The 144,179-nt window shown below is 41.7% G+C and overlaps 1 protein-coding gene across 1 annotated transcript; it reads left to right on the top strand.

The window, feature by feature from the left end:
• Positions 1–44,173: 44,173 nt before the first annotated feature.
• On the top strand, positions 44,174–143,862 carry pkd1a (polycystic kidney disease 1a). The gene is made up of 56 exons (XM_061720665.1): positions 44,174–44,669; positions 74,745–74,816; positions 79,001–79,069; positions 80,112–80,183; positions 81,570–81,730; positions 82,320–82,567; positions 82,861–83,121; positions 83,243–83,411; positions 88,140–88,317; positions 91,802–92,016; positions 93,505–93,629; positions 93,733–93,883; positions 95,336–95,598; positions 95,685–96,053; positions 96,353–96,835; positions 97,827–97,958; positions 98,413–98,588; positions 99,242–99,372; positions 99,981–102,586; positions 103,642–103,836; positions 103,955–104,254; positions 104,394–104,818; positions 105,389–105,539; positions 107,744–107,896; positions 108,017–108,157; positions 111,187–111,508; positions 111,661–111,877; positions 112,018–112,177; positions 112,272–112,424; positions 112,545–112,689; positions 113,269–113,601; positions 113,795–113,883; positions 115,458–115,773; positions 116,569–116,740; positions 119,925–120,189; positions 120,270–120,465; positions 120,687–120,857; positions 121,553–121,696; positions 121,786–121,996; positions 122,085–122,211; positions 122,328–122,438; positions 122,529–122,578; positions 122,823–123,037; positions 123,399–123,477; positions 123,587–123,702; positions 125,357–125,559; positions 127,735–127,929; positions 128,020–128,159; positions 128,321–128,451; positions 129,472–129,571; positions 129,697–129,822; positions 130,342–130,513; positions 130,610–130,900; positions 138,520–138,654; positions 139,972–140,298; positions 140,884–143,862. The coding sequence occupies exons 1-56, from the start codon at positions 44,395–44,397 to the stop codon at positions 141,907–141,909; spliced, it is 13,959 nt and encodes a 4,652-aa protein (XP_061576649.1). The 5' UTR covers positions 44,174–44,394; the 3' UTR covers positions 141,910–143,862.
• The last annotated feature ends 317 nt before the right edge of the window (positions 143,863–144,179 follow it).

The following is a 144,179-nucleotide window of genomic DNA, read 5'->3' as shown; positions in this document are numbered from 1 at the left end:
TTGTATAATATATCCTTTGCTTAAATTATAAAAAGATGTCTGTCTTTATGATCATCCATATTTTGCCTTTTATTATATAATGCCATTTTGCCTTTGTTAGACATGCAGTGAGTTTTAATCAAGCAACAATATCAAAGAGACCAAATACCCCAGGTTTAATGCCTCTTGACCTTCTTCTTTCATTACACTCAAAACTGAGAAAGATCAGCCAGTCTCATGCATGTGCTTTCAGAAGGGGAGGGATTGTTGCTTCTTTTTATTTTACCTAATTTAAAAAAAATAACTTGCTTAATTGACCATTGATTTCTGTTTGCTTGGACATCAAAGGACACAGAATTCAAACCTCATTCAGGCTGATGCCTTTTCTACTCCTGGATATTACCTCGACACATACCGATCCTTTCTTTGAAAAGAAAAAAATAAATGAGATTCTGAACCTATTCTAATCAAAAGCCATGATATTATGACCTAGCATTTCACAGTTTCAGGAGCAAATTCCAAAGTACAAATTTCTTCAGTCTGGTGATCGTTTTGAAGGTTTATTGCCACCCTATTTCCTGAGAAGTTACTGTTTATCAAGTGTATACAAAAAAAAAAAAGACAGAATGCAATTATTTGCAAAGGTTGCTTTGTGATTGGCTCTGTCGCCTCACAGCCAGACGGTTCCTGGATCTCAGCAGGAGTCTTTCTTTGTTGAGGTTTCATTGTTCTACCTGTGCAGGTGCTGGTGCTCCGGCTTCCCCCCACAGTCCAACAACATGTATTGTCCATGGAGCCAAGGTGATCACCTACATGTGGCCCTGTGATTATCTGCTGAACTGTACAGGGTATACTCCTGCCTTTCCCAGAAGATGGAATAGGGTACAGCAGTTCCCCCGTGACCCTGAATTAGAATAAGCTGGTATAGATAATAGATGGATGAATGTATTGAATTGGATAATAATTGGGCTAAAATGTATTCTACTTAATTATTGAACTTTTTTATGTGTAAAGTGCTTTTGAATTGGTGCTGTACAAATAAACTGAACTGAATACAACTAAGCCAAAATGCAATGGGATACAATAAGCAGCTCCCATCATTCAATAGCTTTAATTAGAAATAAACTGAAATCGTTTTCTTTATGACATTATCTGCCTCATGCTCTTGCTCTGAGGAAATGCTGAATGCTTTGAACCACTAATGTTTGTGAGGTGGCTTGGCTTGGAGTTGGTTTTGTAAAGCCATGTGACGTTTTGCTCATTTAGCAGGCCATAGGTTGAGGTTTGAACTTTTACAGGGCTAGTGTAACACCTTGATACCATAGATTTGCTGTACTTGGATCATCCCGTTCCTGGACCGAGACCCAGCCAGGTTTTAGCTGACGGACTGATGGCCTCACATTTGACTCTGAAATATTTTGGCATACTGAGGTGTTTATGTTCAGCTTAAAAACTGTAAGGTGTATCGGTTCTGTGACTGTAAAACAAGTCTGAATCAGCAAACATCCACTGTCATACTACACATCTGGTATACAGTTTGTGTTGATATGCTGTATTTGGGTTTCACCAAATGTGGCCCGCTGTGCCAGTAGACAAGTATTTCCACTTTGGCCTCTTGCGTTTGAAGACTTAATTCCAGAAAACTTGTCGTCTTGTTGAGCTGCAACTTTCCAAACCCAAGCTGTGCTGCCATGTTCTTTTTAGAGACCAAAGGCTTTCTCCAAAAGGTCCTTTTCAGACACATGATATTCATCTTTTTTATAAACTTATATTAATATTAAACACCTTATCAATGATCTGAGATGGTAAATGGTCTCCACTCAAAGTTTGTTTTTTTCTCCATCTGGATTCTAGAAAGTGTGTTGTTTCTTCACCAATTAAAAAAAAGTGCTTCTTATAAAATTAATATATTTGAATTTTATAGTCACACCCCAATTGACATATCAGGGATCAATGAGAGTCTCCAGTATCTTATCCAAGGAGGACTTTACCAGTGGGAACCGAACTGTTATTGTTGGGAGGGATAAGCTAATCCGTCGACTGAGAACAACCACTCCTCACAGCTGCCATGCAGTTTCCGGATTTATTTCATTTTTTTCTAAGCCTTGCACAACCTGGCTTTAGTGTGAACTTGCTGGGATGTCCATTCCTGGGAAGACTGTCAACTCTCCTGAATGTTGTTCAAGTCCTTCTCACTGTAAAATAGTAAAGTCAGATTCAGTATGTGATACGGCTTTATACCCTTTCCCACTTAAAGATAACAACAATTGCTTGTTGAAGACCCTTATCTATGTCTTTCCTCATTGGTACTATGTTAAAAGCAGCAAACCAAACACCCACAACTTCAGAGCCAGAAGAGGCGTTCACATTTACTGATCATCAGTTAATCAGGTGCATTTGATTAGCAGCACCTGGCTGCTGGTAAACATCTTAATTCCTCTGAAAGCATTAAAGTTATACTTTATTTTGTAGACACTGCTCAGCTTTAAGGCTTAACATTTGTGGAAAAAAAATCAAAGACTGATTTTACTGTTGCTTATGTGAGGCAGCATGTCAAGACATTTTAATTGAGACTAATATCATTTTCTCTATCTATCTATCTATCTATCTATCTATCTATCTATCTATCTATCTATCTATCTATCTATCTATCTATCTATCTATCTATCTATCTATCTATCTATCTATCTATCTATCTATCTATCTATCTATCTATCTAAATGTTATGATGGGTTGAAAATGAAATAAAGTCAAACTCCTTGTCTGTTTGAGCTCTCAAACCTTTTAAGAATGCTTTGTGTCGACTGCTAACAAAATAAAACTCCATAGGTCACTTTCTTTTTGTCCTTTTGTCAGCACAACATTTGAACCAGTGGTGGGAAGATACATGAGCCTCGAGAGGATGCTGCTGCCATCTGGTTTAACCTAAGGCTCTTTAAAAGCTCCTCTCTAGCAGTGGTGTGATGCTGCTGTGAGTATCAATTTTGAATACATTTTTCAGTGCAATTGAAATGTTTGAGAATGTGCAGCTTACTTTTCAAGGTTATTTGTATGCATGTCACTGCAACATCAAAAAAAGAGTTTAAGATGTGAATAGAATGAATATAAGGACACAACACTCCACATTTCCCAAGGATTCCTACTACTTTATCTGTTCGAATATGTAAACCAAACATCTGTGCATTTTTAAATGTCAGCTAACTGAAAATCAGACAATAATATTCCATTTCGACCTGTTAATCTCTTTCTTCCAGAGCACACCCAAACAAAGGAGAACTAGAGTGCAGTAATAGACAAGCCAGATACATCTCAATGTTTCTGTAATCAAAGCATTTATCTCTGGCTTCCAGTGCTTCCAAAGTTACATCTTTTTCTTTGTATTCCTTTCTTCTTTGCAGGGAACATGATGACACGGGGAAGCGGGCCCCACCTTTTACCAGGTATCTAAGCCATCACACACACACACACACACACACACACACACACACACACACACACACACACACACACACACACACACACACACACACACACACACACACACACACACACACACACACACACACACACACCCACACCTGAACACACAAAAACAGACACACGCAAAAGTCTTTAGTTCATTTGTGTGTGGGTAAAGAGGAAACAAATGTCCATCTCCACAATAATCCCCCGGAGTGAAGCTATCACAGAGCCCGAGGCTTGACCTTACCAGCCTGTCAAAGGACATTATTGTCCTGCGGGCAGCATGTGTGAGAGAAAACATGGCTGTGCAAAAAAAGATAAGTGAAATATTGTCAGTCCGGGGAACAAGGAGCTTTTTCTTCTTCCAGTTATAGCTGCACATACAGTTTTAAGCTGTCAGCAATATTTTAAGGATTAATATTTAATGGGGTACTCATATTGTTGGGTCATGGCATCTTTGCAATGTAACAAAAGTATTCGTGATGATTCAATGTAGGAGCTTGTGTTGTATGTTTTGTTGTTTATATGTTTTGTATGTGTGAATTTTTGTGTTTCTGTATATATTTGTGAATGAGTATTTTTTCGTTTGGTTTGTATTGTGTGTACACTGTATTGTCATTCATGAGAATATGAAGACCCCAGGAAGAATAGATGCTGCTTTGCAAAAGCTAATGGGGATCTTAATAAAACAAACAAACAAACAAACAAACAGTATAGACCGCATACTGTATGTTTGTTTGAAGTCCTTCTGAAGTCAAATTCGACATTTTTGCTTTCATATACTGTATGTCTCGTACTAGACACTATTCATACATCAGTACCCAGCCCAAAGGCAAAATAAGGTATTTTGAGATATATCTAAATGTATTTGAGATTTTGTCACTACCTGGAAAATAGGTAAAACGTGAATGACTCATCCTGCACATCGTGTGCATGCTAATTCTGAATTTCGTGAAACAGGATTTTTGTGTGCCTCCCCCACGACAATGAATGCAAACCAAGTAGAGCTTATGCAAAAAGGTGCACAGTGTCTGCTCAGGCCACCGGAGATAACCAATTAGATTACAGAGCTTTTCAGAGGATACTAAACATGTAGATAGGTTTGTCCCAAATAGATTTAAAAAAAGTTTCTTAGTGAGCGTCGTTATTTATATTGGATACAAACTTATTTCTTTGACACCAATTGGACCTTTTTTAGATGTTAAGATTTAAACCGAAGAGATGTGTCTCTGAGTCTAAGTGCAGGGATTTGATCATGTTAGTTATGTAATATGGGAGAACATAGTCCTCTTTGCTTTCTTGTTTTGTCACAGTTGTCTGCATATATATCAATGGTTAATACCAAATTTGGCAAAACCTGAAAGCCACATATGCATTTAGATTTTGCAAGAGAGGTTGTTTTTAGGGCCCGAGCACCTTCAGTGCGAAGGCCCTATTGTATCTGTAGGAATTTTTCTTTTTTCTTTCTTTCTTTCTTTCTTTCTTCTGACGAAAGGAGGGCCTTTTTGCCCCCCTAAACGTGCCCAAAAAGTCACCAAATTTTGCATGCAAGTCAGGCCTGGCGAAAAATTTGATATTTAATGGTTTACAATAATGGGCGTGGCAAAATGGCTCAACAGCGCCCCCCGGAAAACTTTGTGCCTCAAGCCCCACAATACGGTTTGACGTACATGCACGAAAATCGCTACACACCTGTATCAGTACACAACTTAAAGAAAAGTCTCTTGGCGCCATGGCCGAAACCGAACAGGAAGTCAGCCATTTTGAATTAATCGTGTCACTTTGGCGCAATTTATGCCATTCCTTCGGCAGTTAATACGGCCCGAACCGTAACGTGCCCCCAAGTGTGTTATACATCAAAACGTGCGTCTCCATCCTGCGACACCACGCATTACTTTTCTCTTTCAAAAGCGTTACCGTGGCGACGCTAGACGCCAAAAAGCGCACCCACTGTTCATCTGGTTGGTTCAGACAGAAAAAACTTTGCGCCTCAAGCCCCATAATACGGTTTGACGTACATGAACGAAAATCGGTACACACCTGTATCATGTCGCAACTTAAAGAAAAGTCTCTTGGCGCCATGGCCGAAACCGAACAGGAAGTCGGCCATTTTGAACATTCTGAATTAATCACGTAATTTTGGAGCAATATATGCCATTCCTTCGAGAATTAATACGGCCCGAACCGTATCGTGAACCCAGATGTGTTATACATCAAAATGTGCGTCTCCATCCTGCGACTACACGCATTACTTTTCTCTTTCAAAAGTGTTACCGTGGCGACGCTGGACGCCAAAAAGCACGCCCCCCCTTCATCTGATTGGTCCATATTTGATAGTTCCCCAAAAGGCACCAAATTTGGCATGCAAGCCAGGCCTGGCGATAAATTTGATATTTCATGGTTTGCATTAAGGGGCGTGGCAAAATGGCTCAACAGCGCCCCCCGGAAAACTTTGTGCCTCAAGCCCTACAATACGGTTTGACGTACATGCACGAAAATCGCTACACACCTGTATCATGGCACAACTTAAAGAAAAGTCTCTTGGAGCCATGGCCGAAACCGAACAGGAAGTCGGCCATTTTGAAATCTGATTGGTCCACATTTGATAGTTCTCCAAAAGTCACCAAATTTGGCATGCAAGACAGACTTGGCGATAAATTTGATATTTCATGGTTTGCATTAATGGGCGTGGCCTAACGGCTCAACAGCGCCCCCTAGAATACTTTTCTCTGCCATAACTTTTGAATGGTTTGACATAGGATGTTGTGGGTGGTGTCATGGGACTCTGTATGGAGTCTTTGAGCTTCGTTGGCCTTAATTAGCCCCGCCCCTTCTTCTGATTGGTTGTCCAGATTTTCTGCTATAACTGTGGAATGGTTTGACATAGAGAGTCGTGTCTGGTGTCATCAGATTCTTTATGGAGTCCATGACCTTCATTGGCCTGAATTAGCCCCGCCCCTTCTTCTGATTGGTTGTCCCTTTTTTCTGCTATAACTTTGGAATGGTTTGACATAGGAAGTCGTGGGTGGTGTCATTTCTGATATGCTTATGGGGGGCGGTGGCCGTGAGTGCGAGGGCCCGTTCATCGCTGCTTGCAGCTTTAATTTTTGTTTGTTTTGTTCTTGTGCATGGGCGTGTGTGTGAGCATATTTCCTTCACCAGCCCTCCAGACATTTTAACGTAGGACAAACAGATATACACAAACAGAAAAGGACAGACAGAGAAGGGGAGGAGCATTCCTTGTTGAGTTGTATAGTAAGTGTGTGTGGGATGCATGTAGGCCTGTGAGTATATTTAAATGTCTGTGTCGAGTTTCGGGGGGGCACAGATATGTATCAATTACACGAAAGTAACATATACATACTATCGATGTATAGAAATATACATACAGTACATGTATCTTTAAATGCTCATACATATGTAAATATACCAACATGAAGTCATATTCATGTCAATCTACATACATAACCGCATGAGTCCTCTTTTATCAAACTTTATGTACACTACTAGGTATATGTGTGTAGTAATATCTTAACCTCCATCCATCCATTTTCAATACTAGCTTAATCCTGTAAAGAGTGACAGGGGTCTGCTGGAGTCTATCCCAGCTCATTACAGGTAAAATGCAGGGATACATCCTGGGCTGGGTGCCAGTCCATCACAGGGCCACATACGCAGACAGAATAGCATAAACAATCACACCTACGAGCAAATTAGAATCGTCAATAAACCTACAACTCTTTGGACAGTGGGAGGAAGCCGGAGTACCCACAGGGAACCCATACAGGCACGAGGAGAACATGCAAACTCCACACAGAAAGACTCCTGCCGAGCCCGGGAGTCAAGCCAGGAACCTTCTTGCTGAGAGGCAGCACTGCTGGCCGTCTTAAAGTCTTTGAAACTTATACAAATAAAGAAATTACGGAAGTCTCAATCATGGAAATACCCAACAGTACCTTGTCTACAATCCTTCATAAATTAATGACATCTCATCTTCACACTTATTAGTGCGGTGAATGTTATGGGAGCTATTGAAGTGTCTCGCCCTCTGTGGGGTTGCTGGTGGCCTGGGTTCCGGGTTCTTCCTCGTCGGCCTCTGGTCTCTCGGGTGGCGGGGTTGTGCCCTCTCTCCTCCACTATCCACCTTATTCGTAGCCCCCATGAGGCTTTGCGTGAATTATGGGTGCGACCTCCGGCGCGTACCGGAACCGGCGTTTGTTTACATGCTAAGTGAACGCGCTAACCCTCTTTCTTCAAGCGTTGGGGATATAAAACATGTGGGAACACCACCTGTCACAGCTCAAACGGGACAATATCATCTTACCTCTGCCTCCTGCTATTGAGGGATGGGAGGACGACCTGAAGAAGTGAAGAAATGCTTAGAAGATGGGAAGTATCTCATTCTTCCCAATGGGCAAAGTGGATACTCCCTCCAGTTGTGTAAATATTGTTACTTATAATCAGTACTCGAGATGAGGGGGGATGAGATCCCCCCTGAAATAAAAACGGTCAAAATCATCCCCCCTTTCCATCCCTTATGTCATTTCATCAATGAATATGGTTTTACTACTATTTCAACATTTAGAGTCATCACCAGAAAAATAACACCAGAAAAATAACATTTGACAATTTTCACCTGTTTCAAGTAAATTTTCACTTGAAATAAGTAGAAAAATCTGCCAATGGGACAAGATTTATCTTCTCATTACAAGCAATAAAATCTTGTTCCACTGGCAGATTTCTTTTTACAACTCGAGTACTGCTTATAATCTATGAACTAATGTTACAGGTAGGCTACTGGTGAACCTTCATTAAGACAAACTGTAAGCCATCTTTTATATTCATTCTTTCAGGTCCAGCTGACAGTGATGTACCTGGGGCTGCAGAGCTGCAAGCTGATTATCTGGACACCAACTGAGCACCTGGAGTTCCAAATTTCATTTGACAAAGACTTTACAGATACACACATGAAACATGAATTTGTTGCAAAGAAGATTCAGCTCTGCCCCAAATATCTGAATCTCTTGAAAATACAGTAAGCAAATAACAGGTGTTATGTGTAATACACACACAAAACACCAAGAGCCCTGTATAAAGCTAGGGGGAAAACAGTACAACAGACTTCATTTTTGTTTTCAGTTTTATTAAAAACAGAACCTGAAAGATCCCCTCCTGACATATTAGGCCATACAATATAGTGACATGAATCAAAACATTTTAACACAAAAATATTGTTTAACAAAAGCACATTACATTTGTGTCTTAAGTGAGAGAGATTCAGTTTACTGTCGGAGGACTTAAGAAACCAGAAAATATTCACACCTGACAAGCTGAAATCACACTATTTGGACTTTTATTTCCTCAAAAAAATAACAATTGCAGCTGGACCTCCGTTGTTTTCAGAAAATGTTAAATGAATGAAATATGTAAGTGCAGCTCTACAAACTACATACAGCACTTAACCTGTTGAGAGTTATGTGTTAAATATACTGTAAGTGTAACTGTACCTCAATTGTTTTCAGAAAATGTTAAATGAATGAAATATGTAAGTATGTTTAAGTGCAATATTAAATGTCTTCTCACTTTTCACTTGAAATAAACTCAGCTCTTAAATTCACTAAACCAGCACAAATCTTGAGCATTTTGTCAATTTTGGGCACAAAGTTAATTTGGTCCTGTTTGAGAAAGAATCTTGTACACCTTCAGGCACCTTATTGCCCGTGCAACATGAATGCGGGCATGAGCAATGCGGCGTGTGTGAGTGACCTCCTCACTGGTCAGTTGGCATCCTTTGCGTGTGAATGCTGGAATGATTAGCTTCCCCCTACGCTCCTCCAGCAAGTCTCTAACTGTGAAACCACGGTCACCCATCACCTCATCTCCAGCACGTAAATAATAGAATAGGTGTGGTCCTCCATCCCTCGGTCTGGCCACTGTGTTTAGGCATCACAGGAAGCTTTGGTGTTGAGCACAGCTCCTCGTCCTGATCCATCTGGTCAGGCTCATCTGAGGGAGCAATACAGTACACAATTATTAAGATAAGATATGATACATTAGGGTTTTCCCTACCACTATAACACCCCCAGCCCCCTCATCAAATGTACCTGGGGGAAGACCAACCTGCAACCACATCACCTAAGCCCTCCAGAAGTTTAGGAAAAACCCGGTACATTATCACAGCTACGATTTAAAATTTAATTAACAAAAAACATTTTTCTGGGAGGGGCGCTTGTGCGTTGTAATGGAGTAGACGTGTTTTGTCGGAGCTCCGAGTCGTTGCCTCCATTTTCATAAATTACTGCACCTGAATGTTCTTTTTTTTGCTCCCGTGACGCTATTTTTCACCCTAACCCGCGGCACACCGTTTTTTTTGCCATGCCACCTAAGAAAGAAGAAGCCAAGAAGCCAGCACAGGCTATCTCAACTGTTGACTCCTCCGGCCCCATATTGGCCGCCATTGCTAACCAAAGCACCGAGCTCGCCAAGGTTTGCACGCTCGTGGACGACCTAAAGAAGTCGTTGGAGGGGCGCCTTGACTCCATTGAAACATGCTTATCCTCCCTCCAAAAAGAACACCGCGAAACCGAACACCGTCTGGACGACATGGACGCGGCTCTGTCGACCACCGACGGCCGCATTTCAGCACTGGAGGCGACATGCAAAGAGCTAATGGAGACCAACGGGCGCCTCAAAGCGAAGGTTAATGACTTGGAGGGTCGCTCCCGCAGGCTTAACATCAGGATCGTGGGCATTAAAGAGGGAGAAGAAAACGGTCGCCCGACTGAGTTCGTCTCGCAGCTGATACCGGAGCTTCTCGGCCGCGACAACTTCCCCAAGCCAGTCAAAATAGACCGAGCGCACCGCAGCCTGAAGCCCAAGCCTCTCGCTAACGAGCGACCGCGGATTATCATCGCAAGAATCCATAACGACTGCGACCTGGCCAGCATTTTCCGGATTGGCCGTCAAAAAGCCCCGCTACTGTACAACGGCCAGAGGGTGTCAATATTCCCCGATTATACGTCCGAGGTTTCAACTCAGCGCCAGGCATTCACCGCCGTGAGGAGGAGGCTCGTGGAAGCCGGCGCTAAGTGCGCCCTGCGCTTCCCAGCCAAACTCCACGTTGTTCACAACAACACGGTCAACGTCTTCGAGTCACCAGCGGATGCGGAACGGTTTGCCACTACACTGACTGAAAAATCATGACTGTTTGGTGTACAGTAGATGTTTACTTTCTGCATTTAATGCAGTTCCGCCACTGTAGTTGTGGTTTAGTTTATCAACATCTAGCTTTCAGTCTGGGAGTGTGAGCGTCACCTTTTTTTCTTTTTCCCCTCTCTCCTCCCCCTCCCCTTTTCTCTTTTTCCCCACCCCTCCTCCCCCTCCCCTTTTCTCTTTTTCCCCACCCCTCCTCCCCCTCCCCTTTTTTCTTTTTCCCCACCCCTCCTCCCCCTCCCCTTTTTTCTTTTTCCTTTTTTTCCCCACCCCTCCTCCCCCTCCCCCCTCCCTTTTTTTTTCTCTTCTCTTTCTCTCCCTTTCTAACTAGATGGTACCCATCAGGACTCTGAAACTCATTTTTTTTAAATATTATCCAGCCCAGTCTGGTCCACTTCGGTGTGATTTTTATTTATTTTATTTTTTCTACTACTTATACATTTGTATTTCACTACCTCAGACATTCCAGTATGGGTTTAAGCGTCAGCTTGTTATAATTTTTGTTCTTGTAGGTGCACTTTATTGTTAATACCAAATTTGGAGGGGCACTCGGTGCCATTAGGATAGGCCAGTTTTTTGGGTTTTACGGCTTAGTTTCCTCCGTTACCCGGCAGCCTCCACAATGGCTAGTGGGTTTTGTCGCATAGTTTTTTTTGCGACTTTTGGGGTTTTTTGGGGTTTTTGTTTGTTTTCTGTGTGTTTTAAACTGCCAGTTTATCGTCATCTTTGTTATGTCAGCCCTCATCCTCTGTTCTTTTGTTTACTAAATGCAGGCTAATCGTGTGCCTAATGGCATGAGTCCTGTTACTTTTACTTCGTGGAATTGTAGAGGTCTTGGTAAGGCACTAAAGAGGGGGAAAGTATTCTCACATCTGAAATCTTTGTCATCCGATATAATTTTTTTGCAGGAGACCCACATTCAACCTACTGAGCAGAGACGTTTGAGATCATTATGGGTGTCGCAAGTTTACCAATCTACTTTTTCATCCAAGGCGAGAGGGGTTGCCATCCTTATCCGCAAATCTATTCCGTTCGTATTCAACTCCATGACAACTGACCCAGGTGGGAGATACATACTTGTCACCGGTGCAATCAATTCATTTCCTTTGGCTCTCTTAAATATCTATGCCCCCAATTTTGACTGCCCTGACTTTTTTCGTAAAGTCTTTAATCTGGTTGCAGAATATAATACTCATAATATAATCATTGGGGGTGACTTCAACTGCTATTTTGACCCTCTGTTGGACAGATCTTCGAATAAAGCTGCCCCATCATTGAAATCGGTAACAGTTCTCAACGATCTGGTGAAATCATTTGATTTAGTTGATATTTGGAGGCTTCAGCATCCCCTCGATAGGCAATATTCTTTCTTTTCTCCTGTACATGGTAGTTTCACCAGAATCGATCATTTCATAGTGGACTCGAAGCTAATTTCTCACACGGTTAGCTCAACATATCATAGTATTTTAGTGTCTGATCATGCTCCCCTTTCAATCCAATTTGATTTTAATCTCCATAAACCTTCATATAGCTGGAAATTTAACCCCTCTCTTAACTCAGATAAAACATTTCATGACTATATCCTGTGTAAGATGTCAGATTTTCGGCTTGACAACGATAACGGGGCAGTCTCCGACTCAGTTCTTTGGGAGTCATTTAAGGTAGTACTACGGGGTCATATCATCTCATATCAATCGTCCACCAAAAGGTCCAGGTTGAGACGTTTTGCAGCCACCGAAAAAGAATTAGCAGTGTTGGAGGATAATTTCCGCAACACGAAAGATGAAGGTACCCTTAGTGCCATGTTAAAGGTAAAGTATGAATATAATCAGTTGTTGGGAGATCAGGTCGGAAGTTATATCCGCAGACTCAAGCAGAAACACTTTGAGCTAGGTGATAAACCTGATAAATTACTTGCGAGGCAACTAAAAGGCATACAGGCTGAAAGGGCAATTCACAAAATCTCCTCTGCCACTGGACAATTGATAACTGATCCCAAACTGATTAATGATAGATTTTTAGATTTTTTCAATCAGTTGTATACTTCCAAAGCTAACCCCAGTGACGCTGACCTGGAGGGTTTCCTTAACTCCTTGAACGTTCCGACTCTTAATGAAGCCTCTAAGCTAGAACTGGATACTAATATCACGCTGGAGGAAATAAAAACAGCGATTCGTTCCTTTCCAAATGGTAAGGCCTGTGGGCCTGATGGGTTTGGAATAGAATTTTATAAAAAACATATCGATATAATTTCCCCTCTTCTTCTTCGGATGATTAATTGTTCTATAATTGATGGTATATTTCCCAGCAGCATATATGATGCACACATCTGCTTCCTCCTGAAAAAAGACAGGGATAGCACTAATGTTGCGTCTTATCGTCCTTTAAGCCTCCTGAATAGCGATCAAAAGATTATTGCGAAAGTTCTAACTAATCGATTAAAAGAACATGTTGGCACACTAATCCATCCTGACCAGTCAGGCTTTATTCCGGACAGATTTTCTTTCTCCAATACTCGCCGTCTGTTAAATACTATATACCACACAAAACCATCGCACTCTGCTGTTATCTCATTGGATGCTAGACAAGCATTTGATCAAATTGAATGGAGATTCATGTTCATGACACTCCAGAAGTTCGGCTTTGGCGATAAATTCACGTCTCTTTTAAAAATGCTCTACGCTTGTCCCAAGTCCTCTGTCTTGACCAATCACGACAGATCTCCTTCCTTCTTATTACAACGCGGAACTAGACAGGGATGCAGCCTCTCTCCCTTGCTCTTTGCTCTCGCTTTAGAGCCCCTTGCTATCGCCATTAGATCTTGTCCTCAGATTAAAGGCATTGGTCACGGCGCACCTGATAGCCCCATTGCTCTATACGCAGATGACGTGATCCTGACTTTGTCTGATGTTAGATTGTCCCTCACACCACTTTTAAACCTTATAAAGAACTTTGGGGAGCTCTCTGGTTTTACCATCAACTGGGATAAGAGTCTGTTCATGCCCCTGTCCGACGGGCTCGACCCCGCCTTTCTCAATAACTTACCATTTAAAGTTTCCACAGAGTCCTTCGTGTATCTCGGAATCACCATCCCCAGGAACCCAAAACTTCTTTTTAAGTTGAATTATTCTGCCCTCATCGACAAACTCAAAAGTATGACGGATAAATGGAGGCTTCTTCCTCTCTCGTTAATTGGCCGTGTTAATATCGTTAAGATGGTAGTTCTTCCAAAATGTATGTACCTCTTTCAAAACATTCCCATATATCTCACAGCCTCTTTTTTCAAGCTGATAGATTCTATCATTACTCCTTTTATTTGGGCGGATAAACCTCCTCGTATCTCGAAGGCACACCTACAGAAGCCCGCAGCAGATGGAGGTCTTGGCCTCCCTGTCTTTCGCCACTACTATTGGGCCTGTAACGCCAGAGCTATGGTTTTTTGGAGTCACTCTACTGCTGTGGCCCACCAGAGCATTTTTCTAGGTCCCTGTTGGCCTGAAATTGAGACTCGGATAGCTTCAGCCAATGCAGGTGCCTCCTTAGCAGCCATCTTATTTTCGAAATTGAACCTACCTCCTAAATGCTTTAAGGATGATTTTGTTATGCATAACACCTGTAAAATTTTGAAACAGATTAAGGGTGTGCTGAATCTCCCTGGTCTGTCTACCCACGCTCCTATCTGTAAAAATCCTAGTTTTAAACCAGGCATGACGGATACTGTTTTTCTACAGTGGTCCATTAAAGGCCTGGCTTCCGTTAAAGACCTTTACGTTAATAACCACTTTGCCTCTTTTGCTCAGTTGCAGGAGAGATTTGGCCTCCCCTCCAGCCACTTTTTCCGATATTTGCAAGTCAGAAACTTCACTAAACAATCTATCCCTTTTTTTGAAACTTTGCCGGTGCAACATGGTTTTTATGAGCTTATGTCCAAACCCCCCACATCTAAACACTTGATTTCTCAGTTTGTTGATCTTTTTGATTTGGCTGCCCCTTCTCTCCATATTAAAGAAGCCTGGGTATCAGACATTGGGATGGAGATTTCGGACGAGCTGTGGGCTCAGGGCCTTAAGAGGATCAAGTCTTGCTCCATCAATGCCAGACTTCAACTTATTCAATTTAAGGTCATTCATCGTCTGCATTACTCCAAGGCCAAACTGAACCGGATTTTTCCTTCAGTTTCTGCTACCTGCGATAAGTGTAAACTAGATGATGGTACGCTGGGTCACCATTTCTGGTCCTGCCCTAAGCTTCAGAACTTCTGGGTGGATGTTTTTAATTTGTATAGTTTTATATATGGTAAACAGCTGACCCCTGACAGTCATCTGATTTTATTTGGCTGCTCCAACTTCTCTCTCACTCTTCCCTCATCATTGCAGCAAGCCCTTATGTTTGGCATGGTGGTAGCAAAAAGAGTTATTCTTAGAGACTGGAAATCAGTTTCTCCCCCCTGTTTCAAGAAGTGGTTGAATGACATGGTATCTTGTATCTACCTGGAAGAAATCCGGTATACTCTGTCAGACACCCGCTACAAGTTCCTGGATACCTGGGGACCCTTTATTGAGTATATTAAAAATGGTAGACATCGCCCTCTGGACCAGTGATGTTGGATTCTTCTCTCCATCCCATGTTGTCTTGTGTAGTCCACGTTAAGCTAGACACAGTCAAGTCTCTGCCCCCTTGTCTACACTTGGACCTTGCTCTTTGGACACTGTGGACTCTGTCCTGGACTTTTTACTCTACCTGTATTCCCTGACTCTGTATGTGAGCTGACATGCATAAGTGTTACTATTACGTGACTATATCCCTGCTGGCAGTTTGTTTTGTTTTTGTTTTTGTTTTGTTTGGTCCTGTTCTGTTTTGTTTTTTTTTTTGTTTCTTTTTTTTTTCATTATGTTTTGTCTCTGCTGTTTTGTATGTGTTTTATACTTGAAAAATCTTATAAATAAAATTTTCAAAAAAAAAAAAAAAAAAAAAAAAAAAAAAAAATAAAAAATAAAAAATAAAAAAAAAAAAACATTTTTCTTATCAACACGTCTGTAGTGAAACTATTGTATTTTTTTTCTAATGCTGCCCTGCAGTCCGTGCCATAAACACACTTTGTATTTTAACTGTACAGAAAATCGTAATACTAAAGGTTGTCATTACCGGAGAATACTACAATGCTGTGTCCTCCATACACCTGAAATCACACCTGATATTCTCATGACATTAACCTGAAATCATACCTGATGTTCTCATGACATTACACCTGAAATCACACCTGATATTCTCATGACATTAACCTGAAATCATACCTGATGTTCTCATGACATTACACCTGAAATCACACCTGATATTCTCATGACATTAACCTGAAATCATACCTGATGTTCGCATGACATTAACCTGAAATCATACCTGATGTTCGCATGACATTAACCTGAAATCATACCTGATGTTCGCATGACATTAACCTGAAATCGTACCTGATGTTCTCATGACATTACACCTGAAATCACACCTGATATTCTCATGACATTAACCTGAAATCATACCTGATGTTCGCATGACATTGCTGTCAGTCCTTCTGAGGATTCGGCGTCTCTTCTCCGGTGGTTTGTAGGATCCCAGCCACAAAGTAGGATGCAGGTTTTCCTCCGCAACACGAGTACACAACGTACCCGAGCTCCGCAAGGACATTTTAGTAAATGCTACGGTTGATAAATATGTTAACTATTACAGTTTTTGCCCATTGCTTGAACACTATAGACCCATGCTTAAACTAAAGTAACACAACTTGAAACTTTTGTTACCATACCTCAAACACATGTACCCATACCTTAAACCAAAGCGCTGCTTTGCACTCTAGTTGCAATTCTGCAACACACTTAGTCCTTTATGCAACACACTTGGTCCTGCATACTAGACTCTATGTCATACATAAGACACTTCGTTCACAAAAGAAATCTCAGGGTGCCATTTGGAAAACACATGTTTCCAAAATACAAAACACATCGGTTAATTGCAACCATTCAAATACACACCTGAAGACACTTGCTTGCTAAACGTAACACCAATCAGCCAGCTACAAAAAGGCCTCAGTTTAGCCATTTCAAGAATTTTGCAAGCATGGATGGAGGGAGAGCAAGAGGACGAGGAAGAGGACGACAAGGAGGGCAAGGACAAGGTTGAAGAGGCAATGCACGGACCTCCATATCTGACGATATAAGGGCAACTTTGGTGGATCATGTTATAGATCATGGCCTGACAATGAGGGAAGCTGGGCAGAGAGTCCACCCGCACCTCAGCCGCTTCACAGTTGCATCTATAATACTGTAAGAACATTCAGACTGGAAAACAGGTATGTTTTCCCCTCTCTACCTTCTACTCAGATGGTATTTACAGCACTCTACAGTATATCACATTACCACATCACATGTACAGGGTATTGCAGGGTTCAGTACAGTGGATGATACAGTACAGTGAAGTACTGTAAGAAAAAGAATCAAACTGATGACAATTTGTGGTTGTATTTCTCTAGAATGACTAGAAAACCTTCTGAGGGAGGACGCCAACGCCTGTTCACACAACCATGAGCCCACGTACCAGTATGCACAATTATGTGTTTACAATATAGTGTTTTTTCAATTTCTTTTTATTTTAGTTCACGTTACTATGAACAACATTGAGTAGGCCTATTTGGTTTGGTTTTTTGGTTGCTTGAAATTGTGCCTGCTGAATAAACAAAAATAAAAAAACAAAATCAAAGACTGCAGGGTTTTATATAAAGTAGACTAGTGTGTTCTCCCTGATCTGAAAGTGTATGCATATGATACAAGTGTGTGTCATTTTGTCATCAGAGTTACATTTTGACCAAGTATTTTTAGCTTTTGATAGCAGAGTTTAGGCAGTGATAGTAGAGTTTCAATTTGACACAGATGTGAATGGTATATTTCCCAGTGTTGTGTCATGCTTACTTGTGTGTAGAGTTTTGGCACAATGAGCGAAATTTTGCAAAATGTGTTCAAGCAACGGGCAAAAACTGTAAATGTCAGAAAATAAAACCGTAACGTCTCTGCTAAATTGAAAGCAAATTGCTTTAAAATAAACCGCTGTTTGCGCTCAGCTGCCATGGTTAGTCAATGGCTTTATGCTACTTCCGGCATCTCACCGGAAGTTACACCCATAACCGTTTCTACAGTAGAGCCTCCAGGAATAAGGTGGACAGATACACTTCAGGTGGAGCATTGATAGGACTATTACACGCACGCACGCGCACACACACACACACACACACACACACACACACACACACACACACACACACACACATACACACACACACACACACACACACATACATACACATAAACACATAGCCACACAGACACACATACACACACACACACACACACACACACACATAGCCACACAGATATATACACACACACACACACACACACACACACATACACACACACACACACACACACACACACATACATACACATAAACACATAGCCACACAGACACACATACACACACACACACACACACACACATAGCCACACAGATATATACACACACACACACACACACACACACACACACACACACACACACACACACACACACACACACACACACACACACAGACATATACATACACACACACACACACACACACACACACACACACAGACACATATAGACAGATACACCAGCTCGTTCACCTGCATGCTTGCTCTGTAGTTTTCTGGGGTTAGTTAATCGCAGTAGCTTAGTTCAGATTGTGACTGGATCTCAAGACCTGGAACGGTTGCTGCTCGTGTTTCGGCTGGTTCCGTGCATGTATTTCGTGTCTGTTCTGTTTTTTGTTTTTTTTTGCAGATTTCCAGTGCTCGACGTGCGCTTCCATGTGTGTTCTCACGTCCTGGATTAGCAGGGGATGTCACCCCCCCTTCCAAAAAAAAAACAAAGAAAAACTGGGTTTGTATGTGTATATATATGTATGTGTATGCGTATGTATGCGTATATATATGTATATATATTAATGAGATAAATATATTAACAATGCACATATATATGCCTTACCAGCATGGTATTAACCATTAATATGTGTGCAGACAAGCAAAAAAAAAAAAAAAAAGAAGTGTGCGCCCTCTGGAGTTTTTGCATACCGATCCCAATCTTAAAGGAGCATGAGGCTCCTTTTAAGACATGAGACTCTCTAGCGCCACCCTTCACCACGACGGCCGTCGGCCAACAGCGAAGCCGGCACGGGAGAACGGGGAGAACGCGCATGCAGCGTCATGTGACGTCACATGCGCAGGACAGCGCGGGAAATTCCGGCCCGGAATTGCAGGACATTTTGCAGCACACAGCCTGTTCAAGGCAACAGAGAGATACGCTAGAAGGCTCATTCTTTTTGATTTGAAACGCTTCATCTAACATTATTACTAGAAAACTTAAAACGTATACAAATTTTTTTCATAAATCCTGCCTCAATCCTGCCTCATGCTCCTTTAACGCTAAATTAATATAAGCTTTTAGCTAGATTTTGATATGGAGTATGTTGTTTGACTGATGTTCTGCAACAATTCTGGATTTAGGGAAATACATAAATGATTATCACTATCAAAGAGGGCATAAATGAAAATAAAAGAAAATGATTTAGCACTTGAAATCATGTTTGGATATCTCAATCGAAAAACATTTGAATTAACCAATTCTATTAATTTGTTCATGTGTTAACCCATGGAGTTAGACGATCCTGATTCAAACCCTGTTTGTACAAAAACTGTGTTTTTGTACAAAAATGTTTTTTATTTCCTCTCAGGTTAGGCAGAAATAATTGTGTATAATTTGTGTCCACATGACTTTTTAATGAAGCTGGAAAGCTGATCTTCCAATCTTATAGAAGGTTCAGAGGAGTCAAGAGGTTCACTCCATTCCTCCCCTCATAACAGCTGCAGGGAATAGCGCTGTCGAGCCCTCGCGGTCGTAATTTGACCAATGTATGCCACGGTAATTTTAATAAGATCTCAGGGAATCATATCAACTTTTGAAAAAAGGGCTTGATGTCAGGCTAAGGGAAGCCTCTTTCCTCAATTTTCTCCGTGGGTGTCCATGGTAGTGATTTAGCTCTGATTTTGATCTTAAGCTGATTGTCATGCTCTGAATCTGAATCCTTAGCTTTCAAATTATCCACTATATTCAACAGATCATCGCTCAAATTGTTTTTAATCTGTGGTGGTAGGTGTTGTGGAAAGACGTATTAACGCCTCCGTATTATAAGTTAAAACGACTAGCTGACTATCTGGACTGAAACTGAGTGCATTAAATTTTCATGAATAAAGATGTGAGAGATGATTTAAGTTTAGTATATGTAATATATAATTTGCATGCAAGTGGATCAAAATGTCCATCAAGAGCTTTAGAGCTTTAAAGCTTTGCATACACTACAAAATGATGAAAACGAATGATATATGATAATATAAAAAAATCCCATATAATATATCATATGAAGACTAAACACTAAAGGTTCTCATAGCAGGCTACAAAGCTAAAACTCTCAAAGACTAAATATGAGTCTACACAAACTGTACCCATGCTATGACTGATATTTCCATCACAGTAGGCAATGAAAGGCTTTACACCTTTTTTTTATATATAAAAATGACACCTTTGGTAAAATTGCTGGTAAGAAAGTGAAACAATGAGCTAAATGTCACCTAAGTTTTGCAAACCCCAACCGAACCTCTGATTGTGATGATGGTTTTCAGTAGTACGTTTTCAAACCTACTACTTTGCCATGTTTAGAGCCCCTAGTTCTTTGAAAGATTGATATTATAACTGCAAAGCCTACTCTTGTCTGTTTTGTTTACATTTTGTGCATCTGAATGATCTTCTTTCCTTTCATGAAGGATTGTCCAGTGCTTCCTCTGCTAGATACTGTAAGATACTTAAGGAAGCATCGAGGGTTTCGCCATTGTCCACCAGCTCTTGTCATAGCTGGCACTTAAAAACTTGTGGGTTATTTCACAGAGGTAAAAACATTCCTGAGAGATTTTATTGAATCCAAGGTCCTCAACGTATGAGCTTGAGGAGGAACTGCATGAGGGTGTATTTCTTGGTTGTTGTTCAGACCCCTGTCTCCACCCAATTCGAACAATCATAATGTTAAGATGGTTCCATAATCTGGGCAGTGGTCATACTGTGCGAGAGCTTTCTGGCTCAATATTCCTTTAAGTCTAGCAGTTTCTAATGTCTTAAATATATAATGGCTTGTGCTCACTCAAGTAAGGTACATAACTATGGCCGTAAATGCTACCTGAGAAGAGTTTCTTGTTGTTTGGCCTTGGTACAGCTCTTGTATGAAGATGGTGTCTCTAAGCCTTTGCAGAGGTGAATAAAGAATTATCCTTTTCCGCTTTTTTTCTGTTTATAAGTTTGTTTACTTCAACATTGAAGCACAATAGCTTTGCCCTCTTATGCATAAAAGACAAGAATAGCAATAGATTGGACTCCTTGATGTGCGGCATTCTCTGCACGGCCCCGCCCCAGGATTTACATTTTATTCTGCACGCCATACCCTCCACTCTAGGATAGATTATTGTTTCATGTACAAAATTATCTTAATAGGATAAAAGACTATAGGCTTGGCCAAAGGGATATTTGTGACCTTTCTGGAATTGACTTAAGTGTACACTTTGATGCCTTCCTATGAAATAGAAAAACCCAGGATAATATAAAAAGAGCTCTATATTATTGAACAATTAATAAGAGAAAGATAAATTCAGTTATTCTCAGTCTTGACGGTGAAAAAGACCTGATTTTATAAAATGCATTCAGGCAATCTACTCCCCCTGTGCCAGAATTCAAATAAATAGGAGTCTGTCTGGACCTATACAACTGCAACATGGTTGCAGACAGGGATATCTGGCAAGCCCCAATTTATTCAGTTTATTTATGGAGCCTTTAGCACAAGCAATATGACAGGAGACCATACTAAAGGGTATTCAAATTGGCAAGAGATGAATATAAAGTGTGCTTATATGCAGACGATGTATTACAGTTTTTCACAATTGTTTAAACACATTTATTGGAACATCAGACACAATGTGCACAACCTGAAACTCATGTTTCAGGTGGCTAAACCAATCCTGCTGAACTCCAAGCACATTTACTGCTCTAGACTCAAATTCCCATTCCATACCACACATTTCTCACAACACTACACACAATTCCCAATATCCTGCACACTCTTCCTGAATTCCTTCTCTTGCTGTTCACACAGAACACACAGTCAATCACATTTCTAAACTCCAAAGGCTGTTGTGCAATATGCAATCAGCAATTTGCCATTGAATTCATATTCATTGATGAAGCGGGGTTCAACCTTGTAAAAAGAAGGCACCGAGGGAGGAATATCATCAGCCAGCATGCCATCACAGAGGTCCCTGGCCAATGTGGAGGGAACATAACAATGTGTGCTGCCATCTATTTGATAGATTTGATTTGATATGTTTATTTGGTCACGTTATAGAAGTCAGTAGTCAATACAAAGTTGTTTTTTTTGCATGTATATCAAACAAGGACCAAAAGGTGTAGACTGAAGCCAAAGCTTATTTTGTCTAACTACATGAGAAGAAAAAAAAAAAAAAAAAAATCCTACTCATACTGTAAAATATTACGTATTTGTTGTTACAGTACAGAACTGTGTGTTGTTTTCTATTTGAGTAGCCTATACATAAGAATACTATATGAGGATATATTCCATCCAACAGCTGAAGGTGTAACACTGAACATACAAATGCATGATTCTACTGAGGCATTCATATAGTGTCTTCCATTCTGCACATCAGTGTTCAGTGGGTGCTTAGAAATGTCTACTCAAATGATTTATGTGTTTGGCATTTGAGAAGGAAATACCATTTAGTGAAGAGTTAACACTGTTTTGAGGGTAGAGTGTGCTTTTGCAAGAGAAGTGTAGGAGTTTGCATTTTGTGTGAGTTTTGTAATTTGTGTTTAGAGTTTTGAGAAAGTGAGGCAGTCTATCAGGAAATGTGTTTAAACAATTGTGAAAAACTGTAATTACAATCACAGACCCTGACTCCGGCCTACCAGTGTTAATGGAAATGCAGGAATTGTAAGCGTCCTTTTCAAGATACCATTAATATCTATAAAACTCAGGTCTTCACGTTCTGACCATATAAAATACTTAGGGGTGTTCCTACCCAAAGATCTGTCTAAACTATATGATAGGAATTACAACAGTATAAATAGGGCAATAATCAGTGACTCAACTCAGTGATAATCAATTAGCTGGAGCCTGCTCCGACTTAATTTTGGAAATAAAATACAGGTGATCAAGATGAGCATCCTTCCTAAATTCATGGGCGTTGTCACTACCTGATGTGAGTCCGCTACCCGATTTGAGTCACGCATGCGCAGTCACGTCCAATATGTGCATTTCAGTGGAGAAGTAGTGTTGTCATTATCCGATTATTGATTAAAATCAGCGACTTTAATGTTTTCCATCATCTCCATGCCTACATGGAATCCGGAAGTCTCATCCTAGTTTGGGAAAAGCTGACAAATGGAAGATTACTCGTTCTATGAGTAATTACATCTTGAAAGGTAATTTGGCTATCATGTTTAGCTATGCTTGCTAAAAATAATATAAATATTTTTTGCCAAAAATAATATAAAGATTTTTTGCATCAATACCCTTATATAGCATAACATTCCCTGTTGTTGGACGCAACTGCGCATGCGTGACTCAAATCGGGTAGCGACTCACATCAGGTAGTGACAGGCGTAACCACGCATTCTTTGGGGGGGTCGTGTCCCCCCCAATATTGGGGAAATACCAATCTGTCCCCCCCAATATTATGTATAGATATGTTAAATATTTCCTCATTTTATGAAACCTGGCTCAACAGTCCGTCTCTTGTTATTTCCGATTATTTACAGATCAATTTATTTCCGTTTATAAGGAAAACTAAAGTGTGTGACCACCCCCCTCCCAATTGTACACTTGGTTTCGCCCATGTAACGCCGGCTCGGTTTGAAGCGCCGGCTCCGACCGCCAAACGACAGAGGAAACAATAGAAAGCGTTGTGTGAAACCATGGAGGGAGCAATGAGTCTTTCGTTACCCCAAAAGTGGAAAAAGCAGGACATACGATGTTTTTTTCAGACAGTAAGCAACTAGATAGCTAAAGAGGAGTGATGTTGTCAAACTGAGTGTGTTAATTTTTGAATTAATTAGAAATATTTAACTCGTTAAAAAGGGCTCAGTTTGTTAGTTGAGATAGCTAAGTTAACTTGAAGTGAAGAGACTGGTATTAGGCTAAATTCTGGTGGGGGGAAAAACTTTTCAAAGGAGTCCTGAACTCTGTGTCTTCCGTGTGTGTTGCTGTTTGCTCTCTCTCTCTCTCTCTCTCTCTCTCTCTCTCTCTCTCTCTCTCTCTGTGTGGTGTGTATGTGTGTGTAACCAGTACTGGAGATGAGGGGGGATGGCATCCCCCCTGAAATAAAAACGGTCCAAATCATCCCCCCTGAAATAAAAACGGTCCAAATCACCCCCCCCTGAAATAAAAACGGCCCAAATCACCCCCCCTGTAAAACTGCCACCCCTCCTTTCCATCCCTTATGTCATTTCATCAATGAATATGGTTTTACTGCTATTTCAACATTTAGAGTCATCACCAGAAAAATAACACCAGAAAAATAACTTATTTGACAATTTTCACCTGTTTCAAGTAAATTTTCACTTGAAATAAGCAGGAAAATCTGCCAGTGGAACAAGATTTATCTTCTTATTACAAGCATAAAAATCTTGTTCCACTGGCAGATTTTTCTACTTATTTCAAGTGAAAATCTACTTGAAACAGGTGAAAATTGTTGTTTTTTCCAGTGATGAGTCTTGTTTTAAGTGTAATGAGATTATTTTACTAAAATGAGACATTTTAACTAGAAATAAGACAAATATTCTTGTTAAGATTGTGAGTTTTTGCAGTGATCCATTTTACTTATCCTGTGAAGGACAGAGTCATATTGATAAGTTCAGAAAAGTGTTTTTTATTGTTGTGTTTTGATGTATTTGATGTAAGCCCAGTGGATATTTCAAGCTTACAGAAGGCTGCATTTAACTGCTGCTATGTCATTCCTGCAGGTGTTTTGGTCACTGCTATTATTTGTAATATATTATATTATTTGTAATCAGCACAAATTATCTGTCCCCATATGATCAAATCCACCATCCCCCCTGATTGTTTTTACAACTCGTGTACTGCGTGTAACGCTAATAATACAAGCAAAATATTCAATGTATCAAATTAAAATGATCCTCAGGGTCAGTTATTGTTCTTCTGGTACAATAATATTGTCTGGTCATAATGCAGGCAGGCGTTCCAATCACAATATTTACATCAACATGCTTTAAGTATGTCATTTTTCCCCACTGAAAGCTATCCTATTCGCCAATATCTCAGAGAAATTGCAGACTATTCCTTTAAATGTGATTTCAGATGGTCAATAAATAAAAATCATAAAAATGCACCTTTAAAAAAAAATTCTGGCGGAGGGCTCTCATTTGGACCCCCCCAATGTCTATACCATGGTTACGCCCTTGCCTAAATTGGTATATCTCTTTTTATCCCTAACAGTGTCAATCCCAGAGAAGCAGTTTAGAGAATGGAACAAACCCATTTCAAGGTTCATTTGGCTTAAAAAGAGACCAGGAGTGAAATATTCTACTTTCAAATGCAGAGGGAGAGAGGGGGGCATGCTCTGCCCTCTTTACAAGATTATTATGTATCGGCTCAGTTGAGACCACTGGTCTGTTGGTGTGAGCCATCTTATTGTGCAGAATGGAAAACAATTGAGATGTCTTTATCTGATGTACCAATACAATCTAAATTAGGTAACCCTGAAAATGAAAATGTTTTAACAAATTGTCAGTGGGTCAATCTGGCATTTAAAACCTGAAAGTCAGAGATTCAAAAATTGAAACTCCAGGAACAAGTTAAACTTCTTAGATGGCCAGCGTATGATCCTGACTTCTGCCTCACATGGTGCCAGATTCAGGCAGTGGACATGTTATGGCCTTACTGCTGTGTGTACAATGTATGCTGTGTGTACAATGTATGAAAAATCTAATCTAATGTCATTAAGTAATCTATGTATGAGGTATAATCTTGGGAAACAAGATTTTTTTTAGATACTTGCAACTTTGTGACTTTATTACTAAAAGGATACGAAGCAACAGTTTTAAAGAACCTTCACCATTTGTCAATATTTTCATCAACGCTTACAAGTCATCAGGGGCCTGTACTACGAAGCGGGATTTGGGGTTAGCGAGGTAACTTCAGGTTTAACCCTGGGTTTTCAGGACTACGACGGTGCTTCACTTCTTACCGGGGTACATCGCCATGGTAACTTATGCTGAACAGCTAACCTGCTCCGGAGCAGGTTATGTTCGAGATACAGATCGCCGGGTATAAAAGCGATAAAAGTGAGCCTACTTACCGCTTTGAATTATGTTTTTATATTTATTTTTTATTTGCTCCCATGTGCGTTTCACTCCGCTGGGGTTGCAGCTGAAGGAATGAAGGAATGAATGAATGAATGAATGAATGAATGAATCTTTCTTTATTTCGGCTTGTACAGAACAAGATGAAAAGGAAAAAAAAAAAAAACATTTCTTTTGCCGAAAAGGTGTAGGCTGAAGCCGTAGCTTATAGTGCCTACCCTTTTTTCTTTTGATCAGCAAAAAATATGAGACATTAGCTTTTACTCAGTGAAAACAAACAATACATAAAGAAGAAAAAAAAAATAAGTAAGACAAAATATAAAATTGACATTTCACATCCTAGAATGAGGCTACAATTGTCATACACGCCATACGAATACATCTAAGCAACACATGCATTTAACAGAATAGACAACTGTAATTATAGTCAGATCTACTTATGCCCTAATGATGGGGCAGTGATGTTTATATCCCTATGAACTTACGCATTTATACAGTCAGCGATCTTTTGCCAGCTGTCTTTCCTGCATTTTGCAGCTGCAACTGTGTTGCTTTTTGCCTGTATTATATGCCTATACTCATCATATTTCCGTAAAATTATTGTTTGCTCTTCGCTACTGAAATAAGCGGCTCTGACAGCGGACTTCTCCATGCTTGCGATTGGTCATGCGCTGAAAACACCGCCCCTTTTATGTGCACGCGCTCATATCCAGATTGGAGAAACCTGGGTTGATATACCGAGTTGATAACCACCGTCGTGTGACCGCTTAGCGTGATTGCAATTGTCCGGGTTAGTGAATCTGGATAAGGAAAAGATATCCTGGGTATGTTGAACTTGCTTCGTAGTACAGGCCCCAGGTCTCAAAAGCCTTATTAGTAAACTATATTACAGTTTGGTAACACTTAAATAAGATTCAACTATTTACATAAAGCATAAATGGGGAAAAGAAATGAACATTGTTATAACTGAGGACATGTGGACAAGGGTTTGGGGGGCTACAATTTTCATCAACCAACTCCGGCACCCCACCACACTGGGATTCAACTACAGAATCCCAGTGTGCCCCACGATATGTATATTAGGTCACCTGGGAGACATTCAAATGGAACCTAATTGGACACACCGGGGTCTCACTGCCTTATGTATCGCAAAGAAAACCATTCTAGTAAATTGGAAACAAAAATCCAGTTTATGTATCAACCATTTTAGGAATCTTTTATCAGATCATATTAGTATTGAGATAATGTCTGCCTCAACTGAACAACATTCGGCTGAATTGCACTCTCTCTGGTCCCCGATTATTGGCTTCGTTACCTAGTGGGGGCGGGGGGGGTGGTGATCTCGTAGCCCTTGGGCTTGGGGGGTCTGGGGCGCCCGCCTCTGGTGGCCCCTGGGGGGCGGTGGGGGGGGGGCCGTGGGGCCCTGTCCCTGGCCGGTGGGGGCCTTGGGGGCCTATGGGGGGGGGTTACCTCATGGCAGTGGGGGGGGGTGGCTGGGGGGGGCTCGAGCGGGGGGCGGTGGCTTGGGCATCTCCGGTTTTCACGGGAGGGGCTGGGCCGTGGGCGTGGGGGTCCCGCTCGGAGGGCCCGGCCCTGCCTGGGTGGGGGGTGGCTGTCTGCGCTGGGGGGGCATTGCTGCTTTGGTCCTCCATCGCTGGGCGGGGGCCGAGTGCCCCTGCGGATGTGGGGACTCCGTGACCCTTGGGGTGTCCACCGGGGTGACCCCGGGGGGGGGGGTGGGGCCGGGTCCGGGGATCGGGCCTCCCCTGACCGGGGGGTGCACGGGCGGGCGCGGCGGCGGGTTGGCACCATTCCCAGGTGTCTATGTCTTATGTTGTCAGTATAAATGGGGGGATGTTGGACCGTTTCCCCCTCCGTCTGGGGGCTCCGGCGGCGCCGGGGCGCCCGTGGAGGTACGGTGGGGCCCTGGCCCGGCTGGGAGGGCCGGCCCCCGTCTACTGGATGGCCGGTGGGGGAACACGGGTGTCTTACCAGGGCCGGCTTTGCTGGTCCTGCCTCCTGGCTTCGGCCTCCGCTCCCCCTCCTCCCCCCCCTACACGATTCATACGCACATAGGCGAAGGGGGTCCGGGTCGTGGGGGGCATTGTCCCGCGTGGCCCGGCACTCCCCGCCTCACGGTTTTAACAGCAAAGTAGACACTGCACATTCAACACTTAATAAATACATTTGACAAGGACACGTAGTTCGGGAGGGGGGGGTCGGTGTCAAATCGATACTTGGCCCTCCCCCTCCCTGTTTTTATGGCATTAATCACATGCACTCAACACCAGGGACGGGAGGGGGTCCCACATCACCCGCGTTCCCTCGCCGGCCTGGGATAGGTGGGACGGGATACCCGGGCCTGGCGGGGCTCGCCGTGCAGCCTGGGGCGCCTTCTGGCGGTGCTGGACCCCCCCGGGGAGGGGGAAATGGTGCGTGATTGTGTGTCTGTGTGTCTTTCGTGGGGGCGGGTGCACCTGCCTGCGTCGGCGGCCGGGGCGGCTCTGTCTCTCCGGGCAGGCTGGCCCCCTGCCGGGTGGGGGTCGTTGGCCTGGAGGGTGAGGGCCTCCTGGCCACGTGTCCGGCCCGGATCGGGTGGCCAGGGATTGCCTGAGTCGTGGTCCGCTGCCGTGGGATCCCTGGCTGCTTCTTCCCGCGCCGTGGGGGGGCTCGCAGGCGGTGGGTTGCCTCCCTCCTACCTCTCCCCTCTGTGGGGTTGCTGGTGGCCTGGGTTCCGGGTTCTTCCGTGTCAGCCTCTGGTCTCGCGGGTGGCGGGGTTTCTCCCCCCCCTCCCCCACTATAGACACACTTCAGGTGGAGCTTTGTTTGGTTTATTACACACACACACACACACACACACACACACACACACACACACACACACACACACACACACACACACACACACACACACACACACACACACACATATAGCCACTCAGTCACATACATATACACACACATACACAGCCACACACAAACATATACATACACACATCACATACACATAGCCACAAAGACATGTACACACACATGTACACATAGCCACAAAGACATGTACACACACACGTACGCACACACACACACACACACACACACACACACACACACACACACACACACACACGCATGATTATATACATACACGCATGATCATATACATACACGCATACACACACATAGACATACACACCGGCTTGTTCACCTGCATGCTTGCTCTGTAGTTTTTGGGGTTAGGTAGCGGTAGCGGTAGCTTAGCTCAGACTGCGATCAGATCTCAAGATTTGGGTCGATTGCTGTTCGTGTTTTGGTCGGCTCCGTGCCGGTTTCGTGTTTTGTTTGTGGTTTTTTATTGCAGATTTCCAGTGCTTGACGTGTGTCTCCGTGTGTTCCTGCTTCCTGGATTGGCAGTGGATGTCGTCACCCCCCCACCCCCACCCCCATATGTGTATGCATATGTATGCATATATATATATGTATATATATTAAATATAGTAATAATGCACATATATATACCTTTGGTTTCTACCGTCATGGTATCAATCATTAATATGTGTGCAGACAAGAAGAAAAAAAAACAAAAAAAAAACAACTCCGGCACCTGGAGGGACTTCTGCTGGAAGACACTCATTCGTTTCTTCATAACTCCTAAACAGGAATCCAAGTTCAGAATTGTTCCTACACATTGCTGGAGAGAATGTGAGGAAGCCACTGGAGACCATGGACACATATTTTGGTCTTCCCACTCATTCGGCCCTTTTGAGCTGATGTAGCAAATATAATTTCAAAATCATTGAGCTCCTTGTTGCTCCTTCACCCTGTTTTACCTTGGACTCTTCCCAGATGAGCTGACTGTGGATGATATTTACCTCATATATAACAAAATGTTGGCTACAGACACAGCTTCCGACACTGAACTTGTTCACATCACTAATAGAAAATATACAACTTATGGAACACATGACCTATACCCTACAGCTCCAAGAGGAGATAGGAAAGAGACATTGGAAATAATGGCTGGACTTTAGGAACAGTGGCAGCACTGAATAATTTGAATTCATTTGAAATGCATGTTATTTAATCTGTAAACGTGTAACATAAGCCATCCTATGAACCCCTCTATTTGTCTTTCTATAAATGAAAATGTTTATAAATAAAAAAGTATTTAAAAAAAAGAATAGCAATAGATTTCTGTGATAACAACTAAAACTAAAAGTTAAGGGTTCTCCTGAGGTCATTCCACACCATTTCTGCAGGGTTACCTGTAATGATAAGAAAAATTATTATTTAGAAATTTGTTAAACGCAAATTGGAATAGTTTTTGATTTCAATAACACTTAAATAAACACACAAGTAAAACATTGTCAGGCATTAAAGGGTTGAAGTTTGAGGTCCGATTGAGCAGCTGCAAAAAATGGATTTTCTTTATCTGAAGCCATTCTGTGATATATTGACTTCCATGCTTAGGGTCATTGTCATCAGTTGTCTGCTACACTTCAGCTGGCACACAGCCACCCTGGCATTACCCTGTAAGATATTTTTAGTAATCCTGCCTGAGGTAATTCTGCCCGAGGCAGTGAAGCAAGCCCAAATCATGAGGCTCCCTCCACCGTATTTCATCATTGAGATTTTGTCTTGATGTGCTGAGAGCCCCCCGAACAATCCAACTTTCATTTCATTACTCCAAAAATCATATTCCTAGCAGCATTGCAGACTGCCAATATACTCTGGCGACCTGCAGGCACGTGTTGATTTTGGAAAGCGGCAGATTTGTCAGTCTGTGCAGAGATGATCGCCAGTTTCTATTTTTATTTCGTTTTTCTGTTTGTTTGATTATTTCAGTTTAGTTTAAGTTAGTTTAACAACTGCATCAGTAGTTGTAGTTTAGTTTAGTTTTGAAAAAATGGTTAGTTTTAGTTTTAGTGTCATTTTAGTCTTAGTTTTAGTTTTTGAGGTATTGAGTTACAGATAAAAAAAAATCTAGGATGAAAGAATGCTATTAATAGTGCATCTCACAAAAAAATCCTTTAATCTTTCCTTTGAGTAATTACAATTAGCAAAAATAATTAGTAATTAGAAAGATGAAGCCGCAAACATAAAAAATAAACAAAGGCACAAAACATAAAAAATGTTATATTACCAGCAATTTTGTATTGTTTGTTAGTTATGCATTGTTCATTTTAGTTTTAGTTAATTTTATGAAATCATTAGTTTTTGTTTTTATCTCCATCCATCCATCCATTATCAATACCCGCTTTATCCTCTGCAGGGTCACGGTGGTCTGCTGGAGCGTATCCCAGCTCATTTCGGGCGAGAGGCAGAGGTTCACCCTGGACAGGTCGCCAGTGCCATCGCAGGGCCATGTTTTTATCTCAGTCAACGTTATTATTTTTTTACTCTTAGTTTCAGTTTTAGCCTTAGTTCTTGTTAACTATAATAACTCTACTGTGGCTTTAATGGTGTGCGTTTGAAACTACCTCAGCAGGGTATTTACAGCCATGAAGAGCAGCCACTGTTCCAAACGTTCTCCATTTTAAGACAACTTGACTGTGACTGATGGATGCCTAACATTAAAATTACTTTTCATCCCTTTCCAGCTTTGTGCAGATCAACTGCTCTTGATACTATGCCTTCAGAGATCTACTTTTCATTAGTCATAGTACACATCAGCAGCTGCTTCTTATAAACAATACACTTAAAATCTCTCTGTGTCTTTTGTTTAAACCTCAACTAAAAACTCAGTCGACTAATTGGACTAGGCTATGCAAACATCTGACTACTTAGCTTTCACTAAAGTTGTTAGTCTGTGGCTTCATCCATCCATCAATTACCTATACCGGCTTTATCCTTTGCTGGGTCACGGGGGTCTGCTGGAGCCTATCCTAGGTCATTACAGGCGAGAGGCAGGGGTTCACCCTGAACAGGTCGCCTGTGGCTTCATTTACTCCTTTTTTTATCCACACATATTGTTGTTGGTGTTTATAGTTTAAACTTGTTTTGTTAGTTTATTGTTATGACCTACTGTACATAAAGATCAGACCTCCAAACACACACACACACACACATACAAAACAATGAATTGAGGAGGGTCCACATGTTTTTTCTTGCTGCTGCACATGCGCTTCTCGGAATTACATGGTAACCCAATGTGGGATTGATTTGATCCGTCTTATATTTGTCTTGAGCAAAAATACAGCCCGTCAGCTATCCATATATTTAATGAAAATCTATCATAAAATGTCAGTATGTCTGTCCGTACAGAGATTATATCTTCAGGCTGAATATAAGAGCAGTTTAGTATATACATCAGCTTTATGACAGAAGATACAAAACCCCAAAGCAGCCAGAGCATAAAAAGGTTGATGCATCAGTTACTAAAGTCTACATCACAGCAAAACTTGAGGTACATGTAAATGACAAATGGTGGTAGGAAACTGAATTGCCACCATATTTTACCAGTGACAGCCACCATTAATAACAAATGTTTGTGAGAGGAACTTCCCTGGTGTTGCAAACTGCAGTTCAGCCAAGTTGTGCAATGATGAACAGTGGTGGCTACATGTGATTCAGTGTCATCATTATGGGAAATACTTAGTTTGTGCGTTATAACGAACATTATTTACAAATATGTCTTGTTAATATGGCATACTGTTTTGGTTTTAATCTATATTACTGGATGCAGTGTGCTCATGAGCCTCTGGAAAGATGTAATGAGGCATAATGCAGTGACTCACAATAGTGTAAGCAGTAGCGTCATTACAGTATAGTTAACGAAAACTAAGTCTGAAATTAACAGTGAAAGAAGAATTAGAACTAAAAATGTCTGTAAAACTAAAACGAAATAAAACTTTTAGTTAACAATTGAAAACTAACTGAAATGAATTGCAGGTAAAAATTTACTTTGTTTACATATTCATTCCATCCCTCTTATTATTTTTTAATAATAATAAAAAATTTGTCATCTTTTTAATGACTACATTTTTTCTAATTTTAGAAAGATTTTTGAAAGACTTTTTTTTAATGTAATTAATTCTTTCATCTTAGTTTTTTTGTCTATCTTTAAGTCAATATAAAAAAAACTCAAAAACTAAAACTAAAACTAAAAAAAGTCAAGTTTTCAAAACTAAAACTAAACTAGAACTACAGAAGTGCTTGTGTTAAAACTAAATAATCAAACAAAGAAAAAACTAAATAAAAACTATTAAAAGATTCAAAAGCATTATAACTCTGGTGAGCAGAGAAGACACGAATACCCAACATTGGCAAATAAATAAATAAAAACATTAATTTGATATGTAGGATGATAATACTGTTGATGACAAAATAAAATAAGAATCTATAGATTGAAACTGAGCCTGATTAAACAATGTGAAATCAAATTAGTTTCACAGCTTTTATAGAAAAATGTGTAGCAAAAACAGAAAAAGTTAGATATAAAAATGAATACAAGGAAAAGTGATGCGAGGCAGTACATTGGGGAAACACAATATGAGCTAGCTCTGAATAGTTTATAATTTGTTTATGGAGGATCAAGTGTTCAATAAATTATTGTATGATTCTGAGTATCTTGGGTGTATCTTTGGGAGTGGTGGCTGCATACTGTAGTGCAGCAGCAGCTGTGCTGCAGATGACCGGGGGGAGCTGCAGTTGGAGGTAACAAATGCAGCGTGCGTCAATGTGACTGCAGCAGCATCTCAAAGGGGCATTTCCATCGACTACTAACGACAAAAGATACAAACCAGTCCTGAAAACGCTTGTCTCTCTACCTTCTTATTCAAAATACATGTACCTCTTTCATGAAAAACTATGTACTTCAAGTTTTTTCATGAGGCAAGACTGGTGCAGTACAGAGGCAAGGCAAGGCAAGTTTATTTGTATAGCACAATTCAACAAAAGGTAATTCAAAGTGCTTTACATCAAAATCAAAAGTGGCAAGACGCAATTAAAACATAAATAACAAATAAAATGAAATAAAATGATTAAAAAATAAGGGCAGTAGAGTCTGATGCTGCAGAGAGCATCGTCAGAATAATTACAGGGCAGAGCCCTTGAGAACAAAAAAAGTTAGGATGTGTTTGGTGGAGCTTTCTTTGCCTGCCGGTACCTCTGGCCACAGATCTGTCCAGTGTTTGTTGCTATTCTCTCTCTTTATATTTTACTGTCTTAACTCCTTTCCTTTCTCTTTGAAACTGATGGCAGATGGCTTCAGTCGGATCTGTTGGAATTATTTTTTGGTTCAAAAGTTTTTCTCTCCCGCCACCAGGGGCTTTTTTGGAAGCAGTTGTTTGGCTTCTTCATGTGTGCTGCTTTGATGGCAGCAGTTGTGATACTTTGCTACATAAATACATCCTAATTCAGCTGACTTGAATTTAATTTAACTGATAGAAAGCAATTAAAGCCCACACATCCCCACACAAAACCTGATAAATTAAAGTAAAGTAAAAGAATTGAGCTTGCTTGGGCAATAATCTCCTTTTTCATGAAGAGATTTTGCTTTTTTTCCCCATACAGACCAAAAGTTTGGACACACCTTCTCATTCAAACAAATGGGGACGTATGTCCTAACTTTTGGTCTGTACTGTATATATATACAGGGCAAAATACATCTGTATAATGTCCTGTATATCAATATTAATTTATTCTTAAACATTTGTCCATATTAAATCTGTATATTTCGCTGCTGAAGATTATAATATTTTAAAACAACCTCATATAGCTCTTTCTGTATATAACTGCTCTTCTAATCACTATAGTTATATACAATACATCTTATACATCTTGCATTCAAAATGTATATAGTGTACATATTGCACATGCTGCTCTTTGCACGTCTTATTAGATGTTAAACCGTATTTTGTAACCTTGTATCTTGCATGTGTAATGACAATAAAGTAGAAACTAATCTAATATTTGTTTTCTGTTCCTTTTTACATGAGATTTCTTCTTCATAAGTTTCACAGGTTCCTTTCTTTTCCATATTGCTTTTCCCGACATCCTCAGCTTCTAGCTCTTTAGCTTTTGACAAGAACTCTTTGCTTCTTCCCTACTGAATGTCTCCACCTCTTCAAACCATTCTTCCCTCTCTCCTTTCGCAGCCGTGCTCCTACTCCCCCTCTCTTCCTGTAGTCTACAATAACATAGACAGAGGCCTCATTAAGTGCTGTTTTCCTGGCCAGCTGGAGACCCCTCCCCATAAACAAACAGGGGCTAAGCTCATTTTACCTCTACCCAACCCAGACCGGTCCATTCCAGGACAGTCAAATACAAAACATAGTATTAGACACATTTGGACCAACTGCATTAGTTGCCCAACTATGTAAGCTCTCAATCTCAGAAATGAAGTCACTTTTTTGTGTGATTTTTATGTTATCCACTTTGGTCCTGGCTGAAAAATACGACCAAATTATCTTCCACTTTTAAATTATTTTGGCAGTCCTTTATCTTTCCCTTTAGTTTCATTCTGCCATAATTTTTATGGTTTTCTGATCATTTAGAACAACTAATTGGACATAAAGCCATGAAACTGAAAACATAGATCAATAGTTCATAGAAAAGAACAGAATACAATACAATAGAATAGAATACAATAGTGTAGAAACTATGGGAGAAAGCGTATATATGTACAACTATATGAATTTTGGAAACAATATATAAAACATTTTGCCATTTTTTTGCAAAGAACTTAATTCTGTAACTAAATTCTTGAGAAATGTAATGCTATGCACTGCTCACTACCCAAAAACAGGTGAGGGGAGGGGAATGAAATACATTCAGTTTATTTATATAATTTCCATTTAGAAATGAATTTCATGAAAAATTGATGTAGTGTTACAAGCAACACATTTGTGCAGATTTCATTACAAATAACTGAGCATTGTAAATGGAAATAGGACACTACCAAGTTCAACGCAATAAACAGAAACTTGTCTTAAACAATTTTTGTTTTCTCTCTCATTTATAATAAATTACAGATCTCTCTTCGGGGATCTTACTTGGGAAATAATATATGCTTAGAAATTTCAGTAAATAAACAAATGTAAGTATACATGTACAGACTAAATCATGTTTAGCTCTGATGCAAAGATAGTGATTTTATATTAATATTAATATTTATATTAATAAAGTATTTTTAAACTGAAATGTTTTGAATTTAATTGACTTTAATTGGATGACATTATACCTATAAACACCAGCATGTGTGGGATAACTTGTCCAATATGCTCCTGTTAACGTTGAACTAGCTGCACTCCAGAGCTCTGCAGTATTTCTCTCCCTCTTTCTCTTTTGCTGTCATTTGCTGTCTTCCTTTTTTCCTTTTCCCAGCAACTGGACGAGGCAAATGGCCACCCCCTGACTGCGTCTGTTGGATCTATCCTCTTATTAAAAGATAGTTTTTCTTTATCTCTCTGTCACCAGGGGCTTGTTTGGATGGAATTGCAGGGTTGTTGTTTTATTTTATTTAGTGTCCCAGTGGCATTTGGCTGTGACTTAGTTTTGCAATTTTTTGTTTGGGTTTTATGTACAGTATTTCTATACCAACACATGAATAACCTCTGAAGCAGAGATTAAGGAAAGAATCCAACCAAGATTATCTGATTTAAACATTGTAAAAATTCAGGCTTCATCTTTGAAAATCGACCCAATTATTGATGGGTGATTCCAGAAACATCAATAAAGACATTTAAACTATCTTCCATTTTAGTTGTTCATGAAACATATCCAACCCCTGAGGGCATTCAAACTGAAACTGGTAAAGGTTTGTTGGTGCATGTACAAATTGGGAGTTTTTAGTCAGTTTTATTGCTCATTTTAAAATGTTAAAGGCCTATGTACTCAATATTTCATCAACAGGTGCAGATTTTTCCTTGATTATTTATTTTTCAATAAGACAGGTTAAGAAAAGGGTTCCCATTTTGGTATTTTCACATTGAAAGCAGCTCCCAATGAAAATGAGACAGGAAATCCGACAAAAATGAAATCCATCACAGAGACAGCATCCATCCATTCACTTTTTAAACCAGCTCCATCCTTTATCAAGTTCAGGGTCACAGACATGTGTGTGTTTGGGTGGGATGGATTTTATTCCATCTGTTATTGGAAAAGAGGCGGTGTATGCCCTTGACAAGTAACCGGTCACAGAGACAGACAAAACAGGCAAACTCATGCCTATCATCGCCGACAAGTTAATGTGCGTGTGTTTGGGCTGTGGTAGCAAGCTGGAGTACCCTGAGAAAAAACCCATGCAGGGAAAAACATACCAACTCCTCAAAGAAAGGCCCCAGCCAATATCTGAACTAAATACATCTTGCCCTGAGGTGACAGTGCTAACCACCATACTACCTTACCGCCCCGGTTTTGTGGTATTTAAAAAAAACATTTAAAAAACACTGAGCTCAACAGCATAAAAAAAATAGAAAGGAACGAAAACCAGCATTAAATACAACAGAGGTGCATGATAATGGTACAGAAAAGCCTGATATCAACATTCAGGCAAGTGAAGAACAGAAAAACTAGGAACACTATTACATAGGAACAAATTCAGACTTCACCTCAGGCACAAAGCACACCTCAACTATTAAAGGGCCAGAAGGGATTATGAGGATAAAAAGAAATATAATAATCACCTCATAAGAGCCAAAAATCTTTGATCAAATTGACCATCAACCGCCAGAACCTGTGAAGAAATTGTGATAACATGTGTATGGCCTCCACTGGCCCTGGGCCGCAAATGTTTAAACTATGTATGTACGACGTATTAGAGAATATGAGATAAACCAGTGACTCTTCTGAGTCAGTCACCTAATCTTATAGAAACCATTACAAAGGAAGAACCTTGACAAAGCATCACACAATTACTTTGTGATAATGTTCATTTATCCAATTACACCTAAAATTACACCTTGAAAAGGGGGATTCTATTGACCACTTCTTTCTCTCTGAATGTGGAAACCATCAAAGATGATAGTCTGCCCTTTAATAACTTATTATTCAATTTAAATGTGAATAGCTTTTGGTCTCAGAGCATACTTAATTACAACTGTAATCATTACCACTTTTTGTTATTTTTGTCTGAAACTTTGTCTTTGCTTTTTAATCCTTTCGCTGATGTGAGTCTGAGGGGTTGTACTCGTGGGCAGGGCCACTTGACTAAAACCGTCTTAACCTTTGTGCCACTTGTCCTCATAAAAGTACCCTGAAAAGTTTCCTCGATTACCTCTGAATCAGCAGTGCTGCGCTTGAAATGAGTCTGAGGTTCAAGAGCTGGGGGCAACAAAATGACATTTTCTGATGAAAAGGTTTCGAAAGAACTTGTTTTGAAAAACGGTTGAGAAAAAGGCTATCCTTGAAAAATGAAAAATATGAATTATACTAAGTATCATAATCCTTGAAAAGACTCATTAAGCACAATAAAAAGTAAATTGCATCCACTTCTTCTTTTTTATAACATAAGGAATTATTCCTTTTTTCCTGATTAAGAAAAACAATTAATCATTCTATGTAAACATTGATCCATCATCCATTTCCTCCAGTATCACATTTCTTCTCCCAGAAGGACTTGCGTCTCCCCTGGACATGTCTTGTACTTTTATAACTCTTGCAAATGCTAATCTAAATTGCTGGCCTCTAATTATAGATTACATATTTGCTATTAATCCTAACTAAAAACATCTTATTTTTGCTGGTTTATCTCCTTTTATTCTATCTTTGGCCTGTATACTTATTTGCTATTGATGTGGAAGTGGGGCAGCATCGTGGTGAGGTGGCCTTCATCGTTGCCTTGAGCGAGAAGGTTTCTGATTTGTTTCTCAGTTGGTGTGTTTCTGTGAGATACTGAACTCTCCGTGCACCTGTGCCCTGCCCTTTGTCTGGTGACAGCAGGAATAGATCAAAACAGTTGCATGAGAACACCTGCTTTCACTCAGTTCCGCTTCGGCACGTTGTTGACTAATAGCTGGATGCTGAAAGGTCTGTCATTTCAACTGAGTACAGTAAACTTTGTTAAAAGTTAGAGAATGTATTTAGGAGATTCAAACTTCTTCAGTTTAGATAATGAACATCCATCCATTGTGTGCACTCACTTTATTCTGTTCAGGGTCACAGGGGGGACTGGAGCCTGTCTCGGCTGTCATCAGAAGAGAGACGGTGTATATTCTGGACAGGAGAGATACTGAATAATTGAGAATATTGCCATTTGGTTGAAAATCACACAGCCAGGCTGCAGAGTTCATGGTTTCAATATTTACAAAGTCTAGTCATCATGCACAGAGGGATACTGTATGTTGTGAAATTCAAACTGGTGTATTATAGCTTGTGTTTTAACAGAGTGATTAAAAACTCTGAAGAGACACGAGAAAAACATTTAGAACCCAAATTCTTATGCTGCTGTGTGTCTTGCTTAAAAAATATTAGCTATATAGCCTACAGTGAACTGATGCCAGTGAGGATAAGGTTGAAATATTGTGGGACTCGTCTTTTCTTTGTGCAGAGCACAAGTTTCCTGCAGGGAGAATCGGTGGGACCCGGCCAAATCAAATACCCAGGAAACACCTCGAACACGTGCCACGCACTGCCTCAGAAAATAATACAGGAAGGGGGGTGGGTGGGGCCATTGCTCAAAAGTGGGCCTTATAGTCACATTTTTCAGCAGTCATTGTATTTGAACCTATACTAGATTGCTGGCAATCCCAGCTTCTGTTGCTTTGGAAATTTATCAGAGAAAGTAGTACGGTTCTTGTAAGGATGCTGAACTGGAGGAGACGCAGAGCTGCAGACATCAGAAACAGCTTAGGAGCAACTGTTACTTTACTTCTCTGTGTTTACTTTCTTATACTCTCAGTTCAGCTCTCTAGTTAGGTTTGGGTTTCATGGGTAGCCCCTGACTGGGTTTTTTTCTAAAGCTCATGGTTTGGATGTGCAAAATATAAAAATCTTGTGCAGTACATTGGATATCTCCTTAGAAAGTCACACAAAGCATTGACTACATGACGACAGAGCATGACGCCTGTAGGTATAAATTTGTGATGCAGTTGGTATTTCATCGGTTGAAATCTGCAGTTGCACCACTAAATGTCTTTTTTCTTCTTTAATGTGGTAGAAAAAAGGATTTGTATTTGTAGAGTGAAGAGTTGACAGAAGTCTGATGGTGTCCTTGACTGTTTTTTATTTCTTTTTTTTCAAAGGAAGTTGTATTACATGAACACAATATATGTATGTAATGCATTTATAAATGTAGTGTATGTAGTTATGTAATAAACTGATTATAACTCATTGAATTTACAGTAAGTAGTTCATAATGGGATTTGATTTTACTGTAGATAAATTAACCTAATTGTCCTGTGATGACTATCATTATGAAATGGTGCTAAATAGAAAATAAATTAAATCCTACACACTGATGCCAGTAAGCCCTGTGATGGACTGGTGACCTGTCCAGAGTGTATCCCTGCCTTTCACCTAAAGACAGCTGGGATAGGCTCTAGCAGAGGGTGTACAAGGGTGTAGATAATGGATGGATGGATGGATGGATGGATGGTGGGTCCTGGATAAATGCAAACACTAAAATAACACGCTATACAATAAAAAGAATCGTCTATATTCAAGATTCTGGTAGATGAGTACTAATGAAAATTAATTTGGACTCAGTCACATCATCTTTTGGAGTCAGTCCAAACTCCAACCCACTCTGGTAAAAAGATTAAGTGAGGTTTAAAAAGATAATGCATACATGAATACATTTATCTTAGACAGCTGAACGTCTACAGTTGTGGTGCAATGTGGAAGTAATATTGGATAAAGTTTAAGATTTTGGTCACTGTCACATGAGTTTGACAGTTTTTTCTAACTTTTCTTTCAAGGAAATACGGTATGACCTGAGGGATTTAAAATTGAATTTCCTTAAAATGACTTGAGCAGCTGCCTCTCAGTTCTTACCCATATCATCTGAAGAAAATTTCATATTTGATCTACTTTGATTGTCACTATAAATGACTTCCAATTCAAAGAGATTACGGTTTTGCTCTTCTGCTTTCATGAGTCTGGCAGAACCTCTATAATTGTATGGTTAGGAGGTCACATACAAGTGAAAAAAAATTGATTTGAGTTTGAAGTGATTTTTTTGCTCATTATTTATGGTTTTATTTCATGTCTATATGAGGCCCTGTAATGGATCCCTGCCTAATTCCCAAAAGACAGTGGGAAAAGGCTCCAACGGTCTCTCGTGAGAATAGGAAGAGGTAGTAAAAGATGGATGGATTCTTTTAAGGTAGAAGATCAGTTGACTGCAGAGTTGGGAAGTAATTAAGTACAAATACTTACTTACTCTACTTAGATTTTTATGGTATCTGAACTTTGAGTATCTATTTTTCTGGACATTTTACTTTTACTCCTTACATTTAAACACAGACATCTGTACTTTCTACTCCTTACTTTATCAAAACAGCTGGTTACCGGTAGTTACTTTTTCCAACTTCCACAGAGAAGACATGACATAAAAGACATTACGAACTAGAAAGGAAAATCAAGTGAGTATACAGGTTACAAAAGAGAGAAAATCTGCAGGCTGACGTGGAGGAAGTAAGGGAGGGAGTATAGAGGAGCCTGACAACAATACAGCAGATTCATCCATCCATGGCCATTTTGAAAAGAACGGTTTGATGTCCGCAGAATGATTCATGGCCAATGCTGTCTCTTGTGCAAGCCGTGTACAAGAATTTGACATCTAATCTGAGAAAACAGATAATATTAAAGTCTATTTTCACCTGTTCTTATTAGCTTATTGATTATTTTATGGAAGCTGTTTTAGAATGTTATGAACGGTATGGAACCTCTGATCAGCTCAGTCTTGATTATTGTGAAGTTGCAGCAAACTGAATCCGTCTACTTGTTTTAATAATAATAATAATTAATTTTATTTAGAGGCGCCTTTCAGGTCACCCAAGGTCACCTTACAAGAGATACAGTTATAAACACACAGTTTATAAGTTAAAATACAATTAATACAAAAAAGCAGCAACAGACAGCATAAAAAAGTACATAAATGAATAAATAAAACAAACTGGTGTAGTGTAGTGCACAGTGTCCGGTTAGAGTGAGTGAGCGAGTTTGAACAGGTGAGTTTTGAGTTGGGGTTTGAATGTTGTGATGGAGTCTGTCTGTTTTGTGTGGGGGGAGGGAGTTCCAGAGTCTGGGTCTCGCTTTTTGTGTCTGTTTTTTTTTTTTGACGAGTTATTGAAATATGTGTTTAGCAATGACAGCAAAAAATTATTTTTTACCTTTTTAATTTAAGACCATTGAGCAAAGAAAGGAAATCGGTACTTCTACTTTTACTAGTCTTTTTTCCACACAAGTATATGTACTTCTACTTAAGTATAGAACATGAGTACTTTTTCCACCTCTAATTTCAATGGTTTTCTTTGTCAAAGTGACAGTGGAGGCTGAGATGTGTCCAGTATTTAACCTTACAGTAACACAAAATAAAAATAAAAACTGAATAAATTGGATTATTTTATTTTGAAATTTGAATGAATGAATGAATGAATGAATTTCTATTTCTAACATGTAAATAAAAAAATAAAAATAAGAATAAAAGATAAATAAACATCTTCATATTCACATATGTTCGAAAAAAGGAGTAGGAAGAAGTATACACTTTTTCCTAGTTCCTACCCCTTTATAACTCGTATGAATTTACATTATTATATCTACACTATTTCCATATAAACATAGTCTATATAAATACTACGTAAACATGCCTATTACTACATAATTATCCATATAAGTACATAGAAAATATAAATATTACATAAATATTATATCAATATATAGAAAATACAAATATTATATACATCTATATAAATATACACTATATAAACTACATAAATATCCCTATACATATATATACATATGCTACATACCTAATAAATATATAACATATATTACATAATTATAACTATCCCTCTCAACATATAATATATACTACATAAATATCCACATAAATATCTAAACATATCTTAAGCAAGTATAATATACCTTTTTCCCTATTTTATTTGTTTCTCACACTCCTCGTTAACCCATTTCCTCTTCCATATACCTGTTTATAAATAATTTTTTGAATCTCTTTTTAAACATATTTATGTTAATACTGTTTCATTTCCTGCTCCAAACTGTTCCACAGTCTCCCCACAGTTCGATATGCACATGCTTTTCATTGTTGTTCGTACTTTATGTTTTCTAAAATTTAGTTCTCCCCTTAGATTATAGCCCCTTTCTCTCTCTGTTAACCTATTAATTTGATATTAATATATATTTTTAATTGATATCCCTACTTATTTTCAGTGGTGTAAAGTAACGAAGTACAAGTACTTCGTTATTGTACTTAAGTAAGATTTTTGAGAATTTGTACTTTTATTGATACTTTCTTTTTTCTGTACTTTTACTTTTACTTTGTTACATTTTCAAGGAAAAAATCGTACTTTTAATCTGCTATATTTAAAATTGGACACGTCGTTACTCGCTACAAATTAAAGTCTTACATTAAATGAAAATGTAGGCTATTGCCGTGAGAAAATAATGTTATGTTGAAAATAATTTTGTACTTTGAATTTTGTACTTTGTACTTTGTACTTTTTACTTTTACTTTTGTGTACATTTTACACCATGTACTTTTGGTACTTTATTATATTTAATTTGAGGTACTTTTATACTTTTACTTAAGTAATTTTCTTAATGGGTACTTTTTACTTTTACTTAAGTAATTTTCAAGCAGAAAATGTGTACTTTTACTTAAGTACAATATTTTTGTACTTTTTCCACCTCTGCTTATTTTATATTTTTAGTGCCAGTTTTCAGAGTCCCAGAGACTGAATGGGGCCGGGTGTCAGCGGCGGGCCGAGGAACTGCAACAAGTGAAAGGAGGAGGAGAGAGGAAGTTCTCCAAAACTTTTTTTTCCCCTCTCTGAAAAGACTCTGGAGACGTTCCGTTAGATTTCCAGAGGAAAGGGTTTCGAGGAAGAAGGGGGAAAAAAAAGACAGAAACATAACGAGAAGATAAAGGTCGATAAGAGAGTCAAAGGGTTCATCCATCCTTCCGTCTGTTCCCGTCTCCTCACATGAAAGCCGTGGAAAAGGGACGCGTGTTTCTCGCCTTTTGTTTTGTGCGTCTTCTTGTTCCTTCCCTGACTGAGAGGACTTACACCATCAGAGGCGATGAGATGTGACTGAGCTATGCCTTGTGGAAATGGACAGACTTTAACCAAGCGAAAACATGGCGTCTGCTTCCCGAGGCTTAGCTTTCTCCCCGGCGTGCTTGTGGCGCTGTGCTGGCTGCAGGCGTGCGGCTCCGGGCCGGCGGGGGCCGGCGGCGGCAGCTGCGGCCCCTGCCCCGTTAACTGCAGCTGCGCGCCGGCGGGGCCGCAGCAGCTCTGCGCCGTCAACTGCTCCAGCATGGGACTGGAGAGGGCCCCAGCGGCGGCAGACTTCCCGCTGGCCACCGCTGTGCTGTGAGTATGGAGTCTAAAACTGGCTGCTCAACACATGAGGAGATGAGAGATGTTACAATACCCACAGCTGGGATTCACAATATGCCCCTTCCGTCACTCCTGGAGCCTGAATTATGGCCCTGCGTTAAATCGACGCAGAGCCTACGCCGAAGGGTTCGGCGTAGGCTCTGCGTTGGTGTAACGCGGAACCATAAATCAGCCTTAAGAAGTACACTCACTTCTGCATGCTCTTTTCTGCACTTTTTTGTGGGGGTTTGTTTTTCCTTGACAACTAATGATGGAAGTCGTAGTAGTAGTCAGGATTTCCGCAGGGTTTTAAAAAGTATTAAAAGGTGATAAATGAAAATTGCCAAATTTAAGGCCATTAAAAGTGTTAAATTCACTGTCAGAGGTATATATATTTTTTTTAATTGGTATTATTTTTTACCTTTTACATTTTAAGCTGTCTATTTTATTGTCATTCACAAAGTGAAATAAATGTGAAGCATCTGGTCAACATCAATGAGTCTATAAATCTGTTCTGTATAGTGTTCTATAGGTCAAAATCTGTATTAATGTTAAAAGGTCCGTGATTAACACTTAATGTTGTGACAGTTTTTTTTTAAAATCTGAAGGTAATGAAAAAGGTATTAAATTGGTATTAAATTTAACATAAGGATTGCTGTATAAACCCTGGTAGTAGTAGTAGTGTTTATTTCGAATATGAATCATATTAAAAAAAGAAAGAAATAAGACAATCGTTTTACCATGAGACATAACATACAGTTAGTACATATTCGAAAGGGAGTGAGAAGAAGTAAAACATATAAACTCTCACCCCCTCTCCTTAAATATGACTAGCTAATATACTAGTTTACCAACCACCTGTTAACACTCTTGTTTACATAACACCTTGACACTAAAGCCTAAATTATGGTCCGCGTTAAATCGACGCAGAGCCTGCGCCGTAGGGGACGCGGCGACGCGCACTGTACGTTGTGCGTAACGAACGCGGAACCATAAATCAGCCTTAACACCTCTTTACCGTGTTAATTGTTTCTCCAGTCACCCTGGAGGCTTTGTCATTGTTATGCCTGGAGTACAGTAATGAGCCAATTAGTGAATTAAATCAATTGTTCAGCTTGTGTGTCAACTTTATGGCACATGTTTTTGGCACTCCTTTGTGAAATGTCAGTATTTGCTGGAGTTTTTTTTGGGTTTTTTTTTCTCCATTTTATTTCATATCATAGTAAATTTATCATCTTTGAACTTTTGAGCAAGGACTTGCAACAAACTGAATGTTCTTTTTATGTCATTATTTACCTTTTTTTAACTGTCAAAATTTCCTGTCATAATACCTAATTAAAATGAAATGACTGGTCACATTAGCCAGTTTCATAGTGCAGCTTCACTTATAGTTGCTCTTACTGATGTGCTTGCAAGATTTAAGGGGCTTTTAAATTGTGCACTTCACCTGCATTGTGCACTTTTGTAGGTCGTAAGAAGCAAGCAAAATATGGAAACTACCACATAATGTGTGAAAAAAAAAACAATATTGAGATGCACAAATTATATAAAATAAAGGCTCCATCGTTTAACTTAAAAGTTACCCTTTTTTCATCTTCCAGGTCTGTCAAAGGTCATGTTGTGACAGTGTGTGTATTTAAGCGTGGGATGTTTGAGGGTTTTCCTTCTTTTTTTTTTTTGCTTTTTAGCTCGGTTGGTCACTAGAAACGTGAACCTGGCGTTTGCGGTGCAGATCAGTCTTTAGCCTCTTGCACAGTTACAGTAAGAACATTGTGTTCTGCACGGACGGAAGCCATATGTGATCCATTATTTATTTCCACTACACCAGCATTCTTTATTTTACTTAAAGTCTCCACTGGCTGTACCGGGCGTCTAATCAAGGCCCATTAGTTAAGGACTTGCATACATGGAGGATATCAAAAAGCAAGGGAGTTAATGATGTCTAGATGAGGTTTTAACAGGAAACGAATTCACCCAGCCTCAGTGAAGCGTGTCTGTTGGGTCATTTTCATTACGTATGGTCTAGCGCTTCATTTCAACAGGTTTCTTTTTGCCACTTTAGAGATACAGTGAATTTTACATGTCAGACTCAGTTGGAGTGTTGATTTCATCAGTTTAGACCTCCTGCTTCCCGCTGCTCCAGTACAACATGGGGTTGACTGACTGAGCATTACTGTCCTCACTGATTGGGTCACTTCTCTGCTGCTCCTGTTCTGTCTGGCATTGAAATCAGATAGTTTGCTCTTAATTAACTCTGATTTCATGGCAGGAAGAGACATTCTGCAAGAAGCCGGTGATAAAATTTAACAATACTTGCTATGGCTGCAGGCAGGCAGTGCCCCATTATTTCAAGAATAGAAAGGAGAAAAAAAAGAGGCAGAAAAAGGCCATTTACTTGCAGGGACTTCTCTGGAAAGTGGCCGTCAGACTGTCTGAGATAGGGAGGTGAGAGTGTAGATTACATAAAGTATCTCATAGTTGTTCCTGCTAGTCGTCTATTTCTCCTCTCATTTTTAATTTCACCTGGAAGAGATAGACTGGTTCAGCATAAATCTTTCCAAAGTGCACTCACAGCATTTCCTGCAACATCAAATTGATGTTTTCATGTAGCACTCATATAGCACTTTGTTAATCTTTTCCATATTGGTGCGTCGTGTAAACAGACAATCCTTGGAAAGAGTATTACAAAGTTAAAAAGAAATCTGGCAAAGGAAATTTAGAGAAATTTAAAAAGATAGTAAAACCCATTATTCTTCTGTTTCGACAAAACAAATTTGAACGGTTAACAGCATATTTGTCATTTACCTTTCCTTATCTTGTCAGGACAGTTTGGCACTGCTGTGTGAATTTGAGACCTGGGAAAACGGTACGGTGTTGTGGTGCAGAATTTGATTAGTTATCAGCTAGCCACATACAGCGCAGGTGCCTGACATAAAACATGGTTGTCAATCTGCTACACTTCGAGGATGGATTATAAGTTCTTGAGCCAGACAGGCAGTGCAGGGTCGTGCTTTAAACATCAGCATGGAGAAACTGTGTTAATGTTTTCACACTGATGATGGTTTAGGTCTTGTAGCTGTACTTAATGAAGGATATTCACTTAAGTGCTGTAGTTCACTCAGATTTATGTACTGTAACTGTTTCCTCTTCGTGCTGTTTTAAAACATTAATAGTCAGATTTATTGGATGTTTTTTTATCTCTCATACACTATTGCATCTGCATGCACCATTTTCTTTTTGTATTATCCTTAAAATCACTTTCCAAGCTACGTACACAGGGAAGTAATTAAAATTGCAAGTTCTGATGCAGATTTGGATGTTGCATAATAAGGCTTGCGGGACTGTTTGCTTTTTAAAGCGTAGGTAACTCGCACTCCCCAAAGATTCTCAGTGGGACTGAAGTTTGAACTCTGTGACTGTTAATCCGTATGTGAAAATGATATCTCTTGCTCCCTGAAGCACTGTTTCTTAAATTGAGTATGATAAATCCCGCCTTTGTCATCTTGGAATATGCCCATGTCATCAGAGAAGAAAAAACTATAGGGGGAAAAAAAACAACTCATCCTTTAGTGTATACTCAGGTTTCAGCTGACCTCATTTTTTGGGCACATAATGCCACTGAACTTAAATCTGACCAACTGAAGTAACCCCGGATCATAACACTACCCCCACAGGATGCACTCTGCGCACTAGGCATGGTGGGTGGATCACTTAAGCTGCTGCTCTTCGTAGCCTGCTACTTCCAGCATAACAGAGCAGAGTGAACCTGGACTCATCAGACCACGTGACCTTTTTCCATTACTGCATACACCAATCTTCAGGCTTCCTAGTAAATTGACACCCTTTTTTTCAATCATGCGTGGTTTTCTTCAGGCCACACAGCTGTTTGGGACCAGCATCCCCAGTTGTCCTTTCAGTTGTCATGTCACTATTAAAGATTACTGACTTGAATTACTTGGTATGGGGGAGCTCTTACCTGTCTGCATAGTTAATTCCAGGTTGCAACGTTCCTCTCGGCGCAGCGCTGCATGTGTTCATGTAATTGTAGGGTTCTTGCGTATCTACAGTGTAGCGTCTGTGTCGACTCAGCCCACGAACATAAATCAGGCTTAACGGTTCCCTGCATTTTGGATTCAGAAGACTGTGATTAGTTTAAATAATTACAACCAACTAAGAAGGGTTTTCCCCCTTCACGAAGATGTCAGTCTTTATAGGTTGTATAGTTTTATTGTATCACTGAGGTGTCGCTGATTCATGATTGATAATAGAAATACATGCTGTGGCGTTACATGAATTATGTGCTTGTTCTGTCTGCTGAAAAAAAACTCAACATTTTTATTTAAATAATTAATAACAGAGCTTTCAGTAAATGCCCCCCAACCTCATACATTTTTTTTAAGTGACAGTGCTGCATTATCACTGAAGGAAAAACACTTTGCCTATACCTATATTTCAATTAAGCCGGTGTTGCATCTTCCATTAACTCCACCAGCTCCCCAGTTCTCCGTTTTGTGCCTCCGTCTGAACTGAACGTTGTAGAGCCACACTGGGTAGTGAGGAAAGAAAACCCATCTTGTGGCTGTGAAACATTTTAGCGTTCGGTAGAGTGGAGAGTCGGAGAAATTTGGAGAGAAGAATTCCTTTTACACACCAGCCCATCTGCTCCAACCCACACACATAATAAAATCTCTTAACACTTCATATGAAGACTTTTGCAGCTCTGAAGTCATTTCTGGGAAATGCTTGTGAAATGAAATTTCTCCAAAGGTTTCTGATGTCCCTTTAGAAGGTTTCTGAAGTGCTTAGCATGTTGATCGCTTGAGCACAAGTCATCACAATGCTCTTTGTGTGCAAGGACAGTAAACTGAGAAAAAAATAAACACTTAACTCACAGATTATAACCGTAAGGAATAGCTTCATATTCTTCCCATGCATACTGGGCATGATGCAATTTGGACATCAAAGAACATGTTCAAGGAAACGGAATGTTTTTTTGCATAATTTTATGTGGATGTTTCTAGTGAGCTACTGTCAGTCTTGAACACTCGAGTGCTTGTTAAGTAAAGGTTAGATCATCAATAAACAGATTAAATGGATGGATAACTATATCCCTATCTCCTTAAAAGTTGGGGCACGAATAAAAATGCATCTAAAAATCTGGGAAAAAAAATTCAAGGTATGCAGGTCTTAAAGCAACATCTACTCCCATCCAGACAGCCCTTTTCAGGGAGGGCCTAGCGAGACAATGCAAAAATGCCTTTGTAGTAAAAGAAGGTCCTGAAATGTCCCGTCTGCAGGCCAGACCCTTCACCAGATGAAAACATTTGACACATTATGAAATGAAAAGTAGGAAAAAGAAGAGATAGGACTAGGGCTGTTCGATTTTGCCCAAAAATAAAATCTCAATTTTTTTCTCTCAAAATCCGATTTTCGATTACGATTACGATTATTTTGTGAATTGACAAAAGGCAAAGAAATGATTTCAAATATGCTGTTTTTTTATTGAACATTTGCCCCATTGGGCTTTAAGTGCAAACTTTGCTCTTATTAAACCAAAGATTAATGAATAAAGTGCAAAACTCTGTAAAATAAGTTGAAAAAAAGTTTTAAAAAATATAATAAAATATAAAGTTTTATCTCTGAAAACAAAATCAGCAAATCAGCACTTGCAAACTGGGTCTTTGCATGCTAAATAATAATGCAACCCATGAAGGAGGTAGAGGTGTGTAATGTCAGTCATTACATTTGCTATTCACACTTGCAAGTTTTTTGCAAGGAACACGAGCCGGTCTACCGCATCTGGCTTGAGGGATGCCCGGTGGCATGTTACAACGCCCCCTCCTACACTAAAGAGCCTCTCCGATGGGGCACTTGTCGCAGGTATTGAGTGGTATTTCCATCAATCATTAATATGGTATCAATCATTAAGATGTGTGCAGACAAGGTAAAAAAAAAAAAGTGAAAAATCGATTTTACGAGTTTCACGTTTTAACATCGTTCTAATTACATAATCGCGATTACGATTTAAAATCGATTAATCGAACAGCCCTAGATAGAACTGTTGAGCAGCTTGAATCGTAAATATCACCCAGTCCCAACTTCTTTTGAGAAGTGTTGCAGCCACCAAATTTATTTACCTGAATGCCAATCATGGCATTCTGTATTAAGTTACATTTTACATCGTGTCCACTTTTTTGTTTAGGAATTGTTATTGTAAATAAATCCATGTATGCGGCTGACATCCAGCACGCCAAAGTCCTATCTGTTGAAACTTGTGATGTTGCTATGGAAGCAAGATGCATGCATACATACACAGACGGGCTGCCGCCACAGTGACATGCATTTGAGTGTAGTTGTTTCGATATGTGGTGTCCTAGTTTGGGTGAGGTCCTCGGCTTCACCACAGCTGTTGAACAGACAAACTTCACTCTGAAACTCTGCAAACGTCTTGTTGATTCTCCATCAGCCTCTTTCTCCAAAGGTGGTTATGATACACGCAGCCACCTACACGCTCTCGCTCACTGATGCGCGGTTGGAAAAGCTGAAACATACTGACCATATGCAAGGGGAGCATTTGTTATGTTACCATAGCAAAAACAACTAAGGACATCGCTCACAGAAGTGCAGACATTCCAGTAGGTCATAAATAAGAGTCTGAGGCAAGAAATGGGGCAGGCACAAGACGGCTCTCATCGTCTCCTTCAGTCTGTGTTTGTATGTGTGTGCATGTTCAAGCACCAAACTCCTGGTACCAAAACCGTCTCGGTTCATTATTAACTCTGGGAAACGGTGTTATTGGGGATGTCTTCAGGCTGAAAAAGAGGATAATTATAGCTGGAAGACTTGCTGTGTGTGTGTGTGTGTGTGTGTGTGTGTGTGTGTGTGTGTGTGTGTGTGTGTGTGTGTGTGTGTGTGTGTGTGTGTGTGTGTGTGTGTGTGTGTGTGTGTGTGTGTGTGTGTGTGTGTGCGTGTGCGCGTGCATAGGTTACAAAAATGTCCAGCTCTCTTTCCCGAGTTATTAAACACTTGAAAGTATTTAATGGGGCTACCATTTTCTCACGCACGACTTGTAACCAAAATAAACTGGTTCATCACACAGAGCACTTCTTCTGCTCAAGTGGGCATCATTTAGGTCATTAGCTGCTGTCACATTTGTTCACAGACAGAAGATCCTGAAATGTAAAAAAAAAAAACAATACAAATACCAACTTGGAATAAAATTGGTGACACAGATGATATGCTTAGGGCTGTTCGATTAATCGATTTTAAATCGTAATCGCGATTATGTAATTAGAACGATGTTAAAACGTGAAAGTCGTAAAATCGATTTTTCACTTCTTTTTTTTTTAATTTTTATTTATTTTTTTACCTTGTCTGCACACATATTAATGATTGATGGAAATACCTGTAACATGCCACCGGGCATCCCTCAAGCCAGATGCGGTAGACCGGCTCGTGTTCCTTGCAAAAAACTTGCAAATGTCAATAGCAAATGTAAAGACTGACATTACACACCTCTACCTCCTTCATGGGTTGCATTATTATTTAGCATGCAAAGACCCAGTTTAGTTTAATTAGAAAATGTCTTGTTTTATTTAATTGGAAATATAACTTACTGTATGTTTGCAAGTGCTGATTTGCTGATTTTTTTTTTATCAGAGATAAAACTTTATATTTTATTATATTTTTTTAAACTTTTTTTCTACTTATTTTACAAAGTTTTGCACTTTATTCATTCATTTTTGGTTTAATAAGAGCAAAGTTTGCACTTAAAGCCCAATGGGGCAAATGTTAAATAAAAAAACAGCATATTTGAAATCATTTCTTTGCCTTTTGTCAATTCACAAAATAATCGTAATCGAAAATCGGATTTTGAGAGAAAAAAATCGAGATTTTATTTTTGGGCAAATCGAACAGCCCTAGATATGCTGTTTTAATTGATATGCTTGCAGTTTTTTGTTTGAGAGGAGTTGAGATGTGAGGGTTGATGTTTACACCTACCTAGTTAAAGTTTTTAATTCTTGATGTTGAAAGATAGTTGTCCTATTAGTTGCCATTAGTGACGTCATATCACACTGGATTGAGTTTATAAAGACACTTTTCTCATCATCATGTGCCAACTGTGAGATTTCATTTGAATCTATATATCATACAGTCTGCAGTCACATCAGTCACATTATTCTTGTACTTCAAGTGTTTGACAGAAACAGCTGAGCAAAAGCTACGCTCATCATTTGTGGTCACTTTTAAACCTTGCTTGTATGAATTTTCTTTCATCAGATTTGAATAAACCAGAGTCAATTATCTTTGAGACAGCGCTGCAATACTTGTTTCTCACTTATTCCATAGAAAAGGCTTTATAGGAATTGAAACGGGTGACTTCAATGTGCATGAATGCTTCTAGTTTTACCATATGTCCACATGGCATTTTTTGAGTTTTTTTTTACCGGGGCATCCAGTTGGTTCTCTGACATTTAGGTTATTGCCAGATGTGTGGTTGAAATAAAAAAAAAAGAAAGAAAAACCCCTCCTTTATGTGTGGTCAAGGAAAGATGCAATGTAAACAGTGGTGGTCTCCGCATCCACTTGGCTCTAGGTGGCTGTACAATGGCTAATTCAAAACAGACCACTGACTTTGAACGCCATCGTCTCTTGTCTTTTTGAACTGAACGCGTGCTCTGTTGTGTCCAGTTGTAGGTCATAAGAGATGGAAGCTCTTTAGCGCTTTTGCTTAAGCTTTAGACATCTCCACCAGGTTTAATTCAAGTGTCTTGAACATTCTGTTCATTATCAATCTCCATAAGTAACAAAGACAAGACATTCAACACACTGCAAACAAATCTAATAAGAAGATTCAAGCAACTAATGTTGATCTTCCAGCAATATATTCATCCTAATCTTACCAACAGCCTTTCGATGGAGAAAATCTGAAACTGATGGTCTAATTATATTGTTGTAAAATTTACATCAATTAGGATACTTTATCTATTTTTTTTCTTGATTAATCTGGAATAATATATTATTATATTTTAGGAGATGGCTATTTGTCAATACAGATCTTGACATTATACACAAGAGGCTTCCTCATCGTACATATCTTAAGTGCTGGACTTTGCTACAATTCAGCATTATCCTCAAATAACTGTTTTTTTGCAGTGCTCTGTACACGATATATATATATATATATATATATATATATATATATATATATATATATATATATATATATATATATGCTTATTTGTCACATTTATGGAGCTGTGGTATAATTGGACATTGTATGCTGCTGTTGTCCCCTTCCTGAGATACAAAAGAGACACTTGATGTGCATTTTTTTCTTTACACTTGTTAATAATCTTTCTCGCTGTAGAATAAAAGACTCCAAATTGTTTGGAAGTGGTCTTGTTATCCCTCCCAGATTGTGGCAGCAACAATAGCCTCTTGAAGATGATCGATGTTGTATTTTATCTTTGACATTGTGCTAATTCCTACTGTGATGCTCCAGAACTGCTTTTATTGTGGCGATCACACGTTTTCGCGATCCTTCATTCAGGTGCGTTTCGTTAGCAGCGCCACACTGCTATTTTTGTTCCTCTTTCTTTCTTTTGTTTTCTTTTCTCTTTCCCCCTAGACACTGCTTTGGCATATTGACTTTTATTAAATAACCGATGGCACATTATAATGTGTTGTAAAGCTTATTACAACTACACAACTGCACAGCGAACATATGACACCTGCTTACATCTAAAGACTATAACATTTTGCAAAGATTGGGGATCTTGCAGCATCACTGTTTACGTGATTGCAATCAACAAATGATATTGCTGTTGGTTATTGATACCAGTTATGTCATGGAATTACACAATTTGCATGACACCTGACGAAAGATTTGTGATAATATCATAGCGATGTTCTGATACCGATTCTGACACGTACACTTTTAGTTTTGACCGAATATCGATCCAATACCAGTCAGACGTCATGTTGGGGGGCCAGATGTCCATTCTGGAGCTGACTGCCTTTGCTTCTTTTAGCGTACACAATAATGCTCAGTCTAATACAGTTTGGGGAGAGCAATTCAGAGTTTCAAGCAGTCAAGCAGTTTCCAACAACCGACAGGGCTGCTCATCCAGAAGAATTCATTCTTTAATTAGGGCCCGTGCACTGACAGTGCGAAGGCCCTATTGTATCTGTAGGAATAGTTTTCCTCGTTCTCGTTTTTATTTTTTATTTTCCAACGAAATGAGGGCCTTTTTGTTTCCCTAAACGTGCTCCAAAAGTCACCAAATTTTGCACGCAAGCCAGGCCTGGCGAAAAATTTGATATTTAATGGTTTGCATTAATGCGCGTGGCCTAATGGCTCAACAGCGCCCCCTAGAAAACTTTGTGCCTCAAGCCCCACAATACAGTTTGACGTACATGCAGGAAAATCAGTACACACCTGTATCATGTCGCAACTTAAAGAAAAGTCTCTTGGCGCCATGGCTGAAACTGAACAAGAAGTCGGCCATTTTGAATTAATCGTGTAATTTTGGGGCAATTTATGGCATTTTCACGTGTCGTACTTTAACAAACTCCTCCTAGCAGGATCGTCCGTTCAACATAAAACTCGCTCAGGAGACACAAAAGACGTGAATGATGAAAAGTTATCAAAATAGTGAGTTTTCGTGAAATGGCGTGGGCGTGGCGCCGCGTCACACTTCAACGTTAAACAGGAAGTGATACTAGTAGCTGATTTGGTCGGTATTTGATAGATTCCTATTTTCTGCCATAACTTTTGAACGGTTTGACATAGAGAGTCGTGGGTGGTGTCATCGGACTCGGTTTTGAGTACTTGACCATAATTGGTGCAAATTAGCCCCACCCCTTCTTCTGATTGGTCAATATTTGATAGTTCCTATTTTCTGCCATAAATTTTGAATGGTTTGACATAAAGAGTCATGGGTGGTGTCATCGGACTTCGTTTTGAGTCCTTGACCTTTTATTGGTGAAAATTGCACGCGCAAGGGCCCGTTCATCGCTGCTTACAGCTTTAACTCTATCTGTTGTTGCTGCAGCTTCTGGTTTTCTTTTGGGAATATCTCTAATTTCTGAAATGCTAATTCCAGAGTTTGCTGCAGTGATTTTTCTGCGTTCAGTTTTATCTTAATTAACCTCTAATGTTGTTTCACCCGATGGCTCCTTAAATGTTTGATACAGTAAGGTTGTTTGTGTTATATTTAATAACATTTGTATCACTTCTGGAAGCAGAAGCTGTGTATAATAAGGGTGTTGTTGTTTTCCCGGTGGGATATCCAGTGAAGAAAAAAAAAGAAGAAGAAAACAGCACCTCAATGCCAACCGAATGGTAATGTTAGATCTAGTTCAGTCTAAAAGCTCATGTACCCCCATTTACCACCTTACATCTTACAACTGAGATCACTCCCACATGCTGACCATACACTAGATAATTTGCAAAAAAGTCTAGAAAGATCTTCGAAGACTATGACACCCACTCACATCTAAATGCTATAAAGTTGCAGACCTAAGATTGAGGATTTTGTGGGGTCTCTATTTACATGACTGTAACCAACAATAGTAGGACAACCATGCTCTCAATTGGTTGCTGATGAAAAATTGTGTGGAGAAACACAGTTTGGATGAGACGACTTGGCTCATGATTTGCAATGATACAGTAGTAAGCATGTTTAATGTTCTCAAAATGCCAAAACATGCCTCATATTTGCTCGGATTGCCACCTTGCACCAGGACTTTCTTCCAACAGTCAAAATGTGTCTGAGACCTTAAAATGAACTGTAAAAGTTTTAAACCGTAAGGACCTGATTTATTATATCCTAATACATAAAACCCCTAATTAAGGGGGTGTGGGTTTTCTTTTTCAAATGCCTATAGATTTAATGGATTTTTAAAAGACAATTATGATGTTTCGGATGAAATTGCCTGAGGAAAAGAAAAACTGTTCTGTTGAACCATCCTTTAATGTCCATTTGTAACATGCATTGGATTTAAAAGCAAATTACATACAAGTAAGAAATGAGCGACCTGTGTAGACTACCTTCAAACTGACCTAAATACATGTTTAACTTTTGACAATGCTCAGAGACATGAGACTTGAGTGCCTGTGCGTTCCTGTGTGTGCGTAAATATGTGCATGACGGAGTGAAGAGCTGAACTGAAACATGTTTAGTATGTTCACATTGCCTGCAAAGAGTCAAAGACTTAAAGACATCCCAAAATAACACTCAGCACTGCATGGTCCAGATGTTAATGAGGCTCCCTCGAGGGGGAAAGTGGGAATTTCTTGCATGTCAAGCCCCTAAACGTGGACTTACCCTGCCAAAGTTCTGATGAAATGCAAATCGGCCATTTGTTTAATTTGCATTACGTGTCATGACATGACAAAACCTCTACAATAATCAGATTTTCTAGTTCCTCTTTTCAGATAAGGAATGTCAATTATCTGCCAATACAAAATGGGAAAAGAATGTAGAATGGTGAAATGATGCAACACTGTCTTTAAAAGAAAAGAAAAAGAGATGTTATGATAAAAATAAGGAAATACTGCAAATACAGTCACTCATCTGTTAGACCCACTGGTGATTGGCAGGCAGCAAGTCAGCAAAGGGCTATTTTAGTCTACGTCATGCCAATGAACCTGAAACTGATTTAAATGAGCAGAAGAAAGCAAAGAACAAAATAGAAGGCAAAAGTGCTGCAGTCCATTAACAGTCGATTCCACTTGGATAAATTAGATGCACTTTTGACACAATACCACCCAAACTGCAACGTCTTGAGTTTAATCCACGGCTAGATTACAAGAGTGTCATAACAAGCTCGGATTTAGCTTATCTGGAGTTTACATTTTCGCAAACTGGAAGTACAAATGAAGGTGAAGTTAGATACCAATTCTGGATTTGAAGAAGGTCTGCCGCTAAATTGGAAGCTGTGATTCAGAAACTTCTTGGATGGGAAGTACAGGTAATCTATGATTTTAAGGTTTTGCCCTTTGGTGTCAGTAAAGCCTTAATGAAATAGTTTTATTTTATTCCGCTTGGGCCTAAATGACGATATTTTTTTTTTTTTTTAAATTGTGGGGTGTATTAATTGGTGAAAATATCCAGTTTCAATTTTTCAGACAAATATTGAGATTGCAAGTTAATTTGCCATTATCAGGGGTAATTTATCTAAAACGCCCGATTTAATGATCTTCTACTACCGTGCGTCTAGACTAAGAATGGGAATCTACAAGATTCTTATTGATCCTGATGCCATTATGCTAATCAAGCCCCTATTTTATTTCCAAATTTGCATACACAGATTTTTACTGCTTTACTGCGTCATTACGAAAACAAAAACAAAACAACCTTGCAACTGGTCAATAACATAACACCCCTGCAGGTGTTATATTTAGCACATGCCAGCATTGAGACATGGAATTGATTATTTTATAGGTGTGATGTTCCAACCCTTCATGAAATTTGGAACAGAAGTGAGATAAATTTTCAGTTCTCACCTCTAGTTTAGACTTGTTTTTTTTTTTTTATCACTTACCATGAATACTACATGAGCAGAATGGTGCTTCTCATTGGTGGCCACGGATGCAGCACAAGGAAGACATTGTGACTCGTCTTAGGTCTACATCAGATGGACTAATTAATTTAAATGATAAGTACAGCTTTGTGATTTGCTAATTGCTTTATTTCAGATGATAATTTAAATGCAATTAATTGTCAGCTGTACTGTGTGGGGGGGGCATACACAAAGATGAACCAAAAGCTGACCAGTATTAGCTGCACAGGGACTGGAACTCAGACACCTGTAGCTTTCAGCTCCAAAGAAAAACATTGAGATCCCTTTTAAAAAAAATTATAAAGTCACATTGTCGATTGTCCGTTCCTGGACAAAAAGTAGTTCAAGACAAGGTTTTCACACCCGCAGTCGCTATCATAAAACAGTAAACAATATTGATTGATTGTCTGAGTTGGCAACAGTAACTAAGGTGGCCGGACCTTAGCAACGGATCAGTTGAGACCGTGGCTGCATCCGAAATTGCATACTTCCACCCTAATGAGTATGCAAAAACAGTATGTGAGACTTTTTAGTACGTCCGAAACATTAGTACGTACTCAATAGTATGCGCTATCCATACTCATTCCGGAGAAATGTATTAGTGTGGATTGATGGACACTAGCTAAGCATAAAACTCCCCATAATGTAATGCAGCGGTGTTTGGTTGCTAAGTGATACGTATATGTCATAAGTATAATATTAAGTATAATTAAAGCTGCAAGCAGCGATGAACGGGCCCTCGCACTCACGGCCACCGCCCCCCATAAGCATATCAGAAACGACACCACCCACGACTCTCTATGTCAAACCATTCAAAAGTTATAGTATAAAATCGGGACAACCAATCAGAAGAATGGGCGGGGTTAATTCAGGCCAATGAAGGTCAAGGGCTCAATACAGCGTCCAATGACACCACCCACGACTCTCTATGTCAAACCATTCAAAAGTTATAGTAGAAAATCGGGACAACCAATCACAACAAGGGGCGGGGCTAATTCAGGCCAATGAAGGTCAAGGACTCCATACAGAATCTGATGACACCACCCACGACTCTCTATTTCAAACCATTCAAAAGTTATAGTAGAAAATCGGGACAACCAATCAGAAGAAGGGGTGGGGCTAATTCAGGCCAATGAAGCTCAAGGACTCAATACCGATTCAGGTGACATCACCCACAACTCTCTATGTCAAAACATTCAAAATTTATGGCAGGAAATATGGACAACCAATCAGAAGAAGGGGCGGAGCTAATTTTCACCAATTATGGTCAAGGACTCAATATCGAGTCCCATGACTCCACCCACAACTCTCTATGTCAAACCATTCAAAAGTTATGGCAGAGAAAAGTATTCTAGGGGGCGCTGTTGAGCCGTTAGGCCACGCCCATTTATGCAAACCATGAAATATCAAATTTATCGCCAGGCCTGGCTTGCATGCAAAATTTGGTGACTTTTGGAGAACTATCAAATATGGACCAATCAGATGAAGGGGAGGCGCGCTTGTTTGCGTCTAGCGTCGCCACGGTAACGCTTTTGAAAGAGAAAAGTAATGCGTGGTGTCGCAGGATGGAGACGCACATTTTGATGTATAACACACCTGGGTGCACGTTACGGTTCGGGCCGAATTAATTGCCGAAGGAATGGCATAATTGCGCCAAAATTACACAATTAATTAAAAATGGCCGACATCCTGTTCGGTTTCGGCCATGGCGCCAAGAGACTTTTCTTTAAGTTGCGACATGATACAGGTGTGTACCGATTTCCGTGCATGTACGTCAAACCCTATTGTGGGGCTTGAGGCACAAAGTTTTCCGGGGGGCGCTGTTGAGCCATTTTGCCACGCCCATTAATACAAACCATGAAATATGAAATTTATAGCCAGGCCTGCCTTGCATGCAAAATTTGGTGACTTTTGGGGAACTATCAAATATGGACCAATCAGATGAAGGGGGGCGCGCCTTATGGCGTCTAGCGTCGCCACGGTAACACTTTTGAAAGAGAAAAGTAATGCGCATAGTCGCAGGATGGAGACGCACATTTTGATGTATAACACATCTGGGTTCACGATACGGTTCGGGCCGTATTAATTCTCGAAGGAATGGCATATATTGCTCCAAAATTACGCGATTAATTCAGAATGTTCAAAATGGCCGACTTCCTGTTCGGTTTCGGCCATGGCGCCAAGAGACTTTTCTTTAAGTTGCGACATGATACAGGTGTGTACCGATTTTCGTGCATGTACGTCAAACCGTATTATGGGGCTTGAGGCGCAAAGTTTTTTCTCTCTGAACCAATCAGATGAAGGGTGGGCGTGCTTTTTGGCGTCTAGCGTCGCCATGGTAACACTTTTGAAAGAGAAAAGTAATGCGTGGTGTCGGAGGATGGAGACACACATTTTGATGTATAACACACCTGGGGGCACTTTACGGTTCGGGCCGTATTAACTGCCGAAGGAATGGCATAAATTCCGCCAAAATTACACAATTAATTCGAAATGGCCGACTTCCTGTTCGGCTTCGGGCATGACGCCAAGAGACTTTTCTTTAAGTTGCGACATGATACAGGTGTGTACCGATTTTCGTGCATGTACGTTAAACCGTATCGTGGGGCTTGAGGCACAAAGTTTTCAAGGGGGCGCTGTTGAGCCATTTTGCCACGCCCATTAATGCAAACCATTAAATATAAAATTTTTCGCCAGGCCTGGCTTGCGTGCAAAATTTGGTGACTTTTTGGGCACGTTTAGGGGGGCAAAAAGGCCTTCCTTTTGTCAGAACAATAAGAAGAAGAAGAAGAAAAAGAATTAAAGCTGCAAGCAGCGATGAACGGGCCCTCGCACTCACGGCCACCGCCCCCCATAAGCATATCAGAAAAGACACCCCCCACGACTTCCTATGTCAAACCATTCAAAAGTTATAGCAGAAAAAAGGGACAACCAATCAGAAGAAGGGGCGGGGCTAATTCAGGCCAATGAAGGTCAAGGACTCCATACAGAATCTGATGACACCACCCACGACTCTCTATGTCAAACCATTCCAAAGTTATAGCAGAAAATCGGGACAACCAATCAGAAGAAGGGGCGGGGCTAATTAAGGCCAACGAAGCTTAACAACTCATTACAGAGTCCCATGACACCACCCACGACTTCCTATGTCAAACCATTCAAAAGTTATAGCAGAAAAAAGGGACAACCAATCAGAAGAAGGGGCGGGGCTAATTCAGGCCAATGAAGGTCAAGGACTCCATAAAGAATCTGATGACACCAGCCACGACTCTCTATGTCAAACCATTCCAAAGATATAGCAGAAAATCGGGACAACCAATCAGAAGAAGGGGCGGGGCTAATTAAGGCCAACGAAGTTCAACGACTCCATACAGAGTCCCATGACACCACCCACAACTTCCTATGTCAAACCATTCAAAAGTTATGGCAGAGAAAAGTATTCTAGGGGGCGCTGTTGAGCCGTTAGGCCACGCCCATTAATGCAAACCATGAAATATCAAATTTATCGCCAAGTCTGTCTTGCATGCAAAATTTGGTGACTTTTGGAGATCTATCAAATATGGACCAATCAGATTTCAAAATGGCCGACTTCCTGTTCGGTTTCGGCCATGGCTCCAAGAGACTTTTCTTTAAGCTGTGCCATGATACAGGTGTATAGCGATTTTCGTGCATGTACGTCAAACCGTATTGTGGGGCTTGAGGCACAAAGTTTTCCGGGGGGCGCTGTTGAGCCATTTTGCCACGCCCATTAATGCAAACCATGAAATATCACATTTATCGCCAGTCCTGGCTTGCGTGCCAAATTTGGTGCCTTTTGGGGAACTATCAAATATGGACCAATCAGATGAAGGGGGGGTGCGCTTGTTGGCGTCTAGCGTCGCCACGGTAACACTTTTGAAAGAGAAAAGTAATGCGTGTAGTCGCAGGATGGAGACGCACATTTTGATGTATAACACATCTGGGTTCACGATACGGTTCGGTCCGTATTAATTCTCGAAGGAATGGCATATATTGCTCCAAAATTACGCGATTAATTCAGAATGTTCAAAATGGCCGACTTCCTGTTCGGTTTCGGCCGTGGCGCCAACAGACTTTTCTTTAAGTTGCGACATGATACAGGTGTGTAGCGATTTTCGTTCATGTACGTCAAACCGTATTGAGGGGCTTGAGGCGCAAAGTTTTTTCTGTCTGAACCAATCAGATGAAGGGTGGGCGCGCTTTTCGGCGTCTAGCGTCGCCACGGTAACGCTTTTGAAAGAGAAAAGTAATGCGTGGTGTCGCAGGATGGAGACGCACATTTTGATGTATAACACACCTGGGTGCACGTTACGGTTCGGGCCGTATTAACTGCCGAAGGAAGGCATAAATTTCGCCAAAATGACACGATTAATTCCAAATGGCCGACTTCCTGTTCGGTTTCTCGACATGACGCCCAGAGACTTTTCTTTAAGTTGGGCCATGATACAGGTGTGTACCGATTTTCGTGCATGTACGACAAACCGCATTGTGGGGCTTGAGGCACAAAGTTTTCAAGGGGGCGCTGTTGAGCCATTTTGCCACGCCCATTAATGTAAACCATTAAATATCAAATTTTTCGCCAGGCCTGACTTGCATGCAAAATTTGGTGACTTTTTGGGCACGTTTAGGGGGGCAAAAAGGCCTTCCTTTTGTCAGAACAATAAGAAGAAGAAGAAGAAGAAGAAGAATTAAAGCTGCAAGCAGCGATGAACGGGCCCTCGCACTCAGGGCCACCGCCCCCCATTAGCATATCAGAAATGACACCACCCACGACTTCCTATGTCAAACCATTCAAAAGTTATAGCAGAAAAAAGGGACAACCAATCAGAAGAAGGGGCGGGGCTAATTCAGGCCAATGAAGGTCAAGGACTCCATACAGAATCTGATGACACCACCCACGACTCTCTATGTCAAACTATTCCAAAGTTATAGCAGAAAATCGGGACAACCAATCAGAAGAAGGGGCGGGGCTAATTAAGGCCAACGAAGCTTAAGAAGTCATTATAGAGTCCCATGACATCACCCACAACTTCCTATGTCAAACCATTCAAAAGTTATAGCAGAAAAAAGGGACAACCAATCAGAAGAAGGGGCGGGGCTAATTCAGCCCAATGAAGGTCAAGGACTCCATAAAGAATCTGATGACACCACCCACGACTCTCTATGTCAAACCATTCCAAAGTTATAGCAGAAAATCGGGACAACCAATCAGAAGAAGGGGCGGGGCTAATTAAGGCCAACGAAGCTTAAGAACTCATTACAGAGTCCCATGACACCACCCACGACTTCCTATGTCAAACCATTCAAAAGTTATAGCAGAAAAAAGGGACAACCAATCAGAAGAAGGGGTGGGGCTAATTCAGGCCAATGAAGGTCAAGGACTCCATACAGAGTCCCATGACACCACCCACAACTTCCTATGTCAAACCATTCAAAAGTTATGGCAGAAAAAAGTATTCTAGGGGGCGCTGTTGAGCCGTTAGGCCATGCCCATTAATGCAGACCGTGAAATATCAAATTTATCGCCAAGTCTGTCTTGCATGCAAAATTTGGTGACTTTTGGAGAACTATCAAATATGGACCAATCAGATTTCAAAATGGCCGACTTCCTGTTCGGTTTCGGCCATGGCTCCAAGAGACTTTTCTTTAAGCTGTGCCATGATACAGGTGTATAGCGATTTTGGTGCATGTACGTCAAACCGTATTGTGGGGCTTGAGGCACAAAGTTTTCCGGGGGGCGCTGTTGAGCCATTTTGCCACGCCCATTAACGCAAACCATGAAATATCACATTTATCGCCAGTCCTGGCTTGCGTGCCAAGTTTGGTGCCTTTTGGGGAACTATCAAATATGGACCAATCAGATGAAGGGGGGGTGCGCTTGTTGGCGTCTAGCGTCGCCACGGTAACACTTTTGAAAGAGAAAAGTAATGCGTGTAGTCGCAGGATGGAGACGCACATTTTGATGTATAACACATCTGGGTTCACGATACGGTTCGGGCCGTATTAATTCTCGAAGGAATGGCATATATTGCTCCAAACTTACGCGATTAATTCAGAATGTTCAAAATCGCCGACTTCCTGTTCGGTTTCGGCCGTGGCGCCAAGAGACTTTTCTTTAAGTTGCGACATGATACAGGTGTGTAGCGATTTTCGTTCATGTACGTCAAACCGTATTGAGGGGCTTGAGGCGCAAAGTTTTTTCTGTCTGAACCAATCAGATGAAGGGTGGGCGCGCTTTTCGGCGTCTAGCGTCGCCACGGTAACGCTTTTGAAAGAGAAAAGTAATGCGTGGTGTCGGAGGATGGAGACGCACATTTTGATGTATAACACACCTGGGTGCACGTTACGGTTCGGGCCGTATTAACTGCCGAAGGAAGGCATAAATTTCGCCAAAATGACACGATTAATTCAAAATGGCCGACTTCCTGTTCGGTTTCTCGACATGACGCCCAGAGACTTTTCTTTAAGTTGGGCCATGATACAGGTGTGTACCGATTTTCGTGCATGTACGACTAACCGCATTGTGGGGCTTGAGGCACAAAGTTTTCCGGGGGGCGCTGTTGAGCCATTTTGCCACGCCCATTAATGTAAACCATTAAATATCAAATTTTTCGCCAGGCCTGACTTGCATGCAAAATTTGGTGACTTTTTGGGCACGTTTAGGGGGGCAAAAAGGCCTTCCTTTTGTCAGAAAAATAATACAAAGAATTCCTACAGATACAATAGGGCCTTCGCACTGAAGGTGCTCGGGCCCTAATTAAAGCTGCAAGCAGCGATGAACGGGCCCTCGCACTCACGGCCACCGCCCCCCATAAGCATATCAGAAATGACACCACCCACGACTTCCTATGTCAAACCATTCAAAAGTTATAGCAGAAAAAAGGGACAACCAATCAGAAGAAGGGGCGGGGCTAATTCAGTCCAATAAACGTAAAGGACTCAATACATAGTCCGATGACACCACCCACGACTCTCTATGTCAAACCATTCAAAAGTTATAGCAGAAAATAGTGACAACCAATCAGAAGAAGGGGCGGGGCTAATTTTCACCAATTATGGTCAAGGACTCAATACCGAGTCCCATGACACCACCCACGACTATTTATGTCAAACCTTTCCAAAGTTATGGCAGAGAAAAGTATTCTAGGGGGCGCTGTTGAGCCGTTAGGCCACGCCCATTAATGCAAACCATGAAATATCAAATTTATCGCCAGGCCTGGCTTGCATGCAAAATTTGGTGACTTTTGGAGAACTATCAAATATGGACCAATCAGATGAAGGGGCGGGGCTAATTAAGGCCAACGAAGCTCAAGGACTCCATAATGAATCTGATGACACCCCCCACGACTCTCTATGTCAAACCATTCAAAAGTTATAGCAGAAAATCGGGACAACCAATCAGAAGAAGGGGCGGGGCTAATTAAGGCCAACGAAGCTCAAGGACTCCATACAGAGTCCCATGACACCACCCACAACTTCCTATGTCAAACCATTCAAAAGTTATGGCAGAGAAAAGTATTGTAGGGGGCGCTGTTGAGCCGTTAGGCCACGCCCATTAATGCAAACCATGAAATATCAAATTAATCGCCAGGCCTGGCTTGCATGTAAAATTTGGTGACTTTTGGAGAACTATCAAATATGGACCAATCAGATTTCAAAATGGCCGACTTCCTGTTCGGCTTCGGCCATGGCTCCAAGAGACTTTTCTTTAAGTTGTGCCATGATACAGGTGTGTAGCGATTTTCGTGCATGTACGTCAAACCGTATTGTGGGGCTTGAGGCACAAAGTTTTCCGGGGGGCGCTGTTGAGCCATTTTGCCACGCCCATTAATGCAAACCATGAAATATTAAATTTATCGCCAGGCCTGGCTTGCGTGCCAAATTTGGTGCCTTTTGGGGAACTATCAAATATGGACCAATCAGATGAAGGGGGGTGCGCTTGTTGGCGTCTAGCGTCGCCACGGTAACACTTTTGAAAGAGAAAAGTAATGCGTGTAGTCGCAGGATGGAGACGCACATTTTGATGTATAACACATCTGGGTTCACGATACGGTTCGGGCCGTATTAATTCTCGAAGGAATGGCTCATATTGCTCCAAAATTACGCGATTAATTCAGAATGTTTAAAATGGCCGACTTCCTGTTCGGTTTCGGCCATGGCGCCAAGAGACTTTTCTTTAAGTTGCAACATGATACAGGTGTGTACCGATTTTCGTTCATGTATGTCACACCGTATTCTGGGGCTTGAGGCGCAAAGTTTTTTCGGTCTGAACCAACCAGATGAAGGGTGGGCGCGCTTTTTGGCGTCTAGCGTCGCCACGGTAACGCTTTTGAAAGAGAAAAGTAATGCGTGTTGTCGCAGGATGGAGACGCACATTTTGATGTATAACACACCTGGATGCACGTTACGGTTCGGGCCGTATTAACTGCCGAAGGAAGGCATAAATTTCGCCAAAATGACACGACTAATTCAAAATGGCCGACTTCCTGTTTGGTTTCTCGACATGACGCCCAGAGACTTTTCTTTAAGTTGTGACATGATACAGGTGTGTACCGATTTTCGTGCATGTACGACAAACCGCATTGTGGGGCTTGAGGCACAAAGTTTTCAAGGGGGCGCTGTTGAGCCATTTTGCCACGCCCATTAATGTAAACCATTAAATATCAAATTTTTCGCCAGGCCTGACTTGCGTGCAAAATTTGGTGACTTTTTGGGCACGTTTAGGGGGGCAAAAAGGCCTTCCTTTTGTCAGAAAAATAATAATAATAACGCGAAGAATTCCTACAGATACAATAGGGCCTTCGCACTGAAGGTGCTCGGGCCCTAATAATTCCTACAGATACAATAGGGCCTTCGCACTGCAAGTGCTCGGGCCCTAATAATTCCTGCAAATACAATAGGGCCTTCGCACTGCAAGTGCTCGGGCCCTAATAATATTATTATATGATATTAATATTTAATATTCATATATAATAATATTATATAATGTCATCTTGTTTGGGCCAGGATAAACGGGAAATAGCGGAGCGATGCTGCTACTGCTGCTGTGACACGTCACTTCCTCCCAACGGCAGGAAGTGACGTGTGCGCTCTTAATAGTACATCGGAATTAATGCACACTACTGATATTTACTCAAAAGTGTGCCGAACTTAAGTATACTTTTTAATATATACTGTTTAGTATGGCATTTCGGACCCACCGCAAGTAAACCTTTTGCTGATAGGTTAAGAGACCATGTAGTTTTCTTACATCACACACAGTTTTAACAACACTAAACTTCAACTAAGCTCACTGCACTTGGTCCAACAGGTTTAAGTAAAATGTGAGTGTATGTGATTTAAATAATTGCATCTGTGCATTTGGGAAAAAAACTTATGGCAGTACTTCAAGGAAAGGTTGGCTCTGCATTTAATTATCCTGTGGTTGGGGACAATAGGAAAATATGCAAACATCTGTTCTTGAAAATAACATTGTTTGAATTGAACAGGATTAGTTCCTTTCCTCCTGTTGGCTAATTTGGGCCAGGGCTGTTTGGGAGGCAGTCCTGAACTGTCCAGTCCACTGTGTTTTCAAGAGTCACTCAATAAAACAAAATCTATCAGCAGTAATGCATGTAATGCATCGAGAAATAAGCTCCTTATTTTATTTATATTGTTCAACATAATTTTTTTAAGTTAGCTTTTGGGGTTGCACAGAGGCGTGTAGTTGTTTTTTTTTTTTGCATCCTTTTATTGTGAATCACACGATCATTTTTTTTCAGTATGATTGACGCTGACATTTTTTTATTGTCGATGGAGAAATCACTTTCGATGACAGTTGACTCGTGCTTGTGGCAGGATATTACGTTTACTGGGCAGAGGCGTAACGGTATATTGCAACAGCAGTGTGGGACGGAAATAAGAGAGGACAAATTGAAGTAGAAGGAGATCTCACTATAAAATAGTTTACTCAAAACAGTTGTTTCCACTCCCTGCCAGGTTTGAAGGGATATTTACCTTTTTTTTTTTATTCCTGGCATTCAAATATGTGCATTGTGTGCAGATTTTTATTTAAAAGAACTACTACAGTGGGAGTGACATGATATGCTCCACTCATAGTGCTGGCCTGAGACCCATATTTCCTTCACGCCTAATGTTTATAACTTAAACGTATCTGAGACTGACACAGTTTCGTTTACCAGAAAAAGAATGAGCAGTTTTTTCTCTCTCTTGCACTGACAACATGTGGATTTAAGAGTGTGTGTATGAGTACATCACTCTGAGTGTGTGTGTGCCTGTGTGAAACCTCTGCACACAGCTGCCCTTCACTTGCCAGCTGGACACCAGACAACCCAGGCAGCAGCAGCTGGAAAGAAATGGACACAATGTTCTAAAGAGGAGAGGAGAAGAGAGGATGAGAGCCAGACTGTGAGGCAAGATGTTAGGCTTGTAAGACCAAACGGCTCTTCAGGCGGGCGCCTCCTCTCCCCAGCTCCTGAGCTCAACCCTTAACTTCTTCTTCCACCGCTTTATGCTGTAGGGAAAGTACTCGACTACTCATTATTGCCTCCACGTTCCCCTCATTAAATATCCCAGGCATGAGGTGTCTGGCTTAAAAAAAAAAAAATTAAACAAAGCTGAAGGATTGGCACATATTGGACTGGAGGGCACAGTGAAGCGATTGTTCTTAATGCCAGTACCTCCAGTTTTTCTTCCAGCTCCCTTTCACACCTGCTTCCGCCGCCGCCTCCTCCACGTTTTTGCTGCTTCCCTTGCAATCGGATGGAAGCAGCCATCAAGTATGAGCAAAGGTAGCAGATCTGTAGGAGCAAAACAAGGAGCGAAGCCGGTGGGGCTGCCAGGGAGCTAAGAGTAATCAGGGAGGATGCTGGAGGGAGGGATGAAAGCGACCACAGAGAAGTCTGTCTTTAGTGGGTTAGCCGATTGTTGGTCGTCATTCACAGGGATATTGGATTGCTTTGTTGCCAATTTGCCACCTACAGAACAGTTTCCTTCAACACAATCAGGACTAGTGTTGTCTTAATTTTGCATATGGAGAGAAAAGAAACTTAGACATCCACCAGTCTTGTTTAGCATCTTATGTTCTCATTTGCTTCATATTTATCGTTCCCTGTATCCATATTATCTCCGGGGGCTATATCCGCTCCTCCTGTGCCATTCCCTCCGACTGAGCACAGAGTAGTCAATGAGGATTTTGTGTGTGTGTTTTCATTCTCTAGCTCAGAATAAGTGGCACCAGACAGGCCTTATAAGGAGTTGTTAGATCATTGGCCACACTGTTCGCAAAACAGAACCATATGTGTGCTGTGTGTGTGTGTGTGTGTGTGTGTGTGTGTGTGTGTGCATGCGCACTTGTACGCAGGCCTATACCTCAAGTATGTGTAAGTAAAACCATGTGTGTGCAGAGGTAGCCAAGAGAACGGGAGTCTGCTGCTAATAGACATGGTGAAGGTCAGATTATATGGTCATGTTAAACACACATACGTGCGCATACACACAGCCGCTCTGCTCTCGCTCCTCTTTTATGTGCGGCGTTACCGTTAGCTGTGAGAAACACGCATGCATGCACACGTACACCCGCACACACCTGGAGAGCATCACCTACGACGAGGTGTTGGACTAATGTGTGAATGGTCAGCTAGTGGATGGAGCTGCTGCCCTTTTTTGTCCTCTGATGATTTTAGCAGAGGAAAGCGCTCTCTCTCTCTCTTTCTCCGTCTCCATCTTTCTTACACAGTTTGTCTGGAATGTACAGATGTTTCCTTTTGGGAATGGGCGTCCTGCTCTGTTCACACACACGCACACACACACTAAAGAGTGAGAGGAGTATGCAGTCCCACACACTTTAAGTCAGATTCGTGTTTCTTTTTTTTTCTGAAAGTAGCATCAACCGACTAGTTTAGAGTAGAAGTGTTTCATAAAGTGCTAGAACAGCTTTTTAGCTATAAGTTTTGTCCTTTTCCAAGCTTTTGGCCTCTCGTCTACAATGTCTTTGATATTTTTTCCCCATTCCCTTTTGTCTCTTTGTTCTCACGTGCAGCTGAGGCTTTGCTGTACGAGCAGACTGTGGGACACTGAAGCCACTTAACTTCACAGTTGGACCAATCTCATTTTCTTACTGCCTTCGAAATGTATCTGCAGGTTTCTCACTTCCTGTACTTCCACCGAATTATGTTATGCTAATTTTTTTTAATAAGGTTTTTCCGTTGATGGAAGTGGCAACATTTGAAATATTTTTTTTTAATATTTACTGAAACATTTTGAAGCTTGCCTGAGGTCTTTTTTTTCTTCCCGTCATTGCGAAGTTGATGTTCGTTTGGGCAGATGGAAACACCCATTTCAAACTAATTTCTGACAACATTACAAAATTTTCCTCCCGTTTATAGCCGAAACAACTGATTTAGTTTGTGTCTACTTCCAAAAAGGTTTGCCTTTTGGTTGTCGGCCACAGCCACGTGTAACGTGCAGTAGTTTCAGTAGTTCATGCAGCCACCCTCTGAAGGCTGCCTGTATAAACACAGCCAAGTTTTGTTGCTTTGGTCCAGTTAATGGAAACATGTCTGACTCTAATTCTGTTAAGCCCCATTTTGCAAGGTTTTTTTCTTTTTTTTTTTAAACCTTTATGATTGGATGGATATAGAAATGACTGATTCCAACCTGAGTTAAGAGAAGCTAAAATGCTGCTGGTGTTTCATTACTGTTGGGGTTAACAATGTGCACCCAGTGTAGGTGTATGGTTATTATTTCTGTATGAGCTGGACTGATATTGCAAAGCCACATTATTATTCAAAGAAATGTCAAGAAAGTTTGAACTCAATTTAAATCAAGATTATACTGTTTTAGCATTAGAAAACACCAACTACTTCTCGGCTGTACAATAAGCCACTATTTCAGTGTTAAGAAGATATGAACAGTAACTACGGGACATTTCATCAAAGAATAGAGATAAACAAAGCAAACCATTAGAAATGCGATATTCCACAAAAACTGGACAGATAAAATCTCGTGTGTTAGTTTTCTCCATTTTAGAATTAATTTAAATTTATATAATAAGTTATATAAATTTATATAAATAAGCCTAAAATGTTAAGTCCCCCCAATACCTGTGTCAATGAAAGGCAGAGCGATATTGATGAAATAAATGTGAAATGAGCCCTGAAGTAAATTAATAATTTATCTTGACATAGATAATTGATTAAGACATAAATACATTTTTATTTCAGTTTGGAAGGGTACACTTTTCTCCAGTTCAAATTTGTTTTATTTTCTGTTTTTTAGATTTGATTTCGTGCGTGCGTGCGTGCGTGCGTGCGTGCGTGCGTGCGTGCGTGCGTGCGTGCGTGCGCGCGTGCGCGCGTGCACGTTTCTTTTTTGTTATTTTTTTTCTGCTTATTGTTGCTCATTTTCTGTCAGCACACACTAATGACACTATCAGTTGACGCCTACAATTCAGGGCAACATGAGCATGGATGGACTTGTTTGCACGTATGAATTGTGCAGTATATAGGAACCCTTAGTCAGATGAAACGGTAGCAACAGTCAGAAATGTTCAAGACTGCATATAAAAAAAAAGGTTCTCCCATCTTTCAGAACAGTTGTAGAAAAATCTGTACTTCCTGTTGTATTGTGTGGTTCCCAGTTTGATTCACAAGCCAGCTGGGATGATCATCGCGTTCACTCGGCTGCTGAGACGTCAGCTTCAACTGATAATGGCAGATGTCTGTTTTTTAAACTTTTTCCAGTGAAAATGATGTAATATGTAAGGCAGAGCGCTCACAGAATAGCAGAGCCTCTTCAAAACACACACAAAGATTTGTTTTTGCAGATTAATTAGTTGACCTGACCTGTATCGTCTCTTTATTTCAGCGAATGTGCTTCTTTAAGTAGTATTGTTGTTCATTTGCAAAGTGTGAGGCACCAAATTAGCTTGAAGTAAATATACAACACAAGGAAATAATATTAGACGCAACATCACTGTTGAACACTGCGGTGTTAATCTTTTTCTGCTATACTGCTAAGATAGACTCAAGACATTGAGAATCCTGTTTAGAGGCTGAAAAAAAAATATTTGTGCTGCATAATCATTGTTTTATTGAAAGAAAAAAGGCACCTGGTAACAGGTTCTGTACTGATAATGAACCAACTTATACCAGAACATATTCAAACATGTTCAAGATCATATTCAAGATCAGAACATATTCAAGATCCCTTAAAACATTTAAGGGCACCAAATATTGAGAAAAATGTTAACAAAAGAAAAGAAAAGGAACCGGTGAGAGTCCATTAGTAAGGCCAAATTTATAATTGGCATTCAAGTGTGTTTACGACTGTGATTGATTTATTATAAATATTCTGATTATGAAAAAATTTCTATAAATTAAGTGACGCTAAAACACAATATATACTTGAGTTCTTCTAACAATCCATAGTTTCTGCTCTCCTGATGGCTTCCTAAGGTAGACGTTTGGATGTTTGTTATGACTGTAACATTATCATTCAGGAATCATAGTAAGGTATAAATTTAGGCTACTGACAGAAAATAAAACACATTACATAAATAAACCCGAGGCTGTGCATGTCAAAGCAGATTTTATTCTGTATATACACTGTAATTTGATAAAATAAAGTTATGAAAGTCTAGCCCTCAGATTGCTTTTGAAACTACCGTCATCACATCCCATACAGCAATATAAACATGTTCCTGTGCTCCGAGGAGAAATTAGTGCATCCATCTGGTTACATTACCGCACCAGTGAGCCCAGACCAAAAGTCTTCCTGCTGCCCTTTTTCTCCACAAGCAAACAGCACGCTTGCCCCACACCGTGACACAAAGAGACCAACAAAGGGGGGGGCGCACCTTTTTATTCAAACTGTATTCACTTGACAACAGTTAACGCAGAGGTTTATATAAAGTGGATGAGATGTAGAAATCAGATCACAGTAAAAATATGAGAGGTTTTTATCAGGGATCACTTCAGAAGCAGTGAACAAGTTGGGAGTGAGTTGGCCCGGGGCCTCGAGTTTCATCACCCACATATAACTAACTGCAACTAACAACATCTAAAGTCATCATCAAAGGAACATGGTCCAATCCAGTAAAATCATCCTACCCTCCTGAAAGTGGTATATTTTAGTAATACTCGCGAGTCGGTACAGCAGCACCCTCCATCAGCTGTTTGTTCACATCAGCCGTCATTTTCTGTCTGACTCACTTTCTCCCCCGTTATTCCCTGAATCCCGGAGGGAACAGTCTGTAGTTCCAGATATTAGTGAACGGACCCCGGGCAGGAGCAGGCTTCCCCCTGCAGACAGTGTTCAGCACCATCCAAAGTGCTGCGTCTCTTCAACATTCATTTCACTTACATATTTTGTGTATTTTAGCAATTATTGATTTAAATGGCGTGAACAACAGTTTTTGCATTAGTTTACCTGAGAATAACTAAAAATTAGTATTGAGGCATTCTGAATAATACCGGGTTCCTCTTTCCAGTGTTGTGAATCATTTTGGCTGGTTCCAGTTCCTGGAATCAGTCCATTACATGATGAGCAATAAATGCCTGCTTCAGATGTCAACCGAGGACCGTCAAGAATTAAAAAAAAAACAAAAAAAAACCGAAATTTATATATACATAAACATAAAAAAAAAAAAAAAGTACTGCATCGATAACCATGGCAACAGTTTCTAGGATCATAAAACATTTAGATCTGTCCTACTTACAGTAACAGTCCATTTTTTGATATTTTTTTTTTCCTTGGTATCAAACTGAGCTCGGTTTTCTGGTTCCTAATTGTTCCGCTTTCTCCTCCCTGCTGTAGTTAAAGCATGAACGTGTGATACTTTGTGATTGTACTTGGCTCGTTTAAGAGCAGAGCAGAAATGTCAGGAAACTTAAACTTAAACTTTATTTATTTATATAGCACCAGGCTGATCCAGGAAAGGATCAGCCTGCTAAAATCAGAAATCATCCTGACTTGTGCTGTTTTAAGGAAAACGCCAAAGTCCATTGAGAACTCCGTGCATCTGAGGAGGTGACATTTGCATCAATATCCCCCTTGTTAATCAACCTGCTCCACTTTTTCATCGCAGCCTTTGTTTATTTGTTGTAGTTTTTTCTAGTTTGTGTCCACTGATAAACATTATAACGTGAGTCACTTCAGTGTCCCGTCAATTTAGGTGAGTTCAAGCATTGACTTTAATCTGGAGGTTGTTTGGTACTCTAGGATGCTCTCAGTCACAGCGTCTCACATCAAACTTCCTACATTCAGAAGAGAAGCTGACAGACTCGAAGGTTTAGTGGAAGTATTTTCTTAGTTACTTGATTGATATTTTTAACATTTTCATTGATATTGACACTTGTGTTACTACTGAAAATCCCAACGTTGTTCCCTGGTGAATCTGTGTGTTTGTGGTTGTATTTATCTACCTCAGTGCTTGTGTGACACAAATATTTCACTTTCTCTCTCCTTTGTTGATGGTTGCAGAGATCTGTCCAAGAACCACATCTCCTCCCTGGATACCAGCCTGCTAGAACGCCTCACCGGCCTCCAGGAGCTGTAAGTAAACGCAGCGTTAAGTTGCACAGTTTCTTTTCATCCACCTGACGTCTGTGAGCTCTTCAAAATTCAAAAAAGTATAGAAAGAAGAAATTCAAACACATCTTTTACACTAAGAAGGACAAACGAGCTAAGTAAAGAAATAAAGATCACGCTGGATTTTCATCCTTTGAGGGTAATAATCCAATGTTACACATCTATGAGGATATGTGGTTGTTTTCTGTGTTTGGAGTGACCTCCCTGTGCAGCGGTAGCGGCAACTGCACTTTCACCATCCGTTAATCAGTCCTTCATATCATCTTTGAGGAATTTTATCCCATTCAGCTTTGAGAGGTTGGTGGGTATTCTCACACACACTGATAACGTTAAGTCCTTCTGCAACATTTCTGTTGGATTAAGATCAAAATTGTGATTTGGCCAGTCGGAAAACCTGAACTTTCTTTGGTGGAACCGCGTCTGTGCTTTGAGTTTTTTTGTCTCGCTGCATGACCCACTTTCTCTCGAGAGTCGTCCCACAGATGTTTTCCTTTTATTATGTTTTGGTATAGTCAGAATTCATTGTTCTATCAGTGAAATCGAGTTGAAAACATGTGATACTAATTTTACTTGCAATCTAAGTGAAAAAATGCTCTCTGTTCCCCATCAGTCGCTGTAGAACTGGGTGAAAAAGAAAGTAAATTATCTTTCAATTCAAAGCTTTTACATTTTGGGGAAAGAAATCTGGTCCTTTCTTGGTTTTAAAAGTTTTATTAAGTTAAATTTAATTGTAAATATACAATTAGATCTAGTGTTATTTGGGAATTATAGTTTTACACTGCAGTACACATTATGGGAAGTACAAGTAATTAAAAAAAAAAAATTAAATGAACGAATCGCATGCATTTAATCGCATGCAGAGCTGTCTATAGCAGCAATAGTTTGAAGTTTTCTTAATGACCTTCACATCTCATCTCCACATTATTGTGGAGGAAGTCTGACTCATTCTTCTTTACAACTTTGCCTCGATCCATCGAGATACAGAGTTTTGTTAAAAACCCTTAAAAGTAAACATGCAGAGCTGCAGTGAGGTCGGACCTTGATTCTTTTATTATTCTGCCAAACACACCGGTAAATGTAAGTAAGTAATTAAAGTTTACTTTTATATATATATATATATATATATATATATATATATATATATATATATATATATATATATATATGTATATATGTGTGTGTGTGTGTGTGTGTGGGTGGGTGTGTTTGGCACCATTGGATTTGTTCATGCTGCAGGGCTTAATGCTTAGATTTATTTTATTTGTATTTTTTTTGTTTTTCACAGTTTTTAGTATTTAAAATGTGTCTCATATCAGATTTTATTGTGAAGAAGCTTCTCTTTTGAAGTGACCCGCATGCCTCGTGAGATGAAATGACGTCAAATGCAGCACATCAGGGGCCTCATGTACAAAGAGTGCGTGGATTTCAACGTGAATCCGTGCGTGGAATTCTTGCGTACGCAAGAAAAATTCAGATGTACAAAACTGTGCGTTCGCCCAAATCCACGCACGTTCCTTTGTACATACCAATCAGGTGGATTTGAGCGCACATGCGGGAGCACAACACTCCGCCCTGTCTCCTCCCTCAAATACATATATTTGAATATGATAATGAAGATAATTATCCATTAAAAACCGCTCATCCTAACAAGAAATTTGCAAAAACAGGTAAAACTAATTTAAAAAATAACATCGGCTGTGAGCTGGAGATAGTCCTGTCAAAAGTTGAGGCCTGGAAAAAATAATTTATTTGGGGCATTTCTTCCGATTTAAGCTGCATTGCATTATGGGTAATGTTGTTCTTTGCTTTGTGTTGCGTTCTTTGAATAGTTGTGGTATTATTATGATCGTACGGGTTTGTAAATGTTTCTGCGCAGCGTTAGTGAATCATTACACTCTGCTTTTCTTGTTTGTATTTTAAGAACCGACACCAGAACTTAAATTGGTGGATGAAAAACGGCTCCTCGTTCCGCTTTATTGTCACGCGTATTATATACTGATGGATTAAGACCAATGTACACGTGTATGGAGTCTTACACATTGTGGATGTCCGAGATCACCTCTCTCATAAGTATAACAATGTCAACAATATACATTTATATTTAAAACATGAAGCATCACGATCTGATTCTTCTGCTGCAGAAATAATGACAACTTGTGCCAACGGGATTATCGAGGTGCAAACGTGAGAAATAAAGAGCAAAGTTGCTGTAACTCGGATTGTTGCATCCGCAGGAGGAGAGACCGGTCTAGATCCCGGCCTCCATCACCGGAGAAACACTTTCTGGATCCTGCAGCACCTGCAGCCGACTCGATATCAGACTCTGAAAGTTGCCTAAACATTCAATAAAAACTTTATTCATCATTGCTGAGTCACATCAGTTCGTACAGACCAACCTTTCCGTGACAACTTTACAGAACCGGTTCTTCACTGCAAAATGTATTTTAATGTTTTTCTGTCCAGACACAGTTATGGGATGTTTAGGATCTGGCTTTAATCTCCAGTCCTCATCCCATACGGTCGTCATGGTGACAGAGACGTCCGACCTATCAGCAGCTCCTGCTGAAAGCATCATGTTGGTCTGAACCGGAGCAGCTGGTCCAGTTCAGGGCAGAGATCCAGAGGGATCCTCTTGGTTCCTAAACCAGCAGATGGTCCAGTCTTAGTCCTGGACCAGCAGATCGGTGTGATCTGATGCATCAGCAGGTTCCTCTACAATAAATTCACGTGGTCGTGAATTTATTGTCGATGTTACGTTTCCTCATATTCTGCACTTCACTGCATCACCAGTGAGTGTCGCCAACGGACAAAACCTCAGAAATGTGCGTACGCCAGTCTTGGTGTGACCGTGAAAGACCGCAACTTTCTACGTTCAAGTCATTCTTTGTATTTCCGACCGTGAGCGTAGAATGTGGCGTATGCACGTTTTTTGTGCGCCGCACTCTTTGTACATGAGGCCCCAAGTGTGCAGATGTAAAGATGCTGCAGCAGTGAGCCGGTTTGATTTCTTTTTAATGCTTTTGCAGTGGAAATGGACAAATTCATGAATTAATTTATAATGAGAAACATCTAAGGACAAGCAGAACGAAACTGAACGTTGGCCATGTGTGGAGCAATGGTTTCAATATCTGTCCAGAGGTGTGTGGATGAGGAATCGGTGCCAGGACTGGAGGAGTGGGACATGACCGGCTTCAATGAAGCACATTTCATCGCAAAAAAAATGTCCCGCCAGTGCAGAATTGCAACATTAAACACAGTGACGACAACGACGGGTGAGAGGTGACCCGATAGTTCACAGTGGAAAACATCAGACACGTGTCCGATTCAGGACCGCATATGAAAGCGATCCATGTCTGACGTGAAAAATTTGATTTGCGTGTCATTTAAGCTTTTCACACAGCGAAAAGAAAATGGGATATACGCAATAAAATCAGATTTGAGTTGCTTGTTCCTGCAGTGTGAAGGTAGCCTTTGTGTTGTTGCCCACTCAGCTTTAGACCAATTTTATGGTCAACTCAGTGGCGGAACAATTCAGCTTTGGTTTTGTCTGTCTGAGGATTATTGTGCCATGAGACTTGTGGTTTGTTCAGATACAACTTTGAAAACCTAAGCGCTTTTGTCATGTTATTTTTAGAGAATAGGCTTTGTCTTCGCAACCCTTCTTTTCGTGTAGTCCAGGAGCCACTCTTGTTGGTTTTTTTTTTGTAACTTCTCTGAGCGTTGCACGGTCTGATGTTGGGGTGGTCTTGCTGGGAAAGCCATTTTTGAGTAATCTTTCTCACCATACAATGATGAACTCCAAACTGCTCATGTGAGACTCGTGTGAGCGGTTCGGATCATTAAGGTGGACTGGCTTGCTGATCAATTTTGATTAAATGACCTTGACTAACTACAGGTAATTAACCACCTTTTAATCAAGCCCACTAAATTAGCAGCAAATGGCTCCAACTTCCTCTGTCATGATTCATTTGCTTCTGCATTTTGGTTTATTTGTTTAATAAATAATGACAATAATGTCCTACATGAATGTAATATGTGGTCTTTCATCTGAAGATGCGTTTATGTAGATCCTTAGAACTAAAAACGTCAATTATTTTTCTCGTGACTGTAAATATTTATCAGTTTTAAATGTAATTCTTATTTTTCAGATACCTTCAAGGGAACCGGATCAATGTTCTCCCCAGAGGAGTTTTCTGCTGTGGACCGCTGTCAGTCCTGTGAGTGTGAAATGAAAGGCCGATCCAGACCTGTCAATCGCAGGGTTGAGAGGAGATGAGAACGAGGAACTCAAAGGGAGCAGAGGAGAGAAAAACTTGCTTTAGTCTGGACTGAAGTAGGCAAATTCCCAAGACCACACCAGCTAAAACAGAGAGCATGAAAGAAAAAGAGAAAAAACCCTCACATCTGTGTACTGCGCACACATACCAACACACGCGCTAATCACAGTACGATTAAGTTCAATTACAGCTTACTGCTGCAGGCTCCTGCTACCTCCCTCTATTCATGTGACTGACTACCCCTTCCTCCATCCATTACCTTACTTCTTCCACTCGTTGAATGGGCATTTGAGCGCATGTTTATGTGCATGTGTGTATGATGAGAGAGGACTGATGGTTTCCATCGGTCCTTTCCAAACCGCCACACAACGGCCCCATTATGCAGTTTTCTGGAGAGACGAGGGAGGAGGGCGCGGTGAGGAGGAGGTTTTAAGCTGAGTAGGAAAGAAAGAAAGAAAGAAAGAAAGAAAGAAAGAAAGAAAGAAAGAAAGAAAGAAAGAAAGAAAGAAAGAAAGAAAGAAAGAAAGAAAGAAAGAAAGAAAGAAAGAAAGAAAGAAAAGGCAGGGAAGAGGGAAAGAGAAACAAACTGGGATGTATTGAAGTGGCGCAGACGGATGGAGACGTAGACGTACGAGAGGAAACATAAGCAATAATGGCATTCAGGAATTAGATTGTGTTTTTATTTAATTATATGTTTATGTGTTGTGCCATTATGACTGATGTGAAGATGACCTTTTGTCTGTGTAAAATGCAACTTTGATGTCTTTTGCGTGAAGAAAAATTGAATTGTAGTGGAGATAAAGCAGTTTTTACACTTTGTTTCATAAAGGGATCCATTTATTGGTTTGGAGTTTCTAGTCAGTGATAAAGTCACACAGCATTAAAGGACATTAATGAAACTACAATAGTCTGAAAAAATAATCGAAGGAAAAAAAAGTATTTTTTATTCATCCAATTTATCTCCTTCTGTTCCCGTCACCAGGGATTTGAGCAACAACCAAATCACCACCATCGAAGAAAGGATATGTGACAACTTGTGCAATTTAACTCAAATGTAAGTAATAATGATTTATTGGTCGTCTCAGAGCTCTTTGCCTCTCCATCAGGTCCAAGAAAAGCAGTTTGTCTGCTAAATCTCACTAGAAAAGGAACTGATCAGCTCAAAAGAGAGAGACTCTTCTTTCTTATCTGCTCTGATTCTCTCCATTTCTCCCTGCCTGGTCTCCCAGTTTTCACATCTTCACTACATTTTTCTGTTTTCTATCCTATCTACTGTTGTTTCTTTCTTTCTCATCATTTACCTTATGTGCCATCCATATTTAACCTTGATCTTTGATCCCTCTGCTTCTTTTAAAGGTATATTTTAAGGTATATACTCTTTCTATATTGATTTTCAAAAGAACGTGTTCAACCACACATCTTTTGGAAAAGAAACACACAAAAGCCCAATTTTGTCTCGTCTTTATAAAGACTTTATTAATTTCCTTTTCAGATCCGATTATGAATGAAGTCGCTTTTTAATAAGCTGATAACACCGTGAGGAAAAGATAGCAGCTTCTTTCCAAAGTCTGAGGACAAGCACACTAGCCGTGACGGCCTCTGTGTGTTGTCAATGCACAGTAAAAACAAATATAAGTCAAATTATTGAGCATAAAGCATTTGAGCGAGGTGAGACTAGTTAAGCATATGTACACCATTCTCATAAAGGAATTGTTGGACATGTTGGACTTGGTCTCTCGGTTACAAATGTGAAGGCCCCTTTCTTAGAAAAAGCTTAGATCTGCAACGAGCTCCTGTTCTGCACTGCATTCAGCTTTTAATTGGAGATGGCTGTCACATCAACTTAGGGGTAACTCATATGTCTAATCGTTTCCATTAGCTGAACAGCATGGGTAATTTTGTTTGAATGTGTTTGAATCCACTTTTGGTGGGCTGTTGTTGGACGTTTCAGGCCATTTAGTGTGATTATGCGTTAGTTTTTGCTTACAACATGAAAAACAACACTAAAGTGGGCTCTCCCTCAACACGGACATGCTGGACACTCTGAAGTGTTTTACTAAAAGCAAGTTTATTCACCAAAACTGACTAGAAATGGTATCTGATGTCATCAACTGGCTGGCATGTGGCTATCCAGGATGTCAACTTATAATAGACTTGGAGGGAGATTGAGCGAAAATGCTTCACAGATTCATTTTGTTCCCTGAACCTCTCTGTCCTCTCCACTTACAGCTGAGCCAAAACCACACTCTTCCATCACAGGAACGTGTAGAAATGACCATATATTAAGCCAATATGACCTTATCCCTTCATCTGACACCGGATTCAGTGGTTTTTGGCAGCATCACCAAGCAGTTTGTTTAAACGGTGACTTTAGTGGGACTCGTGACTGCTAAGATGTCTCAATGTCCTTTCACTCCATCCATGCCTTTCTCTCCTCCAGCGATCTGAGCGGCAACCCGTTTGTGTGTGATTGTAAGCTGTTCCGGTTGGTGAGGTGGCTCCAGGAGAAAGGGGTGCAAGTTCGACGCCCGTATGCCATGCTCTGCAACCATCCCTCTGACCTTCGCGACCAACCTTTGCTCAATGTCAGCCTGCTCTGCGGTAAGAGCAAATGCACGCTCGCATTTACACTGCACACGTCTACCCACCTGGATATTTTAGTTTTGCTGATAAAATCTCTGGAAAAAGAAACATTTTCAACCATAAAATGCATGTCAAACGGTTCTGTCCTTTTTCAGTTTTAAAGCTACGGCTGGCAGATGTTTGAATTGGCCAATAGAAAAAGAAACTCCCTGCTCTGTTCTCTTGCCCCTCCAATCAGATGATAACAGCCACACATCAAACCTCAGTCTGTCTAATGAGAGTCCTTTGGCAGACAGATGAATCAACCTTACCCTGATCCAATTTAAAAAGATATGGCCCTAAACACACACACACAACATCACCAGGAGGATCAGCTTAAATTGCAATATGTTGAAAGGTTATGGAATATTTTCACTGTGACTATCACACATTAAGCTGTAAAATTCAGATGAAAGAAAAACCATGACATTACAATATCATAAAGGATTCACGGAAATGGAGACGGGGGAGAAACACACATTTCACCGTCTGACCTCTTGCTGATTTGGCCTTAGATTGTCTGATACCTTAAAGCCTCTGAGCCTTAAATCCTCCATGTCTGCTTCAGGTCCGAGTTATGCGGCTTGTCTCGAGGACAGCGGCAGTGGAGGAGGACCAAGTGAGCTCGTTATCTTCACTTCTTCCAACCCGGGAAACTTCACCCGTGAACAGTGCAACAGTGTGTGCTTTGGTTTGTCGCACCTCTACGGGGGCCTGGGGGACAGGCACGAGTGTCTCTGCAGCACCAACAACGAGCCCAACTTCATCAGCGAATCCCAGTGCTCGGCCGCCTGCACCAACCGCCACGTAATGACGGTACGCATCACACGCTGGAAGATCTTTAACATGGAATACAGCACATTTGTTGAATTTTGAGCCTCTGATGGTGGATTCCTTCCCCAGCGGCTTCTCGATATCAGATCCACTTGCCTCAAAGAGTGCAACACAGATGAATCCAGGAAAATGTTTTATTCAAAAACCATGAAGAATAATATTGAAACCACAAGTATCTCAACAATTAACAAGGAGAGGTTTTTATTGTACTTTTAAATACTTTTACACATTAACACCAACACCATCTTCCGCGCATGCTTTTCCTCCGTCGACAGGAATGTGGGTGGACTCTGGCTCGCGATGTGTTTGCGGTGGAGTTCTCGGTTTCACTGAGAAGTCTCCCACTGCAAAGCGTTCATGACCACATCCTTTTCACCGCCGCCTCCTCTGTCATGCCTGTGACACTCTCCTGGGACTTCGGCGACCTTTCAACGCGGGTCAACACTACAGGAACAGAGGTCACCACAGCGACTCACAAATATGGACTTCCAGGTCGCTATACAGTCAGTTTGAAGGCCTGGGCTGGACACAAGGAGGTGAATGACAGAAGATTAGCACGATTCTTTTTCTGTAGTGACTGATCTTTTGCAGATGTATTGTTTTTAGCTCTACGAGAATGTGTGTGTAACTTTGTGTTTGATATCTGCACGCGCTCAGTTCCTGGCACGCACAGAGGTGACTGTGACTCTTCCTCCCATGCTGGAGTTGCACTGTCCTCCCATCGCTGTGGCCAATAAGAGCATCGAAGTCTCTCTTGTCAGCTGGGGCGGCGTCGGCTTGGATGTAGACTGGACGATAACAAAGAACGATGTCCAAGTTGCCAAAGGTGAAAAACCCCAACACACAATGTCTGAGCGGCAAATGACACTCGACTGATGGACAGTGAACACGTAACCATTTTCACAGTGCTCTTTATTCAATATCCAGCTGGTATGTGCCTTCCTGACAATGCAAATTGGATTTGTGCTTACAATCCATTAGGCCTCAAATTTTTTGTTGCGGGCGATTTAAAAAAAACAAAAAAAGTAAATTGAGTTTTTGTGTAACGGCGCATTTTTGGTAGCGTCAGTTTCCCATAACAAGTGACAACAACAACATCATAGCACGCACGAAACAGTAACAGCAAGCGACAACATGGCTACCAGGGAGAGTGGGAAGTTTGTTCCCAAGAAAGCAGTAAAATCATCTGTTGTTGGGAACTGTTAAGGGTTTGCTGCGACAGACGTAGAGCAAGAGACCCCACGCTGCAACCTATGCCTAAAGCCCATCGCAGTCACAGGCAGCAACACCACAAACCTATTCCAACACCTGAAACAGCGAACTATAGCCGAATCCTTTGCAAAGGAACCGCATGTGACAGGAGAGGCGCCCGGGGGAGAACACTCACCGGAGTGGTCGCGTTGCACATAGCCAAAGATGTGGTACCCACATATACCCTGGAGAAGAAGGGGATTTATTACTTTGATTAACAGCGTAAGTCGAATTAAAAAAAAAATATATATATATATATATACAGGGCTGCACATAAGTGGGCCGCCAGAGCGCATGCGCCGTCAAAATCCACAGTGCGCTGCCAATCTTGTGCTGCGAAGCGCTTTTGCGTACCAACAGCTGGGGCTCATATTATTGGTTGTGGCCAGACCAGAATACTAATATTAAAACATCTATTGGGAGAGCTTTTCCCCAGAACTGCCACTCAAAGTTGGTACTGGGCTGGCCAATCACAGCGCGTCCGTTGCTGCGGTGGGTTGCGCAGGGAGAGAGGTAAGGATCAGTTTTACTGAACAAACCTAGACCCCGACAAGTCTCGTCAAAATGTCCAAGAAGCAAGCGCCATTAAGTAATTATTTTGGCGTTCCACCACCACCAACTACAAAGAGACGCCAAACTAAACCACTACCCGAATCAAACAGAAAACGTGTGTTCCGCCGAGAAGTGGCTGCATGATGTTATGCGGCGACGCGCACCGTACGTTCGCGCTCCCGCGTATCCTACCCCGTAAGCTCTGCGTTGGTGCAACGCAGAACCATAAATCAGCCAGTGTCCGTCACTGCGTGCAGCAGTTACCTGCAAGACGCTGCTCTAATTATGGCTCACAGTTTATGAAAACCCAAATAAAAAATAAATTAGAGAATATTTTATGAAATCAATAAACAATTCCATCATCAAAATTATAACAAATAAAGGTTTAACATATCTTGCTTTGCATGTAATAAGACTAGGTAATATATTAGTTTCACCTTTTAAGTTGAATTATTGAAATAGATTAACTTTTACACCATATTCTAGTTGAATTATTGAAATAAATTAACTTTTACACCATATTCTAGTTGAATTATTGAAATAAATTAACTTTTACACCATTTTCTAGTTGAATTATTGAAATAAATTAACTTTGTAAAGGACCATATTGAGCCATTCATCTTTATAAGTGAATAAATATCGTTTTGCCTATAACTTATTCCTGCATCCCTCTTTTATCGATCCGGCGAGACGGGTCACCGCGTTTTTGGAGGCCCAAGTCACATATCCAGGGGCTCCTCTGAGCACCAGACCAAAATAATTATGTGCAGCCCTGTATATATATATATATAATATATATATATATATATATATATGTAGGCCGTATCGCCCAGCCCTACTATCCATTGTTGTTATCCGGGATACTGAATAGGCTGTTTTTCTAAAGTCTTTTTGGACCAGCAGAAGCACGTTCACACAACAAACATCATTTAAGCTGATAGAGTTAAGCAGTCTTGCAGTTAATTGAATGATTTCAAAAGTTTATAAAATGATGGCCATAGCCTACTAGTTTGGTGTTTTGCAAAATGCTAATTTTGATGACAAAAATAAAATTTGGTTCTGACAAATGAAACTTCAACTAAGAAAAAATAAAAACGTGCATTGAAATACGACCACTGAATGAAGTTTTGTTGATACTGGAAAAGAAGCTATTTAAAAAAGCTTGACTAAAAAATAAAACACAAATAAAGAAATCAATATAACTTGCAGTTAAAAGATCATCAACGATGTCGCTGTATATGTGCATGGGTTTTTGGGTTGTTGTTTTTTTTACAAGATTTTTTTTCTCTATTTTCTCTTCAGTGACGGCAGTTTTGAGCTTTAACCCAGTCTGCATGAAGTTTTCTTAAGTCTGGTCTTCTTTTTTGGTACCAAATTTTATTTTCAGAATTGGCTCATTTTTTAAATACTTAGAAATGTCTTGAACCAGTGTTTGACTGAATGTCCAGCAGGGACAAAGATGTGTTGTGTTTGCATAAAAGAAGTCAGATTGGGGACAGACTATGACTAAAAATCTGTTTCATAGTTTGGAGACACAAGCAGGCACATCTTTGTACCTCTAAAATTAGGGATGCTGTCTTCATACATATACATGTAGCTTCTGAGTGTATGACATCAGCACACTGATGACATCCACCCAACTTTCAAACAGAAAGTTTCCATATCGAACTTTCTCTTTGATATCCGAATATCAAACAGAAAATTACAGACACATTCTTGCAGCACACAGAGTTAAAATATATATATATATATATATATATATATATATATATAAAAAAAGCTTGACTCCAAACCACATTACGTAAACACTTAGCGAAATAAAAGTTTGGTTAGAGGTAAATTGGCAAGCGATCAGTGCTTGCCGATCTGCTCTTTGTTTTTATGCGTGAACTATCAAAAGTACATCAAAGAGGCTGCCGGACATAACGGGAGCCTTCCTCATGTACAGTATATATATCTAGCCGGCTAAATACCTGGAGCTGTCGGTAACTCCTCATCTGCAGTGTAGCCACCCCAGAGAGCGAAGCTGAGGATGGAAGTCCCAGGGGAAACTATAATAACAAAATAAAAGCTGCAACATGGCATTAAATGGTTGTTCTAGCACTACATTGGGGTCTTTGGGAAAGCCAATCCCACAATATCTCAAAGAAACAAACTTAAAAAAAAGAAACAACTTAAGGTCCATTCTCAAATTAATAGCTCCCTTTTGGTTTTGTGTCAGTTCAATTTTTCACTTCCCGCATGTGTTTTCATGGCAGCTATTAATCCTGAAAAAATGAAGGGACATCTGTTGCCTCTTCTTTACTACTTAGTAAAATTATATACCTCTACACTCAGATATAACATGGATTCAAATGTGGATGATGATATTCAGCTTGCAGAAGTTCTATGTACACTAAAACAAAACAAGCAAACATAAATAAGATGAAGAAGAAAACCTGAGCAGATGTTTAGTTCAGGTGAAGGTTCCACGTCTTCTTTGAGCTTTTTGAAGTCAAAAACGCTACGGCTTGGAAGTTGCTTGTTATGATAACATCTTTGTCAACCGTTGCAAATATAATTCTTCATTTAGTGCAAAAAAAGAAATCTGTAGAAAAGTTGTCTAAGTGTAAAATGTGTGACTGTGCTGAAAAAAAAATGTCTGAAAGTCTATAAAGTGGAGGAAAAAAAGGGTACAAAAAGCAATGATCCACATGGCTTGAATGGTCCTGTCTCACTCTTTCGGGGGTAACTAGGTGCTAAATGGTCCAATACGTTCACCGGTCTGTCACAGAGTTTGTTTATCTGCTTCTGGCAACGGAGCAGGTGATGCGCTTTTATTGCCTATTCGCACCTGGCAGAAGCCACATTATGAAATCAGTGAAAGGGGAACCGGAGCGGTACAGACATGGCCTGGGAAACCTGAACAATAAACTCAAACGGCTAACGCAGTTTGTGGAAGTGGAGGGAGCTGCAGAGCTGGATAATGATTATCTGTGGGCTCATGACTGTCTGGTACATTGCACCTCCTTGTAAGGGGTCATGTGATCACCGTCTACTACAAGCGTATGACGGTATTCTTTTTTTTTAAGTAGCTTTATATTTAAACCCTGTCGCTGCACCCAACAATCTGAGTGTTTTCCCTGACAAAGGACACATCAGTCGAGCCTTGGTTATGCATAAATTATTTCTTTATCTTCCTTAATCCCTTCAACAGAGAAAATCACTCATCTTTGAACATGCTTAAAACTATCTTCCCTCTACATTTGTCACCAGTCAGCTCCTCCGTGGCACCTTGACTCATCCGCCATGGCATTCCCTTAAGATTTCTTGCATCGGCAGAGTTTGATGATTCAATCTCTCGCTGTTATTTCATCAGCGTGGCAGTTTGTGTCTTTGAGATATTGCGGGATTGGCTTTCCCAAAGATGCCGGTGTAGCGTTAGAAGCCAGAGATATGCCAAACAAGTCTGGAAATATAAAAGGCAAAGAAATGTCAGTGCAGCCTTTGTACCGGCCTAAAATCAGTTGTTTGTCAAACGTGCAAGTACAGTCATATGTATTTAAGTGTTTTATTTTTTATTACTCACACATCATCCTCCTTTGTATCATTTTATCTTATAGTCTATGTTGGTCTGAGGTTTTTTTTAAAATAAAAGATGTGAGCTAACGTTTTTTAGCGTTTTTTTTATAGCAGCAATGTATCGATTCTTTTCACGTTTCCACAACTGTCACTGTCAGAAATCACATGAATGCTTGCCATCTTTTTCCAGCCTTCCCTCACTGCACGGGAGATAGAGTGTGGCACGCCGAGTCCTCGAGCTGTTTCCAGATCCTTCCAGAGGAGCTGAGCTGGACGGATGCACGGCAGCAGTGTGTGAATCGCAGCGGGGACCTGGCAGTAGTCAGGAGTGACGCGTTGCGTAACCTGCTGGCACCAAAAGTCACAAAGTGAGTGTTTTCTGTTTGCGTGAGCTTAAGAAGCGGGGCCCAGTGTTTCCCTCTGCAAATCCATGCCTTAATAAAGGTAACATCTACACGTCTCTAATGCCGCTTTCACTCCAACGTGTTATTTAGGTACACTCACACCTGAACAGACGTGGGTGTATACAGTACAGACCAAAAAGTTTGGACACACCTTTTCATTCAAACAAATGGGGAAGTGTGTCCAAACATTTGGCCTGTTCTGTATGTCAGCAGATGTCTGTAGTGTACAAACATCACATGTTTTGTTGCAGCTTGTCTGCAGCAGGAATCGTCAAGAAATATTCACAGAAGTATGTAGTTTGTGTTTTCCTGCGTCTCCACTTCTGCCTTGCAGGACCTGCGTGATTGAATGTTGTTCTCGTGCATGCGTGCGTGCCGCTCAGCTGTCGGGCTGTTTCACTGGGATTACATGTGGAGGTCCCGCCTTGACCCCAGAGGCATTTTTGGACATAGAGACGTTGGGAGCTCAGCCGAGCGCCAAAAAAAGAAATAAGAAAACAAACAAAAAAAAGAAAGTAGGATTTTTCATTAATAAGTGAGCAATTTTAAGTTATTTCAGAGTTAAATTGATATAAGGTGTTAGACCATGTGCACTAACTAAAGGCGGCTGTCATGTTTGCAAGAAATTAAAACAAAAGAAAAATAAAGTCGTCACATGCTGGATTGTTGGCTGCCGTGACTTTATTTAATTCTTGAACTTGGCTAACCGCGTCTTTTTGTTCTGTTGCGTGACAAGATGTGCTCACTCGCTTTCCTCTTCACCTTTCGGCTCTTTCGTGGATGTACGGCCGCTCTCCTCAACAGGACAGATTGCCGTCGCTGAGGGCTGAGATTACTCTTATCAACTATGATAAGGGAACAAATGACTTTATAATACATTCAGTGATATTTTTCGCTTGCTTTCCTCTCAATGGTGTCAGCTCAACGCTACCTTATGCTGTTATGTCTTATCAGATCACTTTACGTATACTGTCAGGCCTTTTTTTTTTCCTTCCTCATCATCACAGCAATTCATCAGTGAGTGTAATCCATGCCAACTTTATGAGACATTGGGTGAATGCTTCAAGGATGTGAGGCGTAACTTACAAAAATCTCAAGCACAAAGTCTTCCTTACCCACTCAACTTGTAAAAGAGGCAAACTTGCAATCTTTTTCAGCTTCTGTACCACTGCCTTTTCCATTCTGTTGCTATGTTAAAAAAAAAAAGAAAAATAAAATCACAGAATTCAGTATGAGGTACCAGTTTATTTTGTAAGTCTGTTTGAGTCCCACAAGATGAAGCCACAGTATGTGGGTCCAATCAGCACTGACAGCACCAGGGTTTATGCTTGATTGGATCTGCTGGAGGGAAGCAGCAGGATAGATGCTCCTTTGTGATTGGTTTTTAGGAAGACTTTGTTGGGTCAGACAATAGGATGAGACAGTCTAGCGCTAGATGAATGAAGAGCACAAGGTGGGCATGGAAAGCAGCGTGCATTCACTTGCCAAAACATTTCTTGTCTTAGATCCAGGGGTGTCCGTGAAACATTTGGGGCTGATACCCAGGTCCAACAATGCCAATTCTCGACGCCACAAGAAGTAATTGATATCTGTGGTTTATTCTTGAATTCCTAGTGTATTTTAATCATTGTTTATTTGACTGTATAAAATACAGAAATTGAGACCAAAGTTGCGTAGACTGAGAAGAAAAAAAGAAATGGTTTTTCTGTGGGTGCTCCAGCTTCCTCCCACAATCCTAAAACACACCTAAGAGAGACTGGGGATCAGGAATGGTCTGTGGGAGTTAGGAATGGGCGATATTTTACCGTTCACGATATATTGTCAAAAAAACTTCCCACGGTAAGAATTTGTCATCTTGCGGTAAAAACGATAAATTCCCGTTGATGACTTTTTGTGTAAAGCTGATAGAAAGAAAGAAAGAAAGAAAGAAAGAAAGAAAGAAAGAAAGAAAGAAAGAAAGAAAGAAAGAAAGAAAGAAAGAAAGAAAGAAAGAAAGAAAGAAAGAAAGAAAGAAAGAAAGAAAGAAAGAAAGGCGGATCTGAGACGAGGAGTCATTACAGTTTTTCAGTACAGGTGGACTCATTTAATTGGTTTTTATCAATTCAACTTAATTGGTGTAGTTAAGTAGCATTTAGTATTCTTTTAGAGCAGTGTTTTGGTGGAGTTGAATTGTTTTTTGTTTTTTTTTTATCGTCATTTTTATCGTTATCGGGATAAATGCCAGAAATTATCGTGATTCATTTTTTAGTCCATACCGCCCATCCCTAGTGGGAGTGCGTGTCTGGATCCTTGGTTGGTTGGTATGCTTGTCTTTGTGTGGCCCTGTGATGAACCGGTTCCCCGCCTCTCATCCGATGACAGCCAGTTGTAGGCTCCGGCCTCTTCCTCGGGCCCTTAACAGGATGAAGTGGGTGTAGCAAATGGATGGATGGTGGACTGCAGGTCCGGTTTAGCCATTCGTGGACACTTATGTCGGCATCGCTCTAGATCTGGCTTTGGTTTAGATGAGGAAAGTTTTCTGGCCGTGCGTTGGCCCGATGACCTCTGCTGTTTGGTGTTTAGGTGGAAGAAAGTCACAAAAACACATCTGTAAAAGCACAGCTGCATTGCAACTTGAAAACCTTGGCAGGGGTCCACACATATTGTGTGTGCGTGTATTATTCTGAGTGTGCGCTTCGTAGCTTGAAGAGATGCAAAAACACGCTGCAGATGGAGTCTGTCCCCGCTCTCCTCCTCTGCTCATGTGATCCTCCACCCTCGTGCTTATATAAGAAACTTTTTTTAATCAGTCCTATTTTTTTTTACTTAGATTTTTTTTCTTGTTTCTTTTCCACCTTTATGTTTTAACTCCTGTCTATTCATTTTTTTTTGCTTTCAAATAAAAAAAAAAAACAAGTCAGCCAGAGTTTAACGAATGAATGAAAACAAGATGGAGAAGAAAACTGCTTTTAGTCAAGTGAGAAGCAATCAGCATCAAACAGAGTGCTCACTTCCATTTTTCCCCCTGATGTACAACAAGCGAGGAAAAGACATCACGGTTGGGGAATGTGTGTTGCCCATTTGTAGCCTGAGATTGAAGGTGTACTTTATTTGATATATTCACATTGTAAGTATTTCACACCTCCAAGATAAGTGACAGTGATGCTCAATTTATTGAACTTGTTGAAGATTGTCGGGTCCAGTTAAAGTCTCTTTTCACACTTTCTCCTCTGCAGTTGTTAGTCCCTGAGGGGAAAATGACACACAATTTGGGAGCTCTATTGTGAGCTTTTGTAATTTGTTAAAGTCGAGATGTTTGTGGATGAGTTTCTGTGGTGGTTCTTTGTCTGACTGATTGATCGCGCTGAAAAGGCCTTTAATTTCCATTTATTGTATGTTCTCAAATCATTTCATGTGTGTCTGTGTTTTGTTTTTTTTCACCTCTCCATCCTTCTCATTTCTGCTCCAGGGAGCGGGGTGCGTGGCTGGGGTTGAGTGACGTCGACTCTCCGGGCAAGCTGCGCTGGGTGAACGGATCAGAGGCCCAGGAGGGAGAAGAGGGCCTGCCACCTCGGTCGGCAATCTCCCGCGGAAACTTGTGCGTGTCCTTCGATCAGCGCGGCCAGACGAGTTCACACCTGTGTGATGCTAAGCGTGCCTTCGTCTGCCAGTATACCCCCCAAGGTAAGCTCACAGACCCACGGCTCAGACTGTGGAGGGATCTTTATTCAATGTAAATGCCAACTGGGTCTAGATCCCATGAGTCCAGAGCATCAGTTTATGATTAATCTTCTAGTATAAGAATTTCATATTATATTGCAGTATAATGAACAGGAATAGAAAAGCAGAAACCGTCTATAAAACATTCAAATAAAAGTGCAAACCAGGCTCTTTGAACCACTGCTTAGTATTGGAGCTTCATTACAAGTTGCTGCTGGTGTGAGAGCTTTCCAGGGATGTCATCCATCCTTTATTAGGATTATGGAGGGAATATTAAGGCAGCATTTATCAAATTAAATTAAAATGTCAACATTAAAATTGAAAGCTGTGGAAAAAGAAGCAGACCACACGTACTTGTTCGTGGCGCCATGTCGACATTTTTTTCCCAGAAAGCATTGAGACTACTAAACCATTCTCATTTTCATGAATGCACTGCATACTTAAAGAAAAAAAGAATGTACCTCCGATCAAGTTTGATATTTGCAGGAAAAGCTCTGAATACCTCAGATTTCTTTCTTTTTTTTTGGGTGAAGATGCTTAAGTTTAAAAATCAAGAGCTAAACAACCAATGTGGCTGCCACATTGAAAGACCAAGCGGCGTGTACAAAATGTTTACCCCGTCATAATGTCGAGTGAAATGTCAAATGAAAAGCTGAGAGCCTGAAAGGGGGGGATTACGAAATTGATTTTCCACCACATCCAGGGTGAATGAAAATATAAACTTTTTTCCTCCTGAGCCTCTTGTCACATGGAATAAGCTATATTAACACCTTGTAGCTAAAATACAAAGTCACTGTGGATCCATCTCAAGAAAATCTCTTAATGCGTCTCAGTTAATGTAACGAAGGAGAGAAAGTGCTAACAGATGAACATACAGTATTTCTGTGATTTCTTTGGTCCAGTCTGTCTGTCAGTGTTTATGGCACTCTGCAGTGAATATATACGCCATGTACTCCAGTTTTTAACCTCCTGGCTTTTCTCTTTGATGTGTATATTTCAGAGCAGCCTGTCATTGTGTGGACTGAATCGTTTCATATAAATTGCCTCACCTATTGCCTTGTTTATTGGTTGAACACATCCAGTGTTTGAGCATTTCTGTGAGCTTGTCGTCTTTTCATCATTTCAGTTTGGTTAAATAAGCCACAAATCCTTGCGTGTTAACGTCATGCTGCTAAGTGAAGTTTCTAAATGATTGTTCTGCATCCAGCTACTGCCATGCTTTATAAGCCCTTTCCATTGTGCTGGCTCAAGGCCAATATTTTCCACTTTTGTTGCACAGTGTTGTTTTTTAAAAGTGCAGAGGCAGAAGTGGGGGTTGGAAGTTAATGGGCCTCGCAGACCTCAGCGGATACGTATGTGTGAGGGACAGCCAACGTGGCGGAGCACAGTAAATAAATGACAAATCTCTGTTTTTTTCCCCTCTTTCTCCGCTGCCCGTCTTCGTGTCTTCAGTGCGTGTTCCAGATGCCGGGGTTTTCATGGTCGGCATGGCTGTGTTTCCCTCCCATAATCCCAGACACCAAGCTTCATCCACTTCACTCTCTGCTCCACAGCAGCGCACCATCAGCGGCGTAGAGGTAACAAAGACTTTCAGTGTGATTTTATACCTCTTATACTGTCATCCTCAATCTTGCTTTCATCAAACCATTTCCTTTTTTTTTTTTTTCTCCCCCCACTCAGCTGCTGTTGTTCCCTGCACTTAGCTTCATTCAGGCAGGCCGTCTGTCCTCCCTGGAGTTTGTCACTGGAGAGCTGAGTTCACAAGTCCATATAAGATTCCAGACCTACAGACCCCACTGCCATTATCCCAGCCAGCACCTGCTGCTGCCCAGTGAGTCACACGCCGAGAAACGCACCAAGATACGCTCTGCACATAAAATGGTGGTCATATTCCTAGAGAGTACTAGAAGGTGTGAAAAAAAAAAAAAAAATTATATATATATATATATATATATATATATATATATATATATATATATATATATATATATATATATATATATATATATATATATATATATATATATATATATATATATATATATATATATATATATATATATATAGGCCACCTGGGCCCGCACTTTCAATTACACACAGATACACAGACACTGACCAGCCTTGTCTGAAGGTGTTAGGAAGGTGAACATGATGGGAAGGTGTGAATGGAGGCAAAACATCGGGCAAAACCGGAGAGGAAGGAATCCAAACGAACAAGGTCCCCTCCCTCATGAGCTTCCTCTCATCATCTGCAATCGCCAGCCTCGCTACAATGTGTGTAAAAGGGCCTTTTGAGACACCGCTGCACGGATGTGTTACAGAAAAGGGGAGGAAAATGGATGCACTTGAAAGTTTTGAGAGCTGGAAACCCTGTTAGGCATACCGTTTTTTTCAAAAGCAAACTTTGCGTCTGTGAACGCGGCGACCGGGAACGAGCGCGTTGAGATAATGCTATCAGCCCAGAACACCAATTATGCCGCCATTATCAATTCATATACTGCAGGCGTGTGCACACACTTTTCATAATTCATAGATTCCCAGTTTTTGTCTCTCGTTTTTTGTTTCTTTTCAACTGTTTGATCTGTAAATTCATGTCATCAATATTTAGATTTTTCTCAACTTGTTAGATTTAAGTTGGCTAACAAAATTATGTTAACACATATGTTTGTCCTGTATATTTTAAATTTTCACTCCTAAGCATCACTGAACCTAAAGTGTCTAAAGAATAAGAATTGGCACCTGATCAAAAACCAGATTCCGTGGATGGGAGGGTTTTGTTTTGCAAATGAAGCCCTAAAACATAAGAGAAGCCAGCTCGTTTCAATAACGGCCAATAGCAGTCTCCTAGGAGCAGATTAGCAAATTAGCATTGTATCACAAACACGCAGGCATGTGAGGAGTATCAGGAGTTAACCAGCAACACAGGCGCAGCTTGTTTCTTCTTCTTAAGTTTGAACATGATTTGTCGTTCAGTTATAATGTTTAAGATGCCCTCAGGTCAAAAACAAGGCTTGATCTACAGTACTCTTGATAGATAAGCTCCTGCTTTCCTATATGTTAGGAAGCACTACTCATTGTAAAAAACCTGCGGAGCCACCTTTAAATCCTGAAAGGTCGTAAAATATCAATAATTAGATGCAACAAAGTGCTCTTAAGCAGATAGACATTGACTTATGTTTTTTCTATTTTTGAGATAATGAAAGATGTTAATTGCATTCATTAAATACTGTTGCACATCATTGTAATTAAAAGGTGACATGACGTGATCCATCCAATGTTTCAGGTTGTGGAGGTCCGGTGTGTGCTCCGTTTGCACTTTGTGTCCCGAACGCCACAGTGAACGGCGACCCACCTTCTTGCCCCCGGCTGGAGCAGTGGTGTCCCTTTCAGCGCCGGTGTCTGCCCCTCTTTAGTCCATGCCAGCCATCCTCCTGTCCCAACTGCACCCATGTGTACCACCTGCCACCCGGGATGCAGAGGCCTCGTTACATATTGCAGAAAGAGGTGGTATTTACTCTACCAGCAGGACCAGCAGCTCACGTGCTGGTGAGAGGCTTTGAAGTTTGACTTTTTCTTCACTCTAGCTTGTTTTTTCCGAGATTGTAAACTACCTTGATTTTGGTGTCCTCCAGTTACAAGACCAGCTGGAGGACATTCTGGTTTCACGTGGCGATGTCATCGCCCTGCAGCACGACGGCGGCCCATCCTCTCTTCTTCAGTGCCAATCTTCTCCACAGTCGTCGTGGCGACAGCCTGTTTTTGCCCTTAACACATCAGAATGGCTGTGGCTGAACGGTACCAGACAGTTGGCAGATTCTTCGGATGACCCCGCGCCTGACCCGGAGCTTGACATGGAGGCTTTGGAGAAGGATGGCGAGGGAGGCTGGGTGGGGGAAGTGGTCTGCCCAATCAGAGTGCTCTATGTGGGACACAACGGGACCCAGCTGCAGGGAGCGCAGCTGTCTGCAGGTCTGCCCAGGCCGGGACTGTACAGCCTGCTGGTAAGTCATCAATTCTCATGTCATATCCCAGCATGGCTCTCACAGATACGACGCGCAGGAGGAGGCTGCTCAGGAATGCAGAGTCTGTAGTCTGGAGCTCTTCTATCACACAAAATAATTTTCAATCCTTTCAAGACATTTGGTGTCAATAACATTTGCAGCAGGGATTTGTTAAACTATTATACTGCTAAAATGCAGTCTTATCATTGCATGTGATTATTGGCTAATATGTTTACAAATGATCCTTTGTGATGATGTCGTATTACCTAAATAACTGAACTAAATTTAATTCAACTTAGGTGAATTCAACAGAGACGTCATACCCAGCCTCAGCGTCGTGCCCGCTGCGGGTGGTGCCTCCTCTGGGTTTGACAATTCTCCACCCTCCTCCGCAAAATGGTACACTGTATTTGCAGCCCAGCAACACCCGGCTTCTACTCCGGGTGCAGTCTCGCTACCTGACACTGGCATCTCAGCATGGCAGCAATGTCAGCGCTACTTTCCGCTCCGAATGCCCCCAAGAGTTTTCGCACAGTCCGGGACTCTGTGAGCCCGGGTTGAGCTGGGGTTCAGGCGTGGAGGCGGCCGAGCCCAGCCTGTACGCGGCCCTGGATCTGAACCTGGGAGCAGAGGAACACAAGAGTCCGCTGAAGGTGGAGCTGGAAGCCAAAAGTAATGTGACAGAGGCCAGTCTGGTGGTGGCTGTTCACCTGGAAAAGCCACTGAGAGACCTGGTGGTGCAGCCGGACCCGTCACGCAGGGTACTGAAGGAGACGCTCGTGGTGAGTGTGTATTTTTGTCTTATTGAGTCTTATTTAGGGGTGGGTATTGGGAAGGACCTCACGATACGATACGCATCACGATACTTGAGCCACGATACGATACACATTGCGATATCCCGATTATTATATTCTACATAGTCCACCGAAAAATTTAAAAATGCATTACACATCTTAAAATCCGAGTTCTATATATGTACATCAGATAAGAGTGATGGATCTTAAAATCCGAGTACGTTCATCAGATTATAGTGACAATTCATGGGACAAACTGAGTCAAAACAATGTTTTATTATAACTATACAAGCTAAAGTTACAACATATTTGTATATGTTTTTCATATTATTTACATCATATGAAATTAACATTAAATTTAAAATGAGGTTGCTTTAATTATGTGGCAAATGATAATAAACACAAGAAAGATGGTACTAAAACCAAGGACAGGCACAGTGATCAGTCAGTATAGATATAAATCCATAAATAAATAAACCTCTGTCCATTATTTTTCATTTTTTAAGGACAGGCAATTGTGTTATATAAAAAATAAATTATAAATTGAAATAAAACGTGAAATAAAACCTGAGCTCAGTGCAGGGCCCTCCCAGGGTTGGTAGAGAGTGGCAATGCCCAGGACTGTCACTTAGGTAGGAGCACTGGGTGATAAAATGGGAAAAAAATCGGGGATAAAAAAAAAAAAAAAAATAAAAATAAAAAATCGATATTCAAATTTTGAATATCGATATTGAATCGGCTGGAAAAGTATCGCGATATATTGCCATATCGATATTTTTGCCCACCCCTAGTCTTATTTATTTTAATTTTTTTTATTATTAACCTGGAATCCGAATATATTGTTATTATACATAAGTATTACAAGATTCAACAAGATTAAAGTGCACTGCTGCGGGGTGAGGGGGGGGGACTACTATCTAAGAAAAACCCATTGTTCAATATATCCATCAGTCACAATGTGCTGGACTGTGTGTTTCAGAGCTACACCGCTTCGGTCCTGGACGGTTCCAATCCCTCGTTCAAATGGACACTGGATGACAAGCCCTTCTTCACCTATTACAACACTGTCCTCAACGTCATCTACCAACACGCCGCCACCTACAAGCTCACGGTGAGTTTGTCTTCCATCTTCAATCATCGAGCATGAGTCAAATTGTCATCATATCTGCAAAATGTTGTTTGTTTTTTTTCCTCCTACACGGGTATACACAGACATGACTACCGTTAGCCAACACTTTTTTGCAAACAAGCAGCATCTAATGAATCAAGAAGAAAGAAGAATACCTATACATATTTGTTGACATGCAGTTTTTCCATTTTTTGATATCCTGAATTGTTTATCTTCAAAACTTATCAATGCACGATGCAGAGCTGAACTAATGATTCCGAGTTTGCATTTAAAATATCCTGAAGGCTGTCATGGATTGTTGGTTGTTATGTTTCTTCTTCTTTTTTTTTTTTTTTTTTTTTAAGTCACCTCAGGCCTCAACGTTGAGTTAGTCTGAAATCCCACGTATTAGAACCAGACTGCAGGTTATTTGACAACTATATGACATGTCTTCCAGGTGAAGGGCTCAAACCACGTCAGCACGCTCACACAGCATTTCAACGTCACGGTGGATCAGCTGCAGCCCATTGCCAACCTCACAGTCAAGGGTGTGCCAGATGTCGTCCCTCAGGGCTCCAATCAGACTCTCACCACCTCCGTGCTCTTGGACATGTCGGTGGCAGCCACCTTCCGGTATGATCGGAGGGGGGGTGACAGAAATTCTTAATTTGTTTTTCTTTCTTAGGCTGATTTAAAACACCCTGCATATGTTTGTTCATCTCCTTTTATTAATCTCTAGCTTTGCTTTTTTTCTTTTTTTGTCTGATTTGGGTTTCCCGTGTGCCATAATAGCACTGCAGCAGTCAAGTGAGAGGATTTATAACCCTGTGGTCAGAGAAGATTGCTGACAGGAATTTTTCCCTCTGTGCGGCTGTTTCCCTTTTTCCTTTTTCTTCTCTTTTACCTCCATCTCTTTTTTTCCACTTTCCCACACTCCCAGCTTTGCAGCTTTCTTTTCCTTCTCTCTCCACTCTTACCTTTGTCAGTCTAAAGAGTCTCCTTGAGGTTTGAGTTTCCATCTCTCCTTTTCCCTTGCTTTCTCAGTAAAGAGTCACATTTTCCAACGTTAAGTGTGTGTGTGTGTGTGTGTGTGTGTGTGTGTGTGTGTGTGTGTGTGTGTGTGTGTGTGTGTGTGTGTGTGTGTGTGTGTATTGATATTACGCATATTGTGGAGAAATTAATCTGTTTACGCAGTTATACTGTTTGGAATTGAGACAAGATTAAAAGTATGATTTTCCGTGAAGGTCCTCATTTTATGATTTCATGTTGTCTCTTTTCTGCCTAAGATGGTCTTTCGGTGACGGAGGATATGAGGAGTTTGAGTTCAAGCCTCCCTATTCTCCATCCCTCCTCTGTCCAGACTCTCCTAATCAAGTCCTTCTCAGCAAAAACATCACCTATATTTATTCTCAGCCAGGTAATTTACTCATTCCTGTCTCAGTCAAAAAAAAAAGAAAAGAAAAACGCATAACCATTTTAGCAGTAGTCCGTTTATGCCAGGGGTCGGCAACCCAAAATGTTGAAAGAGCCATATTGGAGCAAAAACACAAAAAACAAATATGTCTGGAGCCGCAAAGAATGAAAAGTCTTGTATAAGCCTTTGAATTAAGGCAAATGGCGAAAGGAGAAATGTTGAGAAAAAAGTCAAAATGTCGAGAAAAAAGTTGGAAATGTTGAGAAAAAAGTCGAAATGTTGAGGAAATAGTCAAAATGTCAAGAAAAAAGTCGAAATGTCAAGAAAAAAGTGGAAATGTCGAGAAAAAAGTCGAAATGTTGAGAGAAATGTCGAGAAAAAAGTCGAAATGTCGAGAAAAAAGTCAAAATTTCTAAATGTCGAGATCAAAAAGGAAAGGAAAAAGGAAGAAAAAAAGAGAAAAAAGGTCAAACATTTTTGAAAAAGCTCCAGGAGCCACTAGGGCAGCACTAAAGAGCCACATGCGGCTCTAGAGCCGCGGGTTGCCGACCCCTGGTTTATGCAAACCTAAGTTTACTCCTTCTTCTTCATTTCCCTCTCTTTCGTTCTAGGAATATATGCAGCGCTGGTGTCGGTGTCCAATCGTTACGAGAACATCAGTCAGAGCATTAACATGAGTGTTTACAGCATCCTGACCCGTGTTGATCTACAAACGGAGCCTCAACTCCTCCTGGTGGGGAAGTCGGCTGATTTCGAGGCTCACCCTCTGCCTTCCCCGTATGGAATTCACTATGACTGGGACTTTGGAGACGGTTCTGCCCGGCAGCAAGGTCGCCGCGTGGCGCACACCTACATGGAAAAAGGCGTGTTCAATGTCTGTGTGTCGGTAAACAACACCATCAGCTCCACTAAGGCTTGCGCTCAGATGTTTGTTTATGAGGAGATTGAAGATCTGACGGCTAACAGCTCCACGCCCTCGGAGCTCAACAGTCTCACCACGGTGTGGGCACATCTTGGCTCTGGTAATAAAATCTCATGGACCTTTTCAATGGGTGATGGCAAGATCTACACTACTCCTGAGCCCTATGTGTCACACAGATACACAAAAGAAGGCAACTACACCGTAAACGTAACTGCCATGAATGCAGTGAGCTCTGGTTGGACCATACTTCCAGTTCATGTCTTTGTCTTCCAAGTTATAAAAATGGAACCATCCGGATGTGTCCAGGAGCGAACCAATGTTAGTTTTCAAGCCTGGGTTTCTGGTAATGCATCAATTCATCTTTATAAATGGAGCTTTGGGGACGGGAGCCCCAACGAGACACTCTACGGAAACCCCAGAGTCTCACACACCTATGAGACGAGCGGGAAGTACCACCTCTCCCTGCTCCTGTCCAGCGGAGTCAACAAGGCCACCAAGGCCAATTTCTTCAACTGGGTGTGTGTGCAACCGGCACTGACCAGCATAAGCTTCATCCCAGAGAAATCCCGCTACGCCGTCGGCGAGGATGTAAAGTTCCACGTCACAGCCATTCCTGATTTTAACTACAGCTATCACTGGGACTTCGGCACAGAGGGGGACCTTGTGCTCAAACATGGTTCTGGGATTATTGCGACAACCTATAAAAAACCAGGCCGCTACTTAGTGACAGTACATGTCTTCAATAACATCTCTACAGGTAACAGCAGTGCTGTGATTGAAGTTCTGATGCCTATTGGAGCAGTTTTTATTCAACATAACGGCACAAAATCCAACAACCTGACACTTGGGGCTCCATACGCTTTCATGACTTCTTCCTTAGCCTCCAATGTCACTTACACTTGGAATTTTGGAAATGGAAATATCCTTACTGGCCAGAATATCCTCTATACGTACAACATCTCCGGGACCTACAACATCACATTGAGAGCGATCAACATTATCAGCCAGAATGACACTGTTCTCCCCGTCACAGTGCTCGCACCTATCCGTGGGTTGACGGTCAATGCCAGTTTAATAAATGTCCCTCTGAATGTCTCAGTCTACTTTGAGGCCCACAAGGAGGAGGGAGATGGTGTCCGGTATTCTTGGATAGTGTGTGATCACTGCACCTCCATATCAGGAAATAACAACATGTTCTACACCTTCCGCTCTGTTGGCACATTCAACATCATCGTGACAGCGGAGAACGACGTTGGAGCAGCACAAGCGAGCATCTTCCTGTTTGTCCAGCGTGAGTTGGAGGGTCTGCAGATTTTAGCAGAGGAAATGGTCGTAGGTGAATTGGACGGCTGTTGCTATGCCACAAATCGTGTCCTTCACCTTCAGGCAGGACTGAAGGAGGGCACCAACATGAGTTTTACGTGGAACATCATCAGAGAGTTGGATCCTTCCTTGTTCAACATAAGTGGTAAAACCGTGGAGCTGAATTTCTCAAAACCAGGCCCGTGTGACATCTTTCTACGGGCAGCCAACCTCCTCGGCCAGCTGTCTGTCAACAGAACCATCTACTTCATTGAACCAGTCGGAGGCGTGTACCTGCAGATCAGCAACAACCCAGTTGCTGTGAGTGCTTCAACAAACCTGACGTTGCTGGTTAGGGAAGGTTCACATCTGTACTATCAGTGGTCTGTAGATGGGAACAAGCTACAGTGGAACAAGCCCTGGTTGACCCACAACTTCAGCAATCCAGGTCAAAAACTAATTACTGTGGGGGTCTCCAATGAAGTTAGCTCAGAAGTGGTGTCGGAGAATGTTTATGTCCAGGAAGTCATTTCTGGGTTGAGTTTCTCAGCCGCCAATGTGGCTGAGCAGAGTTTCGTAGCAACAGGAGTCAACATTTCTCTGCAAGGAGAAGTGCTGACAGGAACAAATGTTACGTGGACATGGCTACTGGAAGGACGGACTCAAACAGGAAGGGAATCATCAGTGATCTTTCGGGAGCCAAAGACGGCCATCGTTACTTTAAATGCCACCAATGATGTCAGTGGGCAAGTAGTTTCAAAGGAGTTCTTTGTTGAGGAGAAGATTCAGTGGTTGGAGCTCAGGTCGAGTACAAAGCTCGCAGCGGTCAACGAGAAAGTGGAATTCACCATTTCCATGGCAGGGGGTTCGAATGTTCAGCTGATCCTCAGCATCAACGGCGATCCTACGACTGACCTTAAACCTAACCAGACCTACACCCATGTCTTCACCAGGGTGGATACGTACATGGTGAATCTCACCGCTCACAACCAGGTAATTTAACAACAGATGGGTTAAGGGAGAAAGTCACTTTTAGCATTTACGTGAGATGAAATATTTAAACAGCAGCTACTACATAAAGGAAATACTCTTGCATACATTTCTGTATTAACCCTTGTAGGTTACTTCACTACCCCATTCAGGGCGTTAGTGGACACTTTAGTCCACAGTCATAACCCTCTATAAACATTTTTACTTTTTTGTTCATATCTTCAAGATCTCTTTGGCACCTCAGTCCTAATCAAAGCTACCAAATACCATTTAATTTTAATTTTAACACTTTCATTGGCAATTTGACGACTTGACATCACTATTTTCATGAAAGATATAAGGATCACATGAAGTGAGTTTACCATATTAGAGGATATAAATGTCCCAGTACCATTAAACTAAAATGCCTTAATCTCACAGCTTTTACATAATATAATAATAAATTCTATAATGTTAAGGCTTCATTTTTTTGAGTAGGACTGAAGTTAAATGAAAGATTTGAGTAAAAAAGTGTCAAAATATTTTTTAATTTGTGAGGTGTTTTTAGCGGTTTTGGGGAAAGGACACATTTTTTCTCCTAACCACTTAAAATGGTAGTGAATTTGGTAGTAGATATCAATTTTAAAATATTTCACCATATCAATGTACTGAGCCCTAATGCAGTCTACCAGGTGAATTTCTAAAAACAAGCATGCATCTTCTGAAACTGTCTTGCACGCTGTGGTCAGAGTACTCAAAACAAAGCACTCCTAAAACAACATCATCTGAGCAAAAAATAAGCAAACACCTGGCTAACAACCATAAGCACATCTACAGTTGCGAACAGACAAATAACAGGTCCATCAACTGAATTTACTTCACAAAAACTCTGAACCACCAACACCCAAGTTAATTTTAGCGGGGATGCAACAACCTCCACAGCTTGACACAAACCTCCACAATTTGCAAGATGTCTAACAATCAAGAGAACAGGAAGAGACAGAATTACCGAGTACCACCTTTTTTTATTTCAGCTGTTATCAAAATGATTCTGACTTTGTTTCAATGTATCAAAACAGGTGAGTTTTTTGTGGCACCATGTCCATGTGGTGGTATTGGAGCCGGTGCGTGGACTTGCCATCGAGAAAATCCCTAAAGCGATTCCCGTTGGTGAGAATCAAGTGTTTAAAGCCAGCATCAACACGGGCAACCCTGTTAGTTTCCTGTGGACTTTTGATCTGCACATGCACCAGGCGTCGCGAGTTGGCAAACAGGTCTGACCTCTTGCATGTTAAAGCCTTTATAATTTTGACATGCATATTGAGCACAATGTGGACAGTAGTTGTTACTTGCATGAATGGTAATATATCTCAATCATTTACCCAACCTCAGGTGCACTACACCCCAGCAGATCAAGGTTCACTGACCATCTATCTCAAGGCCTTTAACAATCTGCATGGTCAGAACATCACCGAGCACATATTGGTGCAGCACAAGCTGCAGTCTGCTAGTCTGCATGCAGTACCGCAGGACACTTTCATCAACAAGACGGTGAGGCTGGAGGCCTCCGTCATGCCCAGATCTAATCCTCTGGAATGCATGTGGCACTTTGGTGACGGCTCTAAACCAGTGCAGACCAAAGGCACCATAGTGGACTACAAATACAGAATTCCTGGACCCTACCTTGTACAAGTATGTGCATTTCTTTTCTATTTAGATCTATTATTTGTTCTTTAATATCTTAAAATCCAAGGTACACTGACTTTTTAAGGTGCTATATGGGACGTTTGATATCTTCCCAGATTTACAACAGCTTGTCTCTCTGTTTTAGGTGAACTGCAGTAACCGGGTGAGCTGGGTGTTGGCCCAGGTGGTGGTGAGCATAGGCGTGTTGGAGTGCGAGGAGCCAGAAGTGCAGGTGGCTCAGACGCGTCTGGTCATCTGGCGCTCACAGCCCACTTTTGTGGAGGCCAGTGTGGATTTGAAAGGCTGCACACGCTACGGGGCCCAGTACCTCTGGAGGATATTCTCAGCGTCTTGTGGCGATGATGAAATAATGAAAGACGGATTGGAGACTCGGTTTTCTCCCAGCCAAGCGGTTCGCCTGCCAGTGGAGGTGGATGTGCGACGGCTCCAGCTGTCATTACCGAAGATGTCTTTGGCAGCTGGCAACTATAGCTTAGTGTTTTCTCTGTCGTACAAAAGCGTACCACTAAGGAAGGCTGCCTGTCTGCACCTCAGTGTCATGGCTGCCAAGTAAGTAGAAAGACAAAAAGCACTTTGAATCTTTTTCTTTTTCTTTTCATTATGCCCAACACCCCCTTTTAGTTTCTGTTGTAATTGGGTGTGTTTTCTGGACAAAGTAAAGCAAAAACTCACCCAAAATCTTCATCAGACTTGGCTCTGTGGCTCATATGAATCGTTTATGGGAGTAAAGACTTGGTGTATTGTGTGAAGACAGATTAAATCTTAAAGCTGAGGTAAAGGTCGAACTGTTCATATAAACAAAGCGTGTCCACAAAATGATGACAGAATGTGCCTATTTATGAATGGACAGCTACAAAAGGTTTAGTTTTAGCCTTGGAAAACATAAATGGTGGCATTTCTATGTTTAAAATGTGCACAAACCCTGGAAAAAAAGGTCGTAAGCGTCCTCTAAGAGGAAGGTCAGACGACAATGTGTTGTAAATGTCAGACGACAGTCACGCAGCTTACTGTGCAGATGATGTGCGCGTCTCATGGAGAACAGTCTATCGACCAAAGAAAAGATGATAAATTTGCATGCCTTAATTTTTTTCTGCCATGTGAATCCCTCTCTCTTGTAAGGCTGAAGCCCATTATAGAAGGAGGCACCTACCGGGTGTGGTCGAAGACGCAGGACCTGCAGCTCAGTGCAGAGCAGTCCTACGACCCCAACATGGACCCAGACAGCCAGTCTTTACTGCACTACCACTGGGAGTGTCACGGTACTTCTGAGGTAAGGGCAGGTGACAAAAAAAATTACCTTCATGTGGTATCTGTCTGCCTGTCAAAATGTGGCTTCCATTTATGACTTGACAAATAAATTGTGTTCCCTTTTACAGTAAACTAGAGCTGTCATTTACTGCACAGTGGGTAGTTTCTGCAAGCATACTCAGTGCACAGTAAATTGACCAGCGTCGAGAAAAGTCTGCTTAGAAATAAAGTGTCAAATTCTTTTACTGCACCTTCCAAAATTTGAGATCTGTGAAATCATTTTGATGATAGGGCATCTGCAGGGAAAGGTTCAGGAAATAATCTACCCTCAGAGAAACTTGACAGCATCACTGCGAAAACAAAAAATGTTTCAGATGAGTCTGGTAATGTGTCTTTTGAGTATTGAAAGTACAAGCGTGTATTGATTAAGTAATTTTCCACTCTCGCTGCTTCTGCACTCGTGCAGTAACACATAAAAAAGAACAAAGTATAACGGCAGTGGGAATGGTGTTTCCTGGCAAACGGGGTGTGTGTCTAGTTGTACAAGACGCATACTTGTGAAAACCAGATGCTAGGAGTGTGGACCCCTTTTGGAAGTTGGGGCTGCTTTGTCCAAATCCCTTTTTTAGAAGGCAAAGGCTTTTGGGTAAACTGGGGAAAGCATTGTGAAGGTCCTCACGGAGATAACGGCACAAAGATGCGGTTACTGGCAGGTATTGAAAGGGTTATGTATCTGTTTACAGATAAACTCTGCATTCCACAGCCAGTGCTTTTCTCCCCACCCTGACAATTACAGAGTCCACATCAACAAAATCCCACACACACGCATACACAAACACGCATCTGTTGATAAAGGGAATGGAAAACACTAAGTTTGAATACACTGCACTTTTGCAGAAAGACAAACTTTGGTGGGGGGGGGTGTCCGTGGTCACGTGGCTATTTTAAATAGTTTTCTGAAACCAGGAGAAAATAAGTCGGAAGATACAAATCAGACTGCATTAATTCAGACAGGGGTGATGGGTGCTGTGTGTTTCTGCTGTTTGTAGTCACCAATCTGTAGTCCTCCAATATGCAACATCCCCGTCTCCCCAGCAACAACAGACTGTAATTACTCTTGACTTTTCCAATTCAGTTGCATAGCACTACACAAAAGCTATAATGAATATTATGGATTTTTGTGGTCATGCACTTATGGTGGGAGGAAATAAATTCTTACGAAAGGAGGACACAGTTTCTAGTAAATGAATCCTCGGAGCACCTGTCAATACCTCAGAATGTTTAGTTTTTTTAGCTTTCTAATGTATTTGTTTTTATCCTCCACAAAGTGCTTTTGCGACCATCATCTGAACAGATTGACTGCATTCATGTGTGGCTCTCGTCATACTGCGCGGCTGTTCTCCAGCAACGCGTTGCAACCAGAGGATCTGGTTGCATCAGCTGCACTAAAACATTTTCCAGAGATTTCAAAATAGAGGCCCTAAATGGGGAAAAAAAACATGTACGGCGTACCCAACTGAGCAGAGGTATGATGCAGGCTGTATAATCCCATGAAGCGGGAATTTGGAATAAAAACAAAGTCAAACAAAGCAAAGGTGTGAGATTTTTGCAGGATGTGAAATCAAAATTAAATGCAGAGTTATGGAGGTGCTTTCTCAAGAAAGGAGTTCAAAATCTTGATTTATTATTTAAAAAAAAAGAGAGAGAAAAAACCTGCTCGGAAGCAGTATATTTCTTTTATCATTCATCTTAGTTGATGCCTCCGGAAACAACCGCAACTACTTTTTCTAGGTGAGCAAAGGAGTGAGAGCAAGACTAAACAGCTTGTTAGAAAACCATGAATTTGCATTAATCTTCATCACTTTCAAAGAGTCTGACTTAATTGAATACAAAAAGGGCTGTGACATTGTTGAAAATCCAAATTTGAAAAACTAATCATTTAAATTCCTAACTAAATTGATGTACTAATTGTGTTGAATTAGTGGAAGCGGAGGCTTCTTCCAGCAGATAAGCCAGCACCAGATTCAGGCGAGCATGTTTTTATTCTGGTTTTTTTTCCAAGTTCAGCGTACACAGGCTTGCAGAAGCAGATCATTCTTCCATCTGCGTCTCAGCACGATACTCCGTTTAAAAATAGGGCAACAAATCGCTACAGCAGCTCCAATCAGACTCACCATTGCTGTTTTACAAGAAAATGCTGACAGGAAATGCTGCTTGAATTTCCAGGGTCCAGAGTACTGCTCCAATCTGAACTTCGGCCTTGGCTCCAGCGGTCCTGTGCTGGGAATCTCTGGCGATGAACTTGAAGCAGGCATCGAGTACACTTTCAAATTAACCATCAGCAAAGACGGCATGGATCCGGAGTCCACCACACAGACTGTAAGTTAAGACGAACTCGTAGTCTCTTTTCAAATTTGTAGATAATAAAATAAATCTTTCCATTATTACAAAAAGTTAATAAAGACACCTCCCATACTTTATCCTGTGTGTGTGTCACAGGTGCTCGTGCAGAGTGGCGACATTCCCATGGTGTATCTGGAGTGTGTGTCCTGTAAGGCTCAGTCCATTTATGAGGTCAGCCATAACTCGTATGTTTACCTCAAAGGAAGATGCTCCAACTGCCATGGCTTTCATCGTGGGGTAGGCACGCACGCACGCACACACACACACACACACACACGCACAGGCACGCACACACACACACGCACGCACAGGCACGCACACACACACACGCACACACACACACACACACGCACAGGCACGCACACACACACACACACACACACACACACACGCACAGGCACGCACAGCCACACACGCACGCACACACACGCAGACAAAACCAAACAGGTTCAAGAACACTATTTGACAGAATGAACCTTGAGTGGGTTGAGTCAGATGTAATCTCACTGTAGTTTTGCTGGATGTGACAGCTTGAGTCAGGCAGTTTTCTTTCTGGTCCTATTCTTCCTCCTTCCTTCCTTCCTTCTTCTACTTCACATCCATTACTCAGGCCTTGCTATGGATTTTTGTGATGCCGCAGTTGTGTGTGGGTGTGAGAATGAGGTCATCTTACAAGTGGAGCCAGAGAGAATATCTTATGTCTTGACAACCATAAGGAAACAATTTTTAAAACAAAACACTTGAGTTCCTGGAGCTCCAGTCCACATATACTGTACAAGCCGACTGTCTTCAGCTGCAGCTGCAACAATCTAGGTCAGTTCTTACATTGTAGTGAGGTTTATGTTCTGTAGAAGAGGATGTTTGAAATTCCTCACATTTGCAAGTATCTGATTTCACTTATATAGAAAGAATGAGCACACTTGCAGTCAAAGAGAGAAGTGTAAAAGTTTGTTTCAGTCTCTACCGCGTAAATAATTTGTGGTAGTGGTTAAATAAGCTCTAAAAGGTACGAGATGCTTCTCATTTGAAACATTTACAACAGATGGGTGATTAGATTACCGTTCTTTAGTCTTGATCATATGTATTGCATCCTGAACTCCAAAAAGGCTGAGGAGACCGTCATTACTCTGGACTTATGGATTTTACACAGCCTGCTCCTTCGTAATAAATCTGAAAAATGTACTGAGTAAGCCCCATGTGTGAACACATCAGGTAATCCAAAACATTTGCCCGCTTCATATCCATTTCTGCCTACTCATTTGTTGATTCAGCTTCTGCAAAATTGCAGACATATTTAAATACTGAATGGACGGTTAACGTCAACATAAAAGCAGATTTCTTTGCAAATTTCTGATGTGCAAGGGACAAAAGATTTCCAAAGAGTGCTTTTTTGCATCATGTCCTGGCTCCTGTGCATTCTGCTAGCTGTGTTATACACCAAGTTTAGATTCATGGCATCAACTTTCCTGCAAGATTATTGCTTCATGGACTTTTGGAAATATATATATATAAATGTGTTAAAATGAAGGGAATAGGGTTAATTTATCAATAGTTAATTAATCAAGGACTCAACATGTTGTCCTGTCTTACTATTCCTGACAAATTGAGCTTCAACCACAGTTGTGCCATCAGTAGTAATAAACTGATCATATCCATTAAAATACACTGGTAAATTAGGTTGATAGCAATAAATGACAGCTTGTGGAAAGAATTTGAAAAATATTGTTCTAAAATTTGAAAAATTAAAAAAGTTAATTTTACTAAACTTAAGTACACAGTGACATAATGTGTTACATGTATGGATACAGTTGTGATACTAGTACTTGACTTTGAAGACTATTTTAGAATAAATTGCTAGTTTTAAGAATTCTAGTCAAAAACATTGAAACCAATTTGCATTTTTGTTTTGCATAAAATAAAATAATTTTGACTAGATTTATGGAATATGAAGCTTATTTCTAGAGGGGCTGTTTTTGCTGGCTGTCTTAAGGAGTTACGTGATCTCACTCAACTGCCTGTAAAGATGCAGAGCATGGATATTGAACCAAATACTCCTGTTATCACACAACTCTGGGATTTATACCACACCAAGATTATCTTGTCTGCCATCGAAATTAGGCTGATGTCCACTTTATTGTTTTTCAGCTCCGGCCCATATTCTCTGCATATTCTCCAGATTCTTGTGTTCACTTGAGGACTTTCAATTTAAAGGTTTTCAAAGCAAGATAAACTGCTTCAGTGTGTTGGAACACGAGCATCAATCTTAGTTTAGTTTATTTAGTTTATTTGTTTTCACATATAAAAAACATTTGTAACACAATATAAAAGTAGAAAGAAATGTGAAGGAGAAAGCCTAAAAACCCTCCAGGGGCTTGAGAAGTGGCTTTCTCCATTTACATACATCCAGAGCATAGAAAAGCAGATTTATAACAATTTATAACAATTTATAACAAATGGGGGGGGGGCAGTAAAACTAAATACAGAAACATTAAACAAAAATCAATAAAAATGATAAGATTGGGTACACCTGGTTAAGTTGGAAGACCGTATGGGAAGTATTTATTGTTTAAAAGAGTTGATTTTAGAGCTTTTTTTAATTGATTGGATGAGAATTGCCATAGGTATGAAGGTAATGCGTTGGGGGTCTGAGGGGATTAGAGCTGCGTGTTGGATAGGTATGGACTTGTGAGTTGTGATTAAAAATATTATGGAAGAAGCATCAATCTTGACTTCATGTATTAGCCAACCTAACTAGCTAGTGTGCACGCTAGATGTGCTAGCTGACCGAGATGTACTAGTCCACTGAAGTATCTAACATGACAATGTTAAGTTTTAAATTGACAAACTGTCCTTAAGAAGCATTTTTGATAACCTATAACAACCACAATTAAAGAAATAGTTTTACTTTTTAAGCAATATGTTTGTTATATATGATGCAGGACCCACCCAAAAAAGCTTAGCTTAGCTCCACATGACCACCAATGCAAAGCTCAATATTTATTTTGTTTTTGTGTCATTTTTTATTCATTGAGTGCTTGATATCCGCACTGCTTTTTATCAATCATTGTGAATCATTCACATGCCTACATGCCTTGCATCTTTCACTGCTGGGTCCAAAAAACAAACTTTTAAAACAATTCCTCATTTGACACCTCAAATAAAAAGCTTCAAAGATATCTTTGAATCCTTAAGTAGCATTGCATTTGTAAGGAAGCTGTAAAGCGCAGTGTTGGGCTACAAATGTTTCCGTCTTCTGTGCCTTTCAGCGGTGGAGTGCAATGAATCTTCGCAACAAGACTCTGGTCCTGGACTACTCCTCCACCACCACGGGAAGTGACGGCATGAATCTGGTGCTGCGAAAGGGCATCCTGAAAGATGGGGATTCCTACATTTTCACTCTGCACGTGATTGACAGCGATCTGGATGGCGAGGGCGCTGCCTCGATCACGTTGCACCATAACAATCCTCCAGAAGGTGGAGAGTGTCACCTGAGAGGGGAAGGGGAGGCGGGAACGGTGTATGGGGATGGCAGCATTGAAGGCTGGAGGATACGCTCCCTGCTGGACCACGTTCACTTTAATTGCTCAGGTGGGAGGAAAGGAGAGATATTAACTTCACTATCACACACTTGAATTCATGTTCTCAGTTTCTGTTTTTTTTTTTATGTTACTGAATCTTTCTTTCTGGTCATTGTTGTTTTTTTTCTCTCCCCCCATGTGTACTCTGTCTTCACCTCGCAGGTTATAGCGATCTGGGTGTCTCAGAAACTCCCTTTGTGTATAGCCTGCTGGTGACGCGCTGCAGGGAAGACTACTGCGAGGACCTCTGCATTTACAAAGGCAGCAGTCAGGAGTACTCTGCCTTCTTGCCACCAGGCTTCAGATCAGCTCGACACCGTGTGTCCGTGTACATCACAGTGGAGGACCACCAGGGGGCTGCCAGCCTCGCACTCAATAAGTAACTACAAATTAAATCACTCCTCTGCATTTCATTAGTTGATCAAGAACACATCCATTCACTTATTTAGCAGCAGTTAGATTTCTAAAGTTGGGTAAACTCAACATTAAATCAAAATGTTGTTTTGTGTGTGTACCCAGGACCATTGAGGTTGTGTTGCCAGATCCACCCCCAGAGTACAGCAGTCTACCTCACTGGCTGTCTGAGCTGATAGACACCAAACTCAAAAAACTGCTGGAACAGGGAGACTCCCAAAAGGTCAGAGAGTTATCGCTGGCTCTCATTACAGTCCTAAATGAGGTAAAACAGAATGAACCTTCCAACACTGGTGAATGCATTTGCTGTTCAGCTCATTTAGCATGAGACGTTTGTAACTGTATTCACTCGCCTTTAGTACGAGCGGACCAGAAAGTCATCCCGGGTGTCTCGAGATGAACGCAATTACAGAGTCAGAGTCCGCAGCAACATCACAAGAGCTCTGACTGCTCTTGACCTGACTACAGTTAGTGACATCCAACAAACCTCCGCTGCCCTGGCACAGTGCACGGTGAGCCGGATGAGAGTGAAGAGTGCTGGGAATTATGAGAGAAGTGGCAATTAAAAGAGAAACCGGAGCGAATAATCCAAACATTAGAGAAGTTGTGACTTCATTTGTGTTTTTTTTCAGGCGGTGAGTCGAGAGTTCATCTGTGAGGAGTGTCAGAACAGCACTTTAAACAAGCTGGAGTCCATGCTGGAGATTCTGCAGACAGACACCAAGCAAGGCACCGTCACGCCAACTGAAATAGCCGATAACATCCTAAACATCATGGGTAAGAGAGGTGCTGTTCTAAGCACAGGAAAGGACAAATATGTGCATCTTTCAGAACAATATTTTCAACAAATAATGCATATAGGTGTATTTACTACAATATTATGACACAGGTGAGCAAAACTACTTTTCACGCCCAGAGCACAAACAGAACACTTTCTGATGGAAGTAAATGTTGAGCAGTGACGTGTGCATATTATTACTGGCTTTCATGTTTTGAATGTACCGTGCTGTTTAATTTAATGTCTGATCTGTATCAGACATCTTGGGGAATTTCAGTGTCTTTCCTAAAAAGGATACGTAGTAAAATAATGTAAACATCGACGTACTTTTGTAAGCAACAGGGCTATTTAATGTTTTGAATTAGACATGAATTAATATTAGCTAAAATAATCCCCTTCATGCTGTTTGGAACAGGTCTTCCTCTCTTTGAGCTGCAGTTTTTCATTTGTAAACAGGTTCTTTTTGTAGGATTTTTGTAGTGATCTCCTTACTCCGTTGTTACCCAGAGGCTGTAAATTTTGCAGAGTGTAGCAAATTACTCTTTTTCCTTTGACTAACTCATAACTTCTTTCTCCAGGAGATCTGATCCATCAGGTCAGCCAGTCGGCCTCCAATTCAAACTTCCAGCCTGCCTACGTGGATTCTCCCTCCCCCTCTTCTTCCTTCTCCATTTCTCCCGGTGAAGAGCATGGAAACGCCCTGTTGGACGCCTCGCCCGCCTCACTGGAGCCACACCCTCTGCGTGTGGCGGCCAAGGCCTACAGCCTGTCGTCGGTCCTGATGCTGATCCTCATGCACGCCCGTGTGCTCAACGAGGAGCCGCTCATTCTCGGGGGGGCTGAGATCGCTGCCACAGGAAAACTAGCAGATCCTCAGAGTCTGCTCTGCTACCATGGCAACAACAGTCCAGGTTTGTTTGTGTATTTAGTCTTGCAGGAATTGACGGAAGTTATTTTCCTTTAGGTTACAGCTTTGATCGAGTTGCTCTATGAGAATTTGCGCATCATAAGCTTGGATGTGCAGAACGAGTGTATTGTGACAGCTGGCTGCAGTGATTCATCCTCCCTTCTCTCACTTTTCTCCTGCTTTTCCTGCCTCTCCAGAGTGCCAGCGGTTCTCCATCCCCCGAGCTTTCGACAAAAGTCTCGGTAAAGTTGCTTCAGGAAATAGCATCATGCAGCTACTTTTTCAGGTAACTGCAGAAAATGTCTAAAACAATGGAAACTGCTCAGCTGAGTACAAGATTCTTCTTTTGAAAATTCTCTTTCACAGCGAACCAAAGAAAACCAGTAAGGTGTCGCAGTGTCTCATTAGCCCACACTCACTGCCGCTGCATGTCTGATGAGGTCTTGTTTTATTCATTTGTATCTTTCAGGCATTCGAGTTAAAAACTTTTTTTTCACACTTCCAAACTCTTAGGCCCTTTTTCAGACACGAGGTATCTAACCTTAATGGCTTCATCAGTGTATAAAAGCAGCGGTGTTCAGCCAGTCTGTGACGTGTCTGTGAAAGTGACAGTGCCGTGGCATTTCCTTAGACAGCATGATTGCAGTTGGAGTGAAGTATATCAAGTCTTCACAGAGAAGCGACTTTCTCACAAAAACGTCTCATTAAATGCGCAATGCTTCGGTGACGGTGGATGAAAAAAAGCTAAAAATATTACTTTTCTGTGAATTTAAGTCATGCATCTGGGAATTAATTGCTCTTTTGCAACAGTATAATTTGTCATTCAGCTCAACAAAATCCTCCATCAACATGACAATATGTAAATCTGACCCCCCCGCCCTCCAAAAAACACACACACACACACAAAGACAGGGTCAGAATTCTCCCACAGCCATGTGAGAGACTGTCAGGTCATATAGGAATCAACTACTTCATGTTATTGCTACTGAAGTCGGATCTACAAGCTACTGAACATCAGTGTGACTTTTATGTTGTTGCTTGTCTGAGATTGTACTTGCCAATACCAAGGCTCACCGTGATCTTTTATCCAATCCAATCCAATCCACTTTATTTGTATAGCACATTTAAAAAACAACAAGGTTACCAAAGTGCTGTACAATGAGTAAAACAAAACATAATAAAATAGTAAAAACTAAAAACAGAGTAAAATAGATAAGAGCACATAAAAGCACGAAATAAAAACACACAAGACAGACAACAACCAGTGATTCATGAACATAAAAGACAGGACAGAGACCACACAACTCTCATGTTGGATTAAAAGCCAAAGAATAAAATTACGTTTTAAGACGAGATTTAAAAATGTCTAGTGTGGGGGCCATTATGATGTGGGGAGTTTAGGGGCTATTGCTGAAAAAGCACGGTCGCCCCTGGTTTTTTGCCTAGTTTTGGGAACGACAAGACGTAACTGAGTAGAAACCTCAAAGACCTAGAGGTCTGAGATATATTTTGGTGCCAACCCATTTAGTGACTGAAAAACAAACAATAGTATTTTAAAATTAATTCTAAAAGAGACAGGGGGCCAGTGAAGGGAGGCCAGAACGGGGGTGATGTGATCATGCTTGCTTTATGCTTTATTGTTATTACTCACTTAAAAAACCTAGGATTAAAAGAATACGTGCTAACTGTTGCACATGACTGCGTCTGAGAGAATGAGAAGGCTGCGTTTGCACAATGTTGCTGGGTTAAACCAGAGGGCTCATTCAGAGGTGAAACCTGCACATTTATTTGCTGTCAAATACAAGAAAGCAGTGCATGTCTAAGCGAAACATTGCGCTTTTCCCTCCTCCTTTTATCCAGGTTGATTCCAATCCGTTCCCTTTCAACTACGTGTCCAACTACGCTGTCTCCACTGAAGTGGCATCCATGGAGTTTCGCACTGAAAATGGCACACATATCCCAATCTCTGGATTAGATGATAGTCTGGCCATCACAGTTGCCGTTAACAACGCCAGCAGTGGAGATGCTGGTGCTGAGGACTCTGGCGCAAGGGGGGTCCCCACTGCCGGAGCCGTAAACATAAGCCACTGCGACTCCGTTGTGGTCAGGGTGAGCACAGGAAACGACAACAGGCAAGCAGGGCTGTTTGTGCAGCTCAACTTCACCACTTTGGAAGGTGAGTTCTTGGTTTAATCAGACACCCTGCATGTACAAAACAACAACATGAACCTGATGCAACAGCCATAATAATTACTTCAGAAATTGGTGTTTCTGTGTGTTAAATCATGTTGCGAAGCTTTTTTCATTTGGAAGCGTGGATAAATTGTAATATATATTTATATATATGTTGTAGCCCTTTCTTTTTAGTCGTTGTATTTGTTAATACTTTCATCATTTGTCCAGGTGGTTGTAAGGCGACATTTTCTCACACTTATCAGTAAGGAACCATTTTGCATAGTTTCCCTCCCCGTTGCTCATGTTGTAATTGCAGAAAACTGAAGGTTTATATTAGTCCCAGCCTATCCCCCCCTCCTCCCTGTGCTACCATAAGGAACAATGGAGGGTGTCCAAGAGTGTGTGGTACCGTGACGTTAGCAGTGGATCCTTAGGCCATATAAGTTGTGGGATGAGGTCTCCGTGGACTGGGCTTGGTCCCCAAGGATGCCAGCAGATCCCAACAGATTTGTGTTTTTAAGAGTTTGAGGGCAAGTCACGACTAAAGAGTCTTGAGGTTTTGTTTTTAAGCACTTCTTAATGCATTAACATGACGGCTTCACAGGACTTTATTATTATATAATTATAGAAGCATCTAGGTTGATCAATTGGGGACAGAGCACTTAACTTTAAAAGTGCTTTGGTAATTGATGACTTCATATCTATCTACACTTACTCTTTAATTGTTTTAATTGGACTTTCATGATTGCTTTGTCTCTGATCTTTTTTTCCTTGTCTTTTTTTTAACCTCTATCAGTTGTAAGAGAGAAGGATGAAAGAGAAAATGTAGAAGAGGAGCCATTCGTAACTGCTTTTCTCCACTCCCATGAGCATCCAAACGAGTTCAACTGCACGGAAAGAAAGCGCATCACACTCAGCATGACCAAGGGGGAGGATCACAAGAAATACACCTTCTTCCTGTCACCAGAGTAAGAGAGCTGTTCATCGCCTGAATTTCAGTGTCTGTTTTTCTGGCTCCGCTTTAAAACAGATGAAGTTAGGAAATGTTGAGATTTTTTTTTTTTTTTTTTTTTTTTCCCCTCTGGTCGTGTTTCTTTTCCCACAGTCACACATTTAAGAGAATCAGTATGAGAAACTACTACGGACTGTACATTGTCAGTCAGCTCAGGACTTGAGCGGAAAAAAAATTGTAAAAAAGTTAAACGTTTTGTGCTGTGGATTAGTGCAAATACTTCGGAGAACAATATTCAACTTCTACACAAGCTGATAGAAACCGTGTGCTTTTTAAATGAAAATGACACACGCCAGCATCTTGGGAGGCAGCAAGATCCTCATGAGATTTGCGAGCTCATATTCATGAGAGAATTTATTTTGCCAGGCTCCAGGCGTGTTTGAGGTGCTCTCTGCTCTTGGCAGTTGTGACTCACATTTCCGGTTTGGCTCTACTTTCATTACTTTGTTGATCTTATTGGTTGTAATTTGCTGGAAACAAAAAAAAACATCAACCAGCTTCAGTGATCACAAACTTACTCCAAAAAGATTACAGTACTTAGTAGTAAGTAAGCAACTTTATTTAAGGAGCACCTTTCACCGACACCAGTCACTAAGTGCTTTATTCAAAAAAATCAACATAAAACATCCCTTTAAAACCTGTCTGAATAAAAATGTTTTCAGCTGTTTTGTAAAAGTATTAGACGATTAGACTGAGAGAAAACTGATACTTACTGGTACTTAACAACTAAGCAGACACTCACAAACTCAACAGATTGCTCATAAAAAGATTGTTTGCGCCACCGGTAGATACACATGAGAATGGAGATAGAAGCACAAAGTACCAACTGTGAAACGGAAACACATCAGTGAGGTGGAGTAAACAAAATCTGCTTTTATGGATAGATAATAAACTGCTGGGTGGATAAAAACAGAATAAGTCAGCTCTGTTTGGATTAAAAGGACCCCACAGAGTTAATAAACGAGTGATTTGATTGCAGACGGGAGCCTAAAAGGTACATCAGCGGAAAGCATCAAGGCCAAAAAGACAATCAGGAGGAGCCTCTAATAACCTTTCTTGCTAAAATCACAAAAAGGCCTCCCAGCCCTGCCAGGGCAGCCATCTGCCGCCCAAATGTTATGCATGACTGCAGTTACTAATGGCACTCACAATTACTTAATAGAACAGATAAAATATTATGAAAAAAAACGTTATTGCAGTTGAGTGATTTTTTTTTTTTTTTTTTTTTTTTTAGACTTTACAGTGAAATTATTTTACTGGCATATCAGGGTTAAATACATGTATGCTTTGGGCACATCGTACGTTATGCATAACTTCCTCTGAAACACCAGTTTGTGTGGAGTAAGAGCCATACCTTTACGTTTAACGTGCACTTACATAGATAATGGGTTGGCGTGAGGAGTTGGACAATACAAATACGATTTTAAAAGGGCAAGCATTCTTACTCTTCCATCATGTTTTGGAAGACGCTGCTGTCAGAAAGCTCTTTAATAGACTATCGCATGTGTTGAGGGGATTAGAGAAATCACTGATGAAGAAGCAAAAGTGTTGTCAATCAAGTCAAGCCAGTTAAGTAGCTCCAAACACATTAACATTAACATGAATTAATCCACTGTCAGATTCACACATTACATAATAGACACCGTTCATTTATAGGTTTAAAGTCTTTTATCTGAGCAAACGTCAGGTAAATCCTTTAATAGTATGATTATTATGTTTTCCGTTAAGAGTAGTGGTTGGAAAATGTGTATTTTAGGATATTTACACATATAGTGGATCCGCTATTGTTTGTCATGCCCCTTGTTGCTCCTTTATAATGGCGGCAGTGTTTCCTTTCTTTATGTGCTTCATTTATTCATAATCCTCCATCAAAAGATGTTGCTCATTTGGTGATAAGTATGACGCATGCAGTTTATCCGTTGTAGAATCAGTGAGTCTGTGATCAATCTCACGGTCTCTTGAAGAAATCTGTGGACGCGCATTTACCTGGATTACTTACACTTGGCTTGACAAAGCCGCGCCTCCTGAGCCGGGTTCGGCCTTTGTGAAATGGATGAAGCCATGATGAAATAATGGAGCTATGTCAAGCCTCGATTTATCTCTTATCCTGGATTTCTGAATCCTACTTTTGTGAAACAGGCCTCTGGAGTGTTCCGGTGTGTGAACACACTACCAGGACGGAACATCGATATTAACTTGGAAAGGGTTACAAAAACTATCTCCAAATAATTTGGTCATTAACATTCTACAGTGAGAGAGATTATTCACAAGCATAAAACATAGAAAACCCTTAAATAAATGGACCTGCTAGTCCCAGCTGTTGCAGTGCTCAGAAAGAACCCCAAGAAGTACAGATAAGACCCTAACACTGAATACCTGAGGCCTGAGCGTGTTACATGTCCATGACAGTTAGGAGAGGAGGCTGCCGGTCCTTTTTTGTGCATGCATAACATGTAAGGGTTCCTCTTATGTCAGTTTATTTTAATTTTTATTTATCTTATTTTGTTTTCTTAATTTATTTTTATTTTTACATTTTTTTGTTGCAGCTGTTTTGCGTGTCCTGTATTTTAGTTTATTACTTTATTTTTCCTATTATTATTGTCTTCAGTCAGAGTTTGATTGGTAATCGGTACTTACTTTGGGACCTGTTTATAATTACGTATTTTGCAGTGTGTGTGTTTTGAGGTGTTTGTTATGTTTTGTGTCCTTATTTATTTTATTATTATTATTTTTTTTTATATATATATATTTTATTTATTTATTTATTTTTTTGTGTGTATGGTAAAATATAAAACGGGGTATTCTGTCGAACCCTTTAAAAGAAATGTTTATTGTGTAATATAATTTACATGGATTACCCAATAAAGAAACATGTTTAAATAAATAACATGTAAGCATGACTGAGTTTGGCAAAAACTAGAACGCTGCATTTTAGCAGCAACACCTCATACCGACTGTCCAGCCTGGCAGTGGAGGAACAATGATTTAAGGTTGCAGCTACAAGACAAGGGTCCTTCTATTTATTTATTCTTGTAAAGGAAGGGGTCTATTTTCACAAATCTTGTGACATAACTGTGTATATCCTAAGATTAACATTTCTTTTCTCAACCACTGTGACATGTCTGCCTTTGGTTACACAGAATCTATGACACCACTCTCGACTACTTCATCAACGTAAGCACGCCCTGCAGCCCTGGCGCTCGGCCCGTCGGTGTTCATCTGGAGGTCGGGGTGTTTGCCTCCCTGTGCCAGTACTTCAGCGAGAGTGAAAAGCAGTGGCGGACAGATGGCATGGTTCCCCTGGCAGAGACCAACTCCAGCAGAGCAGTGTGCCGCACCAGACACCTCACAGCCTTCGCTGCGGGTCTCTTCGTACCGACCAACGCTGTCAGCTTTAAAATGCCAGTCAGTATCACGTAAACCCTCACATATTGTAAATCTATACAGAATAAACAAACCCTTAACCCTTTTCGCTCCGTCTTCAGGAGCGTTTGAGTGCGCCGAGTCTGGTGGTGCTGTTGGTGTGCATATTGGGCTTGCTAAGCTACGTCGTTGCTGCGGCGATCCTGCACAAACTGGACCAGCTGGATCTGCGACGAGCCGGCGTGGTTCCGCTCTGTGGCCGAGATGGACTGTTCAAGTACGAGGTCCAGGTCAAAACTGGCTGGAGCCGGAGTGCAGGTGAGTCAGGACATGTGCATTACTAGTAACTCCACTGTATGCCGCTCATGTCCACTCAGTCCGGACGTCAGAAGATCGAAAGAAACCTGCGGGAAGGAAGCAGACACAGGACATGGATGCATTTAGTATTCAAATAAATTGACTAAATTCATTTAAATGTTCACGTTTCATGAATGGGCATTGCAAACATTCAATTTCGTATCTTGCTTTTATCTTTCCAGGCACAACGGCTCACGTGGGCATCAGTCTGTATGGAAGAGAGAGCCGCAGCGGACACCGCCATCTCGACAGCCGAGGGGCTTTCACACGTAATGCTCTTGACATCTTTCACATCGCCACGGACACCAGCCTGGGTAGCGTGTGGAAAATACGGGTTTGGCATGACAACAAAGGTAAGGACCTGCATGCGCACATTAGAGGCGGTTAGTAATGATGTGATTTAGGGATGGGCGGTATGGACTAAAATATTTATCACGATAATTTCTGGCATTTATCCCGATAACGATAAAAATGACGATAGAAAAAAATACCAATTCAACTCCACCTTTGTAACTATAAATCTATCTCGCTCTCAGATCCGCCATGTTTGTTACACAAAAACGTCATCAACGGGAATTTATTCTTTCTTTCTTTCTTTCTTTCTTTCTTTCTTTCTTTCTTTCTTTCTTTCTTTCTTTCTTTCTTTCTTTCTTTCTTTCTTTCTTTCTTTCTTTCTTTTGTGGCTCATTTCTTTCTTTCTTTCTTTCTTTCTGGCTCATTTCCTCCTTCCTTCCTCCCTTCCTTCCTTCCTTCCTTCCTTCCTTCCTTCCTTCCTTCCTTCCTTCCTTCCTTCCTTCCTTCCTTCCTTCCTTCCTTCCTTCCTTCCTTCCTTCACGTACATTGTGCGTGGATTTAACACAGAACCATAAATCAGTTTTACACAAAAACGTCATCAACGGGAATTTATCATTTTTACCGCGAGATGACAAATTCTTACCGTGGGGAATTATTTTGACGATATATCGTGAACGGTAAAATATCGCCCATTCCTAATGTGATTACAATTTTAACCAACATGTTCTCCTTTTAATTTTTTGTTGTTCTTCAGGTCTGTCTCCAGCGTGGATGCTGCAGTACGTCCTGGTCAAAGACCTGCAGACGGGAAGCAGCTACTTCTTCCTGGTTGACGAGTGGCTGTCGGTTGACTCTGAAAAAACGGATGGACGAGTGGAGATTGAAGTGGAGGCCTCAGGTAGGGATCTGGCAAAACGGCAAACAACTGCTGCCGGATGTTATCAGCTAATGCACTTCATTGCCTCTCTTTTCCTTGGGTTTCTTCAGAGGAGGCTGTGCTTCGTCGGCTGCCGCGCCTCCTGCGTTGTGAATTGCAGAGGGCGCTGTGTGAGAGTCACCTGTGGCTTTCGCTGTGGGAGAGACCCCCGCGCAGCCCCTTCACCCGCCTGCAGAGAGCCACATGCTGCGCCGTGTTACTGCAGCTCTTCCTGTTGGCCAACACTCTGTGGTACGGCACCGTGGTGGACAACAGATACAGGTATGGGAGCCAGTGTTTGTTTTTTCTGTCCTCACAAATTTCCCCTGTGCAGCGTGTAATGACTTGTTTTCTGCATTTGGGGATGTAGCCCCAGGGCTGTGTCGAGGTTGTCCTCATTAGATGGAGAGACAGTGGCAGCCGGCTTGGTGACCTGTCTGGTCGTCTACCCTCTCTACCTGCTTGTCTTCACTCTATTCAGAATGAGCCGCAGCAAGGTGCGGTAACACAAACATGCCTGAAACGAAACGAAATGTAATCAGGGTTCTACGGTTACATCTCGCACAAGCCAAAAATGAAGCTGAATATATTCCCTTGTTTTTGTGAACATTAGTGTGTAACGGTGGAGCAGGTACCACCGCAAACGGATCAGGAATCGGTGGAGATCGATGACTTCCTGGACAACTCCATGGCGGGAAGTTCCTTCCTCTTCTTTAATGGCGAGGTTAGAGCCTCTCTGGAAAACAATAAGTAAAAAAAATAAATTAAAAAAAAAGGATTTCTGTGCAATCAATAATCCATCTCTATTTCTCAGACCAACTCCGAGGAAACAAACGTGGATTTTCCTACTCCATCAATCAACAGGTAAATTACTCCACTGCTACGGTACTTGCTTCAAATTAAACATGAGCTGAGCGCAGCTGACATTTTGAGGTCGGAGAGAATAAATAAACAAGTATCCAGCATTAAAAAATGCAAAAATAAAAAGGCTGCAAAGAAAACAACTCAATTCAAAAGCTGTGATTTGCTGTGTCATAAAAAAACATCATTATTCTCTCAAATAAAAATGCAAGACTGTTAAGTAAACGTCTCTCACTGTGCCTTTCAGTGAAGACAGCTGGGACATGGCAGACGGGGACACGGAGGACAGAGATTGGCCGGAGCTACTGAGTGACGTGTCGGTGGTGGGAGGGGCGGGACACGGCGCAGGGATGCCCCGGCTGAAGAGGGGTCAGGGGAGCCGACACCTGGGGGTCGACATGACCTTCGGCCCTGATGAGGAGAAGGGTGCTGACCAGCACAACAAATACTTCACCTCATCTGGTAACCAAAGCAAGAAGGCAGTTTATGTAAAGATAGACACAGTTGCACAAATTAGGTGTAAAAATGTGTCTAAACCCAAGACGTGTACGAATTTTAAGTTTCAATGGTCTTATTGACTAACTTTAAATAGCTGAAGCTGTTGTGAGTTGGCGGAAAAAAAATATGTTGACCTTATTTCACTTTTCTTTTTTTTCATATTGTGGCTGTTTTGGTGAAAAATGAATGAAAAAAAATGAATTCACATAGACGTGGGCACTGCTTATTTATTGGGAATGTAAATGTGCTTCATGAATATTACATACTAAAGTGACATCATGAATATTACATACTAAAGTGACATCATGCTGCTTTCCCCTGGTAGATGAGGATCTTATCAAGCACATACTGGCAGACGGGCAGAACTTCTTTCCCCAGGCGGATGAAAGTGAGATGGCCGACCTGTAAGTTGCTTCTCCAAAACTGAATTTTCACCAAACAAGCTCACCGCAATCAGTTGGAGCATTTAAATAATTGCTCGGATTGAAGTTGTTGTCATGGCTTGTGCTTCAGGTCAAGTATTTTTGGAGATAAGACTGAAGTGATTCTCCTTCAAAAGCTCAGCGACCCCCTTCCTCTCGAATCTCTCCGAAGGGACCCGCCGAAAACGGCTTTCATCTCCAATACAGGTGTGTTTGTGTGTTTATTTTAATTTCTTAAAATATCATCAGAGCGATATGTTATTATTTAAAGCATTTGTGATTTTTTTTTTTTTTTTATTTATGAAAATTTTTTGCAAGGACTGAACAGGAATCGGCTAGTTAATGTTCAATTAGTTTTATTTAATAAAATGAATTATACAAAAATTGGTTACTTATGAGCACAGTGAAAGAAAATAATAAGGTTATTAATTGTATGAAAAAAACAAACAAAAGAAAAAAAGGTTTAAAGGAACAGTTCCAGAGTAAAAAAAAAGAGTAGTTTTAACTGAGAACGAACTTTGAATTTGCAGCTAAATGTAATTTTAGCACCTGTTAAAATATACAGATATTTTGAGACTCAAGACTTTAATTCCTCTTAATTAATAGTAGGGTTAGCTTCATGGAAGCAGAGGCCATGATCTCCAGCTATTGGGACATTGGATAGTCGACTTATACAGACTTTAAAAGGCCGGCGGAAACCTGGAGTAGATGTCAGGGGAGGCACTGCCTCTACAAACCTTTTTATACACTCTTTACCATGTAATAAAAGACAAATAGTTAAATGGTTTTTAAGGGGAATTAGTGAAAGTTAAAGAAAGATTTTTACTCTTGTTTGCTTATGATGTATCTTAAAAGGATCGAAGTTTTGTTAACCATGTATATACAGCTAAAATGAAATTAATTCTCAAGGCAAATTATATTTTGTAAAATCAGTGTGTATTTCTCTTTTCTTATGCTTGTAACCTAGGATCAGGTTTTACTCTTCAACAATATACAAAGTATAAAAAGAGTATTGAGCATTTTATTGGAAAAAAGCTTTATTCCTTAAGTTTTGCCTTTGAGTAAAGTCTCATGGACGAATACTTTTCTCTTTTAAAAGTCTGGTAAAATAGGTCCCTATCCTTGGCCACCCTCTTCGTAGACAACATAGCTTACCAGACAATGGTGAAAAGAAAAAAAAGGTGTATATTTCTTGTGTTGAGAAGATTTTTTTAATACTTTGAAGGTTTTTTGAGACGTTTATTTTCCACGTAGATTATTTGCAACTGTATTTTGGTGGTTGTTTTGCTCTTATGGAGGATAAGGGACACATCAACTAGCTTATTGTCGTCTGACAAGCTCTATAACCCTCATTACACAAAGAGCTTTTGTGTAATGATGGTGTTTTGGCTTTTTTTGATCAAGGTCTTTTTACTCTGTTTTATAATGAGGGTGTTTTTGATCATTTCTGAAAGAAAGATGAGTCTCGTGGCAGCTACACCTTTTCAAAAAAGTGAGCTCTGTATGGACAAATTTGTGGCAAAGCCATTGTAGTTGTTTTTTCAATGGAAATCAGCCTCTGCTCCCTAAATGTGCGAATCAAGCCTTTGTTGTCTCAGAAAAAGTAAACTGAGAAGTCTTATTTGTAGTTCACATCTTACAGCTCTTTATCAGTGAGACCAGTTGTGTTGATGATGTCTGTTGTATTGGTGACGTCTGTCGTATTGACAGAAACTGTCAGTGCTGTCTGTTGTCTATTTTTAAATCTTTCTTTTTTTAAACAACTGTCTGCATACATACCAAAGGTTATCGACTTAATTGAAATCGAATGTCTTTGTTGTTGTAAAAAAGATGATGTATGTGATTGACTTCCTGCCTGCAGTTGTTACGGACGTGTGCCGCCCCAGAAGGTTCCCCCCCTGGTGTGGACGCGCCGCCATGTGGGGCAGCTGGGCTGGGATCGCTCTGGCCAGCGCCGTTTCCATTTGGGCCGGCTACGGCTTCAGTGGGAGCATGGCCATGAGGTGGTTAATCTCCTGCTTTGCCAGTTTGTCGTGCTCCTGCCTGCTCTTGGAGCCGATTAAGGTACAGATGTACACATACAGACATGCCCTTCCACAGAAAAAGAGAGTAACTGGCATCCATCCCTATTAGACCATCTTTCATGCCAATCACACTTTGCTTTGCTGAATAGTTTCCATAACTAAACAAGTAAAAACGGGCATGGACAGACAGCATGGTGCCCTTAACTTAATATTGTTACTGCAAAATGTTCCATCTTTGAACATACCACGTATGTGACTTGCCAGAACCCTCCAGTTATGTCTCATCAGGCTTATCAATATGCATTTTAACACATTTCAGTCTGGCTTTTTGAGATTTTTCTGCAGGGTCTTTTCCCATGAACCTCATTATAGTTCAAACAGGGACAGAAGGTTGCGTTCAGACTGTGACCTCAGAGTTCATCTTAAATATCTTTGGATGTTTTTCTTGGCTTTTTTTTTTCTGCAGCCACATCCTGGAAGGTTAGCTACAGTCTCATGGACCGTATAGTTCCAACTGTCGTCAAAGGAATACAAATTTCTTGGAGATGTTTTTATGGCTTTTATCTTTAACATTCTAATCTATAATTTTCTTTCTGCACTCTTGAGACAGCTCTCTCCTCTGCTTGCTTTGGTCCATGTTCGGGATGGGCCTGATTCATAAAATCCTCATAAATCTGGGAGTAGATTTGCACATGCATCACGTCTTCACTAAAAACCTAATCCATATTCATGGCCGCAGGTCAGAGAAGTGGTTAGCACTGCTGCCTTACAGCAAAAAGGTTCCTGGTTCCCCGGTCCACCTGTGGACATGCCGCATTTGAAAAATAGTAAAGACAGAGAAGAAATATTTTTTATCAGTTAAATAGTTTTAACTGAAGTGGAGCAAAGAAAAACATTTTATGTAGCTTATTTTTGTGACAGGGACTGGAAAGAAGTTACTGCAGCAGACATGTAATGCCGAGTCTGTGCATTAATAATATTTACCAAGGAGATATGTTTTACCTTGAACTAAGTGCTTGAGGGCATGAAGGAGCCCAGGCACTGTTGTGCAGGACACAGCAAGCCGATGTCATTTTGCTCACCTTCGTGGGTTTATTCCAGCTGGGTGCAGCTGTTTGCTTGCTTGCACGACCGCCTCGTCTCCATGACATCGGTGCAGCTCCAGTGTCACTGCATAGGTGTCTGTCAGCACATCAACGTGATTTAATCAATCCACCAACAAACACATCTAAAGCTTAAATATGTGAAATGCTTATTATGATAAATGTGATACATTTCTAATGAATCATGTTTAAAAGTATTTCCTTGTTGTGACTATAACACTGACACTTGAAGGTTTATGCACAAATCCATTCTTACATTTAATGAGGGCCAACAACACCAAACTACACAGTGGCGAGTTTTCTACCTTTTAATCTGCTAGATGGCTGAAAAAAATATAAACGACCCTGTGATGCTAATTAAGGTTAAAAAAACAAACTTGAAATTACTAAAATGTATTGACTACTGATCATTTTTTGAGGTACCAAAAATCAGTGAAAGCTGTTTCAGAATATCCTTAAAAGATACCAACATTTTTCTCCACATCTGTCATCTCCTCTGTGGTCACATCACATTGCACGCTTTATAAGCGCCGCTGGAATAAACCTGAGACTCTCCTGTTATTTGCATCCTTTTAGCCAGACAAATTTGCATAAGATTACATTTATGAGCTTGCAGTCAATAAGCCGACTCTTCCGTACTTGCTGAGCAGCAGACAACGATGAGATGAGGTTTATAACAATCCAAATATATGTCGGAGCAGCAAGAGAGCCAGATGTTTCCCTCGGGAGTTGGTAAACACAACAAATCTGAGATGAACGCGTGTTAATCTTGGATTTAGAGCTCCAAATGAACAATGGTGCAGCTTCTGGCCAGCTGGTAAACAACAGCTTATAAATTGGGGATGTTGTTCTCGCAGTAGTCAAACATTTTAGATGTGATATAAAATCCAAAGGCTGAACAATTTCATCACTAATCCCCATCGCGCTGCGATCACGTTAAGACTGTGAAATCACAATTAAACTTTTCCAATTTTCCTGGGAGCTGACCAGTCTGGATCAGATTGTCAACTCTGCGTTAACAAAACAAAACAACTTCTTGAACTCCTTGAGTTGACGGCGTTTCCGAACGAGACAGCTGACGCAGCATTGCCGCCCTGTCGTCCGTCTCGCAGGTGTTCTGTGAAGCGGTCTACTACGCTCTCTGTGTGAGACGGCTGCGTCCAGAAGACCAGGACGTGCTGGTGGAGTTCCCTCGGGTGGAGAGAGTAGTCCAGCGGGTCACCAGGGTGAGACCGCCGCAGGGCTTTGCTCTGTCTCAAGCCCGCAACCAGGCGCGCAAGGTCCACATGCTGCACACCATGCTAAAGGTCAGTGAAGGGGAACCATCTGATGTCGCTTTGTAGCTCACTTGAAGCTCACTTTGTTGTCTGATAACAGCAATTCTTTCTCTTTTACAGAATTTCCTGCTTTACATGTTTTTCCTTTTGGTCGCCTTGCTCCTGAACTACTCTGACTCAGCCAAAGACGCTCACAGCTTGAGACTGCGGACTCAGCTGCAGCAAGCCTTACCCACACCGGAGTACCACACTATCAGCAGGTGCACATGCTGACTAAACCGTTTCAGGCTCTGTTTTTTCCCCGAGAGTTTAAAAGTAACACACAATAGTGTGTGTGCGATTTCACACCGTATTCTTGAGAGAAGTTCCTTTGTACGTTTGACATCAATATTCATAACAAATCCCCTTTTTTGTCTTTAAGCCGAGATGATGTTCTGAAGTGGCTGAATGGGTCTTTGTTGCCACGGCTACTTAATGAGCCATTACTCATGAGAGACACAGGAAGCATCTTGCTCGGCACAGTGAGACTGCGCCAGGTCCGGGACGCACAGGGTGAGCTTTTCTTGTGATTGGCTTATTATTTATATATTATTTGTGGAGAAGCTTGTTTGTTTGTGCCTTCCATTAGGGATGGGCGGTATGGACTAAAAAATGTATCACGACCATTTCTGGCATTTATCCTGATAACGATAAAAATGACGATAAAAAAAATACCAATTCAACTCCACCTTTTTAACTATAAATCTATCTCGCTCTCAGATCCGCCATGTTTGTTACACAAAAACGTCATTAACAGGAATTTATCCTTCCTTCCTTCCTTCCTTCCTTCCTTCCTTCCTTCCTTCCTTCCTTCCTTCCTTCCTTCCTTCCTACCTTCCTTCCTTCCTCCATCTTCCTTCCTTCTTTCCTTCCTCCATCCTCTTTCCTTCCTTCCTTCCTTCCTTCCTTCCTTCCTTCCTTCCTTCCTTCCTTCCTTCCTCTTTCCTTCCTTCCTCCATCTTCCTTCCTTCTTTCCTTCCTTCCTTCCTTCCTTCCTCTTTCCTTCCTTCCTCCATATTCCTTCCTTCCTTCTTTCCTTCCTCCATCCTCTTTCCTTCCTCCATCCTCTTTCCTTCCTTCCTTCCTTCCTTCCTTCCTTCCTTCCTTCCTTCCTTCCTTCCTTCCTCTTTCCTTCCTTCCTCCATCTTCCTTCCTTCCTTCTTTCCTTCCTCCATCCTCTTTCCTTCCACCATCCTCTTTCCTTCCTTCCTTCCTTCCTTCCTTCCTTCCTTCCTTCCTTCCTTCCTTCCTTCCTTCCTTCCTTCCTTCCTTCACGTACGTTGTGCGTGGATTTAACGCAGAACCATAAATCAGGTTTTGCACAAAAACGTCATCAACGGGAATTTATCGTTTTTACCGCGAGATGACAAATTCTTACCGTGGGGAAATTTTTTCACAGTATATCGTGAACGATAAAATATCGCCCATTCCTACCTTCCATACATTTCAAAGACACTAAGCCAGTTGTGTTGTATTTTAGCTTGAAAGGTTTGATCAGATTGTAATCTGGTTGGTTTGTTTTGCCTTTGCCAGGCGGGTTCAGGGCGATATCTCCTCGGGGAAAGAGCTGGGTTACCACTCCGACTGCAGGCAATGGGAATGTCTCCGTTTCTGGTGCTATTGATGCAGATCGGTAAGTGGACAGATTTTAAAATCCGCCTTTAAACTCGCTTTAAAGCTCACATTCTGTATATTTTTAACATCTGCTGTTGTTTCTTTCTTTTTCCCTTTTGTGTGTCATCCCACGTGTTTTCCTAGGGTGTGGCATCGGGGTGAGATGGGGACGTACAACAGCAGAGATGTGGTTCACCAGCTGAACAGAAGCCTGGACGAGGCCTCTTCCTCCCTGCAGCAGCTGCAGCAGCTGCACTGGCTCAGCCACAGGTACTTACCACCAACCAACAGGGTGAAAACAGGGGAAAAAAGACTTGGAAAGTTCACGTTATAGTACATAAAAGAAACAAAAGTATTTGTTAATCTAATATCAGTAGGAAACTCTAGGAAACCGTTCCACAGAGTAGATTATACTACGAGGGAGAGGAAACTGGGCTCAATGTGCATGATTTCGTCATAATTGTAGGAGAACTGAAGCATGCTCATGGGTTTAAAACTGGATTTGAATCCTTGTACGTCTGACGTGCTTTTGCCCTGCAGCTTTTAGTTATTATTAAGCTGCAAATTAAATTTAGTTAAAAAGGAAAAAGAAAAACAGAAAACTAAACGGAAAAGAATCTGGTCTTATTTATAAGAGAAAAAACCTCTTCAGTCATAATGAAGCCATTACAGGCATTTATTCAACTAACTCACTTTTTTTTTTTCTCATGTGACATAAAATGACAAGTCTTAGAAATGCTCAGCTTAAAGAATATATCTAAAACATCTAAAAACTGGAAATGTTCCCAGGACTCGTGGCGTGTCCGTGGAGTTCTCCCTCTACAACATCAACACAAACCTGCTGGCCGTCTTCTCCTTCTTGTTTGAGTTTCCGGTGTCCGAGCGTGCCCAGTCCAGCCTGGATCTTGTTGTCTTCACTCTGTGGCCAGTTACAGGCTTGGATCTACAACTTCTTCTCTCGGTAATCCCTGGAAACCAATGTTAGATTGTAAATAAGAACTAACACTGCACCCCCACCCCCCCTAAGATGCAACTATAACCAAATCCTGTTTTCCAGATGGTTCTGCTGGCGTTGGTGTTGTATTTCCTGGTGCGGGGAGTCCTGGGTTTTCTCAGTGAAGGTTACGGCTACCTCCTGTCCGTTTGGAGGTTCTTGGGTATCTGTAAATTATGTCTGGCAGCGTCTGTGTGTGGGCTACACCTGAGCCGCTCCGTCATGGCCGCACAGCTGTGGGCGTCGTTCCTGAAGCACCCGCGGGACGTCTTCACAGACTTCTCCCCCCTGGCCAGGCAGAGCCAACTGTACACCATCGTGTCTGCCACGCTATTGTTCATACTGGTGCTCAAGGTAAGAGAGAGATATCACAGTTACAGTCATCACATCTCCCGTCGTGTGCTTGTAATTCTTGGACCGGGGCTTTATCAGTAATAAAAACTGACTGCAGGAGAGGGAAAACCCACAGATTATTCAACTGTGAGATGGTCACAAAACCCCATGAAAATTGGGAAAGGCATTAATTTAAATCTCATTACAAATATTGCAGGTGTAAATTATGATTTCTCTGTGCTGTACAGCTTTATTATTGTCTACTCAGCTTTTATACGCATTCAACACATTTCTGGCATGCATGCAAATGTTTAAAAGAATAAATAGTCATGGAAAATGAAGCATATAGCATTCAAATTCTAAAGTACATATGCTAGTATTAATTCAGCTAAATGGAGGCGGCCCTATGCGAGGAGAAGTTATGGTAGTTAATTGATCTGAAGCGTTCAGGAGTGAGTTGATACAATGCCAAAAATGAAGGCATGTTTGCTGAAAATCAAGTAGAGCTTATTAGGACAAACGCCTCATACCATCTGCAAGCGCTGTGGTGAACGGGTGATGGTTTGGGGTTGTTTTGAATACCAAATCTTTTAAAGGAACACTCCTGTGTTAAAACAGGCCTGGTAAGATGAGTGACATTCGTTCAGGACTAAAACGACTCAAATCTAGGAAGTTTTGAGTGAGAACAGAATAAAAGTTGGTAGCACTCGGTGCAGTCGAACTTCAGCACAATATTTTACTGTTTTAAGCCTCTGACAAGACTCACAAAGACTGACACTTTTATCTACTGACGCTTCCATTTCCTCTTTTCTTGTCAATATATTTGCACTGATTCACTGTGTCATGAAAGCAGATCTGGGAACTCTCCACCGTTGGCATCTATTGACATTAGTTTGGTAGTTGATCTATACAAACTTAACGTGGCAGATACTGGAAGGAGATGTCAGGGAAGGCACTGCCTGTACAAACAGTCCTTTTCATACACTTTTCTCTCTTTGCACTCACAAAGATAAGATTATCTCGGTTTGTCTGCAAAGACCCTATCCATATCATCACTTCAGTTTTGTGAGCCTTGTCAGAGGCTTAAAGTAGAATTTTGTTCTGTTTGGCACTTGCCCCCAGAGTTGCCGTTAACTTCTTTCTGCAAACATATCCTTCTAACTCAAAACCTTGTTGATTCACATCACTTCGGTCCCTAAAGAAAGTTCTGTTTCATTCCTTCCAGACTGCCAGTGGCAGTAAACAGAGTGGATATGTCTCCTCGCGCTCCGCGCAGGTCGAGATTTAATAACAACAGTGTCACGTGAGTGACGTGTAGGCTACCTGTGCGTCTATAAATACCGCCCGGTAGACTACATCCGGCCTCTTGAATCTTCTCGCTGTTAACCTGACGTACATCGCTGGTTAATCGCTCCGTAGATCCGTGTTTCGGATCTATATTTTCTGCAGGTTCGGGGAGGTAAGCTCAACTCTGGTTGGTGGTGTTTGACAGCCTGCCTGTGACTCTTGGTCGGAGCGCACGTTGTGCCCTCTAAGGCTGTGGCTGTCAAGCCATCTTACCTCTCCCTTTCTCCATCGGGAGGATCCGAGCGCCCGTGTGTCGGGCTGGCTCGCTTCCCAGCCACACAAACGGTCTTGAATTGTTTGTGCTGAGCTGATTCCTCCACATGCTAGATGTCCCAGCCGCGTTCAGTGGTCCGCCCACTGCTCTCGTCTGTTGGTTCCTAGCCTGGCTTGGTGAGTATTTTTTACTTAAGCTTTAAAAAAAAAAATATATATATATATATAAATTTAAAAAAATATATATATATATTTAAAAAAAAAAAAAAAAAAAAAAAAAAAAAAGCTAGTCCAGAGGTTCCGGACGCGTTCTGTGGCGGCCACAGTTCTCGCTTGGATTGCCTGGCTCCACACTGAATTGTTTGGATTAAGAACAGTGGTGTGAGGAGTCTGTTAGATGTTCTGATCGAGTCTCGGTTCTCGCCCAGATTTCCTAACTTGACCCTTTTATTTTTTGGAGGAAGCGATGATGGCTTGTACATCATGTGGCACTCTACTGTTGGTAGAGGATGGCCATGAATTGTGCCCCCAGTGTCTGGGGGTGGGGCACCTGAGGGAGGCCCTCTCCGACCCCTGCATCAACTGCAGCATTTTGCCGCTCTCGGTGAGAGAGGACCGGCTGCGTCAGGTGGAAGGCCTCCTCTTTAGGAGCGACCTCCCACCCTCTGGGCCCGCTCATGTCAGTGCAGGTTCCCGCAAAAAGCACCGGGACAAGCGCAGAGCGGGGCCCCATGACGAGCGCAGTGGCCCTACGCAGAAGAAGGCGAAGGATGCTCCCTCACGCAGTGAGATGGAGGATTTACGGGCTGAACTGGAGCAGCTTAAGGCCTTAGTGAGGGAGCGGGCTCTGCCCTCCCCATCTCTGGCGGTCCCCTGGGAGTCAGATTGTGGAGACGATGCTATGTCTACCAGGGCTTCGAACTCCATGTTTCAAGGCCGTGACAGTGTGTTTAGCTCTGGCGAGTATCCCTCCCCTGAGCTGCCGTGTCTGGTGGTTGACCCAGCTAGCATACAGGCAGAGGCTGGCTCGGAGACATCCCTCAGGAGCTCTGGGAGCACTGAGCTGGGAGAGGGCCCCTGCCCTTTGCAGGCAACACTGCGTGCGGCCCTGGCTAAGGTCGGGTTGGATGATGCGCCCGCTGCCCAACCGGCGAGCAACCCATTCTTTCGCCGGACTCCTGTAGCCCCGCCCTTTGATGTCCCGCCCTCGCCTGCTTTTTTGCAGGAGCTGCGGCGCTGCTGGGCAGATCCAAAGGCGTTTGCCTACCATGGCAAGGATGCGAGGACTTTGGCCTCCATGCGCCAGGCGGAGCAACATGGCCTGGTTCACATGCCTCCCGTGGACCCGTGTATCGCCTCACTGGTCCTTTCACCAGATGAGGCGCTCAAAGATAAGGCCCGCTGTCCTAGGCCTCAGTGCCGGGTAACGGATAGCCTTCTCTCGACGGCTTATGATGCGGCAGGCCGCATGGCTCGCATTGGGAACTCCCTCTCCGTGCTCCTCCTCGCCCAGTCCCAGATGTTGCAGTCGGAGCATGAGGGCGGGGAGTTGGGTGACACTAACGACGCTGCGCTCCAAGCCTTCGGGCTGATGACCAGAGAGCTTGGCCGCCTGATGTCCACCCTGGTGGTGACGCGGCGTCAGGTGTGGCTGGCGCAGGCACCCATGTCTGATGATTGCAGGCAGACGCTACGGAAGCTTCCGGTAGTGCCGGGCCAGTTGTTTGGGCCAGAGGCAGAACAGGCGTTGGAGCGCAGGAAGCAGTCGGGTCAGGCATCAGAGGCCTGGGGTCGTCGGAGTGCGAGCATGGGACCCCCAGCTCAGCACTCCAGGAGACGGGGCGCACAAGACCTGCGCCGCTCACATCCCCCGAGCCCCCCTCCGCAGCCCTGGCAGCACAGCCGGGTTGCTGGGGGTGGTGGGCGTCAGCCCAGGGGCGCACACCCTCCACCTCGCCGGTCTCAGCGGGTGCAGGGGCAACACCAGCGTCCCCCCAAACCCCCAAATAATCCTCGAGGCACTCTATGAGGGCCTCGGGCCGGCGGTGGGCAGGTTTTCACATCAGCACCTGGCCTATTGGGCAGCCCATTCTCCAGATGTATGGGTTTTGAGAACACTGTCCCAGGGCTACAGGTTGCAGTTCCGCCGCCGGCCCCCACCACCCTCCGGGGTCAGGGAAACCTCGGTCAGAGACCGCGGGAGGGCCCTGTGTTTGTCACAGGAGATAGCCAAACTCTTGGACAAAAAGGCCATCACAAGAGTTCACCCACATACACAGAGCAGTGGGTTTTACTCAACATACTTCCTCATTCCGAAGAAAGACACTTCTCTTCGGCCTGTGCTGGACCTTCGGGGTCTGAACCAGTACCTGAAGGTCCTCCCATTTCGGATGCTGCGTACACGCGACGTCCTTCAATCTGTCACTCCAGGGGAGTGGTTCACCTCCATAGACCTCAAGGACGCCTACTTTCACGTCCCAATACACCCAGACCACAGACGGTTTCTCAGTTTTGCCTTTCAAGGCCACGCCTACCAGTTCACCGTCCTGCCTTTCGGCCTGTCCCTGGCTCCTCGCATCTTCACCAGATGCATGAGGGCGGCCTTGACATCGCTATGCCTGTCGGGGGTAAAGATTCTCCCATATCTGGACGACTGGCTTATATGCGCCCCCTCGCTCCAGGAGGCGGAGCTGATGACATCCAGGGTCCTCACACATATCGAGGCTCTGGGCATGTCGGTAAATTGGGAGAAGAGCTTGTTGCGTCCTACGCAGCAGACCACCTTCATTGGCCTGTCCCTCGATTCCGTATCGATGCAGGCACGCCTTACTGCAGAGCGGGCAGAGCGGATTCAGGACCTGCTACGGTCCTTCCGCCTCGGGATGAGGTTGCCCGTCCACGCATGGCTCCGACTGCTGGGGATGCTGTCGGCGGCCTCGGCTGTGACACCTCTGGGGCTGCTGCACCTGCGCCCCCTGCAGATGTGGTTCAACAGCCTCCAGATGGACCCTCGCCTTCACAGGTGGGTCAAGGTCAAGGTTACACACCAGTGCCTTATTCATCTCCACCGGTGGCGGGACAGCACCTTTCTATTGCATGGTGTTCCTCTCGGCTCAGTCCCTTCGAGGCGAGAGGTGGTGACAACAGATGCCTCACCTCAGGGTTGGGGTGCGGTATGGCAGAAGAGGTCAGTCCAGGGGGTTTGGGGCCCTCTGTGGCGGGGACGGCACATCAATGTCCTAGAACTCCGGACTGTCTACTTGGCGCTGAGGCACTTCTTGCCCTTTCTCAGGGGCAAGCATGTCCTCGTCCGGACAGACAACACTTCGACAGTGTTTCATGTCAACCACCAGGGGGGTACCAGGTCGCTGGACTCCCTGAGCGAGGCCCGGAGGTTGTGGATGTGGGCTCATCCTCAATTGGCCTCCTTGAGGGCAATGCACCTCCCTGGCAGAGCCAACGTGGTGGCGGATTCCCTCTCACGCCGGCAGCTGCCCCCAGGGGACTGGCGGTTGCACCCCCAGGTGGTGCGAATGATTTGGGATCGATACGGGGAAGCCCGTGTGGATCTGTTCGCCTCGGAGTGTACGACTCATTGTCCACTGTGGTTCTCCTTGGCAGAGACCAGTGCCCCGCTCGGGATGGACGCTCTCGCCAACACTTGGCCGAGAGGCCTCCTTTATGCGTTCCCTCCGATTCCCCTGGTGATGCCCACGCTTCACAGGGTGAGATTATCGGGTCACAGGGTCCTCCTGGTGGCGCCCAAGTGGCCCTCGAGGATTTGGTTCTCCACGCTCCTCAGCCTGTTGGACGGGGAGCCTTGGCAGCTCCCAGTACGGTCGGACCTCCTGTCCCAGCTGGGCGGGGAGGTATGGCATCCCTCTCCGAGCCTCCTTCAACTCTGGGCCTGGCCGTTGAGAGGGAAGGGTCATTCTTGACGCACCTTGAGCCCTCGGTATGTGAGACCTTGCAGAATGCTAGAGCTCCTTCCACAAGAAGGGTGTATTCGCATTGCTGGGCCGCTTTCTCCTCCTGGTGCAGGGACGGGGGTTTTGACCCGATCTCCTGTCCGTTACAAATTGTACTGCGGTACCTGCAGTATCTGTTTGAGGCGGGCCGGGCGGCCTCGACCTTGAAGGTGCACGTAGCGGCTATTTCTGTCCACCATGGCCACATCGATGGTAGACCAGTTGGTGCGCATTACTGGGTGGCACAGTTTCTGCGGGGTGCCAGGAGACTGCGCCCCCCCAGAGTGCAGCGTGCAGCAGCATGGGACCTGCCGCTGGTCCTGCAGGCCTTGGGCGAGGCACCCTTTGAGCCTATGGCAGGGGGGTCCTTGAGGACGACGTCATGGAAGACCGCCTTTCTGTTGGCTGTTACGTCTGCCAAGCGTGTGAGCGAGCTCCATGCCCTTTCAGTCAGTCCTACGTGCCTTCGGTGGAAGGCAGACAGCTCAGGAGTGACCCTGTGGCCAAATGTCGCTTTCCTGCCAAAGGTGTTACCCCCTGACCATGCCAATCAGGCCATAGAGTTGGCAGCATACCATCCTCCCCCGTTTGAGTCCCGGCTGGAGGAGCGGGCTAATTTGCTGTGCCCAGTCCGGGCGTTGCGGCTCTACCTTCAGGCAACACAGAGCTTTCGACGCTCTGAGCAGTTGTTTGTGTGCTACAGGGGGGCGCACAAGGGCCGTGCCCTGTCGAAGCAACGTCTCTCCCACTGGATTGTTGAAGCAATCAAACAGGCTTATGACGTGGCAGGTAGACCTGCCCCTTCAGGCGTTGTCTGTCATTCCACCAGGGGTGTGGCCACTTCCTGGGCGGCAATGAGAGGGGTACCGTTGTCTGAGATCTGTGCAGCGGCATCCTGGACGGTGCCGTGCACCTTCTCCAGGTTCTATCGCCTTAACGTGGCCTCTGGGTCCACGCTGGCTTCGGCCGTTCTGCCTTTGGCTTCTGCGGCTGACCACTAGGTGGGTGTTGTTCCTCGTGACAGTGCTGGTATGAGTCATCCACTCTGTTTACTGCCACTGGCAGTCTGGAAGGAATGAAACAGAGTTACGGATGTAACTATGGTTCTGTGAATTCCTGGATGACTGCCAGTCACACCGGTCACTCCGAACTTCCTGCGAGAAGATTCTGGGAGGCCGGATGTAGTCTACCGGGCGGTATTTATAGACGCACAGGTAGCCTACACGTCACTCACGTGACACTGTTGTTATTAAATCTCGACCTGCGCGGAGCGCAAGGAGACATATCCACTCTGTTTACTGCCACTGGCAGTCATCCAGGAATTCACAGAACCATAGTTACATCCGTAACTTACGTTTATTCTCCTCAGTATATAATCTCAAACAACCAACAGTTAAAACAACACTTAAAAGTATGTGTATTTCAGTTACAGGGGTTAAGTTGTGGAATAGCTTGCCAGATAATCTTAAACAAAGTAAAAACATCATACAGTTTAAAAATAGTTTAAAACAGACCATGATTGGTAAATACCAACAAGATTGAGAATTATGGAATTATGCAGGTAATATTTACTGATCTTTTTGTCCTTGTTTTAGTCGGGACTATTTATTATTTATTTTTCCTTTTTTCTTTTCTTACTGGTTCTTTGTTGTTACATATGTTTTTTTTTGTGTTTTGTGCTTGCTTCTTTTTTGGGTGGAAATGCTAGAAAGCATTTGTTATAGAAAGTATAAATAATAATAATGTGAAGGTTAAAGGGTAGGCATTTATAAGCTCAGAGCTTCAGCCTATTCCTTTTCGATCCAAATGATTACACGATATGCTATGAATGAGTGTACCATATTGAGCACATGATTGAAATAAATAAATAAGTAAAGTATCTAATAGCAGACCATGGGTTGCTTTAACTCTGGGATGTCCTCTTAAGGTTTTAATTTGTAGTCAGTCATGCTTTTTTTTCCCAAATGACTATATAAATCCATGAGAGTACATAACCCCCAATGACAATTAAGTGCAGGATGCAGCTATTTTCTCTATATTAGTTCTTTTCCTCAGCTATAGTTTGGCTAAACACGTTTTTAATGTCGTCTCTGTCTGCTCTCCGTCATACAGGCGTCCCACCAGCTGCGGTTCCTGCGAGAGTGGGCTGTGTTTGGCCGGGCACTGCGACGCTCCGTGTGGGAGCTGCTGGGAGTCTCCCTGGTCCTTCTGCTGTTACTGCTGGCTTATTCACACACAGGACACCTGGTCAGAGCTTTCTCTAATCTGTTTCCACTGCTGCCTTCAGTGGCCTTCAATCTTGTCAGATTTACTGTGATACTTTCTTTTTTTGTTGGTTTGTTTTTGGACCTTAAGCTTAGATTGGCCGATAGCGCTCCATCCGTGTAGTTAGAACTATTATTCTTGAAGGCTCCGACAGCAACTCAGACCAGTTTTTCCAGCCCTGGCAAACTCAACATATAATTGTGTTACATTTAATGATCATAAGACATGAAAGTCTCTTTTGGCACATTTTACTGCATTGGAACTAAGTATGGTACATGTTTGGCACAGTGAATTTTGTCAGCATGTAGATGTGGTTCAGTTTCAATAATCGAGACCAAGGCAGTGCCTTTGTGGTAGGTCTGGGTCGTCCTGGCTGCTGAACCCGGGTCACATTCTGTCTTTTGTACTGATGAAATGGTGTGTTGTTCACCTGGAGCATTAAAGTACAGAATGGTCTAGCTCAGGGGTCGGCGAGCCGCATGCGGCTCTTTAGCGTTGAGCTAGTGGCTCCTGGAGCTTTTTCAAAAATGTTTGTTTGTTTGTTTGTTTGTTTGTTTGTTTCCCTTTTTTTCCTTCTTTTTTTCTTTTTATTCTTTTTTTTCTAATTCTTTTTCTTCCTTTTTTTCGCTTTTTCCTTTTTCTCTTTTTTTCCTTTTTTTTCTTCCTTTTTCCTTTCCATTTTAATCTCGACATTTCAACTTTTTTCTCGAAATTTTGACTTTTTTCTCGACATTTCGACCTTTTTCTCGAAGTGCATTACGAAAAAAAAGACTTTTCATTTTTTGCGGCTCCAGACATATTTGTTTTTTGTCTTTTTGGTCCAATATGGCTCTTTCAACATTTTGGGTTGCCGACCCCTGGTCTAGCTTTACCTCAGTATAGAGCTGATATCAAATCGTGGTGTCATGATTAGATATCACAGCAAAACCGTAATACCAAACTAGTGTAGCTAAGAATATTAGCTTCTGTTAGTGTGTTAGCTACATTTATCCATGAAGTTGGAAGTTGTGCAGCATTACTCCTGCTCACCCGAGTTCATCTGCGGATGCTCTCCATCAGATTTAACATTTTTCAGTTAAAATAGCATCACTCATGATTTTAGAGTTGTTCCACTTGCCACTGGAGATTATTGATGCTTTTCTACTTAAAAGGAATGAATATGCTATAGTTTAGTCGTAGAAAATGAGGCTTTTTCGACAGCGAACCTTGAATGCTGTATAATCATGATAAATCTCCAGTGCTTTCTTATTGTCTGATTTTACGGAAATGTTTTTGTCTCCTCCGTATCTTTCACTCCAGCTCTTCCACTCGGTGCTGGACGGCTACGGCAGTGTGATGTCCGCCTGTCTGTCCCTGCTGGGCGTTGGCAGACGAGGTTTGTTGGCATGGCGCCCTGCAGTGACGATGACCGGTCCCTCCAGCACCATCTCCTCATTGGTGTTCCACGTGAGCTTCGCCATACTTCGGCTGGTATTTCTGTGGTTGGTCATTTCTGTGATACTGAGAAATTACCGGCGTGCACGAGCGGAGTTGTACCGTCCTGCCGTGGATCTCCAAGACCACGAGATGGTTGAGCTCTTCCTCAGACGACTCAAAATGTGGATGGGACTCAGCCGGGCCAAGGAGGTAAACTTCTTACTTTGCATTGACACCGTTTGTGTTTTTTGAATAAATTATAAGGAGCTTAAGCAAAGATGAAACTAAAACAGCTTAAAGGAGCCGTCTGTAAGAAATGGCCAAAACTGGTACTGCAGTCACTTTCAAAATATTGTTGAGCGGCGTGTACCCTCCCCCTCCTCCCCCCGACCAGAGGTTGCCAGGTAGGCTGCAGAATGCAGCAGGAACGTAGGCTGCCATGGCTGCGATAATTAGAGCCGAACTGGCAACCCGGATGCCGAAACACTACTGACTTGGTGATTGGGAGATAGGTGGAGGGTGGAGCTTCAGACCAAAACAAAAAATGACAACATAAACATCAGTTGAGGGCTGCAACTCCTCTTTTTAAACTGGAATATCCTGGCTTGAGTGCTGTTGTCAGTGACATAAGTATTTGAAATGAACATGATTTTTAAATGTCTGTTGACATATCGGGGTCATTTTATGATTCGTTTTATTATTGCTCTTACATACAGCTCCTTTAAAGTCAGTTTCAGCTAAGATTTCTTTGCCCAAGTACTGCATCTGATTTATTTATTTATTTTATCCTCTTAGTTCCGTCACAAAGTGCGCTTCGAAGGCATGGAGCTTCCTCCGTCCCGCTCGTCCTCCACCAGCGACTGCAAGTCCCTGTGTTTGCCCCCACTGGACAGTCCAGACTCCCCACCCAGTCCAGACAGCGTCGATGCTGGATCCGAGGCGTCGTGGCGCCCGGCGTCGTCCAGCCCCTGCAGCCTGACCGAAGCCCCGGGGATCAGCCTGGGTCTGGGACTGGGCCTGGGGCTGGGCGTGGGGCTCGGCTCAGGAACCGGAGTGGGAGGAACCAGCTGGAGGGAGAGAGCGGAGACAGAAGCCTCTCTACGGAGGCTCCTCCCCACCCTGGACGCCTTGCTGCAGCAGCTTGACCGTGTCACCGTGGCAACTGAGGACGTGTACCACGTCGAGTGTAAACTGGAGCGAACCCAGAGGAAGAGGAAGCGTAAGGAGAGAAAAAGAGAAAAGGGAGATTATGGTCAGGGAGGGAGGAGTGAAGCTAAACAGAGAGGGAAGGGGGAGGACAAGGACCAGAGGGAACAAAAGACTGGAAAGGACAAACACAAGGGAAGCAGGAAGGGTAAAAAGACAGAGAAAAGTGAACTTTCAAAAGAATCCTGGAGCAGTCCCGGTAACACCAGAAAGACTCCTGCAGCCACACCTGTTCCTTTTTTAAAGCCGAAGCCAGCGACGGCCTCTGTGCATCCTCCCACCCCACAATCTTCACTGAAATGTTCAGTCAGCGCTGCTCCGCCCTCCCCACTCACAGGTAAATGTGCCACTGACCTTCACCCTCTGCCGGTGTCATCATCAAGCACTCTGCCACCCAGAACACCCACTGCCCCGTCAAGCGTGCGTGCGCCTGTCACTTCCATGCCACCTACCCCTGGATCAACGCCCATTTCCAGAGACTGGGATCCTCTCAGTGACAGAGACGCCCTCCCCTACTCGAGTCCGTTCAATCACCCAGCTCACACTGCCACAATCCCCAAGCGTAAGAGGAAACGGAAACCGCCCCCTCTCAAAAATAAGGTGCACCCAACTTAGATGGACACTGACAAGGACACCCCCAAACTCTGGACTTGGCACGAAAAGGACGAAAGATATGAAAGGGGAGGCAGAAAAACGTGTGTGAAATGTTGGGTTAAGGACGAGAAGGGACCGGGACAGCTGGTTTGGTACCCGGACGCCCCTCTCTAAACCCAGAAGCAGAGAAATGAATGGATGACAAAGTACAAGACGAATAAGAATTGTTGTTTGGGGTGATGATAGACCGCTGGAGAGCAGTTAACATGAGAGCTCTGAAAACTGGTCAACATGTTCAACTTGACTCTCAAAAAAAAACAAAAACGGTGCAGGTCACCAGATGGTTAAGTCAGAGGTGAAAGAAAAAAAAAGCATTGTTCAGCTCTCAACTCTCCAAAAAACGGACCTATGTCCCCATGTGACCCCGGAGGCCACGTGTAATCGTCGACAGGAGCACAAAGACGTGCTCACCAGTTGAACTTGCAAACTGAAAGCAAATCTTGCAATCAGCATTTTTGTATGTCTTTGAAAACCATGATCTGTGTTATATTGTCCGTCTACCTGTTGTTATATATATATTTTCATATTTTGTGTCCTACGAACCCAAAGTTGCCTGCAGACACACTCGGATATACGCACATGCAGGTATACAGTCGTATATATAAACACTGTAGACGTGTATCAGCAAATGGAAATATGTTGTACGCTTCAGCCCTCTGAGAAAAAGGGAAATGCACACATGCACAAAAATGTAACGCTGCTGGGATTCCAGCGGGCGCTCTTCAGGATAAAAGTGTCTTCCCGTCAGACGTGTGGGAGTTGTGAAAGAGAGATGCGACCTAGAGGGACGAAATCAAGTAAATACAAAAGGATGTAGTAAGTGGTAACAGAATAAGCAACCAAATGTGTCTGATGGTATTTGATTGTAGATAGAAGATGAGGAAATCTGAATGATTTGTCTTCATGTAAACTGTTTCTAATATTTACACGGTTTCTCCCTTTATAAAGCTATAACGACTCCCAGTCTGTTTATATCTCCTAAATGTTTTAATGTCTTGTATGTTTGTGTGTGTGTCGTGTTTATGAGGGAGATTTAAAAGCACTTTTGTCTGATTCCTTTTTGTTATGGTGTTGTGTAAAATAATAAGCTGAGCATCCAAACCAAAAGAAAAAGCTTCACTCGTTCTGTATCTTAACCGCAGGTGTTGCCAAAGCTTTCACATCATTTATGCCAAGTATTTTTTTATTTTTATTTTTGTACTTGCACTTTATTCTGTAATGGAGCTTGAGATTGAACACCATATTTAACTGTGTCAGTTTGTGTCATTACTGCTACATTAAAGAAACATTCCTGACAGTATTACCACAGCGTTGTTGAAGCAGTACCAAGCTGGTTGGGGTTTTTTTTGTTTTTTTTGCTTTCATCCACCCTTTATGTTGTTGTTTTTGTACAAGCGCACTTCCTTCGTCCAATAGACAGATCTCAGGGAACCCGGTCTTGCTTTATAACTTAAAGTCCACTAAAATCAGAACTGGTTGCAAAAATAAATGTTTCCAGTAACAGAAAAATTACACCCTGGAATTTTTGAAAAAGGGAACAGTACTTCATTGTGTTTGCCTTGCTTTTTTTTTTTCTTTTAAGTATACAATGTCAAGTGCCTATTTACTATTTAATCATATTGTATGTTAATACACCATATGATTTGTTTTTTTTTTAAATGTTATCAAAGTTTTCTTCCTATCAGTTTTCTCCCCTGTATGTACATTTCTGTATATATTTGCGCCTATGATGTATATATTTTTGCGACATACACATAGATCAAGCACTGGTGTTGCAAACTTGAGTTTTACACTTCTCTGGTCTAACTAAGAGGCCAACAGCCAAAGCTATTAATTAGTTTGCCAACACAAGAGACAATTAAAAACCGCAAGCTCAGACGTTAACAGCCCATCTAGCAGCCTTATATTCCTCTTCAGTGTAAAACAGCATTGTGCCTAAGGCAACTTTTGTCTTCTTTTCTTCTGTTGTGTACTTTTTGTTTGTCTTTTTTTTTAATCCCATCTTTATTCTGCTTTTGTAGCACTTCTCATGCTTTTGCACTTGACAAAGTCAAATAAAGATTTTGACAGCTAAACTCTGAAAAAGGAAGTGATTTATGTAAAATATCCCCACTATTATACACCTGTGACAGATGTTTGGCAGATCAGCAGCTATGATTATAAAAACATTTCAATTAAGGTTACGCTCATTCAGATCATGGCAAAAAAAAAAAAAAAAAGTTGTGATTTAG

Source organism: Cololabis saira, chromosome 1 (genome assembly GCF_033807715.1).
Source record: "Cololabis saira isolate AMF1-May2022 chromosome 1, fColSai1.1, whole genome shotgun sequence".
Taxonomy (NCBI): Eukaryota; Metazoa; Chordata; class Actinopteri; order Beloniformes; family Belonidae; genus Cololabis; species Cololabis saira.
Note: the sequence above shows the minus strand (reverse complement) of the source record. Positions and strands in the feature narration are given on the sequence as shown.

What these genes read in the sequence shown, in the direction of transcription:
- pkd1a (XM_061720665.1), top strand. Translation starts at nt 44,395, where the DNA reads ATGCCTTGTGGAAATGGACAGACTTTAACCAAGCGAAAACATGGCGTC. An exon ending in TGGCTGGAGCCGGAGTGCAG is followed by an intron (nt 120,466 to 120,686) that starts GTGAGTCAGGAC and finishes TTATCTTTCCAG; the next exon opens with GCACAACGGCTCACGTGGGC. An exon ending in CCAGGTCCGGGACGCACAGG is followed by an intron (nt 128,452 to 129,471) that starts GTGAGCTTTTCT and finishes TGCCTTTGCCAG; the next exon opens with GCGGGTTCAGGGCGATATCT.